This window comes from Anopheles bellator, chromosome 2 (assembly GCF_943735745.2).
Source record: "Anopheles bellator chromosome 2, idAnoBellAS_SP24_06.2, whole genome shotgun sequence".
Classification (NCBI taxonomy): Eukaryota; Metazoa; Arthropoda; class Insecta; order Diptera; family Culicidae; genus Anopheles; species Anopheles bellator.
In genome coordinates this window covers 46452649-46592411 of record NC_071286.1, presented here as the reverse complement: position 1 = coordinate 46592411, position 139763 = coordinate 46452649, and the positions used below count along the sequence as shown (strand labels likewise).

The following is a 139763-nucleotide window of genomic DNA, read 5'->3' as shown; positions in this document are numbered from 1 at the left end:
TTTGATGTGAGCGGCTTCGTCGGAGCCGGCCCGGGGTCTTTGAAAGTGACCGCACCGAAATCCCTTCAGGTCGGCCGGAGTCGGCTCCGCGGCACACCCGGTAATCCGTTACAGATTATTACCATGTCGCGGCTCCTGTCCTGGTCCGCACGCCGGCAGTGCTGCCAGCGCTACCGGACTACTTTCGTGCACTTCATCCAAGAGTGGGCATTGACCAACAGGGCCTCGATTAGCGGCGGATGCCTTTCTGAAAACAAAAGCAATCGTTCCGTCCAAAGCAATCAAGACACACGGAAAAAGCCAGGCTGGCATCACTGCCATCTCCAGAGCACGCGGCCACTGCATTCGGCGCGCCACTGAATGAATAACAATTTCCTCTGTGACGAATCTATTTCATGTTTAATTTCCTTATAATGGAACCGTCGTGCGCCCGGCGTCCCCGAGGAGCAGTGGCGGAGTTTTGGAGAAGCTCCGATTCGGCTTGATCGGTTTAGTGCCGGCCACACATCCGCCACCGGCCACCGGCCTTTGTCGGCGCTTTCGGACCACGGGGAAAAGTTTGTTGCAAAACGTATTAACACCCGGCGGTAACTGTGCAATTCATTCACGTCGTACTCACGTCACCCATTATCCCCATTCATTCGCTCGCTGATGGACCAGGCGATGATGATGATGATGCTGGGGTGATGATGATGACGGTGATGCACACGCGTAGCTCCCCATTCATAGGAGCCAATCGATTGGAGTAAACGAAGCCGAGCGTTAAGAGTGAAACGTGATCAGATTGGTCGACACGATCAACCCAAAATTGTTTTCTGTTCCGCTCCGTGGCGCGAAAGTCATGCTTCTCAAAATCCATAAAATGGTTCGAGAGGAGCAGGACGAGCAGAAAAAACAAGCTACCTACGTCATCGAGTGACCACTTAATCGGTTCTCGCGGGTAACGCGAACCAAACAAAGCGGGCTAATGTGGCTAATGAAAAGGCTTCGGCGTCGCGAAAAATCGGAGTCTGATCGAAGATTTCTCCAGAATTTACTCTTACGCACGGTGATAGCTGCGTACAAGGAGTGGAGATTGCCGCCAGTAACACATCGCAATGACTGACTGAAACGACCCCGAGGCGTTCCATACTGTCAAATGATGCCTTGCCGAGGATTCATTAGATGTTGTAATTTTCAAACTTAACTTGACTCAGACCCAAAGTTGCAATGCAATATATAATGTAATTCTTACACTGCTGTCAAATTGTGCTTTAATGTGTTTCGGGTGATGATTTTTGGTCGAAAAGCCTTATCTTTTAGTGTCTACCTAATGGATATGTTTCTTCCATTGTTTATGGTTATCATTAATTTCTCCTTTGCCTCTGCAGACGTCATCAATTTCTGCACAAACTGTGAGTCGCATGGTCCCAAAATGCAGTTCACGTGTAACTTGTACGCCATGCATTACAAATCTCACGGTTTGGTACGCAAAAAGGCTGACTCATGCGTGATCCATTCATCTTCCGACGTCAGCGGTGTCGCAAGTCGTCTCCTGCTTCCGTTGCTGTAATGTACTCTGCCACGTCTGCGTGTTGACCAATAACACTCACATCTTTTCTAGAACTTCATTTCAAACCAATTTCCAAAAACATAGCAAAGGCCTAATTGCTTCTAAACGTTGGCCGGACATACCGTCCTTAGAGAACGGTGTTTTAAGGAATCTCTCGCTTTAGTCGCTTTGTGAGTCCATTTTTAGAATCAACAATTATTTCTATCCGGCCCATTTTTGCACGAATAGACTAATGAATGATGCATAGCCCAGCGTTTTAATGCCTATTTTGAGATCGTACTCTTCGATAGGGCATAATTAAATTATGCATCGTCCCATCGTCCATAGTCTGCGATTTCTAGCTCCCAGTGCGCCCGTTGGCCACTCCGACCGAGGCGTGTGTTTTTATGTTTAATTAAATAATTGCTTTAATTGCACACTCGATACGTTTCTTTTCTCCGTGCTCATTATGATAGTGTTGCTTGTTTTGTTCCGTCGGCCGCTTCTATCTCTCTCTCTGTGTCTCTCTGTTTCTGCTGTCTGGTTTTTCTGGTTGCCGCGGGTGTATATGTGTTTAGTGTTTCCCCGTTTTATCGGACAACGTCTTCGGTTGCTGACGTGAGGACATTTCCTGGCCCAAGAATGCACATATCCGGTAGATGGCTAGGCGCCACACCGGCACGACAGGTGAGCGAGAAGACCCAGCCTGGTGCTGAGTGCTGAGGAAAAGCGCAAAAAGCGAAACCCTACAACGGTCAGCGAAAGCATCGTACTCCGGCTCAGTGCCTAGATTCTAAGCTCTTGGACCGAGAGAGAGAGCGCCTCTCTCGGCGTTTAGAAATTATGCGGAGGGTGGTAGATGGGCGGAAAGCTGTCGGCCGTTTGGGGAACCCTTTTGCTCTCTCCCACACGTTGCCCGCAGCCGATGCGACACATGTGCGCCGTCTCGCTCGGACCAGTTCGTAGAAACAGGTTTCCCATTAGCCTCTCCGGTCCGTGCCGGGTGTTCGGGTTGTTTGTTTATGGCCTTTTTTTGCTCCGGCCGGACCACCCTTTAGTCTCTCCGAGGCACGTAAAAAAGCGACCAATGGGAAGCGTCCAGTTTGCGACCGCGTTCGGTTTGAAGGCGGAGTGACGTAATTCCGCGACTGCGCCGTGCGACCGGCGGACAAATCTCTAGTGTCCGACGGACTGCAAGTGATATTTTAGCGACTCCACGGCAAGTCAAAGCTCTGCGCCACACTTTCAGCTGCCACTACATTATTTCTCACACGCTCTCAAGTTGGGCAAAAAAGGACTGTGGAGTATAAGCTTTCAGTCCTTACCCATCGATTGTTCAAGTGTCCTTTGCCTTCTTTTCCACTTTCCAATGTTTAGACCATTGCCTAAATGTTAACAACACCCCAAGGTAGAATGTTCTGCAATCCCCAATTGAGACCCTTAAAAATCGTACGTCGCCATGATTTTTATTTTTTATTTCTTGTATTTATTGTGCATATCTTAAACTTTTCGTGTTTAGCGAGTCTCGGTTGTGATATGCCACTCCACTTAGAGAAACACTTAAGTAATGCTAGCGATTAACAGGCAACTTTAATGTCTCCTGCTCAGTGAAACACGAATAAAGCAGCATTAAAGTCGCATAAAAATCGATGATGACTGTCGTATGACTGATGAAGTCGGCCTGTGGTCTGATGTTTTTTCCCGGCCTCCATTTTGTCCGGTCCCGTCGAGCCGTTTTTACTAACGTTCGCTTGCGAATGTCGGAGCATCCAAATTCAAGAAGACACTTTTTTGTTCTATCCTGGGTATGCTTCTTTTCGTCCGTCCGTACCTCAGAGCAATGCATGACCCACACTTATCTCCGGGCATTCCTCCGGGTATTTTTACGTGGAGATTTCAGACAATGTTACGGTAAATTGTACGGTAACGGATAACTATAGTCTGGTAGTTAAAATATTCGCCTCGTGAAACGAACAAATCTCCAATTATGTCTTTTGTACTAAATTTTTCCCCTTTTCGTATGATAAGAAAGGGAAAGTTGGTAGTTAACTTGGTCAGTGTTATGGTTCACTAATGTTTATTTTAAATTCCACACTTTACTGTTCCAAACAACCACAACCAATGCCACGAGCATTCCAGCCATCGCCTGAAGAGAACGACACACCAGAAAACATACGCATACTTTAGCGTAACCGTAACGGGAACCACACCATCCGTGTTGCTGTTTTACACGACCGGGACACGGCCAAGACGTAATCTAAAAAGTGAATCATTTTTGCACACAATTCTGGGCCGTACATGCAGGGCAATCGAAGCGCAAGCGAATTTCGAGACTGACGTCTTGCGCGTCATGTGGTGAAAAAAAAAACGCGAAACCGGGAAACGAAGAAAAACAGATCGCTAACGGCCGTCATTTCCTGGGCAGTCATAAACGAGGGATAGGTCACGGTTGTGACAGCACGGCCAAATGCAAAACCAAGCCCAAGTGGCTGGCAAATTTTGATCTGCGGATGCAAACGGATGGGAAAATGTGGCATTTGTATCATTTGCATAGAAAGGCGTAAGGCGTTCACATGCTGCCAGTTTAAGAGGAACTTCTCACAACGAATGAATGGAGAGCGACTCGTCTTTAGTTTATCGTTCGAATGATTCAAATAAGGTAATTTTACAAAGCGAAAATACCTATTTTTTGCGGACTCTTACGTACGTCACAATAATGTTTTGATGCTGCCTGACACACGCAGTCTGGCGCATTTTCATGTATACGTAACGGCTGGAGTGAAAGAGTTATAAAAAATAATATGCTTCCCATTGCTATTCGGTTCTTGAAATTCCTTTTGGTGCAATCAACTTCATACAGTCCCAGGAAGAATTCGTTCGCAAGTTATGGCTCTGCAATGTGTATCTGCAAGTGCTCTCCAGATGACAATTCGGGCTTCTGCGGTGTAAGGTTGTTGAAAACATTACTCCGGATCGATCGTGAGAATAATGTGCCAGACACTTTTGTTCAGTTGATAATGATATGGAATGAAACTCATTGAAGATTCCATGTTGAATATCTTCTTGTTTGCGAATGAAAGAATTTCTGATCTAAAAGATCTTAACCTTTAAATGGAAGGCAACTTATTAATTGGCTTACTCGTATTGTTATTCCAACATTCTTGTTTGTGAAATAGACGTTTGTTTGCTTGCGAAACTTAAGGCAACCTCTCACTTATGTACTACCTCACGGCAATTCTAACTCAAAAATTAGCAACAAATATACTAGATGGCTGTCGAAGCCTGCTGAGTGCACTATTGCTCTGTCTCATCCGTTCCTGCTCTTGCAAACACTCGCCATCTCCAGTTGAAATGGAATGGAGCATCAGGCGTTCCTTCTCTCTCACATTCGGTAGAGAGAGCTTGGCGGAACCCTACAACAGCTTCCGATGCTTCTGATAACCGCAACATAACGAATATAACCTCTCTCTCGAAGAACCGGTAAAAGAGTTAACATCCTGCTCCAACAGCCGCGCGTGAGAGAGAGAGCCCACCATCGCGTCCTCTCTCGCGTCCCCAACACGCACACACACAGGCACGGGCGAAGCGCTTAGCACACGTGAGGGATCCAAACGGGAGTTGTCAAATCGCACTCGCCAGTCGTTGGGGAGCACGCGGTAAAAAAGCGTATTTTGTGACTCAGCTCCCGTCGATCCCGGATAGTCTGTTTAGAGTGAAAAATTCGTGACAACCGAATGACCGTGTGACCGTGTGAGAAGCCGGTGGAAAATTTTCTATGAAAAAAACAGTGTAGTGAAAACGCCACAGTGATGTGGAAAGAACGAGAAAGTGGCTTGACCATAAGCAGCAAGGATCCATAGGTTGCTCCGTTCCGCGTAGACAACAATGAGGCTTCAAAACACGCGCCATACGAAACAATAGCATTCCGTGTTGCTGTTTTGCTGCAATTAGCAACACCGTCAGACCCGAGGGGACCGGTTCGGACGTGATCTAATGTGGCCGCCGACGAGTGCAGCAGTTTTCCTCCCGTTTTCCGGTTTTCACCAGCTCCAGATGACGTCCCCGTGTCGTATCGTGGGGTTTGTTTGTTGATATGCTCGGTTGACACATTTTGGTTTGCGTGTTGAATCCCCCGGTTGGTGATTGGGTCCGCCGACAATCGACGAAAGTTGCTTCGGTGAACATCGTAGCATAAGTGAGTACGTTACAATAATAGTGCGCCTGGTGTCCTCTGTGTGTAGAGTTTGGATTTTGCATCGATACGGCCCAAGCCTGCTAATAACGGAATTGCATGTTCGAAAGGAATCGTAGATTCGTGTCCGATGTTGGGAACTGGAGCGACACAAAATGACAATCGACCCCAAGCCGCTGTTGCGGTGCCGTTTGTGTGTTAATTGTCGGTGATTTGCGGTCGTAAGATATCTTGAGGTTCCGATCCGATCAACTAAGTGCACCGCGTGTGGCAAAGGAAGTGGTTTGAATCAGAAATCCCAGTCCCAGGTGCGGCAAACACCATACTCTCGAAAAAGGTGATGATTTGGCAGCAAAGTGTGCAATAGAAAGCAGTGGGCAGCAAGTGGAAAATGTTCTTGTGTGACCGATGCTGCCAAGTGCCAGTGCTCGTGAGCTATGTATCCGTGGTATAGAGAAGCCCAACTTAGCGTCGGACAACTGTGCAGTCCACTTGCTGGGCCGACGTCCATCAAAACCGAGGCCAATTACAGTGACTGCATGCTGGCGGTGGATTTCCCGGGCAAGGTAGGCCATTTTCCGACCCCAAAAAACAATAGTTCTGTTGATGCAACAAACAAATAATTAATCGTCCTGATCTAAACACACGATGGAATGCTTAGATTGCCCAAAAATCACATCGGAAAAGTTTATAGCTAAAGCCACGAGAAGCGTAAATAACTCAGCGTGAAATGCTGGTACAGCATTAAAATCGAAAAAAATAGAAAAATTATTCAGAAATCAACTGACCTCTTCGATTTCTATTTTCTCGGGCCAAGAACACGAATGTAAACACGTTTAACATTTCGATGTAAACTTTTTTATATTTTAAGCCTGCCACACGAAGCATAAACGATTTTGGCATTTCACATTGCTTTTACGTTAGGTTTTACCCTTCGTGTGGCCCTAGCTTATGAGATTTGGTGTTGAAATAATCATAATGAAATGATTGCAGTCCGAACCCTTTTTCCAAAGCGACCAGCCGCCTAATGGCTAAAGGCGGGCAGACGACGCTAGCATCTGCTGTTTGTATTCTTTTTGGGCAAAACTGGGCTTATGTGTTGGCAGCTGATTTCTAATCATTTCGGCTCGATTTTATGTGCCCGTGGATCGTATCGTGGATTAACCTGAGGAGGTGCCTTACGTCCATCCGTGGGTCCCAGAATCGATTACCGTTGGGGTAACACCGCGCCAATGAGCGGACCACCTTCATTAGCGAACCGGCGGGAAACCGGTGCCTGTTCAGCCCGAGTAGCGATAATCCTGTGCGTTGAACCGTCCAGGATGCCCGAGTGCCAAAGGATTAATAAAACGGCCCGTAATTGTGGGGGAATTAAAACGTTCTGCGTGCCGAGGCATACAATCGGCCGCCGCCCTGCTCATCTGCCGGATGTTGTGCAGTTGCAAGTGCATTGTTGGAACGACCTTCGATCGGTGAGCAGAGCACCCAACAAAAAGCACAATCGAGCTGATGCGCCGTTGATGGGCGAAAAATTATTACCTTTCGGTGCGATTAGCTTAGGCTCGCTACCGTGTTCGGGGCTGTGCTGCTTCGTGCCCTGCGATTGGATAATGAATGGCTACTATCGGCGGGTAAATCCGAAAGTGGTGATAAAACACTGGATTTTCTGCTGGACCGCGCACGCTAAAGACACGCTTTGGGCACGCATTACGCAAGTCGCTCGGTCCAATTAAAGATCCACGCGGTTCCACGGGGCTTCCGTTCTACTTGCAGTGGAAAACTATCCCATTAAGAACTCCCTCTTTTTATTTTCGCCAATTACGCCCCACATTACCCCCCCCTAGGGGTTATCAAAAGTGGAGGGTTATGATTTTCGAAACATGCCCACGTCTCGGGCGGTCCAGTGCGCCATCATTCCAACTGCCATTCGTTTGCCGCTCTACATAGTCGGTCGGTACTTTGTGGGTTTATCATTGTCATCAGTCGGTGGGCTTCACACCTGTTCGGGCAATAGATAGAACATTCAATTACTCTCACACCATGCAAATGCGGCTAATGAGCTTACGGACCGGAAGTGGACCCGTTTGGACGCGCCATTATTTGATTAACGCTAGTGGAGATTGTGTAAAGAATGGCTTAAATCTAACGATTGTGGACTAAGCTCGTAGGCAGGTGGAAGGTCAAACATTGAATTGTTCGTCACGTGTGTCCATCTAAATGGTCTCAATCATCGCCACCATCGGCACGGAAAATAAATTGTGTTTGACGAGTTTTGTCACTCACTTTTCAAATATTGTCACACATCGGTTAGCATTAGAACCCAGTCCAGCTCATGGGTCTGTTCTGGGTCAATGCTAGAAGGAAAAATGAATGCATCACAAACATGTGCCATTCTATCGATGCTCGACGAAATAGAACCTTGTCCCTAGCGCTATGCTGTTGCCGTGCCGTGTTAGCTATGCGCGAGCACCAGCGAGCATACAACGGCTGCGGGTCATTAATTACGCCAAGTCAATCATTTCCATCACACCCCGAAACGGTTTGATTTCGTAATCGATGATCCTTGCGGACACTCCTTCCTCGCGGACCGCTTGTCGACGTGTCGCTATTAATTTCTCGAGAGCAGCATTGCATGTGAGTCACATAACTTGGCTCACGATCGGTCTCGCCGAGGGAATAAAAAACCCTTCGTTTGATAGACACACGCGCCGCAGAAGGTCTGGCCGCACAGCCGCCAGAGTGTGATAAGCATGTTTGAGCTGGGAATTATATGCACTGATCAAATGGGGCAATAAGCGACTGTGGCGGGTGTTATGATTTGCCGGTGTAAAAGAGGCATTCTCGAGTGTTGCATTATGCATCTATAGGACGAGTGCATATGGATTGAGTTGCATATGGATTGAACGCACAAAAAAGTTTTATACAATGTTCAATCAAGTCCTAATCAAGTATCAAGTCAAGTCAAGACCCATATTATTATACTAATAATTGAAAATATTTATTAAAAAAAGAATAGAAATTGAATGAAAAATAACTCTCGATGCTTAGTTGCTATACCTATACAACATTTACGCTTATGTATCTTAAGTTGTCTTCGACAAGGTGGGAATTGTAGAACATTGAATTTAACAAATATTGATTACAAGGTGCGTGGCAGAGATAAAAAGAAAATTTGAGCAGAAGTAGGCGTAAAAACACGGAGGAAGAGTTCGTAAAAGTTAGTGTACCAGCCGTAATTTATAAAATAAAATCAAAAGAATATTATTAATTTTGAAAAATTAAGTATAAAATAATTAATGAGGCAAATGAGTAATCTCGAGTACTAAAAAAAGTTCGCTACAATAATTGCCATTAAACGTGGAACAATAAAAAGTAATAAACGTTGCGTTTATGAACTCTGTCCCGAATGGGTTCAGCTTGGGCGTGTTTCACGTACCGTGCCCGCTCCTGGCTCCGTTCTGTGGTCGCCGTTTTGGCCAACATCAAACAGGACACTGCGGCCGAAGTACATTGCGATCGTTTCTATTGCTCCGCCGAAGACCGCCGCGTCCCGTTTCGCCCGCTAAATAAGAACAAACGAAGCGCTAACGAGGATTTACCAATCTACCTCGATAAGATCTACATCGTTTCGCCTCGATTTACACGACCGCCACCGGCCGATTGTACAACGGCGGGGCCCGTACTGCACTTGCGCCGGGTCGCTCCGGGGATTTGTTTGCTGATTTTAGCAAACAACAACGACCGGTTCGAACACTAGACTACAAAGGACTTTTCGTTGACTGGGGCGAGCGGAGACGAGGAGAAGGTCGAATGCATCGGGGGCACAGTCGCCAGCGGACCACAAACCTGGCGAACTCCAGCTGAGGTCTCTATACGCCTTTGGGAACAGCCTCGAAACTCGAAGCGACGGTTTCGGACGGCCAGCTGAGGGCCCACGATGGGAACGACAGGAAAAAAGGCCCTTTACACCGGACCACACATCACGGGCCCTGACTTTTATGGAGGGAGTTATCCAAGTGAATATGTTAATTCCTCGCGTACAGCGAAATAGTAACAGCTCCTTCTGCACATTCGCGTCGGTTTTCGGTGCAGGCCGGCCACCAAACCCGGCCACGGGGTGTGGTCGTCATGGTCCTCCACCGCTCACAGTTTTATGCATTCATGAGTTGCAGTTGGCGAAAACGACCGACCGCAGACCGATCACTTTCACAGGCAGCATGGCCTAGCAAGAGGTCCGTTTTCGTGTGACGAGCCCCTCGGTGGGTTGGTTGTAGCGATTTGGAGAACGTCTCGAAAGTGATGAACGGAATCGGAGGTGTGTACTTTATTCCTGATGCATTCAGGGCGGGAATTAACGAGTGCCCCAAGGTATAGCAAGTTAGCAAATTTCGAAAAGCATTAAACGACTGTTCGCAGACCTTCACCGAGCGCATCTGCAGAATGCTCACTATGCCGGTTAGCAATGCAACCCGATTAACCCGATGCAGTTGGGCGCCACTTATCAATTAGTATCCTTCTGAAGCTAATCGACTATGCCGTAGCAAACGTTTCGCCGTGCCAAACTCGTCCACACAAACCCTTCGGCGGTTTATTTTTGACTCTTATGATCAGCTCACACCTTCGTGCGTGAAAATGACATCGGTAATCCTGTCCGGGTGCCGGGATGTTTGTCTTGCGAGATCCGGCGTGCAACGATCCTTCGCCCAAAGCCGGCCCCGGTGAAGGTGTAATAACAGTCATTTGCCGGCAATTGGTCGGCGCGGCATTAGCGACCATCTCGGCGCGACCAGAAGCGCAACGCGTACGTCAGGTGCACGCCGCCGTGTTCCGCCCGGTTCCGACCTCGTACGAGGTATCTAATGAGATAGTTGGCAGGTTGGCCGGGTCGTAATGACAAATGCGCCTCCGGCAACTCCGGGGAGCCACGAGTGTTAACCCTTTGCGTGGCCACCGAACGCAACACTTACTTGCGCCGAGCCATTCCACATCTGTCGTGGTTCGGCATGTTTTTGCCGCGGCTTGCAAATCATGCGCTCGAGCGGCGCATCATACGAATTATGTCATGAACGGCGAAGTTGTTGTGCAGAAACATAATCATTAGTTTCATTTGATTTAGTTTCGTTGGTCGGAAGTGTTTATGCGGGCTGTTAATAGACACATTCTCGTCTATTCATGCTTGCCGACGCGTGCAATCAACTCACAATCGCAGACCCAAGTGGGTTTTCAATATCCAAAATCAATGGAAATGGGGTAATTACAGAGCCCTGATAAAATTAACAGGAAAAACTAGAGTCAAGCCACGTTAGTGCATATCCTTTTTCCTATCTGCGCAACGTTGGAAAAGAACTCATTCTAAAGCTGGCAAGTAGCATTATAAAACAAAAACGGCTTAACATTTGTCGATGTTTGAACATTTATTTGAAAGGTCGATTCACCAAATTTATGTATAAAGTAAAATTTTGGTGCAGAAGATTGTGAAATATGAAAAATTTATTTCCAAAGTGGTAGTTCGTCAAATCATTCGTCAAAAGCACATTTCATTGAAGCCCCCCGTCGGTTATATTAATAACTGTATAACCCAGGGACTGTTTGGTGCGGATTTTGGCTGATTGGTTCTTCGGTGAAATTGAAGCTGAGAACTTGAACGGCATTTGGTTTCAGCAGGACGGCGCTACGTGTCATATAGCGATAGCCACAATCGATATTTTTGTTGGGTGAACAAACCAGCAACTATTGACGATCTCAAGACCGAAATTCAAGTTGCTATAGGCGAGATAGGTCCAGATACAATAAAAAATGTACGCAAAAATAGGTCGATCGAATGGGCTACTTCCAAGCCAATCGTGGTAGACATTTGACCAAAATTGATTTTCATAAAATAACTGAAACTTTCAAATAAATGTTCAATCATCGAAAAATATTAAGCTGTTTTGTTTTATAACCAAATGAAAAAGAGAACTCTTATTTGACCACCCTATATTTGCTTAAAGAAAAGGTTGAATTAACTTGTTCACTTCGTTTCTGTGTTTAATTTGTATTTTTTCTTTGTATCAAACTATTTTTCCTTATTTTTTGGTTTTTTGGTTTTCAATAGAAAATCTATTGGGGGGTTTTCCTGCTTTTACTCATAATATTTGTTGATTTTATCTGTTGTGAAAAGGTAGAAAAAAATGTCGCTCGAAGCAAGATCAGGTAAATTAATTCGTGCTTCTCAGAGTTCTTTGCTTCCTATGTCTTTAATAAATAACTTTTTGTAGTGGAACGAATTAAACTTTCATGCCTTTGCATTTTCTGACTTTACAATGCTCTCGAAGCTTCTCTGCTTATTCCTCAGCCTCTTTAAAATGTGTTATTGAGCAGTTTGGACGAGAACTGTTTTGATAACAGCATTTCATTTTTTCATTTTTTTTTTCAATTGCGTAGCTTCTAAACATGTTCCAAAACGACATGGCAATCGCAATCATATTCGTCCCATCGATATCTTGACGGCTAACTATTGGATTGGATTCGGATCGACATATTGTATGCGAACATCTCATAAAAATGGTTACCGCAAAAACCAACATAAGCAGCTGTACATTGTTTAGTTTAACTACTTATTCACTGACTTATTCATTTGCAGTACCGATTACTACCTGCTAATGCTAAATGCTTTCCTGTTAGCCATTTTAGCTGCGCCTTTCTGCACTATAATTCGCCAATTTCGAGAATTTTTCTGTTTTATTTCTAACAAAAGAACGAATAACAAACAGATTGACGCTGTTTTCGCATCGGCATACGCGATTGGCACGATTCGGGAAGTATCATTAAAAACGTTTTATGTAAATTACACGCCGACACGCCTGTCCCGGTCCATCTTTCGAACGATGCAAAGTACGCAAATGCAAGCGACATCGAGGGCGGCGATAGCGCTGCATACGTGCGTACAAATCGATTTATGATAAAGATGTCAAAATGTGCCAAACCCGAGAACGGAACGAAAGCGGCAAACATTCGAACGTGAACAAAAAAACCGGCCTCAAAACGGTTATCAAATGAAGATGAAAATTTGTAAAACCATTTGTCACCGAAACCGGAAGCGGTGAATCGGCCGGCGCGGTTCGTAGGCAATCTTCGCCTACCCCAAAAAAAGAAACAAACCGAGGAGTGGAGCCCTGCAGCGAAAATGAGGAAAGAATAGCTCGACAGCAACTCTTTTTAGCGCGCAGGACCCGCGGGCGCCGACGAATTCGAGTGAATAGCACAAACCAACTCGCGCGGCCGAAGAATCGCACATAAATCATCGTTTAAGCGTTTTTCTTAGCGTACCATTTTTCCCTTTTCTCACTATCATTATTCTTGCCCGTGCTGGAGGATGGATTTTCTGGTCCCTGCTTTGCACCGCTGCTCAGCGTGGCGCAGCGTTTCCCACCGCCGCGCCAGCAGAGTTGCAATAAATTTCTTCAACCATGTCGCCCGTAAATGTGTTGATGATATGTTAGAAATTAATGAGCGAGCAAGGCGTGTGTCCCCGCGGAAGCATGGATCACACATGCACGGCGCCGTCTTGAGCACTCGACGCTCCGATAGGTAACAGATGCCAGGCAACCTTCCGAATCGGTAGCCAGCAGATCATTACCGCTAAACAAAACGACTGTACATCTCAATTTCCGCTCGCGCCAGGAAGTGAATGTTAATAAACCGATGACGACGCCTACCTCAAGAAGTCGTCGAAGGACATGGGCCTTAGCGACCAGGTTGACTCGTTTCCGACGCGTTGATGGGTTATCGTTAGGTTTACTCTAGTAATTTCTTAGTGATCATACTGGTCATTAGATTGACCCACACACAATTCTTCGCCGTTACTCTCACACTAATCCTGTCATCATTTGGTGCATGATATATTTTTGATCTGAAAACAGATGGAAGTCGCCAACAATTCGAACTTTTTTTGATTTTTGCAATTTTCAGAAGGATCTTGTGACACGATCCCAAAGAAAAAGCATTATTTTCTTCTGCGAACCGTGTTTTTTCACGATTTTGCTCCTTAAGCTGGTCTAAAAGGTTGCAATAATAATTGGAATTTATTGTTTTTTTCCAGTTTTCAAGTAATCTACAGACAAAATTACTTTCGCATCTCAAAAAACTAATGTTAACACATTGTTGTCTGATTTTTCGACATGAGCTCGTTTCGAAGTCGAAGAACCAGTTTATTTAGTACTACTCGTTAGCTTCTTGTTTTGATTCAATATCGTGGTGATAGACCCAAGTCTCGCCCAGAAAGTTGCATTTGAATGCTTTCTTAAACCCAATACTTAAGTCAAAATATTACCTACATTGTCCAATGCGATGCCTAGGGCTTCTACTAAATCTCTTTCGGTCACTTGACGATTTTCCAATACGATATCCTGTATTTTTCCTAAGATTTTAGCTGTTGCTACCGTTTTTGGACGCCGTTGACGTGGATCGTTTTAGAGTCTTGTACAGGGTGGTTAAAAACGTGTGCACTTTTTCGTTTGGTTATAAAACAAAAATGGCTGCATATTTTCCGATGCTTGAACTTTTATTTGAAAGGTTCATACATCACATTATTTCCGTTAAATGTCCACCACGCTTGGCTTCGCAGTAGCCCATGCGGTGGCCACAATTTTTGAGCACATTTCGACTGTCTGTGGTCCTATCTCGTCAATAGCAACTTAAATTTAGGTCTTGAGGTCGTCAATAGTTGCTGGTTTTGTTCAATTAACATTTATCTTTCACTGCTCCCCAAAGACAATAATCCAAAGGCGTCGAATCGCAGCTTCTTGGAGGCCATTTCACATCACCATTTCTGCTGAATGTTCGATTTCCGAAAATGCGACGCAAACAATCGATCGTGGCTGTCGTTGTATGGCACGTAGCGCCATCCTGTTAAAGCTAAATGTCGGGCAAGTTGTCAGCTTCAATTTCGTTTAAGAAACAATTAGCTAGCATTTCTCGGTGGCGTTCGCCATCGACGGTTACGACGGCTCTTTCTTCATTCAGTCATACGGCGGCCGATGATGCCACCGGACCAAAAACCACACCGAACAGTAACTCCTTTTGCATGCATTGAATTCTCTTGCACGACGTGTGAGTTTTACGAACCCCAAAAAGGACAATTCTGCTAATTAACATAGCCACCGAAGTTGGAATAAGCTTTAATAAAAGGTGCTTTTCCAATATCGTACCGTTTGAGATAAGACTTACCACTTTGAAACTAAGTTTTTAATATTTCCCAGCATTTTTCAAGCAAGCGACCCTTTTCGTAAATGTGGAAGTGTTTAACAATTGTCTACATTTTCCAGAATTTAGTTTAACGTTTTAAACGTCAAATAATGGGTACTTCGAAATAATCACGCGTTTTTGACCACCCGTACACGGCGTTTGACCACGGCGTTTTGTACAACAACATTTAAATCCAGCAACCCATTTTTGCACTAATGGGCGAAGATTATACACCACTAATTGAAGGCGAAGATTCCGTATACACTTTCAACATTCGTTGATAAATTTCCTTTGCTTTTAAGCTTTCCAAAATAAAAAAAAACTGCACGATACTTGATTTCTTTACCATTTAAAAGAAATATTGTGAGACGTCGACTAAATGGCTACTGAAATATTAAATGGCTTGAAAACAAAGAATAAATTGACAGATTGAAATGAAACTTCACACACGTTCATATGAGCAGTGTACAAACAAAACAAAATGAAGTGAATCGCAACACTTATTGAACAACCCGGTACGGTTCGCTGTAGAAGGTCTCGACGGGTTCCCACTTGAAATGAAGATACTTTTGAGGACCACCACCATCGGGGATGACCTGTAGCTAGACCGAAGATAGCTCCAGAACTCGTCCCGGACGCCGTTCCTTTGCGTTGAAACACAGTTTCAATTACCGATTACATTCTTTTTCCAATTCCATCTGCCACCGAGCGGCGAGTGGCCGGAGATGGCGTCCGTTTTTCCCTGCACCCTGCAGCAGTCCGCAGTAATTAATCAAAACTGTCTCAATCGATCCTTGCGTGCCATAAACGGGCAACGGGTTGCGATTGATTTTTTTCTTCACCCCGGGCTGGCTAAAAGTTGTGTAATGATCTGGTCGTTGGCGGTGGTCGGGTTTTGGTCCGCAGACCGCAGCGATAGTGATCGACGACACTAGCCGTAAGTCTTGTGGTGTGGTGTCCTAAGAATGCTTCACTCTCGATAGCTAACACCCTCGGCACACACAGATCCGAAGATCGGCACGGAATGAGGGCCGAAGGTGACAGGGGTTGCCTAGCACAACTAGTCGATTGTAATGATCCGATTTGTGCCATTTCTGTGCGTCAAAGTCGCAGTCGGCCTGTATGGCCAAATGCAGACATTAGCACGTCCGCTGCGTGAAGCAGTGCGCGACCAGATCGCCTATCGCCGCGGACAACCCGACTGGCCCGTGTTAGGCGTTGGGATCGCTCAGAGATCGCCAAGGAAGTGAAGAAACCTCGCCAGTGGAATGCATCTCCCCGGCGATCGCTGCCCAGGAAGTCGGGCGATTTCCGACCGATCCAGGCCAGCAAAAAGGCGCTCCTTCAATTAATTGACACGCACGTGTCACGTCCGTCTCGGCATCCACAGCTCGGGGCCAGGGATGCCTCCGGACCTCCGGGCCTCCGCCGGCAATTAATTAAAACCTGCGACCACTCGCCCCAAAAATGGCGCGCCAGCGAACAAACGAATTGGCCGGCTAATCATTGTCAGTGCAGCTCACTTACGGGATGTTTTGACCATACCGAGCCATACTCCGCCAGCGGTGCAGTACAGGGTGATTTGATTTTAATTACCATCGAACCGCACGGGCAGAGTGTCAAGTGGACCGAACGAAACACCCTCCAACACCCAACGGCCACTGCGAAAGGCTAATAAAAACCTAACTCACCACAAATCTCAATTATGGGAAAATAATTAGAGCGGCGCGAAATGGTGCATCGCGGGTGCAGTTGCGCCGATCGGCGCGGTGGGTGAGTTAATTGTGCTCGGCACTTATTTGGTCCGCGTGTGTCCACCCGATCTCCATCTTATGTTCCGGCAGCTCGGCGAGGCTCGCCGGTGTCTGCGGAACCTGCGGGACGGCACCAAATCGGACCGACATTTGGATGGGTCTCACCTCTCGGAACGGAATCCGCTTGGTGCCCGCGGAGCTCCATCTTTGGGAAGTCACGGCCCGGCCCAGTTGATGAGCACACCACCGACACCGATGCTGAATTGCTTCGTTTGCGTGGGGAATTCGGCCGAGACAACTAACGAGATCGGCCATTTTAGGCTCGTGGGTGCATTTTTGCACCTAATTATCGTAGCTCCTAATTGTGACCGGGATCAGCCCAGATTCTCCACCCAGATGATTGGCGCGCGCACCTTGTGTGGTAGAAAGCGCGCACTAAAATGTATCACTCCGACACTCGTCCCTACGTCGTCCGGCATCTTTCTGCCGCTGGAGGTGTGTGTGGACAGCCATTCTTGGGCGTTTCACTCCGAAACCCCATGTATGGTACTGTGCGTCCCAATCGATTAAAATAGAGCAATTATTATCAATTAATTCCCAATACTGGCGAACCAAACTATCTTAAAGTTGGTGTACCGAAAACATCATGCGTCTTTCAAAACAACACTCGAACATCCGACGGAAATACGGGGTCGCCTTGAACTAGTGCAGCTGGGGTTGCATACTTTGAGGCGGATTTGGACCACAAGTCGATGCCAGCCGTGAAGTGATAGCCTTCATTTAGGCGCATTGTGAGGCAATTGGTTATCCTAATTCTCGTATATGCTGGTGGCATTTGCGTTTTTATTAACAACAGCTGCTTAACTCATCATTTATCATTTATTTGGCATTACTTATTCATAAAATATATAGATTACTATTAGAAAATATGTACAGGGTGCGTAATCATGACAGAGAATATTGAAATGTTGGATAACTAGGCCACCTGTTGGTCGATTTTTACGAATCAGCCAGATTTTGAAACGTTAGCTTATGCCGTTGTAGTTTCACAAAAACTGTTGTGAAATTGTAGCGCTCTACAATGAAAATAATCGTTCAACTGTGAACACTGTGTTGATTGTTACTATGTGTATGTCAGCCAACCGAAGATCATTGAAGAACTGATTGAAGCTAAAATCGCAGCGGAAATTGCTGCTATTATGCCCGAAATGTTGTCAAATACAACGAAAAATGCCCCAAAAAAAAGTAAACAATGCCCGCTTTTTGTGTGTTTATTGGAGACGGCCATTGGAACGATATTGTATTCTGAGTAAATTATCTATAAACGGCACTCTGAACCCTCAATAAATCTTGTTCATTTACCTAATTTGACTGAAAAACGGCAGAGCTATCAAACATTTAAATATCTCCTGTCGTGATTACGCACCCCTGTACAACAATTTCAATGCGATGTATCAGCCACAGAGTTCACGAAGCAATTTTGATGATATTGGGAATAGTTCGATTCCAAAATATGTGTCAACAAATTCTATCATATTGCCAAGAATTTTTTTGTAACAAACGCGCTTTATGAGCAGGAAAAATTACGACGAAAATACTATCAACTGCAGCATTCTGGATGGAATACCTGAAGAAGGTTTGATTCTCATGTCAATCGATAGTGCGTTAAATCAGGATGAAGCAGTAAACAATTCAACATAATTTCTCATCTCGCATGATTTACCAGGACGCCCTCCACATGTTTTGAGGTTGGAGCTATGATTATTTATTTGAGAAATATCAATCCGCCAAAACTTTGCAATAGCACACGGCTTACCACAAAAAAGTTTATGAACAACATCATCGAAGCCACCATTTTGGAAATGGAAACTAATGAAAATTATAAAGGAGAATAACAGAGGAGAAAATTATAAAGGAGAATGTTATGTACTACCACCTCAAGTTCCGGTATTACTGACGGATATGCTCTAAGAATTTAAATGAGTTGGAAAATTAAAACATTAATTTTCCGTGCGACTCGTTATTGTGTTACCCAAGAAGCAATTGTTTTAAGTATGTACGTTAAACGTAAAAAATGAGTGCTTCTCTCACGGTCACTTGTATGTGGCCAGTTCATCTGTTGTATCCTGGACCTGGAGGAAACACTAAAAACATTGTATTCCTAATTGTTAATAGGAATTGTAAAATACCCAATTCTTCGATTGAAGAATAAGTTTTCGATGCCCACCAAAGCCCATCTTTGAGAGAAACGAATCTCGCCGGGTCATACTGCATGATTTTGAACCAAGCTGCACTCGATGGCCAAACTTGCCACGACTAAATCGCCCCGTCGCTCGATTGCGCCAACGACGAACTGCGGCGCGCGTTTTGCGCTAAACGCTCCCAAAGGTGCGGACTTTTACTCTGCGCACCTTGGCCGGGCGGCTAATTACAATCATCATTATCATGATCAACGTCATCAGCATCATCACCATCGCCATCATAATTATCGCAGGGGCTGCGGCTGCCAGCACACACACCCTCCACGGCGGCAGCCCTAAAACTATCGATTAGCTGTCGTTCGTGGCGTCGTACGTTTTGCATCCGCCTGCCGCCGGCGTGCGGCATGCTGATTAATTGATTCCCGCCGAAGGTTAAGGATGCTGCTGCTGCTGTAAGCGACGTCTGAGGCAGCACGGTCTGACGATGGTCCGTGACGTCGCCGAGTCCGGGTGGTGTTGCCCAATATATCATTGCCCTTCGCCGCCGGGCCGCCAATTCTCCGCCAAATTCGTCATCCGTCGTGCTGACTGTCATCGATTGACGTCGGGCGAGCCATGGAGAGAGGAAATTTGTCTTCGTACTTGCGCCATCGCTCACCCGCCGCGCGGCACTTTACGTAATGCGGGCCGGGTTCCGTGATGTGCTTAAGCTGGATTGTCAATGTCATCTACTCAATCCCGGGCCCGGAGTCGTTAGGGGCGTTACCGAGGCTTTCCGGTCGATGCGCCGTTCGTTAATCAAATATTAAAGAGAGAGATACGCGCTTCCGAAGAAGCGTCCTGGACCATTACGGTGTGCAACACAATTTTTCAAGCGTTTCGGACGAAGAGTCCTTGCGAAACGCAATGCCACTTGGCAGTGCGTTTGGTCAATAGCTGGAAGTGCCTTCACCGCCGTAATGGTGAGAAAATTGACCAGCCTCGCCGGACCGGACCGAGCGGCCCCCGGGGAGCCCAGACCACGGGTAGAATCTGCAAACAAAGACGTATATCATTAGCATCGAAGACAATTAATCAAAGAAAAGCCAGGAACGGTCGAAGGGAGCAGTGTCGAAGGGAACGGCCGCGCATCGTAGAACAAACATTATCGTGGCACTCATCGCGGCTTTATGTTTCGACGAACGAAGACGAGCACGGGAAGACTGGGGTGGACGCAGCGGGGCAGAATAGATCCTATCGACGATGGCATAATCTGGAAATTCTTTTCGCAAAACGTTGCCAAACGCCGGCCCTACACAATGGAGGACGCGAAATAGGTTTCACGCGCGGACTCCGATCCGTGAAATCCTGCGAGACGCCAAATGTGTGTCCGAGGCGCCCGATCAGGTGCTTGTTAGGCTCGGCGCAAGTAAGACGTCCGGGCCGACCGTCGGACTGCACCGGCTGTCACCGGTGGCCGTCACATGCAACAAATCTTCATGCCAATCGTAATTGCACCACCCGGCGGAGCACATCTGTCTGGGGCCGCCGGTTGGCAACTTCATCGATAACGACCTCAGGACTCGGGTGACCAAAACGACGCGCCATGCCCGAAGCCCGGAGAGCCGGAGAGCGGAGATCTTGTGTATCGCTGACCTCCGGGAGAGAAAAATGTCGATTACTTCCGTCGTGGGCCCTGCTCCCCGAAAACCTTGACCGATCCCTCATTAGGCCCGGTTTCGCAAATTGCATATCGTTAGGAACGGTTTAAAGATGAATTACAATAAATTGGCCATCTCCATCGCACCGATCAGGAAGCCACCCCGGTTCTGTCCGGTGTCCTTGCGAACGGGGCACCAAAACACGGTCAAATCAATTCCGTCGACAATTTCGGCCTCCTTGCTCTGTGTTCTTGCTTCGTGGAGGGTTTCCTGCCTCCGGCAGCATCGGCATCGGGCGATCCTGACGGGAGGCCGAGGCAATTGATTCATCCCGCATGCCACTTGTGCCAGCCCGACCGTCCGATTCCGGTTCGCTGGCTGCTGGCGTGTTGCGATGCACTTGCCGCAGCGCAGCGCCACTGCCATTCATTATTTTGAGCTTTATTTTATTGAATATTGATAACCGCCACTTCCGGCCGCACTCGTAGCGAATGCAAATTTTCGACGTAACAAGGCCCCTGGTAGGTTGGTAGCGTCACGTTGCTCTCCATCCGGGCCCCCTGATTGCACCGACCGTCTCTAGCGCTGCTAAACTATTTCACGAACCGTAAAGGATCACTAATCTCGAGCCAGCACGCCTTGGGACAATTGCTACAAACACACTTTCGTGTTTTTGTAAGTGATGGTTACTTTTGAATTGGCGCACTAGGCGCAAATAAATGGTTTTGTACTGAGACTATCATTACTTAATATGACTGCCAAAACCCCATGACCGAATGAGAAAGCCACCTGAGACTATCAAGTTGGGAAAAGATATCCATTACTTTGTTGTTAGTTGGCTTTAATGATCGATCGAACAATTCCAAGTTTATGCTCATTGTCAAGTTTTCGCACAAAATAAAATATTTTGCTGCTTATTTTTTGTTCCATTCCGTTGTGAGTTATAGTCAACCAGGACAAACGGGCAGGAAGGTCCTACTGCGTATTTGGTGGGACGTGAAAGGAATAATTTATTATGAGCTGCTTCCATTTGGCCAAACACCAAATTCAGATCTCTGCTGGCCATCAACTGAACAGTCTCATGCTAGCGATATACCACAACGGCCAGAAGTGGTCAACAGAACTCCCCAGAAACTCCGGTAGCTTGGTTGGGAAGTTTTAATGCATCCACCATAGAGTTCGGACCTAGCACCAAGTGGTTACCACCTTCTTCTCGCCTTGCAAAACTTCCAAAGTGATGAAAAATTGGAATCTAGAGATTTATTAATTTTAAAACACAGTCAAAGGGGCAACGTTGCCTAATGTATTAAGATTACATTAATAAGTACTGTGAAGGCATGAATGGAAAATCATCACAATTCCAGGTCAGATCGTTGTCTCAAACATCGGGCAGGAGCTGAAAAGTTAAACTGAGCAAGAAGGGTCGGTTAGTCAATACGGGAAGTCAAGATCTTAAATGCTAAAACACGTTGAACTCGATCGTCTACGTTGCTCGAATGATCGTGGCCCAACTAGAAGGTAGCCCTTTTTTCAATCCAACATTGATACTGAGGATGCCACACAACACAAACATACTCAAGGATAATCGATAAGTAGAATTTTTCGCCAGTAAAGACCAAGACCTTTATGAGAAAAACATTATGAAGTTACCTTTAAAATTGAAACAAATTAATACAATCAATGGTGCATGTTTGACACAGCTCGGTATAGTCAAAACATCTTACAGAGTTTTGAATTTCACGCAAAAAAATAGTTTTCTTTTTCGACGATCCATTATACGATAATTCCAGTACAGTAGGTTTAATTTCAAATACCATTTGCTTAGCTTTTGCAACAAAGATTTACTAAAAAATTCACGGTTTGAAAAGCTTGGATATGACATAATGTGAACAAAGTCCGTATCTCATTACTCATTTATTAACATGTTATCTGCATTATTTTATTACATCGAATTGATTTTCACTTTTTGAAAAGAAAATTCTTCAAATAGTTTGACAACGCCATAAGATATAAAGATTTTCTTACGGAACCAAACATAGAACGGTCTGGCAAACGAACTCATCGTGTATTCTTAACGACCGTTGATCTGAGTGGAAAAGTTGAATCATAAGGCGGACACACGTGCCCCACGTTTCGTCTACCGCACATCGATCTCTTGCTAGGTCTTGCAATGTGTGCAAAAAGAAATGAACACAATGAGGAATGAGGACCACCACCACAGCGGTGCTTTGCATCCGGCACCTGATGGGGATGCTGCGTTTAACCGCATTGTTTACAGTCTCATTGCCCATCGCCAACGATCGGGCGATCTGCTTCTCTGCGTTGATCGAAGAAATCGATCAAAATACTGCGTCCGTTATTACGATCGAGCTGATTGATCTTTCTTCTGCCAACCGTCTACTCTCTGCCTGATGCACTCTGGCTCTGCAGTTGCAATCGATTCAAATGCCAAACACGTTCGATCGATGACCTGCTTCCAATCGCGTGCCCGTTGCGGTCGCCTGTGGTCGGGTTCTTGGTCCGGGGACTCGCCCGGATTACGGTACCGTTCGGGCCTATTGGCACCGGAAAACGGAAGTGGCGTACGGCCGTCGGCGGTGCATCGAAACCAGATTGTTGCACCAATTGCTGGTGGCGTTCCTAATTAGCCTTCCTGTCGGCGTGTATGACAGAGACGCAGCGCAGGTTCCATTAGACGCCACCGAACGGGACTTTGGCCACCGTTGGAAGGCGTGGAAAAATGCATGTGTGCTCCCACTGGGTTTCCGTTTTGTTTTACCGCGTGATTGTGATGGCTGGCCAGGTCCAGAGCGCGGCGAAAGCAAACACCCGATAATTGTCACTAAAAGCTTCCGAACAGCATTCCACTGGCCGCGGCCGGATCTGAAGGATGCGCCACGTTACTCGCAAGCGCCGTGTAAGCCGACGCGTACTTTACCGACCGACCAATCCGTCGTAAGAACCGTGAAAAACCGCCTGCCACTAATTATTTATTCCGCTACCGACTGCTGACCACCACCTGGCCGGGTCGATACAAATGGTTGCCCACGCGGTCCTGCAACCGTTCCGATTCCGATTCCTGAGTGCCCGGGAGGGAAAGTCCGACGGTCGCCAAACTTTGGCTTGTTACGCTGCAACTTATCACCACGGCTTGTGGCTTGGAAAATAATGTCTTCCGGCTGGCGTATAAATTAAGCCACCGGATGAGTGTCTTGGGGCAAACTGCAGCCTCAAGCCGTCTCCGACATTAGGAACTGATTTCAAATTCAGAGCTCGGCTTCCGCCGTGGTCTACATGAAACGACGTCGTTGCACTCGTCACATCGGCCGTGTTTCCATGCACCCTCTCTCTCTGCGTCTGCGTGTCATCGTCTTCCCGCCGGTGGTGGGTCGATGTCCACCACGGACCTGTCTGCTTGCCTTACCTTGTTGCCCAGGCATTCGGGTGGAACTGCTGAGCTGCAGTTGACAAATACATCTGGTGCCGCTGGTGCATCGGAACAGGATCGGTTCAGAGTTTACGCCATTTTTCAATTTAATATTACGGAGTGAATGCGTCACGGGCACAAGGAATCCAGAATTGCAGTAATTCTCTTGGACTTGTGCCTTGTTCAAGAAAGCTAAGATGACTACTGAAAAGGCGAAAATATAAGCACGACCAACAAATATACTACCGACCTAGAAATCGAATATCGGCTTTCGGGCAAACCAATTAGTCATCCAATTTTCGACATCCTCGTAGGAATATATTTTGAAGCAGTTTTGGATTGTGTCCAGGCGAATTGTCATGGAGCAAATTTACCTCACTACCGTGTCTTCTGGCCCATTGTGGTCGTTTTTCGTTCAATGCACTGTTCAAATTGATCATTTCTTGTTAGTAGGGATCGGTTTTAACGGTTTTAAAAGCTTGTGATACACCACACCTTTATGTCCCATCAGAAAATCCCTTTTTGTGTCCTAAGACGCTCTTTAAGTCAAAATCGCAATTTTTTTACTTTTTCAAACCATTTAAAGTACTACGATCTCCCAAACACAAGCTTCGACAATCGTTTGATGCGATTTTGTAGAAATTTTCTGCAGTAGGTAGAAGAAAAACCACTTCACAAAGAATTTTCATAATTAGGAAGACCAAATTGACAGCTAGAGTCATCTGTTTTACAGTCGGATTTTCATGTTCTAGACCTGGCACTGCTCCTAATAGTGCACTTTTAAATATGTCGACGAAATCTTCCTTTGAACAATAGTCTAGAGACAAAAGTAAGCTATTTATGTGAGGTACCACAAGAGTTAACACCTAAAGCCCGATATGGAACGAATTGAGATCTACAACGCAACCGTAACAACATCAACACGTTTCGGAAGCCACTGATTCTGACCAGTGTTATGAACGCAATTACTGCTTCTTGTCAGGATTTTTAAGGTTAAAAAGATTTGGCTATGGTTCCGGTTGGATCGGTATGGAATCATCCACTGAGCTGTTATTTTACCACCAAACATTTAATTACGACTTCTGGTTAGTTTTGAACCTATTATACATAAACTGTGTTCCAACAGGACATATCCAGGATTCGCTGACTGGGGACTCTGGACCCTTTGATGTTTTGATAAGTCCACTTTGTATCTGATACCAACATTTTTTCTTGTTTCACAAATAGATCGCTATAATGGGAGTTTGTGGACGGCGTCTGTTCCAATCCATTTTCCCAATAGTGACGGGGACTTCCAATAGTTGAAATGGCATTAATTAACATCGAACAAAACCTCCATTGCCAAGCCTTTCGCAAAGCAACACCCAATCAAATGCGAACTCCAACAATTAACAATTGATGTCGCCACGCGTGTACAAAATGGCGGATCCAATAACGAACAAATGCGTTCCACTTTCGATATTACCAAACACCCTAAACCCACTCCCAGTTTGCTTCGTTAGCATCGTGTGGTCAAAACCCGAACTAAGTGGCCCGAAAGCCGCATACGTGCTAATGATCACATTTTGTGCCGCCGTTCCATTTCGTTAAAATCCACAAAACATGCACCCAGGGCCCATGGTCCTCGGCCATTTCGATGGAGGGAGCTCGTAATTTTATGCAAAACTTTGGACCTTCCCGAGCGAGCGACAGTTCCTCATCGACCACAAATGGCGTGTCGGTTTGCGTGTAATGAGCACAAATCTTGGCACGGAACCGAATCCCCAAAACCAAAGCCCTTGCGTTGGGTTGGTGCTAATCAACCTCCGCGCCAGGTGCGTGCCGCAGATGGGCCAATCGGTTTTTGTCAAAACAACCCCGAAACCGATTTGTTAGCCGTTCATTAGAGCGCGGTGCCCGATTCCCGTGGTGGAAATTGGGCCCTTAAAAATTGAGGCGTGGTGGAACCGTCCGTTGATCCTTCCGAGCTGCATCCCGTCGTCCGACGGAAACGGAACGGTGGAACTGCAACGAAGGGTGAAGGTACCCGAAAGCTTCATAAATTAACACGAACACGTGAGTCGGAAGTGGCTCTCTCGCCGAAAAGCCACGCCCCACGATGTGCGCCCGAACCGGAAGCTCGCCAAGCGCCACACGCAATCACACGCCGGGTGACGCACTTTCGACTCACTAACGTTCAAATCCGCCCCCAAAAAGACACACACATAGACAGCAAAGCTTAGAGCTCGCCGAGCTTTACCCGAAGTCCGTTGGCGAGAGTCCACGCCGAGCGAGCGAGAGAATCAATAGGGAATTCTTGGACCGCTCCAATCTCCGAAGTCACACAGCGGCGAAGCCCCCATGTGGCCATTCCGCACTGAAAATGGCTAAATCTGCAGTGCAACGGGAGCAACGAACCGCGGATGGGAGTCTTACGCAAGTCTCCACTATGTCGCCCCGGCCTGTTCGCATGATTGTTTCGATTAAAATGTAAAACGATGGCAGGCAAAAAGTGTAGCAAAAAGAAACACGATACCAGGGCATGGCAAGGGCCACCCCAACCGTCGCCGGGCGATCCCAATCGATCGCAGATAAGGCAGGCTTTCCCTGCAGCTTCAGGACCAACCGCACCCTACGACTTCAACGGTCTGGGGTCTGTACCTCGGCGCTGTCACACATCACACGGGCGGGAGAAAGAGCCTCCGTTGTGGCGCGTACCGTGTGATGGTGGCGCCTCACGGTCCGGACAGCTGGAGGAGCTGCGGCACACGCACCGGACGGACTGGGGCGATAAAAACCGTGCAGTCCGTGACTCAACGTGAAAGAACAACCGCGGAACACGAAGGGACAAGAAGGGAGACCCTCGCCTAGAGCGGTTGGAACCGTTTATTTATGGTGTGTGTCTATCCCCAAGTGAGAGACTTACCTCTTATATCTCATAGGCGATCGTGCTGTCTGTGTTTTACATCAATTTCTTTTGCCACCGTGCTCCCCCAGAGACCCAGATGGGCTGATGGGCTACGGTGGCACCGGAAGCACAAGATGCGCTGGACTAGGAGACTGGGAGGGTTAACTAATGGACGTGGTTTTGTACGCTTGTTACACCAACCTGAGTCACTTCGTCTTGGGATGAGCGGAGTATCAATAGGGCGAAAGGATCGGTTCATTTTCGCTCACTTTGACGCTTACGCCAACAATGTCAATGTCGACGGTTGTAATTGTTTTGAACGGGGATAGTCAAAACTTGAATTCTGAATAGAGCCCACTGCCAACACATCACTTCTAGTTTTGTTGGAAGCGCGGTATTTAACGATTGGCTTTAATGATTTTAATTATTAAATGTTCGATGTGTGTATTGTTTCTGTTCTTCATAAAAACGCCAAAATACTATGCTGAATACATGTTCCAAGAGATTATAACATACAAAATCCGGTAACTTCCGAACCCACCCACAAAAACTAGATCCGGATCCATGCGACAAAAAACGCCCCGAAAACATGCTAGAAACATTTAGTCCGGTTAGTTTCCGCCAGAGTGGAAAAATCGTCAAAGCGATGGTTTATGTCTTGGCTGTTGGCTGCTCTCGCAGCTATGCCGCTAGATGGCACTAGCACCAGCTCCAGGGAATTCGGTTTCGACAGACGAAAATATTTTTTTTTGCGGAAAACTCTACAGACTTTTCTCAACGTTTTTGTTCTCTTTGTGTCTACTAAATTGTTCTTTCTGGCAGTTAATGGTTTTTAAGATATTCGTAAACCTTTCTATGAAATCCTTATCTACATTATGTACTTGCTATTGTACTACAACAGTACTTGCACGCTCAGGATCTGAAAAAATGCTTTCATCGTACCGACTACCTTAAAATGCATATGCCCTAAAAGAAACACTTGTTCAATTACCCATGTTTTGTATGGCCATATCATAGACTACATAGAGAGCCTGTTTATGAATCAGCAATTACCATTACAGATCTTCGAATGCCGCGTATTGTTTTAATGTTTTTCATTTCAAATTAAGCACTGTCAACACGCTTATGATGATTCGAGGCACTTGCTTTAAGAACTATATGAGACTATTTAAGGACAATCGAATCATTAAAGCACAAAGGTCCACTGATCCCACGATTATGAGTGTCGTACAATAATTCGATTGTAGAACAATTATCGTGTCTGCAGCTGCTACCAGAACTGAATACTGTCGACTTCTCTACCCACCTGGCTGAGGTCTATAAATTTGTTTATAGAGATTTGTATATAGAAATTCTTGTTTCAGCTAGTTGGTGGTACACTTGTCGTTCCAAGAACCACTGCGGTTCACGGGCGCTACCTTACACGAGCAATCCACTATGAGTGGCAAAGCATCAGTTTCGATCGTCTAGCATTAAAAATTCAAATTCAGATTAAACTTTTCCTCCACGCGGACGGACATGCCGAGAAGTTGACGAGACGAGTCGAGTTCCTGTAAATTCCTGTGTCTGTGGTGTATTACAGGAATGTCGCACTTGATTTACCAAGAAGACTAGGACCACGTGTAACATTAAACTGAAAAAAATGTTACAACAATGTCGTCTTAGAATGGAGATATCCTTTCCTCAAGCTTTCCCGGTGCAATAAAGACGATATTCATCACGCTGCTGCTCGGCTCTTTGTTATTTGTTGCATTTTCCTCCGGAGCGATTTCTTCTGCCATTGCTTCGCGCTTCTATTGCTTTTGTCATGCATGCCGCTCTTTTTTTTCCTTCTTCTGATCATTGGCATTATTTCGCTCGAAACCATCGAACATATAAGCGGAACAAACACATTCTGGGCCGGCATGTGCGGCTGTAGTTGTGCCCGAGTCCGTCCGCAAAAAAAACGAGGATATGTTTCGTCCTTATATTCGTCTGCCACCCGCCGACGGCGCCCGTCCGGGGGTTGTTTCAGTTGCCAATTTCTTCCCGTTGCCTTTTCAGCTGCTTTCTTGGTTCGCGTTGCCTTTTCTCGGGTCATTTTTTATCATCTTCGAGCTCTTTATTTATTTTTATTTTTTTCGTATGCCACATGCTTCGTGGCCCCCTCGTAGCCGGCAGTCCGGATCTAGTTTTTGGTCCTCTCTCGCTCGTCGGCACCGGGCATCGACGATCTTTGGCGTTTTCTTTAAGAAGCAATGCACGGACCGCGCATGCAACTTCACACGGAAACGATGCACGGCGCGTATATGAATGCATGCGCTCGGCTTCGGGTTTTTTTTTTTTTTATTGTGCTGCACATAAGGGACCATCCGCCAAGCCAATTTTATATTTTATTTTATTTCCATCTGTGCGCGGATGCTTTTTGCCCCCGTTGGCACGGTGGCCGATTGCTTGTGGAAACATTTGCGTCGATAGCTGGGCGTGTAAACGCCACGGGGAAAATTCGTTCGAGTTCCAGGGTGATTTCATTAAATGCTTCAAAAGCAACAGTTTGGAAATGGGCTCCCTGAGAAGAGCAAGATCCAGAGCACTTAAAGCGAGGTTCCAGAGCGAGGTGTCCTTCAGACTCTGTGATGAATTAGCGGTTCAGGTGCTTTACTTCAAGAAAGTAAGGTCTGGGCAGTTCTAGGCCGTCAGTAATCAAAATAAAATAGGAATAGGGCGCGCGCTGCTGGGAGAATCGGAGTACCAATCTCGAGGGTGTGATCGGATAAAGCGCATGGATTGGAGCTTGTTAGACCAACAGCAGCAGTGGAGGGACCCACTGGAACCGGAATCGATATGGGGCATGGACTCCCGATGACGAGCGCCAACCCAACCAACAAAAGAAACCCAAACAAAACAACAAAACTTTCACTCACACTCGGGCCAGGACCTGCACACACACACACGCAGTGAGAGAGCAAAGCAGTAAAATCAACAGCACACAGAGTGAAGTGAATCAAATCGATGGATAACGACGGGTCCCCGTGAGGCGCCGCGCGGGGCGGACAGCAGGAGCAAACGAAGGAAGAAAATCGTAAAAGGATATGAGAAAATGCGCGCTTCATGGTTGACCGGCGGGAGCTCGCGCGTCGGAGAGAAAAACTATCAGCACCGCGGCCCCCGGACCCCGGTATTGCCGAACCTTCGCCGAAGAAAGCGCCGGGTCGGGGCGAAGAAATAACACAAAAACTGGCGCGGGCTGGCCAAAGTAGAACAAGAAATACACACAGCCCGTAGAGCACCGGCACCAAGCCCAGCAGCCGCCACCGTCACCGCCGCCGAGTGTGGAGAATGGCAAAGAACATGGAAAAAGACGCACACTCTTAGACACATGCACATACAACCTTTGGCGAACCGGGAAGGGGCAGGTCGCCGCCGGGAAGCCAACAACATACCCCCCCACCGTGGAACGAGGGAGCCCAAAAGAAAGCGAACGAGTGTTGGCCGCCAAGGATTTGGCAGGCGGCGTCCGGGGCGTGTGGGTGGCAGGACCTACCACACAGCGCGCGGTGGTAATGCGCGGAGTTAGTGTAGCTGGCTGGTCTGGGGCTGTGGGGGGGAGCTCGGGGATGAAAGCTCAGGGGGCAAAAAAGGGACAGCGTACGGGGATGGCAGAAAAAAAGTGTATACGGGAGCCCGCACCGGGATACCGCACCAGACGCCGTGCTCTTCCCCGCGCGCAAGTCCTGACGGTCAGGAAGTAGCAACAGCCAGGCGGCCGGCAGGCGATGTGGTGTGGAGCGGGGCCAGAAGAAAATATATGTGTGTATATATAAAACTTATATTTTTCTCGCAGCGCATTTTTCTCGGTTTTGTTTGAGCCCCAGAGAAGTAGTGTTATGAGCGTCAAGACGTTTGCCTCGTCGGCGTCGTCGCGGTCGCGGTCGTCCTCGTCGTCGTCGTCGTCGTCGGTGCTGGTTCTGCGGTTGCTGCTGTTGCAAGCTCCACCGATAGCGGCACAGGATCGATCCGGACCGCCGCGATTGAAGGATACGCCGAGACACGTCGCGAATCGGATTCCCACCAGACCAGTGCGCGGACAGTGGAGTGCCCAGAGTGCCTTAGCCAAGTGATGTGCTGAAAACCCAACGTTCCTAACCGAGGCCTCGGCCTTCGGTTCCAAAAGTTCCAACACGCAACGTAAAGTTCCTAACCAACTTAGCCTTAACCTTCGCGCGGCGACCAGAAGCCGCGTTGACCTCAACACTAAGCTTCAGCCACCGGCGAGAGCCGTGAGCGGTGAAAGCAAATCCTCGTGGTCCGCCGGGTCGCGGGGGAAAAGTTTTCCGAAAGTTTCCACCACCAGCCAGGAGTAGCCGGAAAAGTGAAAGTCGCCGCGAGTTTCCTTTCGTTCGGTGCGTTAGCCTACGGCCTACGGCCCCGACCGAGTGTCCTTCGGGGGGGGATGCATCCTTGAGGGGTGGGTGGCGCTATCTAAAACGGGGCCAAAGTTGTGGGCGCCAAAGTGGCAGTGAATTAATTGAATGAGCGCGCATGAGTGAGTCCCAGCAGTGAGCCCCGCGTGAGGTGAGCCGAGTGAGTGAACTCGTGGCGATCGTTTCATAGGATTCCCTTGCGGCCTCCGATGACACCGTCGAAGCTGCGCATCAAGGACGATCTCTTCAGTCGCCTGACACCCTTCCAAGCGGACCACCGATGCGGCTCTTCATTTTTTCACGATCACGGTGATCACGGGGAGCAGCATCGATACGATGGCGGTGGTCCCGTGTCAGATGTCCGACCCGTGCCGAAAGAGTACTCCTCCGACGGGGACGAGACGCACGAGCCGCGTGAAATCGGCCCCGCGAAATCGCCGTTCCTATTTCCGGCCCACTTCTACAAGAACCTGTTTGCCGCGTCGGCGTCACTGCTGAAGAAGCGACAACACACGGCGACGGTTTCACCGGATGGCGATGTCGGTGGGGATGGCAGCGACGGGGGTGCCAGTGAGGTCGAGGAGAAGGCGGAAGATCTGTCCAGCAGCCAGCCAGTGGACGCGGCCGGTCCCGAGGTGGCGCACTTTTCCCGCCACGTACTATTCGCTGCGTCTCCATCACCGACCTACCACCACCAGCAACCTGTCGGCCCTTTGGCGGCCTTTGCCAAGGACCAGAAACCCGCCCTGCCGGCGATGCCCGGCCGAAAACTCGACGTCAAACACAGTGAACAGTTGCTGGAGGTCAGTTTGCCTGTGTGCGGAGTGACACATACACCAGACTGGTCAATAAGTTTTGTGGTTCGATAAGGAGAGCACAATACACTTTATTATTCAGTGCGGTCTCCCGTTAGTGCGCTTTTTCCAACGAGATTCCAATTTATGAGCTCCATCCCTGAAGTCTGGAAGGGCTTCAAAATACGCTTTCGCAGCCGTTATGACGTCATCATTTGATGAATAGGGCTTTCCACGCCAGATTTTTATTTATGTCTGGAAGCAGATGGAAGTTGATATGGGCCAAATCTGATGAATACGGGGGATGCTCCAACAATTCGAACTTAAATTCACGGACTTTTGCTATTATCACGGCTCATTGGCCTTATGAAAAAAGATTTTTTTCTTCTGTAAACCGTGTCAATTTTCACATTTTTTTCCTTCTGTTATTCTGAAAGATTACAATATTATTCAGAATTTATCGTTTTACCAGTTTGCAAGTAATCCACAAACAACATTTCTTTCGCGTCCCAAAAAACTGATGCTAACACCTTCTTGGCCAATTCCTGGACACGGACCCGTTTCGAAACCGAAGAAACAAATTTAAAACACTCTTTAGCCTCTTGTTTTCACTCAGGATCATCACCCAAGTCTCATCGATAGTCGACGTACAAAATTCTACTTAATCCTTTCGAAAACGCTCCAAATATTGCCAAGAAAGTTGCATTCGATTATTTCAGTCAAAAATTTCCTTACACTGCTCAATAAGACTCCTAGGCCTTATATTAAATCTCTTTTAGTCATTTCACGCTTTTCCAATACGATGTCCCGTATTTTTTCTATGTATGTCTGTGGACTTCTTCGACGTGGATCGTCTTGAAGACTTGTACGACCACATTGGAATTTAACAACTCATCTTTCCACTGTATCAATTGAAGGCGAAGAATCCTTGTATATTTTCAGCATTCGTTTATAAATTTCCTATGCTATTAAAACTTTCACAATTAAAAATTCGATCACTGCACAATATTTGATTTTTTCCGTTGTAAAAAAATACTGTGACACGTCGATACTAAATGGCTTGTAAACAAAGAATGGATTTACAGATTGAAAGGAAAGCGCATAAATAATGGAAAAACCCAGTATATGACAATTCCGGCTCTGGTGCCTGCGTTCCATCATGTTGCTCGATCGTGGGCCTTTAGTCACTTCCCCCCGCTTCGTTTGCCCGGTTTACTAATGTCATTTTCCTTTGGCTTTCTCTCGATCACAGAAAACGTCGAACGCCTTCCCGTGGCTGTCGGAGACGACCAACAACAACGACTACACGAAAAGCAATAACAACCACCACCACGGCACCGGGTCGCACCTCCACCATCCGCACCACCCGCACCACCACCACCACCATCACCACCACCCGCACCTGTCGCACCCGCACGCCCAGGGCGGGGGCTCGGGAAGCCAGTCGAGCCTGACGGCGGCCGCCAGCAGCGTGGCCATCGCCGCGGCCGCCGCCGCCAACTGTCGGCACGCGCACCCGGAGGACACCAAGTGTCGCTCGGTGAACTGCGGGGCCGCCCAACCACCGTCCCCGTCCATCGCTCCCGGGCTGGCCGGCCCGGAAGGGGCCACTCCCGACTCCGGCAGCACGACGGTGGCCGCCACCGCGGCCATCCCGAACTTCAACCAGATGCCGGTCCCAGGCACGGTGCAAGGCCAGAACCCGACCCAGGGCCTCGTGCACTGGATGAGCGCGGTGATGGCCGAGCACATGACCTCCAACCCGCACCACGACCCGACGGCGGCCGCCGTTGGAATGCACTACATGTGGAATGGACCGGTCGAGGTGAGTACAGCGGACGGCTACGGTTTCAAGGAACGCTCCGGACTAGACTCTCCTGACGAACGAAAACACTCTTCAATCAATTAATTCAATTCTTCAATACTAGGCACCAAATGTCTACTAAAACTGGTTTTTTAACGAACGGTTTGCTATTGGAAAAATTGGGTCTTAAACTTGATCAGGATCTTAGACCTGTCATTAAAAGTTACCGAGCAAAATCGCCTAGAACGATGAGTTCATGAACGTAGTTGGAACTAGTAACTACTTTTTTGATGAAACTACTGGCTGCTACTGCTAATGGGTGGGTCATTAAAGGTGGACGTATCGGGCAACGGAAATCTTTCAGCTGTACTTTCAAAATAACTTCTCAATCATCACCACTAAATGGAACAAAAGGGAATGTTAAATAAAAAGGGTTAAAAATCCACTTGTTGGATTAATGCTACCGAAAACCCTTAATTAATATAACAGCAACACCTCTTTACGACCAAAACGTTAGTGGTCGGCGTGAAAGTCGCGAGGATATGATCATCGGGCCGCAGTTTTTTGAAGACGATGTCAAAGCTACGACTACCATCAATGATGAGTGATATCGGGCCATGATAACGGATTTTGCCATTTTTATGTGCAAATGGCATGAACTGGTTGTAACACCTTTCAGCTCTCAAAGCAATCAATTTATTGCGACCTTTGTTCCCTGGACCAGAGTTCCGCACCAGACTTTTGCTTTGCACGATTATTCGAAATCCAAGGTATACGCTAACAAGCCAAGGACTTGCTAGTTGCTCTCAAGACCAACAATTGACAAGAAGTGGCCGCCATATCCACCGAAAAATTGGCCAAATAGGTGGAGAACGACGAAAACAGGGCTCATTTTGTTATCAAGGGCGGAAATGGCTATTGCGCAATATAATTTTTTAAAGTTATTATAGCAAATCTGCATGGACCAAAATCAAAGATTTTTCACAACAACAAAAACACAATTTTCTTAATGTTTTTTTAAAGAAACAAAAGCTTTCACTTGAGTTAATTCTTATTCGAAGGTCCTCGTTTAGTATTTTCTCTGTTCAGGGTTAGTAGGGCTTAGTATTTTCTCTTATATGTTCGTTGGACCTAGTGAGTTAGGTCCAGGATATTTTTGTACCGTTGTTCAAAATCAAGCCTGCGTGCAGAACTTATACTGCTCAAACAGCAGTCAAATTCCGCGTTCTGGAAAAATATTTCCTGTACATCAACCGGTGAACGGATGTTCGTAGCGCAGCAAACGCACCATCAATGTCAATATTCAGATCCGAGCTACGAGCTACGAGCCCACCTCAGAGTCAAAAAGAAAGACCAGGCCAGAATAAATCATGGGCCAGCGAAATACACAGAGCGTTTCCTTTTTCTCGTATTGGTCTCCCAGCGCCGTGGGAGAAAGGTCACGGTGAGCGGGCGAAGGCTCCGGCTCCGATTCTGGAAGGAAAAACCACCCCGGACGGGCGCAACAAAGAACATTACAAAGAGAAAAACATATGCACCGCCGTGTTGTCGAGGAGTGGCGTTTCGCTCGCTCTCTCTCTCTCGCCTTGTTTTCCCGTACCGGCCATTTTTACCACAAACAAGCTTTTTCTTTTACATTTCTTTTGCTTTTGGCAGCGAGAGCGAAATTCGAGATGAATCGCTATCCTAACCGACTGCTTCTTGGGGCTGGTCAGGAATGTTATTCATCGCCGAGGCCGCTTCGAGCTCCCGGTTCTGCTTGTGCTGCGGCCGCCTTTAAGGACGTTGGCATGCGGCGATGCGAATACAAAATGTTAGGAAAAGGTTTATTAGCACATGTGGACAGTCCAAATGGGGAATACAAAATTCGCATAAGTTCCGAAGAAAGCTTACAATGGCTCACAAGTTTTTGGTAGTCGGAGAACCAATGTGCGTTCATAAAACACCATGCGTCTCCATTTGTGAGAAAAAATATGAAACGACTGATACCTAAACCTACGATAAGTGCCAAACCTACACCAACAGCAAGTGGCTTCGTCCGCAAACACGTTTGGCTGTGACACACACTGTGCCCGAGCGGACACATTTCGCTCTACATTTTCCGTGAATCCACCAGGCGCCAGTGAAACCGTGCAAACGAACTTTGTCGTTGCTTTTGGTGTTGCGTTTCACTTGCGCTCTCTTCTAGCGCATCGCCGGGCTGGCTGTGTAACCGAATACGTATGCCCGGTTTGTTGAAGGTACGAACGAGTGTTCGATACATCACGCAAGTAATGAAGAAAAATTCTATTCCATCTCTTCCACTTCACACGATCTCTGTTACTCCTTACCGAACATTGGGAAACAATAACACGCTAAAAGTGATGGGGAATAGAGCAGTGAAACGAGTACTGGAAGCGAAACATACCTTCCCGAACGGCCCCGATTCATGCTCTGTCCTGTGTGTCACCAACACTAGCGAACACAAGCACTTCTGTAACGGCACACTCGTGTGTGCGTAATAGTGCAGAATACATTTGCGCCAAAATTGCCACTACTCACACTTGAAACTAGCAGCCAAATGGGTAGCCGATACTCGCAACTTGACTCCGTAGGTATTGCGATGCATCGACATGCGGCTTTCGAGTTAGAATCGAATTTAGAAAATTTGCATCTCGATGCTTTCTTTAAAGTATCTTTATTGATTGAGTGCTGTGCTTATTACGCACTTGGGTTTGTAGTATCGGTTTATTGTTAGATAAAGTAAAAGTTATGTTAACTCTGCTGTTTGGTCCGCATTTTTGACAAAACGTTTATCACTATTCTACACCTCACTATCACTATATCACACTCAAACGTAAAACATATTTACTACAATGATTTAATAATGAAATTGTTTACCAAAGTATGGGTAAAATTGAAATGAGCCTAAACAAGCACTACGAGTGGAATATCCAAACATGAGCATGTCCATTTTTTGTGAAGCCGAAACATAACATTTGTGTTACCGATTGTGCTCTAGATGATTGTTACACGTGTCGTAAAATAATTCAACATTCATGTGTTGACACGTTTGATTGATGAAGCACTACATTTTGCCCACAAAACGTGTCCTCTACATTTCTGTTGACTCAAGCTCTCACCAGGCAAACTTCAAGCGGATATGCTTGTTACGTGCAACGATTTCTGGTTACGAAAATTACAAGTATGTAACGCAATCAACGTTTTATAATAAAATATTGTGAAGCTACTTGTTGTGGCTTGTTTGTATAAATAGGGATAGTAAAATTAGATATAGCTAGAATCAGGTATATCAGTTGTAAAGGATTTAACTTTTTTTTTAATCTAATGGAAAGAATTTTGAATTATAATGTTAAAGTATTAACACATTATTTAACATAATAATGTCAGATAATCGACCTTTATTATACTTCAATCAGACTATAGGTTAATTAGACAAACTCAAATGCAATAGTTTTCATGCTTTGTGAGTGATTTCAATTATTTTGAAAGTGTGGCAATTGCTTTAGACCAGTTTGGTATTTTGGATTAACGCCTCGACGTTAAACAATGAACCTATTAGACGACGGCAGTATTGGTATTGATGGAGCGAAAGTTTCTTTTGAAGGTCCTTTCAGCTAGTTTGATTTTTATGCTGCAACAGCAAAGCAAAAAATATGTCCATTTACTCATGTCCACTACGACGATCGCAGGTGTACGTGTAACACACGCGAACGTGCGTCCTGTGATGGTATGCGAAGGTAATGGTGGCCCTGCAGCAGGAAGCCTTTGCGCTTGGTGTCAATTTTTGGTCGGCCGCGAGCTCTCGGCGGCCGATTTGGCGTTTGATTCCAAAATTTGCGCACCTAATGATTTATGGCTTTTGCCAGGATTCATTACCTTTTTCGGAGCGAGCGAGCCACACCACAGCAGTGGACGGTTGGGTTCGTGAAAATTCGTGAAACCAACGCGACGCGCCGAACCGCCAAAGCAACTCGATCCGCGTGTAACAAAGAAGAAAAATTAGCTTCCATTTTTCATGATTAAATTCAAATATTTGCAATCGGCAGACGCCGAGGGACGCCATTGTTTGCCTACGACTAACGACATAACTTCAAGCTCTGGACACTGATGCTGACCGTTGGCGAGATTGTTTGGCAAATTCGCCTAAGCTAAATGGAGTTATCTTTTTCAAGTATAATGAGGGATTTGGCGTTTCCAAGGCTTGCATCAAATTCACAATATTCAATAGTTTTCAACGTATTTAAGCAAATGGAATTCAAATAAAAACCCCAAGTCTTTCACTCAGTTCAATCTCGCAATATCGTTTGTATCCATTGGTTCGCAGTTTAAAAAATGCAGGTGAGAAATTGTGAACCGACACAGCTGCAGAACCAACTGCGCAGAGCTTTTCGTTTTGGAATCTATTGTCAGAAGTGAACCGATCGTAATAACGTTTCGAAACGTCAAGTCCAACAAGGAAAAGTTCTGTTGAGCAGGCTAATTTTACTTTGGCTTCGTGCGCTGTGGGTATCTGGAGTTGTTGTCAATGAAGTTCCTGTCCATGCTTGGTGCATTATTTATGCGAAGGGACGTAGGTTGAAGCATTCTCGCGTACGCATTCAGATCTCGGTTTCTACTTAATTAACTATAGCCATTCGAACAGAACACCTTCGACGGACGGCTGGTACGTAAAACTGGAAGCGTCTAAGGAAGGTCGGCCTTCGGAGTGATTCAAGCGTGATGTAAAACTATTCGGACGAAACTCAGTTTGTGGGTTCCACTAGGTTAAGGAAACGTCGAACCTGAGGGTTTCCGTCGTTAACGGAAACATCACGACTTATTTACATTTACAATTTGAGTTGAAGACTCATCACTTTGGAAATACATAAGTAATTTTGTAATATTTCCCCATTTTCTGCAAACGTATAGCGTCCCATTTCGTCAAAAATGTTACTAAATGTTTATTAAATTTCCAAAGTGAAGTTTGATGTTTTAAAAGTCAAATAATGGGTAGTTAAAAATCCAAACACTTGAAGGATCACCCTGTAATACTTTTCTTCGAAACTATTGCATTTTGACCTTGAGCCCAGCTGAGCCGTCGAAATTTTCCAAATCTTGCCCTGCCTTGTTTGTTTGCATATTGTCGCTTTGTGTAATTCGCATTAAACTCGACTCAAGTCGATACTTGAAACGTTGCATTGAAGTGCAATCTTGCGAAGTCCATATGCAAACTCCGATGTAATTTAGGGCGCGTTGTTTAATTTTCGATAATTTCGTTAATCGATAATTGTGGAATCCCGCCAACCGTTTCCTTTGTATTTATGAGAAGAAGCTACAAAACGGACACTCGTCCGTTGGCGTTCATATTTCTTCGCCCAAGACCAATCAAGGATAACCACATGCGGTTCATGTCGGTGGCCAATCTCAAGCCCTGATCACCATCTTATCCACTAGTTTTCATTCCCGCTCCCCAGACCAGTTTCGTTTGGCTCGTAGCAAAAAAAATCTAATTAAAACTACGAATTTCGACCGTCAGCCTCGCGCGTTAATTCCTCTTCAAAACACGCGCTGATTGCGTTGCCCCGCGGGAGTCGCCGGTTTCCGGTTCCACGGCCACAGCATAGGCCTCAGCATCAAAAGCATAAAATCCCGGGACCCGGCGCCAGAGAAAAGTAAATCATTTAATGTACATTTGGCCAGCGTGCGCGCATATTCGCCAATGAGGCCGGCGCGCGCGTGTTCCGCCAAATGTATTTTCGGGTGTCGTAGTTGGCCGCTGGCCTCCCAACCTGCCTTCTGGACTCACACACACACAAGAGCTACTGAGGCACGTCCACGCACGTCACATGGGTGCGGGTTTTTCTCATTTTCGACCACCCGGTTGTGTTGCCGATGCCGATGATGATGATGATGATGGCGATCGCCTCGCCCTGTACGGGGTTTTTTTTTTTCCTAGCTTCCATTCCTATTTTCCAATTTAACTGCACGGCGTGTTGCCCTTCCGATGGCAAGCACGGGCCGCATCCCTGTGCAGCTTGCACGGGGACGCACTTTGCCCGAAACCCGAGTTTCTTTTTTTTTCGGTGTGCGAGTCCTTTCCGCAAAAGTTCGGCGCAAAGAGCAACGCCAGCAACGGCGGACGGTGTGGGGAGATGAGGGAGCAGAGTGAGTGAAGAGCGATGTGAGCTGCGAAAAAATAAAATCCTTGCCCGGGACGGGACGGGACGCGGACTCGGGCGCGAGCGGTATCACTCAGCGGCAGATCCTTTCTATCGTTACCATAGATTCATCAACACGTTTCAAACTTTCACGGCCCTACGCCGGAGAAAAATTCAGAGCACCCTGTCCGCCTGTCACCCACCCCCGTGGGGGTGACGGGGGTTGGGGAAAGTCGGTGGCCGCGCGGGGAGAGGATGTCGGGAACGGGGTGTCGGGTTCGGGCGAGCTGGCGCTTCGTTTGCTATCCAATGTCCAGCACGCAGCCTTCGGGGGTTTCCGGCGTCCGGCAACAGTCTGTACGGCCGCGCGTCGATATGATGCTTCTTCAGCCGACACCGAGAGAGAGAGAGAGAGAGAGAGAGAGAGAGAGAAAGAGCCAAGTCCGTGCCCGGGAGAGAAAGAGCGAGAGAGTGAAAGAGGATCCTTTCGGGCACCCGCTGGCATGCCTTGGCCGGTTTAATTTGCACCCCACGACGGCACGAGGGCGCGGTGGCCCGATGTGAGGCCCCCCGACCACCCAAAGCGCGCCCTCTACCGCCCAGTGGGGTTGGAAAAACTGTCAGGGAAAACCCTGCAGCCGCGCGGACCTCGAACGCCGGGCGAACAGAAAAAATTCAATTAAAAAATAACTTTGATATAAAAATTTTCCACCCTTGAGCTAATTTTTTCCAGTATTTTAAATAATTTTTCCGCCCACTTCCACCCACTCCGCGGCCTCCCCACCCACCCACGGTGGCGGTGGATACGTTTTTTCGCCACGGAAATATCTCGTGCGCCGGCACTCCGGGTTTCTTGCTCGTCCGCCGAGACGCTTGAAAAGGATCATTTAACTACCCCTTCGTGGTCGGGTGCGGCGTCATCGTCGTCGCCCTTCGTTTGGTCGTCTTCACTTGAAGCGTGTCAGCTTTCGGGGACGGCGTTTGCAAGGCTCTTCGCGTCGCGGCCAGCAGCCTCTACAAGTGTTCTATTTAATTAGCCGCACGTTCTATGGTCGCTCCCCCAAACGGGTTTCGATTTGGTTCGAAATTTGACTCAAAAAACTCTCTCTTGCCAACGGCGTAAGAGTTGCGTAAGAAGGCTCACCGGACGGTCGTTTAATAAACTTTTCCTCTCTCTTCCCGTCCGCTCTCCGGCGCCCTGGCAGCAATGTGGACAACACACGAAGGACATGGACTCGTACGGGGGGTGGCCGACCCCCAGAAACCACATGTCCATGAAGCAAGGATACGAGGTAGCGTCCGTTGCACGTCCCGCGAGAGACCGTTGCTGTGTTTATCACTTCGCTTCGCTTCATTCAGCCTTACTTTTGTTTCGTTTCGGTTTTGTTTTTTCTTCTTCAACTCGTCTTTTGTGCACATTACAATCGTCCATTGTTTTCGTTCAGTTAGTTTCGTATTATTTTGATTCATTTCATTTTCATGAAGTTCTGCTCCTGCTTGCCTCATAACTATCTGCGGTGACGTTTACTGAGTGAGCGTTTGCTTGTTTCCCGAATAGGCCAAAATGAATCCCGTGGATCATCATCATCACCACCATCACCATCACCACAACAACCTGCAAAAGAGCCACATGATCGACGATGGCCGGCTGCTCGATCATCACACGATGCAGGCGGGTGCGGCTCAGATGAGCCAACTGTACGGTGCCCGGGGGTCGTCGAGCAGCAACTCGCCGGGAGGCCACGGACATGGTCATGGAGCAAGCAACCCCGCCGCTGCCCTGCTGGTCGTCCCGCAGCCGATCAACGCCACCAAGATCGGGGCCACCACCGGGTTGCCCAACGGGACGGGCCGGAAGTATCAGTGCAAAATGTGTCCTCAGGTATGTTCGATCGTCCTTCCTTGCGTCAGCGTGCCGTGATGTACAAGAAGAGCTATGTTAAACCTGATAAACAAACGTATTCAACCCTGAAAGGAAAGAGGGCTTATAGAGGGCCTCAGGTGTGGGCTTCATACATATCCTATTCCTGAAAAGTGTATCCCTAAAACGCTCCGTAATAGGCTTCTAACCAAGAACTCCCACTTCGCATCGACATGTTTTGAAGAGAGAAATTTGTGAAGTGCCTGAGCCAATTCTGGGAGTTTCCTTCATATACTGAAAATTCCCACGGCATCCAGGCGATCTCAGGACCTCTCCTACTCTCTGGCCAAAGAAGGAGTAGCTGCTCTGTAGAGCCGTCATCGTCTGGCCAAATGATCGTCTGGAAAACACAACTGGAATGATAAAATGCCTTATTCAAACAGAACCAACGTGTCCATACAGCTGAGCACTGCAATCGTTAAAGACCACTTTTGCATATTGTGGTTAAGGTTCAGCCTCAGTGCTTAGATCAATTACTTCATCCATTGTTTGGGACGTTAGTGCCGTTTTTGGGTTGATGTTGCTTATAATAAACTACACCAAGCTGATCCCAATACACAACACTAGTCTTAGACCATGTCCGTTGAACACGAAACGTTCGGTTGCGTTGAAAAAGACCTTCTGCCGCATAAGGGTTTATGTCTTTTAGCCTTGGTATAAGTAGTAATCGGTTTCCAGTACACGGTTTGACGTAATAAATTCTTAGCTAATTTAGATGCATTATCTTTACCATTTGTGGTCAAAAGTCATTAGTACATTCAATCGCTTTACGCTTATTCAAAGTATTCACCTGACTTAGCAACGTGCGACTTCTAGCTATTCGAGATACTAGAGAGATCGCTCCGTGGGTACCTTTTATAGTTAACAGTTGAGATAGGAGTCGACACTAAGAATGTGTTGAAGGTTATTCCTAAAAAGCACTTTTCGATCCGTTTGGAAAATTGGAACAACTGTAAACATAGCTTGTCTAGGATAGGGATTATTTTAGTGTTGCTGACACAGATTTAGAAAAAGAAACAACGTTTTTTTTGTGTTTTTAGGGGATTTAGGGAATGTTTTTCTTCAAACTATTATGTAACAAATCATTAAACTGTCTCTCTTATTACATCTCCATGATTACTTGTACTGCTAGTGGGTTTGCTTACTTGTTTCTTGCCTTTGTGCCAATGACGGACCAATAGAACCGCTCCGTGCACAACGGAACGCACAATAGTATCTCCATCCCAATCGCGCCGAAGGGGGCATAGTAGAAGCGCTGTTTCTGCAGTTGACGGTCCCACAGCTTAAGTGTCCGGCTAGCAAGGGACTCCGGGAAAAAAGAAACTCATTATCAACTAATTACAAACACTCAATCAAGCTAATGAAAGGAAACGAAATATGGAGTCCACTCGCCAACATCTTACTTCCAAAGCCGCCCAAAGCGTGTCCCGTCCCTGTCCGGCGCCAGCCGGAGGCCACTCATTTCATCTCGCTCCCTTCACTGCGCGGCCACGCCGTGTGATCCGTCTCCCAATTTGACTACTTTTCTTTTTCAATTTTCCCGCAGTTTTGTGTTGCTCTTCCCATTCTTTTTTTCCTTCGCTGGAGTTGCTTGCACTCCAATTTCTCCGCGGAATTGTTTTAAAGACCTCTTCTCCGAACCGTCCCCTTTCAGGCGCGTGTTTCTTTTTTCCGCAAGGATGTGCCCTCCAAAAAACAGCGGCACCACCGGGACCCTTTCTTTATTTGATCCAAGTTGATGGAAGTGTTTCAGCGGGCCGGCATTATACATTCCCAATAGGGACGCGAAAAATTGGGAACCAGAAGCAGAGGGGAGCCGTTTCTTTTTCAACTTCGCGAGTGCAAGAAAAATCAACTTCGAAAGTCCGCGCACTCAGCGCAACCAACAACCTCTCAACTCTTTTCTCCCTCGCCTTTGCTGCGGCATAACCGACCAGGTCCAGGGAGCTTTCGATAAAAAAATAATTAAACCTCCAAAATTCGGTTTACCTTTTTCGCTCCTGTACTTGGTCCTGGTCCGACCAGGACACGTGTTTCAATCTTCGCGAAGGACAGCAACAAAGTGTGAGCGCAAACGATGGTGCTCTACTGAACGAACGTTGATGATTTTAACAACGTTCTTATATTGATTGGTCGCTTTGTTACTGCAGACGATTCATTTACTTTTCAAAGTTTTACATTGAAAATGTCTTAATCAATCCCCTTCAAACTAAGTCTTCAGTAGGTCAAAGATATCGAAAACAACTGACACGTACGTAATCGATGTCTGTAAATATTTATTCATTTTTATAAGATGCGTCAGCTATCGACTACTTGAACCACTGTCTTGGAATGAGTAATTTTAGTACGTAGCATTACTTCCCAACAAATACGGGGCTAAATATCATCTGAGCACCTCCTTCTTCAGCATGAGGAGATTCACGCTACGTCTACTACTAAATACGTCTTTGATAGTGTCGAGACGAGCACCACAAATACTTCCTGCTGTTGTTCGTAGGGTTGCTGATGGCACTCTAAATTTTGTCTAGTTTTTGTTTGTTTGAGGACCTAGATTGTTCGAGGCTTACTCAATCGTCATGTAAACCAGACCTACATCAAAGAGCCTTCGACCTATAATGTCAATGCCATCAGCATAGGCCAGGATATCGTTGGACTTCAACTAGGTGCTTGCTGAGATCTCCATTCCAGAGTCCCGAGTGGCTCGCTCCAGCGTGATGTTGAAGAGCTATCTTCTTGTTGGTATCAAAGACGTTAGTGGGGCTTGGGCTTTCCATCCACCTTCATCTGGCTTGTGGTCATGGTTATTCCAACAAGTCTGATAATTTTGGCTGGTATTTCGACACTTGTCGTGGTCTGCGGCTTTGAAATCAATGAGGAGGTGGTTAGTGAACTTACGAAAATCAATTGTGGATCTGCCACATGGCGAAAAGCTGATCAGTGTTAGACTTTCCTCTTCGACCTGCTGCCTGATAGTTATCAACTAGATCGCCAACTATGGAACTAGTCGTTTCTTGCAGAACGAAGAAATAGATCTTGTAGGCGGTATACCCCTATAATTCCTACGTAATAGACTAATAGACTAGCAATTTTGCAGTTCAGACACTGATTTTCAAGTGCCAGGCAATGGATTTCTCATTTTAAGCCGTTCGTGGAGTAATTCCATGAAGAAAGTTATCGATGCTTTTACGTAGCCGCCACTATATTTTATATGTTTTAAACAGCATTTTGCATAATTTCATCCAATACACGGCATAGAAACCAAAACGTTCTTTGCCTCTTTTGAGGCTTGAAGGTACACTCAATATGTCGCACAGTTTGTCTAATTAGAAAATTTAATATAACGGGTTTGCATGGGCATGGTTTATATCGCTTCGAATGCCGCTTCATTAAACGGAGAATCGACTCATAACATAAAACTGAACAACTGAACACACTTACGGTTGATATAGGAAAAAGGTGGCTTAGCTGATGTAGTGGCAAAATAGTTCAACACTCCGGACACTCCGTTTGTTCTCCGAACGTCCACTGGAAACTTTTCCGTTGCCACAGTTGCCGCTATTCAAACACAGCGCTAGAACAGTGTCCGACGGCGGCGGCGTAACACAAAGTGTGACAACTTGCCTAACGACGCCGGAAGTTCATCCACTCATCCAGGAGAGTAGAGGAGCGATGCCAAAACGGGGTTCAATTATTTTGCAATGACGGGGCCAAACTTTCCCATTCATTAAGCGTCGGTAGTTTTCACTCTCAGCATTTGCGTCAAACGCTCTAGCGAAAAAAGAAAAACGGGAACCAACGGGTTGTCCACCGGAGAACCAGCTGGTAACGCTGGTAACGCTGGTAACGCTAGTAATCTAAATGGGCAACGTTCTCACAATGCTAGCGGGGGACTCCGTACAGATTTGATGTAATTCTTTGTGGATCCGCTTCCCGGTTTCACTCGCCCATTGTTTCGCCTCCATGACGTTGCGCTGTTGCAATGTATTGGCAGCCATTGCCGTTGGCCGTCGTCAAAAAGTCATTCCCATTGCCGGCGGTTTTCGCCATTTGGGCTATCGGAATTCTTTCGCCGTCGTTCCCATGGTGTGTATGTGGCTTCATACTGCTTACTGCTTCACCACACCTACCTACGCCCTTGTGCTGCGGCCCTTTCTTTGTTTCACCGAAATTCGGCAGCACTCTGACGCTTCGCCGAAAATTGATCGAACTTGCAACAGACGCACCACGGACAAACACCGGGGGCCACCAAAGCCCGTGTTCCTAAGCCTTTTTTTCTTGTTTTGGGCCTTATTTTCCGTGCGCGTCATACGAGTCGGCATTCTCGGGTTGCGCCATCGGAACGCCGAAACTACGCCGATGGTTCTATCATTTAATCAACTTCCCCGGTTCGGCTTCCCGCCCGGGCTTCCCGGATCGGCTGGCCCTTCCAATACCCCTAGCAGCACACACACTTCTGCTGCTGGTCAGGGTCGGGGGATGCGTAGAAGGATTCGTTTGTCGCTGTGGATGCGTTTCGGGTCCGATGCTTCATCGCTCCAGCTGCCGCTATTCGCATGTCGATGATGCTACTCTCATGATAATCATGCCCACACGATGATGATGATGATGATGGCCAACCGCGGGCCAACCTCGCCGACGCCGACGACGTTGTTTTTTGTTCGCCATTCGTCCGAAAGACATGAAGAATTCGATTCGTCTCCCAAATTCCGTTCCACATAACCGAGCCCCGGCTTGTTCCTGTCCTGTGCCAGGTATTTGGTCCCAATCAAGTTGATGGTCCGAGCGGTCACGGATTTGATTCAAAACGCCCCAGTCCTGTGCCCGAGTTATGCTTTTTAATAAATGGAATCAGTGTCCACAGACCCCGTCAGTTCGTCCGCCAGTTAGGTCCGGCGTCTGAACTGAGTTGTTTTGTTCGGAACACCTGTCATTTGAGCGTCGCCTGTAAACAGAGGTGGTTGACAAACCGATGGCCCCGACTTCTGAGATGCTTGCACCGTCCAAATCCAAGCTGTCAAAACACGCGATTGGACGCGTTAATCATAGGCCAGGCTCAATTGATGCTCCCTCTGGGGGTTGCGTTCTCCAGACTCCATAGGGCTCCCCTTAGTCCGCCTCAGAGATCGGACAAACGGACGAAGACGAAGCACACGAAATGAACACATTCAACCTCGCCGGAAGTGGCAGTGGCCCCTCCGCCTCGGACTGCGGTCCCCGGTACTGCAGGATGCAGTAAATGACGGAATGAGATCCCCACCAGCCAGCCGGCCACGCGCCAAGGTCTGGGAAAAGATGGAACGAAACACGCACACACACGCCGCGCAGGAAACGCATCCATCGGAGCACCGCATCAAAACCCCCCCTTTCCCCCACCCCACACCCCCGGAGGACGTGTCGGTGTTGGTGCAGGTTCAGTCCACCCACCCGCGGGATCCCCGGGTCGGGTTCCGAAGGAGTGTGTTTTTCTTTTTATCTTGCACCAATTTTTTCGCCCTCGTGTCCTTGCTCGGCGGCGACCGCGCGCCGTCGTGGTGGTGTGCGTGACCGAACCGGTTTTGTTTTCCTTTTCATTGCTTCCTTCGGTCCTGCTCTCCCACCCCGCGCACACTACGCACTCGCGTCCAGGACCCCCCACCCTACCCCCCACCCCATCTAATGCCGTTTTAAAAATCGCACACGCACACTAGTGGCCGAAAAAAAATCGGCCCTCCCCTCCGGGGGCTGACCGGAAGCGCGTCCTGCTGCGCGGCGCTATGTACGCTAATGTTCCTTCAATTCGCTCCATTCCATTGTTGGCCCGCCGGGGTCCGGAGTCCGGTCCTAGTCCTCGTCCTAGTATCGTTCGGCCAGTCCCCCCCCCCCCCTTGCTTCACCACCCTTCCCGCAGTAAAAAAATGGGATGCTGCCATCGGTCTCCCCCCAAGGTCCCCTCTCGAAAGGGGATCCTCAAAAAGAAAACCCAAAACAATCCTTGCCGACCTAGAAAGAGAGAGAGAGAGAATGCTGCACGTGTGCGCGAAAGAGAACACACACAGAGCCAGCGGTGGGAGCGAGAGAGAGAGCGAGAGGAGCCATTTTTAAATTTGACTCTGCGTAACGCTCGCGGTGGAAAAAATCTACGCGCAAAGCTGGGGAAAAAATGTGCCTTCCGTCTCGCTCACTCGCATTTTTTCCGATTCAGTTCCGCGCTTTCCCCCCCCCCCTCCCTCCCACTCTATGAGGCCTGTGTTTGTGTGTTTGTGGCTGTGTAAGAGCACGCGGACCGGACCGGCCACCGTCGCCAGGACTCACGGAACCCGATAAGGACGACTAGGACGACGACGGCACCGACGACGGTCCTACAGCTGGCTGGCTGGCTGGCGTGGTAGTGTGTGCAAGGACGCCGTACCGCGCACACACCCAGCAGGCAGACACCAGACACATAGAGCCACTTGAAGAGACCGCCTCGGCCTCGGCCTCGGCCTGGGTCGGCTCGGCCCTGGCCAAATGCAACACATGCAAAATCAGGATTTTTTCCACTCCGTCCACCCCTTTTTCCGGTTGGGTGGGGGGTGGGTCGGGAGGGCGCATTTTTTCTTGTTCGATTTTCCCGTTTTCCCCCGCCGACGGCCGACGGATGCGGAGCGCGCGCGGCGCGAGATCCGTGCCCTCCGCGTGCAATTTTTTCTCCTCGTCCCCTTGCTTCGCCTACTCCGACCTCGTACCCCCTCCCCCTTGCCCACGCATTCGTTTCGTCGTGTTCTTCGTCTTGCTTTTTTTAATCTGCGCCCATTACGTTCGGCCGCGGCGTCGCTGGCGGAAAAGTATTGCGTCTGACTGGTCTGACAGGAGTCTGTTTGACAGGATACAGTATGGAAATGATACACTTTCGTTCAAAAACTCAAAGGGTTTTTTAAGTAAGAGGATGAAAAAATCAGGTAACTTTCAGGTACTAGTGTGGTCCACATTGGATGGATAAATTTGAATGTTAAATTGAGTTGTTAAATTTTCACATACTTCAAGGTTCATACCAATATTAATAATTAACAATAATTAATACCATTGGTAATTGGTCACACGCCCTTTATGATCTTGAGAACGATGTGGATAGCCTAAAACCTGCTAATTATGGCTTGTGGATTGCTGCACTATCCTGTTATATCCTGCCCTGTACAATCGTAACCAATAAGATTTTTTCATTAATGACTGACTTTTTAATGTTCATTTTAGACCTCGTATAGCCAAAAATTCCAACTTCTCGTATTGACCGTTGAGTCGTAGCATCAATTATTTGTATTGTATTTATCGAATATTTTTGGGGGATTAAAAACGGATTGTTATGGTCAATGTACGTTCATCAATTCTGGTTGGTGTTGATTTCTTACGCCCATCAGCTTAAATATGACGAACACGACCTTCGTCTTCATAACCCATGATTATTTGACCGATGTCTGTCCCTCTTTTTTCGAATGGTTTTGTATCATTGGTTGTTGAATTTGTAATAGAAAAAGGTTCGTTGTAAAGAAGAGATCCGGGTGATGGATTCTATGCAGTGGTGGTCGACGATCGATGGGCGAACTTATGGAGTAAAAGACCCCTCTTCTTGCTACGCCCCACTGACAGTTTCGGGTCTCTCTGATTGACCGGGCAGCCTTTGAAAGAACACATAGAGTGTTTTTCCTACACGGTATGATCGTTGGGAGAGCATCGGGCCTTACCAGGGTAGGGGGACACAGAGAGTCCGAGACAAAACAAAACAGAGTTCGAGAGCTAAGTCCCTTCGACTGTCCTTTTATTGGGGATCCTTTATTTATACTGTTCTCTTGGGGTACTCATTATCTTGCACACATTACCACAATGGTACTCAGGGTTTTGGCGATTAATGCAACACAATGCTACAATGCTACATTAAATTGATTGAATTTTATTTATTTTTTATTATTACATGGTAACGAGCCATGTATTGGATTGGTTTGTGAAGTGAGATCTGCTGGAGCCTGCCGTTACAGATCGAAGCAGGAGCTCAGAACCGGACTCAAAGCACTTTCGAGTGAAAGCGAAGATCGCCTTAATGTCTTGCTTGTTGGAGTCGATCAATCTATTAATCTCCGAAAGTAACGGCTAAGGGAAGACAGTTCCGACGCGTTCACTCCACTCACAGCGCCAGACACTAGGTGGATTCGTTCGCTGGTGTTCCGGATTTCGGTATCGCTTTCTTCGTTCGTACTTTTTCCTGCTCCTCCCAGTGCTGGCCCGAAACAACCCTTACGCGGAGGCTTCCCACCCGGACCACCCCCTCCTCCCCCTCAGTCCCACACACCCAGCGCACTCGGGCAAATGCGTTTTATCCACACCAGTACACTGGCAGAGATCGTGTCATCGTCTCGTCGGGTCGGGGTGGTCAGCAGCTCCGGGAGGGTTAAAAATTTGCACACCACGTTTTTTCCGTTTTTTTTTTGTACTTCCCTCTCTTCGGCCCCTCCTTGGCCTCCTTGGCCGCCGCCTCCGCCGTCCCGCCACCGGGCGAACTCTCGCGCGCGCCTTTTCGTCCTGCTCTGGCCACAAACGCCCAATCGTATCATCATCATCATCACAGGTCCACCTTCCGTTGCCACCTGTCTGTTGCCCGGTCCACTTGCTCCCCCGCCCTCGGCCCCTCCTCCCCACGCGCTTCTTTCTTCTCGTGCCGTGCCGGCCTTCGGGTTCCGCTTTCCGGTGGCGGAAAAGCCACAACACCACCCGGGGCCCGGAGAGCCCGGAGGTGTCGTCCGGGTTCGGCCGGTTTCGGCCGCTCCTCGGCAGCCGGACTGCGGTTGGTGGGCCCCGGATGGGGGGTTCCGTCCAGATTCTCAAACACGCGCTGGCCGCCCCGCGTGCTTCGGACGCAAAAAATTCAGTCGAGTTTTTACATTCTAATGAGTAACAGCACATAAAAATCTCGCGTGCGTTTTTCGTGCACCACTCGCATCTCGCGCGGCGTCCACCGTCCACGTCGGGTTTCCGGGAGACCGCGCGACAAAAATCCGGGCCCCAAGAACGGGCCGCGCGCGTGTTGCGATTGTTTCGCGCCCCGCCGGCCGCGCCAGACGAGAAGCGGAGAGAGCGTGTAACAAACGTTTTATTATTTGTGCGGCCGTTTCCTTTTTTTTTTTTCTTTGTTGTGCGAACGACATTTTCCGCGGCCACCTGCCACCACCCGCCAGGCGGGTGGGGACACGGCGCGGGGAAACCGTTCAATCAGCACCAGCAGCAGTAGCGTCGAAGTTCCGATTGACACCGACTCCGACTCCGATTGCGAACGGCGAAAGGACGAAACAGGACGCGCGAAGTGGCGCGCGGTGACAAAAACAAACGCCACAAAAAGTGGTTCGCGTCTCGCTGGTGCGCTCAAAACCAATATAGCTAAAGATGCAACAAAAAGCCAATCGGTGAGGTGAACCGCGCGCAAGACATTCCGCGTGTTGCATTCCGGCACGCCGCAGCCACCGCCGCCGCCAGCAGGATCTCGATCCGCCGGCGGATACATGCACACAAACACAACGTGGCACCGACACCGACTCCCGGAGAGCCGGAGACGGAGAACTAAAATAAAAAAAGGCAGAACCAGAGATCGACGATGAAAAACCCAAACAAACATCGTCGACCGAAATGTCATCGAACGCGAAAGTAGAAGCCGCCGTTGTCTCTTATGCCTAGCGATCGCAACCCCGCCGGGCCAGGATTCAACCAGGGTTTCAGTCAACCTTTCCCTCCTGGCAGCGGCGGAGGGAACGGTTGGTCTCCGGAGCTCATGGACTCTCGGGAGTCCGGCGCTGAGCAGGTTCCGGTGTCTTCCGGTTCCGGTTTTGTTTTTGTTTTATTCCCGTTTGTGTGTGACCCGCGTGAAGTGATAACAGTAACCCGATCAAAAACCTGTGTGGATAACATGTGGTGACGTCTAGAATTCCGGGGATGTTGAATTCCAGTTAATCAGTTGTACCGCCAGCGTCTTATGGCCCACGTGGTCATCGTCGACAAAAGGAGTGTACTCATGAGGAAGCGAGCTTCCGATCAAGCCCTTGACCAGTGAAGTGAGATGAATCTGTTTTCGGGTCAAGTGTTATTAGGTCTGCAAATTAATTCGTGCGATTTTACAATGGATGGCATTACTCACTAAATGTCACAATTTTATTTTAAAGAAATATGTATCTGACAGCTACTGTCATTACGCATCTAACGCAGTATAGATTGTTTGGTCAAAGTGTACACAACACCTTTGTTACGCATCTGAAAATGTCGAGTTTTGTTCCTGATAAAGTGTTTTTGTGAGGATTACTTATTCATTTAAGCTTGCACGGCAGAAACACGGCAGATCTTGTACCGAATCGTTACTGGTTATGAAAACAGGAGTTATTGCAAGAATCGTGAACGCCAAAAGCCTTGGATGCAACCTGGAGAATCAGTTTCAACACAACCAAAGCGCGAAATATTCACTTTGCAACGGTTATGCTGTACATATGGTGGGACATGAACGGTGTGGTGAACTGTGAGCTTTTAAAACCTTATGATATTATTGATGGACAATCCCATCGGCAAGAAATGATGCGTTTGAAGCCAGCTTTGTCCAAAAAACGGACCGGAATGGGGCAGCAGACATGATAAGCTGATTTTTCAACATGACGACGCGCGACTCCAGATCGCAAAACCGGTCAAAACCTATCTCGAAAATGTCGGATGGAAACTGTTAACCCCCGGGGTATTCACCAGATGTTGCTCTTGTGGGCTAATGTTTGTTCCGTTACTTTCATTAAGGTAGTCATACGTTTTGTTGTTGTAGTTAGGCCACAAATGTCGAATAAAAACCGCACCAATTAGTTTGCAGAACTAATACTTTGCGGTTTCCACAGGTCAGCAAATGTGTTCATGTTTGCGTCTGATCTGTTCCGACTTCCTGTTTCTATTATCCTAGTAGTTGAGTGAGTTCCGTCGGTATTCTGACCATTTCACAGTTCTCCTGGTGGCCCTAGGGTTTTAGGTAGAAACGATAAAATGGCGCGAGTTTAGGGGGAAAGGTTCCGATTTGTTGAAAATCCACTCCATGGAGGCGCATGGTGGCCCTCAACTCAACCTCCTGAGTATCTTTACAGTTTACCCTTTTCACTAGTGTTCCTCCCCGCGGTGAGTCAGTTGTTAGTGAGTGAAACAGTTTCAGAAACCTTGGGTTGTGTTTCAGTAACACCAAGAAACGGATCGTTCGCCAAGCGTTAGCGTTAGCGTTTCAAGCTGGAGGGACGCATTGTGGAGTACTCCCGACCGGGAGGCGGCCTAGACTATCACAACTCGCCCCTGATCGGGGAAATAGCGGCCTCGGGCGATTGCAATCAGTTCCACCGGTCGATCGACCAGCTGCGATCGCTCAACGAACGTGGCGTGCTGTCGGCGGCTCCAAACACCCAGCTCACCGTTACGTTTACGCCGATTCACTCCAATGGCACCAATCCGGCCATGCTGGACTACAGTCAGCAACAGCAACAGCAGCAGCAACAGCAGCAACAAGTGCAGCAAGTGCAGCATCAACAGCACCCACAGCTGGCACAGCACCATCACCAGCCGCAGCAGCAGCAGCAGAATCAAAAGCCCTTCCTAACCAACGGGCTGGTGTCGCACCACGAACGGCTGGACTTTCCACTCAAGCCGGGCCACCCTCTGGGAAGTGTTGGGGCCGCTCCTGGCAACAACATTTCGCTCGCCGTCAATGGGTTGCTGGTGGGCAGCAATGGAGTGCCACTGATTGGTGATCGACTCAACAACAACCACCTGACGGCCAACGGTGGCAACCATCACGCGCCCAACGTTAACCCATCGATGACCAGCACTGGCCCGGGGCCTCAGCGTGGAAATGGAAGTACCCCGAGTATCCCGCGGCCTACCGGTGCCAGTGGAAGTAACGTTTCCAATCCCCCGGCCGGCATAAACGGTGTCACCGGTTCGGGTGGCCAACCGGCGGCGACGGTGGCCTCGGTCGCCGGCGGAGATCACATCGATTTAGAGCTTAAACATTTCATCGTCCAAAAGAAGGAACTCGACACTTCGTGTCCACCATCGCCCAACCTGCTTATGAACCCCCAGCAGCATCAGCAACAACAGCCACTAATCGAAGATTCGGACGACTTACTCGATACGAAAGACCCGAAGGTAAGCCGTAACGTTGGCGATTCTCTTCGTGGGATCTGCGTTCACAGTGTTTCCGTGACCACATTTTGCCAACATAAAAATGTCCGGGTTTCAAATTACACGCGTCCCGTGCGATTTGGAGTTGATGACAGCGACACAAAATTGCGCTTCCGTTGCGCTGTGGGTCCTGGCTGGGCATGTCCTACGCTGAACATGTTGTGCAAAATTTACCACCAAACGCACTCATCGCGCCTACAAGCCTGGCGGGGGCCACTCACATGTTCAAGGCCCCGTAAAATCACACATTTTTAAGGACCTTTATCAGGACTCATTGCTTCTTGCGCCGTGTACGGGGATGGGAGTAATGTGTGAGGGTTTTCAAGCGACCAGTTCTAGGGCCATTTCGTTTACTTATCCGGACGCTTTAATTGCGTAGATTAGCTGCACAACGCTCAAGGATATTTCCGCAGGGATTAGAAAGGAATCCGAGTGTGGTTCGAATCAACGATCATTTGGCCGTTTGCGTTAATTAATCTAAGTGTTAATGATTCCGTATTTAAATTATAATTTTGAATAACTGTTTTACATCCTCGTACGATAAAAATGAACAAAATTCACCACTTCACCCCAGGTTTGGGCCGAAAGAACATTACTGTATTACAATGGTCTCTTCACTGTACTAGTTTGTTTCCATCATATATTTGCGATCTTTGAATGACCGTACTTTACAAAACTATTTCTCCATCATTATTTGAAGTACTTAACACGACACCTGCAACCGGATACTATTTTAAAGTTCAAAATTGGCTTCAACAGTACATCAAAAATTCAATCAAGTTGTAGCCGCTGCTGAATAAGTATTTCTGTTAAGCAATTTTGGTATTATTTTGATGTTAATGTTTAATTTTTATTTTATTTAATTTAATATTAATAAGCAAAACTTGGTCTTCAATATTATCAATCGAAACCCGCACACATCTACTTCCTTCCTACTTCCGTTACTTTCAGTATATTGTTGCACTATTTTATATTTATTTTTTATTCTGTGAGTGGGTTGTATTATTCAATATAATTTATTCATATTTTGTGTTTCCACTTAATGCGTTAAAAGTTGAGTGTTGGTAATACTTTAAACTTTTGATATGAAAACATCTAACTAACGAACGTACTGATCCTGTCCGATGTTTGAGACGACGACCCAACCTGGAACTCAGAATTGACGCACGGTCGTCTCTCCCCGGACATAATGACCCTTTACTAGCTCTTTATCCCTTGATCAATGTCGTGATGCTTTTGCTTTCATGTCTTCTTGGTAAATGTTTCGCCCATGTTATTGTCTTCCTTGTTTTCCGGAAAATATCCGTTACCAGCTTCGCTTTTACGTTTCGTCAGTTGTGATTAGTTTTAGTTATAAGTGCTAAGTTGCCCGTTGACTGTTTTCTTTTGCAAATAAATAAATAAATTTCGAAAACACTGCGCCGATCAAAGGCAAATTTAGTAAATGTATAAATGATTCTTACATTCGTGGGAATGCATTTGCATTATAATTCAATGCATTAGGTTTATTTTTTATCTCGCTACCAGGTGAATACTATTGCTAGTGTTTGGAAGAAATGCGGTTCTCCACGACTATTTCTAAAGGTTCTATTTATTCGACTTGATCGACAAACGGCCGCTCCGTCTCAGTTGAACTCCTATACATTAAACCAAAATTCCTTACATTCTGTGAAAACTTTCCACCATTGCAGGGGGTGTTCAATGGGGTTACTAAATGTTTGCCTGTAGTCAGTGTTAATTCCAAAAGGTCGTGAAATTTTACATTCTACTGCGCACTCATTACTACATGGTTCTTGTACGCACGGCACCTGATAGACAATCTGTATAGTTCCGTGTAGCTCGTTCTAATCGGCATCCGCTTTTTTCCCGCTTTAGATATTCACGTCGAAAGCTGACTTGCAGCTCCACACCCAAATTCATATGCGAGAAGCCAAACCCTACAAATGTTCGCAGTGCAATAAGGCGTTCGCCAACTCGAGCTATCTGTCGCAGCACACGCGCATCCATCTCGGTATTAAGCCGTACCGGTGCGAGATTTGCCAGCGCAAGTTCACGCAGCTGTCGCACCTGCAGCAGCACATCCGGACGCACACCGGCGACAAGCCGTACAAGTGCCGCCACTCGGGCTGTCTCAAGGCGTTCTCGCAGCTCTCCAACCTCCAGTCGCACTCGCGGTGCCATCAGACCGACAAACCGTTCAAGTGCAACTCGTGCTACAAGTGCTTCTCGGACGAACCGTCGCTGCTGGAGCACATCCCGAAGCACAAGGAGTCGAAGCACCTGAAGACACACATCTGCCAGTACTGCGGCAAGTCGTACACGCAGGAAACCTACCTGTCCAAGCACATGCAGAAGCACGCGGAGCGGACGGACAAGCGGCCACCGATCGGGACGCGCAGCAGCAGCAGTAACGCCAACAACGGGGGCACCGTCAACGTCAGTGCTGCGACTCCCGGCAGCTCCTCGGGCGCCAGTAGCAGCAGCAGCAACAGCAGTCACGCCTCCAACGCCCAACCGTCGGCCGTGGCAGCGGTGGCGGCAGCGGCAATGGGTGCGGAGAGCGCATACTGGCCAAAGGTCAGTCCGGACTCGGCGGCCGCCACCATCAACGAGGTGATAAGCCAGCAGCAGAACAATCATCACGACTTCAGTCTCACGCCGAACGGAAGCCAAACCAGTGGCAGCACCGCGAGTGCCGTTGCCGGCAATCAGACCACCGACCACCAGCCAGGATCTCACCATGCGCGGGACGATGCCGTAGAGGATCTGGTCGGGGCCAGTGCGGTGCGTGGTCCGAACGATGCTGGCGCCCCGAACGCATCCAACGGCAACTCTAACACCGGCAACCAGCAGCAGCAGCAACCGCAGTCCGGTCAGCAGCACAACGGAGGTCCGCTGAACGGGGGCAACCTGGCGATGCCACCGTCCTCGACCCCGATGTCGGTCAGCTACGACACGAGCAGCATAGCGAAGGCCGCGCCCAACTCGGCCTTCACGCCGATCAACGCGATTCCGCCGCATCTCGGGGGTCTGCAGCACCACCACCACCAGCTGGCCGCGTCCCAGCGGCCGTCATACCTGTACGACGCCATCAACTTCCAGAACCAGAAGGCGGTGGCCATGAACCAGAGCCCGTCGAATGCGTTCCCGAACCAGCTGATCTCGCTGCATCAGATCCGCAACTACGCGCATCAACCGGCGGGCGGCCTGATGGCCGGGGAACACCTGCTCGGCGTCACCGTTGGCCCGGGTGGCAAGGATAAGGGCTAGTACGGCGACCTGCCACCCGCCAGTCTTGGCTGTTGTCCACCGGGTTCGGACTGGCTTGTGTGAGAGGATCGAGGGTGATGCACCTGCTCGGAAGTTACAGCCAAAGTTCTGATCTGAGAAACTAGTGTATTATTTTCGGCCACCATTTCGTTTTCCCAACGAAACCACGTTCTCCTGAAGCATATCGACGGAAGGACACAGCTCCATCGACCCTCCACTCGATCCTCCGATTCGTTAGCACAGCATGGCCGCTGCGAAGGACATTCCACCTTGTCTCCTTTCGATTCTTCCTCGAATTTGTTTTTCCATCGCAACGGTCCAACCGTTGCAGTTGCCGGTGGCGGTGCGTAGAGTTAGTCCCCTCAGAGAACTGTACTGTAAGCCGCTAAGCTAAGCCGGCAAAGACAAAACGAAAGTAACTAATACATGACCGTCCACACCAGATAGTACCACACTGCTTCGTTTCGCGAATGGCCCTTTCTTTCCAAAGCCGCCTTCGATCAACCTGGCGTTCATTTGAAGCTGCGCCAAGAGCACGGTTGCGTTAGCGTTATATCGTTCTGAGTGTGTTCTGAACGCTTCGTCGAAGCCCGCCGGATAAAACTTTATTTCCTACATACAACTGTGATAAGCAAGTCCCGACAAGTAGCAAAGTGAATGGCTTTTCCCGTGTTTGAAGATTTTCTAGCGTCCTCTTTCAGCATTGGTTAGAGTAACAATTACTTCTTTTACGGTTTTCCCTATCAAACAAACTGTGAGTTCCAACCACCAACTACCAGTGAGAGAATGTAAATTGCTCGTCTCGAGAACCATGTCGCCCATTCGTGATCTCTGATCACGCGTGGCAAGCTTATTCCTACCGATCAGATACAGTCAGCGTGGAAAGAGTATTACTTAAACTAGGGGGTACATGTACATGGGATCGATGGTGTAAAAAGAGTGGTCTTTGTGACGAATAAAGATACAATCACTAAGAATTATTAAAATGTTACTACATCCCACTTCGAATCCTACTTATCGCAAAACAAAATTAATGTACCAGCTGGACATAGGCGTTGGCGAGTTCCAGTGCGCAAACAATAGAAAACGAGTAAATGGAATGGAATTGCTTGAAACGAAAGCAGTAACTGTACCGCTGAGCGGAAACTGACAAAACTGACTTGAGGATACTTCTAATTTTAAGAGAAGAAAAATATAGATTTAACTAGTATAAACGTTTCGTTGGAATCGAAATCGAATAAAGCTGGTGAATTGTCGCCGTTGAGGGTTGTCTACGCTAAATATGTACGCGGTACCGTAAGCTAAGTAACTAAATTCGAAGTAATACGATGGAGTGAATGGGTTGAGACATTGGTTGATAAAAGTGACGAACGTTAACGTAATACAGGCGCTCTCTTTATCAATGTTTAATGTTCTCGCGTTCTTTTATGGCGATCGTCGGAGCATGAAACAGTAACAATTGAGAGACCTACCCGCAAAGGCATTCAGCAGAACACGTAAATATCCTTTTCATTTCCATCGTTGTAACTGTAAATCTATACAAAAACCACACAAACAAACAAAACTATGGAACTACTTCAAGAATCAAGAATAAAAAATAAAAGTCTCATAAATGTATGTAAATTACGCCACACACAGAGGTATTCAGTACGAGTTCTTTCGCATGAAGTAAGCTCCGAAATCAACTTCTCGGCATTACCATCACCAACAGCCATTGTGGCCATTGTGGCTACGATCTCGAACCGTGAAACAATTGTGAGGTGCGACTCGCAGTGACTACGCCGGAAAGCATGTGTAATATATCGTAACGCCGTCCAACTAAAGCAATCCTGCAATTCTTTTCACGATTTTTAGCCTTTCTCAGGGTGAAACAGCAACTTTCTACATCATCACCATTTCATAACGATTCATATCATAATGTTTTCATCGTCATCATCATCAGCAAACGGGATGCTGATAGCTCATTGCTTATGTGGTGAAACCCGTGCCGTATTGTAGATTGATTTGTTCTATCTGGGGAGCTCCATGAGGCGTAACGTAATGTTTTTGACATTACAGATTAATGCCAAACTGCTGCGCTTCTGTCAAAACGTTTACGGGTCGGCCGAGGCGTAAATACTTTTTGCATACGCTTTGCTTACAAACAGAGGATAATTTAAGTTCTTATTTGCTGATATAGCAACAAAATCGAAAAAACCAGAAAAATATATTCAGAAATATATTTATTTCTCAATTTATTTTCTCGGACCAAAAACACGAACGTAAACACGTTTGACATTTCGTTTTTATATTTTTGCTGCCACACGAAGCGTAAACGATTTGACATTACAAATTAATTTTACGCTAGTTCTTACGCCTCATGTAGCCCCAGTATATCAGACAATTGACGCAAGGCAAAAGTGGGTCCCATATAGATCAGGCCAAAAATGGCCATCGGTGAGCTTTTTCTCGCTTTTTGCATTCTCTACTGTTACTTACAGCCCTAGAGCAAAGAGAAAAAGTAAAATGCAGAACAAGCTGAAAAAGGGAAGAGCAAAATTAACAAAAATTGTCTAGTAAAGCTGCTAATTCAACAACAAAACACGCTGTTTGGCAATATTTTGTGAGCGCAATGGAAGTTAAGTTTGCTCTTATATTAGGTGTATGCGTTGAAATTTATCGTTTACATATAGGGGGCGCTACTGTTGGATAGAAGGCACAAATGTCATCAAATAACTGTCAAATGTCAAGCTTAGGCATCTGTCAACAAATCTGCATCATCACATTTGTCAATTTTTCCATTGTGAGATTGTTATTAACACGAAACCATGTGCGAATTCGAGCCAACAAAGCGTCATTGGCGGGAAGTGTTGTTGTATCACTTCCATCTGAAGAAAACTGCAGCCGAAGCATGCCGGTTGCTTCAGGAGGCTTATGGCGATGCTGTTATATGCGAAGCCACTTGTCGTAATTGGTTTCGGCGCTTCAAAAGTGGTGATTTTTGCACTGAGGACAAGGAGCACCCGGGACCAGCGAAGACGTTCGCAGATGAAGAGTTGGAAGCATTGCTGGAAGATGACCCGTGCCAAACACAACAACAGCTTGCAGATGCATGTGGAGTGGACCAAACAACAATTTCCAGACGTTTGAAAGCGTTGGGAATGGTCCAAAAGCTGGGAAACTGGCTGCCTTACGAGTTGAAGCCAAGGGATGTGGAACGCCGTTTGTGCATGAGTGAACAACTGCTCCAACGACACACCCGCAAAGGTTTTTTGCATCGAGTAGTTACTGGCGATGAAAAGTGGGTTCATTATGATAATCCCAAGCGCAAAAAATCGTATGGATACCCGGGTCATGCGACAACATCGACGGACAAGCGGAACTTCCATGGATCCAAGCTTCTGCTCTGCATTTGGTGGGACCAGCGTGGCGTAATTTATTATGAGCTGCTGAAGCCAAATGAAACAATTACCGGAGACCGCTACCGACTCCAACTAATGCGTTTGAACCGAGCATTGAAGGAGAAATGGCCAGAATATGGCCAAAGGCATAACACGATCATTCTGCAGCACGACAATGCTCGGCCGCATGTCGCGCAACCAGTAAAGACATACCTTGAAACGCTGAAATGGGAGGTCCTACCCCACCCGCCGTATTCCCCGGATCTGGCTCCTTCGGATTACCATCTTTTCAGGTCAATGGCACATGCATTAGCTGAGGAACGCTTCACTTCGTATGAAGATTGTAAAAATTGGATTGATCAGTGGATCGCCTTAAAAGATAAGGCATTCTTCCGCGATGGAATCCGACAATTGCCAGAAAGATGGCAAAAAGTAGTGGCTAGCGACGGACACTACTTCGATTGACTAGTTTGTTAAGAGTTTTGAACAATAAACGATTCAATTTGGTAAAAAAACGATAAATTTCTACGCATACTCCTAATATAAAAATCTCTTTTATGTTTATCGATGATCTCTTCAAAAACAATAACTACTACACTGCTGGCCAATACAATAGGTACAAGTATTTAAGCTGCATTATTTGATCATTTTTTAGATCCTATTGCATTCACAGATTTTACAACGATAACACAAGATAGTAGCACTAAAAATAAGACAAATAGTCTAAAAGAAGTGTAAAATTCTAGGAATTCGCTTACTACAATAGAAAGCACTTCAATGTACCTGGTCAATAAAATAGGTAAATCTGCGTATAGGGGAAATTTGAAAAAAAATATTTCAAATTTATCAGCTTCACACAATTACCTATTTTATTGGCCAGCAGTGTATTTACACGACCCTAAAACGCATCTGTAGCAATTTACCATTACCAGCGATACCACAATTGATTTACAACGGGGTCATGCGGGTTTGAGCTTGGACAGAAACAGTTCAAAATACGGTCTTGCTTTAGGTAAGTACAATTTTTGGCAACACGAATGGCGATGGAAAATTCAGGCAAATTCGATCGAATCTGCTGTGAAATCAATTTCTTGCACGGGTCTTTGCGTGCGGAATACCTCTTTACAGTTGTACCTTTCAACAACTGTCAAAACAACAACTGTCAAAACAACAACAATGAGCTCGTGTCAGAATCGTCTCTGCCGGTTTTCGTTGCTCCATGTTCATCGTTTTCAATCTCAAGTAATCATTTGCGTTAAAAGTAGCTATACTTTAGATTAATAGATTAATCATAACAATGAACGAGTTCCCAGTTGATACCACAGCATGGGAAGACTTATCAAACCTCCCTGCGGACCCTCCAAAAATGCGTGCCAAGTGCAGTAAATGCGGGTTAGTAGCAACATTGGAAAAGATTAAGTTCATTACTGCGTTCACCTATGGTAACAGAAAACAGTAGTTGATTTGTAACTTTTTCTATGTATTTTGTAGTCGCCCCGAACCGGTTTGTTGGTGTTTTGCTCTGCCTCCGAAGCCGCTGAATCCTCGGGCCCGGATTGTTTTGCTACAGCATCCTGCCGAAGAAAAACGTTCTCTGCGAACAGCACCAATGTTGTCAGAAGGTCTTGCCCCGGGCAAATGTCTTATTTACAAGGGTAAAAAATTTCCCCGCCACAACGAAGAACTTGCCATCTTGTCGGATGAGAATTCCCTTCTTTTGTATCCCAGCGCAATGTCGGTTCCGATTGAGCAAATCGATCCGAACGCTGGACCATACAATCTCATTCTGATCGACGGAACGTGGCCGCAGGCAAAAGGAATCTACAGTAGTTCCACGATATTGCACAGTATGCGCCAGGTGAAGCTAACGTCGTCCGGCATTAGTAGTTACATCATCCGTACACAGCCTACTGAAGGTTGTCTGAGCACACTCGAGACAGCCGTTGAAGCCTTAAGCCTGCTTGAACGAGACAGTCGATACCGTGACCAGCTATTGAAACCCCTGCACGCTATGTGCCAATCCCAGCTAGACAATGGAGCCGTAACGCACCAATCGAAAGAGTTTCTTATTCGCCACAACCAATACCTGAAACCCATCGGGCGACGATTGAACCGGCTTCTGAGGACAGCAGACAATCTGAAGGGCAGTTACGACCCGGAAACAGATGCCGATCGGACTGAGAAAGAAGCTGGACCGAATCCAACTCAGTACTCGCGGTACTGACCAAAACGGTAACTTCTATGTTTTAAGATTTTATTATACCACTTTATATTGTACTGATTTCATAACATAAAATAGAGTATAGCTTTGTTATGTATATACACACACACTGCAGAACTATCGGTGAAATCGACTCTATTAGCGATTTTGCAGCTTCCTCGTAGCGTGCAGTTGATAGCCATGCGATTGATTTAATCAATGCGGTACTCGGGAGATCTGTTGCAAAATAACGCGTGAATACTTCGCAGAACTCATACGAAGCGACTGAGGATGCTAAAGAGCCGAGCTTTTCCAACAATTTTCTTATGGAAACTTCGCATTGGTTATCTTAGTTGCGTCGATATATCGACCGAACCTACCGCAAATTGGGAACAAACGTAAGAAACCAATCAACAATAAATCTTGGGTACAACTTCACTTCTCTTCTTCTCTGGTGTCACTTATCAACTCTACTCCGATAATTAACTTTCGATGGTTATACATTCCTTTAAATATCTTATATCTACGCAGTACACATTTTATGTTTTTGAGAGATTATGCATTACCTTGTTTTGTCTAGCTGAGATTTTATTCTTGCTTCACGATCCTCCTGGGTCGACAAACGAAACCAATCATCCTGTTTGATTTTCTCATGAACCGAAAGCTTCGATCCTATCAGACGACTCCTTTAACTGAAAACTATCACCAAACGATAAATACAAATGCTCTATCTTAGTCACAGCACGCTACTACGGTATTTGATTTGCGCCTATCCAAAGTTTGTACGCGTGAGTAAATAGAAAACAATATGAAGCATAGGTAAATTAAAGTTCCTTTGCTACGATAGTTAATTACTGACAGAATTATGTACATTAACGCCAAAGAATTAATAGCGTAATGAAGTTAAATGCTGCAACTGACCAGTACTAAACAGGTGTACTAAAGTAAACAAAACTAGTTAACCAAAACAATGAACAGGAATTTAAGAATATTTCTAATATACAACTCACAAACACTTGCTTTACCTTTTTTAAGTCGCTACCATTCCAACAGGTTAGACCGTTAGGTTTCGCTTCTTCTTCATGTGCGGAACCCGTGTTTAATGCTACCGACCACCGTCTTCCTTTATCCCTCCGTTGCGTTTTTTTCGTTTTAGAAACAACATTTCATTCGGCATTTGTATATACTGGCTACAAATACTGTCTTTGTTTTGTTTAGGTCAGGTATTAGGTGGCTACGTTCCAAATTATCCCTACAGAAAATTTAGGTAAAGTTAGTGCAAGGGCCTCATCACGGAGCAGCAGTACATTTGGGATAGGGCATTTTGCGAAGAATGTTTTCCGTTTCATTTGTAAATTTATATTTGATTATATTTACTCTTTTCTATGTTCTGTTTAGTCAAGAGAATATCATACGTCTTGCACAAAATAGGCAAATGTTTATGATTTCTACCGAAGCACAGCTCACAGGATAGCACTCATCCTAGTTGTTCCAGATAATAGGTTCCTTTGCAAAGGCATGGTTGAGTATATGGTGTCCAAACTTTCTAACGTACTACACAAGACGGGATAAAAGTTGGGGAGAAAAGTGCCTGCAATCCGAAAGCTCTTTGAAACGACTCACATGATCCAACTAACTCTGCAGCGCCCAAAATTATGTTCATTTTCCGGTCAATTCCAGAAAGTTACCTTCGCAGCTCCAAATCAAAACCCTAGTAGAAAAGGAGTGACAGTGTTCCGTTATCCCTACTAAGTGCGCCTTTATCAGTTGGATGTGTGGGTTCTTTTGGTTTCTATTATTTTACTTTTTTGCGACGAGCATCAATCTGCGTACTGCCTCTATTGCCAGTACAGTTCGGCGGTTCTCATTGCAGCGATGTTGGGTTAGCATGTCTGCCTACGATAGCCATCGAAAGCTCGTTTCACTACAATTCAGTTTAGCAGCATGAAGTGGTAGAGATTTTCGGTTCGATTTCCCTATTGTGCTTTGCTGTGATTTTAATGTGACGTTTTTGTTTCCTGCAATGTATTTCTTTGGGTGCTTAATTGCTTTTGGATGTTTAAGTTCCACAACGTGCGTAGTTATATCTTCACTCTCGCAATCGAAATGCCCTTTGAGTTGCACTCTACTGCAATGGATGCGTCAATGAAATGGTTCTATATGGGTTTTTTTAATATGCTCTCTCGTGTTTTATAGCTCTAAGTTTTTGCATAAAATATTCTTGGCCACCAGATGTGCCCCCATAACAACATATTTTGCAGCAAAATGTAGTAATTTCTTGTATACGAAAGGATACTGACACGAGCTAAACCAGCAGTTTCCGGGGAGAACTATATAGTTTAATATAGCCACATATCATAACAACTCCCCGGAATTCCGATACGAACCGATCGGAGGTTTACTCGCGAAGCTTATGCCAGTCCGCAATCTGACGGCGGGGAGAGTTACAAACTTCCTTCCAGTGATTCAAAGCCGACCCGTTGCTCCGCGGCCCACCCAGTTCTAAGCGGCCAATAACCTCGTTTTTCGTGACACGGTCCCAGTCCAGCAGCATCAGTTCGAGCGAAACTCCCTCCAGTGAGGTGCCCGCACCTTCGGTCGTCGGAATGTCGAATGCAAAGCTCTCGTTGAAAACCGGACTGAGCGTTCGTTTCTTGACGTGTGTCTTCTTCTTGGCAATCCGTTGTCCATTGTACAGCAGATAGATCTTAACGTACGGATCTGCCAGTCCGGTAACATCCATCCGGGGGAGATTGCGTGCCTTTAGCAGGACCACGGTCAGCCGGGCGGCGGCCGGTTGCCAGCAAAGCGAAATCAGCAGCTCGCCGCGTCCTTGAGCGCGTATTTTCAAGCTGCGAGGCTGTATTTCACGGCTCAGCGCAACCTGCTGATTCTCGATCTGCTGCAAGTCGATTCCGGTCAGAGGGCAAACCACCTCGCCGATAACATCGTCGCGGCTGTACCGATCGAAGCTCAGAACCACGAAGTGAAGAGACATTCCGGACAGCTCACTCAGCGTCAGACCGTAGAAGGTAAAGTCTTCGTCGTACACCGGATTGCGTGTATTGCGCAGGACCCTGCAAGGAGACAAACCGAGAAAATTAGCACCGTTCAGTCGATCAGCTTCATATTTCTTTATAAGCCGCAAGCTTATGAATCTCGGACTAAACTGCTCAATTACTGTCAAATATAAGCAATACGACAGCTTTTACTATTTTATCGCATTACTCTTTTTTTTCGTAAATATTTTCTGAGCTTTTACAAACTTACATCAAATGTTGACCTCCTGAACACCTGATTCTGGACTTACCTTGTTTTCACCTTATGCTGCTTCTCAGGCAGCAATTGTAACTTAACGTACGGATCGGTGGCCGTTTGCTTGCCATTTGCGGAGCCATTACATAGGGAGCCGGTCGACAAAGCACTCAAATCAGTGGTCATCGAATTGTGATTCTTTCCGGGTAATCCGCGGCAGCGAACAACCGACACGACCAAGGCGCTCCGATCGGCCAGATAGCGCAGCTTGAAAACAATCGTTCCAAGCTTGCCGTTCTCAATCTCACCGTGCTCCCCAGTCGACTCTCCTAGCTCCGATACATCCGGTGATTTCGGTTCCAACTGCGCATTCTTCGGAATTAGCTCGTTCTCCTCGGTATACTTGGTCGGCGGAACCACGGTCGTCGTAGTAGTCAGGACGGTCGGCTGATCAGTCGGCGAATGGGCCGGCAAGTGGCCCGGTAGCGGCTTGATGCTAGTCGGTGACGGCGACTTCTTCAGATACTGTGGTGGTTGACCACTGGGCGAACGGACCGCTTTCGGCGGACGCGGTGGTTGGAACGGCAAGGACGAAGCTTCGTTACTGGTTTTCTTGTGCTGTCGCCGGAAGCGTCGTGCACAGAAGCATGCGGTAACAGCCAATATGGCGGCCGCCGTCAATCCCAGAACGGCCGGTACCACTGAAATGAGCACAACATAATCTGAGTGAACGCGAACGATTGACGAATGGGCTGTGTACAGGGACTGGGTGGCTGGAACAACGTGCAAACATTTCGAGGATTCCAAATTCACACACACTCGAGGTCGTAAATTGCGCTTAAACGGCACAAAAGTACCATGAAACCGACTTCGATTTATGCCGCATTTGGGAGCAATCCATCGTGTACACATAGTGTATTTGTAAGTTCATTGTTAATCAATCCCTCGCTTGAGGCGTAGTTAATTCAATAGATAACAAATGATGAATCAACGTATCTTATCAATTAATAACAAATTACACTTTCGTACATATGCAAATGTGAGGAGGTACGAAACTCGCGGGAAAACAATTTTGTTATACAAGCCATTTATGCTACATCAGGGAAAACAATCGCCAACAGTTCGCTCTAAATATGTCTTCAATTCAAGACTAGTTGGACTGGAAAAGACTACAACATGTTTAGATGCTAATTTTAACCCGAATGGAATGTAATATGTAAACATGTGACGTGCATAGACAAGTATTGCCTGAAAATACGCAAGTAACCATGCTTCATATAATATTAAAATGTTTATCCCGACCTCCACATGGGACGAATACTAAGCAAAGTCTTAAAAGAAAGTTGCGTGTTTTGAGTGATTCTCTCTGGAATAGGGTCGTGTTTCGAATAATGTAGGTGAATGGCGCCGGAAAACAAGCGTCGACCCAAGAATCAGTCAACCTCAGATCGAGATGCTTTTCGAATGTCGAGAGTTTATTCCTTGTAGATTTACACAACATTTAGCTTCCACTATTGCATTCCGCATCAGCTGGTAAAAACACACGCAATATTAAAGTACATCGTCGAAGGAAGAGAAAGAAAAGGCACACCTACGGTTTTTCTTTGATTTTATGCCAAGGTAGCGTGTCATATTAGGCTTACCAGACAAACGGCTGACTGTCACAGCTTCAGAAGTACTAAGTACATGTAGTGACAGGTATAAAGTAGCGTATACAAAGTACTTATAAGTACAATTCGAATGACTAGATTCCAATTGACTGTTGAACCATGGCAACATGGCAACTGATCGACGGAATCAGGGATACGGAAATACTGAACGAGGCGTTCCGAAAAATATCCGGAACGCATTAGTGTGAAGATTCGTTTTTTTTTACATCTATATGTTCCTAATCATGCATACTTTATCCTTCACAGTGGATTTTCAGCATTACATTTATAATTGTACGATAAATATACCTTCTTATAATCTTTATAATTTCGCTTTTCCATAATGCTCTGTGTAATAGCATTATTAATCTTAACAAAATGTTAAGTTGTTTGCTACGGATGTGGTTCCGCCAATTTTCTTTTCAGGACAACATTCAAACCATTTCCATCACCATTGAAAGTTTATATGATCGCAGAAACAAATTTGTCACAATCTGAGCTGTACAAAGAACAAGAAAAATATTACTATTACTTGGTTGGCCATTCCGTCAGTGTACAATGCAGCGTATCGAAGCTAACAGCTGCGTGTGAAAGTAGCAAACAAATGCTTTATGCACAAAGCCTCTGTCACTTTCCTCCAGCATCCACTAAATCGGGTGATTCCTGGAGAAGACACGAACTGTAGCTGCTCGTGCCAAAGCAGGATACGCGCAAAAGCGGATTGCTGTGTTTTACACTGCGAAGCAATACATAATTCCATCGTTTGCTTGAACGAGCGCTCAAGGCACGACGCAAGATGTTAAAGCCGTGCCGTGTCCGCATCTTGGTGCATGACTTCACGGGAAACGTTGTTCGCGAGCAGCAGTAGGTAACTGTAATGGCAGCTAGGCTGGAGGAGAAACTGGGAGAAAAACAGCGGGATATTGCCCATGGTCGAGGTTGCCAGGATAATGGCTACACTAAACAGTAGTGCGCTGGGTGCGATAGTCACTAAGCCATCGAAGTGCAATCGATAGGATTCAGTGGAATGGCGTTGCAAAGGAAAAGTACCTGTCGAGAGCAAGAGATTTGAACTTGATTCTTTCACTACAGTTCGATGTCCGAATCGTGACTAGAGAATACAATTTATTCAGCCACATATGCATGAAATTTCCATCAATCAATACGTCGTGTTTAGGGAGTGTTTTACTTAAGACTTAAATTCGAAATGATTATGAAATAAATACTCCAAAATCTACGTAGGCATAGCCATATCTAAATATTTTTACTCTATTTTCGTAAATCCTTATATAAAAGTGCTAGTTATTAATAGTGGCAAAAAATTAAACACTAAACACATTTTGGAGAATCCTCCTCATAAAAGATAAATGATAAATGTTATGCCGAATGATTGATAATGGTAGTTGAGGACATTAAGGAGAGAATCAAGCACATAAAAGTCAGTAAGCGGAAAACGACTGTTTAGAAAACATGTCCATTGTTGTCCGGAAAGCACTTAGGCTAAGAATAAGCAGAACCACAGATTCTACTTCCAGATTGTATTGTTCATTAATGAATCATTTTTTACTGTCATATCTCACGGTGACGTAGACCGTTTATAATTTATTTTTCATTTCATTGCATCTTTATATTCTTCTATATATTCTTATATATTCTATATTCTTTTTTCAGCGTTTTTCTCAACTAAAACCAACTGCCAAAAAATGCTATTTCTGGCACTGGCCATATCAATGAAAAAGACTTTGGTGCAGCACATTTTTAGCGAAAAATCGAACGCTGTCGTAGAATAACATTGATACTCCGACCAAGTATTCTTAGTTTTCTGAGAACAGTCACTTCTCGCTATCACACTGGAAGATTTATCGAAAGCATTGATGGTTAAACATGATGAAAAAAAATATAAATTTCAAAATAATTTTCCAGCTCATAACTTATTTTTTGAAACTGATTAGATTCGATTCTCAGTGGTTGCAAGCAAATTTTAAAAAGCGGCATAACCCTTATATTTTCTTTTTTTCTAAATCATATGTTAAAAGCGTTGGTAAAATCATCAATTGAAAATATGTAAACTGACATGACATTGTTTCGTTAGATTAAACTACTCGCTATGTTCTTGATGAACTGAAACGCGTACCCAGGATTCCAAGACGCCCATGAGTCATGAGGTAGATCAATCCTCCCCTAGGTCGGTTGCCAGCCAGTGTGGCTCCAGAAAATTGCTTCATTCGTTACAACCATCACGCAATGGCAGGCGTCAGTCTGTCGAATGTTACGTCTTAGTAGATAACCTACGAACCGTGTTGACCTCCTAGTAGTGTTGAACGTTACAATTTGTAGCATTCCTCAAAATCGGTAGGCATTTCTCTTTCTTTTTTGGCCATCTTTAGTTTTTTCCACAGTTTGCAACAATACGGCAATAGGAAAATTTTAGGCGTGAAAATATGATGGAGCCATGTTTGTTATTTACAGAAGAGAAATTCTGCTTGTATGTATCGTCGATGACGGGCCATGGAGATTTGTTTTCAATTATATTAATTCCTTTCTAGCTCGCAAAGAGCAAGTTGTTCGAGCCACCAGAAATTACATAAGTAACGGTGACAAATTGAAGTAGCACCATATTACCAGTTTCCAGCGTGTTCATATCAGGGCCGTGGTCGCCCATCTTGTTGCTGGTTCCAAGCGCCTCCGTTTTGCCCGAGTTATGTAGTTTTGCACACTAGTAAATGACGACTGTTCCAAACAAACTCGATCACTTGATTACACTATCTCCAGTTTAAGAAAGCCACAATGACGAGTTCGATTTATACAGGATGCTGGTAGCTTATGGTGGAAAACTTCACACAATTCCCTGTCACTCTCGTCGTCGTTCTCAAACAACTTATCCACTTGATATACTTCTGACACTTTTGTTTCCTGGAGTTCACATCAGAAATATTCAGTACACAAACTGCACCTGCATTTGAAACGGTTTGAACACTCTAAACAATCACAATCGTCGGACGAAGGAAAGATTTTGGGCAAATTAGAGATCAGAGGGCTGAGGACAAAACCGCATACTTGCATCTGCACAGTACATTTGAGCCGAAACTGGTGGCGTATGCCTGGCCAATCGATAAAACGAGCTCCGATACAGCGCATGAGCCGTGCTACTCTCGATTGACGAGCGAATTGCTTAGAGAAAACTCTATTAGTTGTTTTCGTTACAGATACGGGCTCCCGAGAAGCTTCCTACGCTTTGGTGTAGAGGCGAGTTCGGGCGCCGTGAGAGACATACCAAACGCGCGTGAGTAAACGTCACCCACGTCCTGCCGGTCGGAGAGCAGCCTGCGAAGGCGTAGAAAATTCCGACAACGAAAACAGAGAATTTCCCGAGGAAAACGAAGAAAGCTTCTAAGGGCGAAGGGCGGGCTGGTAGCAGCAAATGTCAAACTTTAGTTGGGCCACACCGCCAAAAGTTTACCGCTCAAAGCATGTTCTCTAGCTTGCTAGTACACTAGTATTAACACTTAACATGGTTTTTGGGGATGCAGGAATCACTGTTGGTAAAAACGTCTGTACTCGCGGAAAGTTGATTTTTGTATGCTATTGTTTAGATTATTAATCTATGAACGACGTCACAGGTCGATGTCTACTATGTCGCCACAGTTTTCTCGGCTAGTAAGCGTTATCACGCTATCGGCGATATGATCTGTTCATTCAGGCATGGTTTTATTTCAAAATATGTTATATACCCATAAGTATCGACCGCCCCGAAAGGTCAATTCGTACCTGCTTCAAATAGAACAAAACGAAGTTCTCTGGTAGTTGAAACAGGGTCGGGATAATATTTCCCGTTACTGGTAGTAATTTCAATCGTTAGTTAATTGTCACCCGTACCAAGCTAAGTTTTCTGACTAAATCCAATAGTGTTAGCTCCCATCATGAAATGTGAAAAATTCAGTTACCTGATACGTGAAGCAACATTGAACTTACGTTGTTGGGAAATTATCCGTAATTCGTACCACTTCACATCGAGAACACTGACAGACGTTTCTAAATATTTACTTAAAATTATGTTCCGTCCTCATAGTTTTATTCAAAAGATATAAATAATACATTTATCAAGAGAAAGTAAACATGGAAGATTCACATGCTCGGACTCGGTGTGATGTTATTTCCAGACCTAATTATATTTGCCTCTCGCTTCTCCTACCGAACATCAATGTATGAGACTTTCAGGCATCGTAGTGGGCTGTGGCTCAAGCTGATATTGGGGAGCACACCAAACCGCTACGATCCATCGAGATGCGTAACTTCAAAAACGTTTTCGTAACACCGGCGACAAACAACAACAACAACGACTCGAAACATTGGCTCTTGGATGATGGCTTTTGATGGCTTGGATGGAACATTGGCTTCTGAAAGCATTGGCTGTTTCACCAAAAGTTGTTATAGGTTTGCATGCTTTCCACACACCAATAGAGGTCGGAGGACATTTAATGTCGCTACTAGATATTCCATTTGTTGTTCCCTAATCTAGTATCAAGTCGGTTTCTTCGTTCGCAATGGCGTTCTCGGAGCGCAGTTCTCGCGTGGTGACATTTGTGCACACCCGTGTATGGTTGGTTTAATGAACAGAACGTTTGCTGTGATGCGTTGTTATGGACAGCTACAAGGTCCCACTGGCTGTGACCATGATGGACTGCTTAGTAGCCGGCCAATTCGGCGAAGGTGGAATCCATTTCGTCTGCCAGAGACTTGTATCGGTCCTTGTTGGTACCAAGTTCGTCTGCGAATGAAACGCAAAGCATAAATCAGTATCCGACGGTTGAAGGTGGTGATCGTAAACAAAACGCAAAATAAAATTCACAGTCAAAACTGAAATCCACCAATCCACAGTGCCTGCCTATGGGGCCTTCGAATTAGTGGCATGACCATATCAGACCGTCCGGCGAACTTGGAACCCAAACGCTCTGACGTGATCATGATTGGGACTGCACATATTACAGTACGTGGGAAAAACTGAAAATGTTATGTTGTTTAGATACAAATAATGAGTATGATTAACAGTACAGGCGAAACACATCGAATGCGTTAGAAGGTCGGCATGAAAGCATTATTATAAACGGCAGGAGATAGCAAACTTCGGGAACCCGTACTGGTGGGACTCACGGGGCACGCGAGTCCACTACTCCCTTCTGTCACCTTCATTTTCACTGATGACTTTCGTGACAGTGTGGCCGTAGAGTAACGGAAATTTGTACACAGAGATAAAGATGAAAGATGCACACATTAACAACGAGACACAGTGGAATGCTTTGCTGAATGCTGAACAGATACACCACAAGTGAACAATCGTGTAGCACGTGTTTGCTCCAAAATGACCGACCCAGACGGCCACCCAAAAAGGCACAGAGTTGTCAAAATGGTCTCCGGTTGGATGCGGTTTTGCGCGCCTCCACTCTCAGAAAGAAAAGGAATGGAAAACATTTACACATGAACGAGCCAACGAACGGACGGACGGTACATATGAGAGAGGTGAACAAAACGGTGTGGTGTCGACAGGCTTAACGCAGGACTTACAGTCAAATTTTAAGGTTTGAGATGGAATAGAGAGTATGAATGGAGCAAAAGTAAGAAAAAAACTTCAAAATTCAAACCCGAACTCTAAACAAGGCACAACCACGTGTGTGTGTGTGTGTTTTTTTTTAAACGGATGTTACGATAAATACCTAAAGTCGATCGAGAGCATCACAGTTTCACTGTTCGCTCGTTCCAGCGCGTCACCATTCGGCCACTGTCTCACAACGGCAGGATGCAGGGTTTGATCTTAGAGCAAGCATGTGTCCGAAATGGCTCCGCCGTTGGAACGATACGGCAAGACGAAGCAGAAGAAGAGGAGGAAGAAGAAGTATTGCAACGAGCGCCACGAGCGCAGAAACCGATATAATACCAGAGTCTAGGATTTGCATTTGGCGGGGGATAGACCGCGTGTGTGCTGCTGGGGAGCGTATAGTGGTGGTACGGGAATTGGTACTGAGGTTGGTTTTGGATAAGCTGTTGTGCAGGCAGGAGATGCCTATCGTTAAGACGGAAGTTAGCGTGCAGTTTAGTATCCGGTAAGTTCGGCGAAGGTCGAATCCAGATCGTCGCAGATCGCTTTGTACTTCTCCTTTTCGTTCATCAGTTTGTCTGCAAGAGATTACAGAAAGGCAGTTGTTAGGATTGGTTGTTCCGTGGTATTTCCGGGGCCAGCTGGGATCTGCCAATAGCACTGTCACGATCGTACACAGGATCAGCGGGCGTTGGATCCGCTTGAACGTGGGTGTGTGACAGTTTCTCGAGTGACCTGAAATGACTACTAGACAGCCTTCGGGGCTACGATCGAGTTTGGCAATCAGCAAAAGCACTCGTACGGCTATTTACAGCTCAGTTAATGCAAGTCAGCATACAGCATAGATAGAAAGTGTTCGTGCGTAAGTGTGCGTGTCTGTGTGTGTGTTCTTCGAAGATCAATAGTAACATTACTGTTACCATCGGCATGTGTGCGTGTTAGTGAACCACCGAACCGAAAGATGTTCCGTGGTGTGGTCTTCGTTTCGATGTGGGATAATTGGTACTACACTCGCTAGTGAACCAATTGCAACAGACAATAATTAGCTACATTTGGGGAACGCCAAGAGTGGGACGTACCTTCTAGTCTGTCGACCTCCTTCTGCAGTTTCTTGACGTTCTTCTCGGCGTTCTCGGCACGAGTTTCCGCTTCCTTCAGTTTGATGGTCAGAGTCTTGAGCTGGCGTTTGAATTCTTCTACTCTCTGGTTGGCCTTGTCTTCTGACACTTCCAGAGATTTCAGAGAGTTACCGACAACCTACAAAAAAAGAGCGGCAGCATTTAGAGCAACCGAATGGACCACAGCTTGCGCCCAAACTGACCTTCAACTCTTCCTCAAGCTCCATGATCTTGGCCTCACCCGACTTCACACGGTCTTCAGCGACTTCCAGCTCGTCTTCAACGAAGGCCAGCTTACGAGACACTTCATCGGACTTGGTGTCAGCGTCTTCAGCGAGCATACGCGCTTCCTTCAGCTGGTTGGACAGCTGATCCATACGCTCCTCATCCTGCTGGGAACGGTTCTCCAACACTTTGCACATACTGCAAAAACAACACGAATGAGCGTATGATCGTCAACTCGTAACCTGAGGACGCGCAGCGTTTACCGGTTGTTCTCGTCAGCCGATTGGGTGGCCTCTAGCAGCTTGGACAGGGCGGCGGACGAGCGTTCCTCAGACTTTTCCAGATCCTCCTCAACCTGTTGCACCTTGCGGGTGAGGGCGGCAACATTGGCTTCGGTGGAGGTGAGCAGTTTGTCCTTCTCCTCGCAGTCCTTGGTGGCCTGCTCCAGAGTGGCCTTGAACTTCTCGTGATCCTGAGTGACCTGCTCCAGGCGCTTGGTCAGCTCAGCGACCTCCTCCATGATCTTGTCGGCACGGAGGTTGGCCTCTTTGGCCTGATTTTCACAGGTGTCGGCCTTGTCCTGTGCATTGTCCTTCTCGATCTTCATCGCCTGCATTTTCTTCTTGATCGCGTCCATTTTGGCTGTTTGTTTTTGCTAACCTCGTACCAGAAGAAAAAATACAGGAAGGAGTTGTCCCTTGTGGGTGCTAGCTGTGAGATGGATAAAAAAAACGTTTCGGTATCATAATTTTGCTGAGTCGGTGACCTAAGAATTATTTGGTGTTGATGTTAACCCTTTCGCGAAAACGTCAAAATACGTTTGATCTTTCAGTTCGGAACGAAAAGCAGCGACTTTCGTGGATCCTAACGATCCTACGGAGCATAGAACGAAAAAACAACTTGTTGTAAGCAACCAATACGCAGCCGTTTGCAGAACAATCTGCTCTGCTTTGCTCCGTCGGAGGTCCTAATTTTAGAATTTTGCCGTTAGACTCGCTCCAGTAAGGCTTGCGCCATGTACATGTATTTCGTTGGCATCGCGACCTTCCCCGTGCTGCCAGAGAAACTCGACCGCTGTTTATTTTCGTAAAATCATAAACCATTCCGCAGTGTGTGCGGGGAGCAATTGTATTTCATTATAAATGTGCGCAACGAAAAATGGAAGAAATGGCTGGTAGAGAAGACACTGCGGACTTGGGGGCTATGATCTGCGCAACTCTCCCACGAATCGCAACCGTACATACGCAACACGCATTGCGAATGCGCACCAGTTGTGCGCATCCCATAGTAAAAATAGCTCGCCGGGGCCACATACTACGGACTGTGGACGGACACACACGCCTATAAGAGGAAATATTCTTCACCGATCATGGGCTAATAATAAGCCGTCACTAACATACTTCACTATAACTAGACTGATTCAGGCATGTATTCACATTTTTTTCCGCGAGGAAAAGGTAATTCCTACGCCCAGTGACTGCAGTTGAAGACAAAAGATCGATGAATCATCGATCAGCTTGTGTGAACTTAGTCTGGTAAGCAGATGGACACGGACTCGGGCAAATCGAAATGAAAAAAACTCAACGGACGGTTACTCAATTCGAACTCAATGTGTGTACTATTTATAGATAGGCGCAGCCTTTTTCTATCTCTTACTAACACACTCGCTCGGCCGGTACATTACGTGGGCCGCCATCGAGCGATTCAGGCTTCAGGCGGGTAATTTTCACGGTTTCGTGAAATTTGCCTCCCGAAATGCAGGCTATTTTTGGACATATTTTGTTCGGTTGACCGGGGCTTCCACAGACACCTGTGTGTCCCCGCAGGGCACTTTCGAAGTGATCGCGAATATAGTTGAGTAGCCACTACGACTTCGCATTCCTTTGCCCGACATATTATTGCAAACCAACTCGGTACTTCGCACACGGACTTTACGTTGTTTCCGCGCTGCCGTTGCACATTAATGAGCACAGGACACGGTTCATAGAGTTCCTGTTCCTGCTGAAGCCTCTAGCGCACCAAACTTATACTGTTGCTAACATTTGCAGAACGCCTGACTGTGAGTTAGGTATTTAAGTAAATTCTGCTTTGGTGAAAAATTCGACTAAAAACAACAAAACCAACCTGAGCGCTTTCACTCAAATCCTCGCAAGACTAAAAACACGATAGCACTGAGTAGCGCAATACGAGGAAAACTCCGATTGACCCTTAAAACCGACGCACACAACCACAGACCAGATGCACGATCGCTTCGATAGACGAACATTTTCGTGCGTGCAGAAACGGGGAAAATCGTGCGTTCGGTATGCCACTGCCGAGAACGGTGACGTCACCCGTCGACTCAGGGACCCAGAACACCGCGGCACTGGCTAGTTTCCCCAGGTGGCTTCGGTTTTCCCCTATCGACAGCGAAGCCGACTTCGGCCCACTTCAATACACGCGAGGGAAACTTCAAGCCGATCGCTCACGAAAGCGTGGGTCGTAGTCCCCTCGATCATCCGGCGATCGGCAAGGCAGAAGAAAAATATCGCATGCGCATTTTTCCGCACTAAACCATGTGGAGGTGGCATATAAGTCGCGTGTAGGATTGCGCCCGTGGAACCCCTGTGGTGTCCTTACAAAACAAGTGCGAACCGAACGCTTCCGAGCCATGAACGGAAAGTTGTTTTTCGCGTTTTGTTTAGATTTTCGGCTCACGTCGGTTCTAATTTTGGAAAGATTTTGATCCCTTTTTTATTGTTTTCACTCGGTTTTCACCCAATTTTTCCATTGCCCACGGTTACGGATACCGACACCGCGAGAACGCGAATTGCGAGGCCGTGCGCCTCGTGCTCCCAAAATATCTGAAAAAAATATGAAATTTTCATCATCACCCACCAGCATCTATTCTTCGTTTTGGGGCTCGGTTTGGCCGGTTGACGGTGGTCCAATGTAATGTAGGACGACCAACAACGTCGACCCAAAACTTCTGGCCATGCATGAAAGGTGAATGAATGCGGCCGCGTAATGAAGATAGATTTTTTGTGCAATAGAGATCGCATTCGTAAATGTGCGTCATATAAAAAGTATCCAAAATGTGTTTTCAATTTTTGAAGAAAAAAAAAACAATGTCTTTAATAATAATCCTTATGAAGTTTCTATTTACTTTTCCTATTAAAATTTTATGTAATTTTTTAATAATATTTTATGGTTAATCTAATCAACCCATCGGAAAACACGTCTCTCGTTTCTTGGACACGATTGCTTACACGTCATTACCGAAAGTGGACGAATTGTTTTCATAAAAATGCTTCTTCCGAAATAGAATTGGAAACAAGTGGTAGTCAGACAGAGCAGGTCCGGACAACGCAGCGCATGTTCTATATTTTATATCGCACACTTGAAATTTTTGGATTCAAGATTTGTTGCGCTATTTGGCTTTTTTGTGGGAAAAAGTTTGCACATTTGTAAACATATGCAGTATTTGACATGTATTTTAGAATTTAGTTATAGGAAATTATAGTTCACATTGTCATCTTTCTAAACAGCAACTAATGAAATTTAAATATAGACAAAGTAGACAAGTAGACAAAGAGCAATTACATTTTCTTTTAGTTTTATTGTAATTTTTAATGTCCACTCAAAATTGGCACTTGCATTGAAGTATCTATTTGTACTACAGAAAAATGTTCTATAAACCGATACAACATTTTAAAGAAGTCATAAAATGTTTATTGAGTATTCTCATTTTCATAACATTCTAAATAATATTGGTACGCATTTGATCGAGAACCACATTGTACAAAGCGCTGTCTTCTACTTTGGGGAACGATCATTCGGGCAAAGTAGACGGTTGGCTCCTTGCATCTTGATCGGCGACACTCTTTGCTCGAGTTAACTTTTCTGCTTCTGCCCGACGACGACCTGACTTGGAACTGCGAATTGCTGGGCAGTCGTCTGGGCAGGGCAGTCATTCGCACCATCTCGCTGCATTTGATTGATTCGCGTACATAATTGATTGTACATATATGGATTAGAGTAATTGTGTCAAATAAAACAAAGAGTGAACAATTCATTCCTGCTGCGCTTACCTAATAACTTATCAACTGATTTTTAAATGTGTATCACAGCTCGACGAAGCGTCAGCATGATCATCGTTTTTTTTTTGCTTCCGTTGGCTTCACAAAAAGTAAAAATGATTTCAAAACAAAGCACTAGCGTAGCAGACACAACGAGTCAAATAGATGACCTCCGATTCGGATTTCGCTCAATTATCAGTAGCGGCATTTGAGAGCGATTAGCTAGGCTTTTGGTGGGAGTGATATTCTCCACCGTGAAACCCAAACACGGCCCGGAACCGGCCTGGGCTCGCGGCTCCCTCCGAGGGCTCATGGCATTAACGCATCGGATCCAGATTATTTGTTTCGCTGATCGGCGTAGAGACAATGTGCGCTCCACGGCCTCGCGCTCATCATCGCGCTTCGAAAACAGGTTCTCACGAACACGCGCACAGTGGTGGAGGCTGCGATAATCGTGCATTCTTCCCGTTTCGCGATCATCCGTATCGCCAACAGTTCGTGCTGGAGCCTGACAAAGTCAGAAGCTATTTCACGCGTTGGCTCTCGAAAGCAGTGCCCAACTAGTTCCGGTGAAATGATAACTATTTGAAAACGATCTGTAAATGTGCAGCAAACAAGTTATTCTGCTAATCGCATGGTTATACTTCGCGATCTTGCTGCAAGAATCCGCGGGTAAGTACAGTCACTGCAAACGGTTCGACACCTCAGCGTGTTGCTTGTTTGAGGGATTTCCCCGGCACTCTGTGACGATGCCTCAATCGCGCTTTGCAGGATTGTACCGAGATCGACGGAAAGTGTGCAACTACTACGAATGGAAGTGTCACAGTGGCCAATGCATCGAGTCCCATCAACAATGTGACGGTGTAATCGACTGCAAGGACGGTTCGGATGAAACCTCCAAGAGCTGCGCCTTTATCCGCTGCCCAAGCTATGCTTTTCGCTGCCAGTACGGTGCTTGCGTGGATGGGAATGCAATGTGCAACGGAGTTCGCGAGTGCGCCGACCATTCCGACGAGCATGCTCACTGCCCCGGAAGCTCCGGGCCGCTGCTGGCCGCACACGGAAATTGTTCGTAAGTGTTGCTGGGTGTAAGCAGTGGTGGTGATGACGCTAATGAAGCCCGGTATTTGACTTCTTTTTTCAGGAACACTGAATTCAATTGTCACTCTTCTGAGTGCATTGCGGCCGATCAAGTTTGCGACGGTCAAGAAGACTGCGTCGATGGGTCAGACGAAAGCCAGCAGCTGTGCAGCGTTGTGTTTTGTCCATCGTTTTCGTTCCGCTGTAGCTACGGAGCGTGCATCGGGGGATACTCCAAATGCGACGGTGTAATTGATTGCCGGGATGGTTCGGATGAGGATTCGATGTTGTGCGGAAGACCATCTCCTTCGACCACAGCAACACCGATTCGATCGACGACTACCACTTCGACAACCACACAAGCTCCAGTGAGGGTAACTGGACCACCCGGCTCGTGCTTTGTCCCGCAGCCGCCAAGAAACGGTCGTATTGTGCTAGACGAGAGCGTTCAAACCGTCCCGATCCTACCGGGAGAGTTTATCGAAAACTACAACTCGGTTCACATAGTCTGTAACGAGAAGTACACGATCAAGGGAGCGGCCACAATAGTCTGTCTCGATGGCGAATGGATGGATCAGTTTCCGCTTTGCGAAAGTAACCTTCGGGAACATGTTGTCGACGTTTTTCCCCATCATTAACAATTCCTTTTTTATCCGCAGAGTACTGTTCCGAAATACCGATCAACGGTATTACGATCGAACCCTTCTGCGAGCACCAGCGGCGACAGATAACGTGCAAACGACCGCTGCCCCCGACGACAACTGTTCGAATTGGATGTCGGGTCGGCTACCAAAAACCGCTCGATCCGGTCAACGAAACGCTCACCTGCATCGACGGCTCGTGGGACAGTTCCGTTTTTCACTGCGACCCAGTTTGCGGTACCCCAACGCCCGACGCGGAAGCTTATATCATCGGAGGCCGAAACGTTTCAATCACCGAAGTACCATGGCATGTCGCAATTTACAAAAATTTAAACAACCAAACCCTGGCCGATGTGCGGTCAGCGGACTGGCAGTATGTTTGCGGCGGCACCATCCTCACCGAGCGCCTGGTAGTGACAGCAGCGCACTGCTTTTGGGCTTCGGAAGGATTCTTCGATAAGCGCTTTTTTCGCATAGTCGCCGGGAAGTACCGTCGAGATCTGGCCACCATCGAGGCACTGCCGGTGCAGATCTTCCAGCTGCAGGAAATATTGCACCAGCCGCAGTATCAGGACTTCTCGGGGTACTACAATCTGGACATCGCCATCGTGGTGCTAAGCGATTTCATCTCGTTTCGAACGTACATCCGACCGATATGCTTGGAGCGAAACCTACGGACTGAGAGTGAGAAACGTATCAAACCGAACAGTCTCGGGCGTGTGGCTGGCTGGGGTTTCACAACCAGCACCGGTGTGCTGAGTTCCGTGCTGAAGGTGATCGATATTCCCACGGTAGACTACGTAACGTGCAGGGAATTTTCACCAATAGCGTACCGACCGTTCCTGACGGGTGACAAGTTCTGCGCCGGCGATCCCCGTACCGGAACCGGTGTCTGTCAGGGTGACAGTGGCGGAGGGTTTGCGCTGGCCAAGGAAACCAACGGCGAGACCGTTTACTACCTCTATGGCGTGGTAAGCTCAGCCCCACGAGCCGCCACCGGTGGATGTGACAACAATAAGTACGTGGCTTTCACCGAAGTACAGAACTACATTCCGATGATTCTCGACGCAGAAAGTCGTTATCCTGTTATTTAGTGGCTACAATTAAGAAAAACAATTACTCCTACCTCTAACCAACGATCGATCTTCGTGAAAAATTACGCGTATAAATAAAACAATTCACATACACTTTCATTGAATCGTTTTTTTTATATTTCTCTCGATTAGCACGTTTACACTCAAGGTTTTCTCTTCGAATGCGGAAAAGAATACAATTCTTATATCTCACACCATGGTGGTATCACCTCATAGCTTCCGCTGTACTCGCCACACGAAGTGCAAAAATCACAAAAGCGGTTCACAAGATAAATTTCCTTAGTCCTTTTCTAAGATTAGTTTCGTTACTCAGCGCACAATAACTCAAATCCTTCCACCAAGCGAATTTCTAAAAAGCCTCTTACTTTATCTTTTTTATCAATACACCTCGAACATCTCGGTAAGTTGATCATAATGGAAGAATAGCAACACCATTTCTCAGCAAGCCGAAGACAAAGCATCTCGTGGACCGTGGGCTAGTGATTTGTCTTACTTGTTTGTTAAAAATGTTAAGTACTTTCCTTATCAAACTTTTTTCTATGTACAACAATCCGTTGCAACAGTAAGTGGAAACCAAACAGTTATTTTAGTAACAGAAAGTACGAAATAATATTTTTACTTCCCGATAAGTTTAGGGAATGTCATGAGGAAAGTGGTTTCAAACAAAAATTTAACTCATATTTCATTTGGAATGTATTATTTGTGATTGTAAAGCATCCGATAGTCCCCGTTGTAACTCATTTCTTAGTCAAGCATATTGGCTCTTAGTGACAAACACAAACTGCATTACTAAAGAGAAACTTTCTATAAGAGTTATTATTCCCCAGTTTGTGTTCTCTTTTGTATTGCATTTTCCGTGATGGCATATACTGGGCAGCGCATTTGTTAGTATCCGGACAGGTCAGCAAATGTTAAGTCCAACTCGGCAGCAACCGCTTTGTACTTTGATTTCTCCTTGTTGAGATCATCTGCAATAAACATAAAAAAGAAAGTGACTAGAAGTAGAAAGCGTTTGCAATAATTGTCCTCGAACTATCTTGATTTATGGACTTTAGAAAAGCAGCATTGAATGACTCGTATCACTTTTCAACTTGTTAAACCATTCTATAGCTGATTAAATTTTCTGGTAGTACATTGTGATATAATTGTTTGGAAACGTGATTGTTTACTTCGCCAAATTATTCCAAATTCAATTAATTTAAACAAAAACACTCTAAATGCACATTGAGTGATGGACGCCTTATCTCAAGCTCAAGTGGAGAGATAATCGATGTAAAACCCTGACAATTGTACGAAATTGGAACAGAAGATAAACGTATCAAATAGCCATGCAATAGATTTGCATTTAAAAATCTCGAATAAAAACAAAACCACAAATTTATTTATTAATATGCTAATTAAATTGAGGAAAACAAAAATCGATGACGACTAACATCATCAATAGGTAAACGTGCGTGAATCCTCTAACGCACCACATCTAACCGTTCGTACAAAGTAATAAAAAATCGCCAAAAAGCATTACAGACTATTTTTGCATGAGTAGACAAAAAGTATTTGTAATCTACAACAAGAAAAACCGGTAACAATAACATCTAATGAGTAACGATAGTGGCTAAAATAATAATACTTACAATCATTCGAATAAAAGGCGTGGTGTAATCAACAAATAACGTCAACAAACAAATTTCTACATAACTTCATATATTTAATACCAACGGAAAAAAAACAAATTTTAATCAATTATAAAATTTGCAGAAAGGAAAATCATATTTCTTTACAGAGCACAACAAAGAAAAACTCATAACACACGTGCTTCCTCCAATCGAGTTGTATCTTTGTTCTTGAATATCCTTTTTTCATATAATTTCACTTAGCTCTTTATTGTTGGATTTTCTCTCAGCGGTTTTACTTTTATAATAAACATATCATAATACATCGAAATAAAGAAGATACTCAGCGTTCATGGATGTTGTTGCTTCAATGATAAAACTTGCTCTTCTCGCTTGTATGAAGCAAAACCGATCCACTCTCATCGCCCCACACTACCAACAGCATCAGCCCCCTCTTAGTTTGGATCTTGAGTTCTTGACATATAGTAGGCAATAGCGTCGTCGGGTTTTACGCTTAGAAGATTCCGCTAAGTGGAAATACGGCGGACAAGATCGTCCTACTATGCGTGTATTGGAAAAATAACAGCAGCGAGGCATCGCTTAATGTCATCCACAACCATTAGAAAAACTGATCCGCGGATGTCAGCTATGTCCTTTTGTAACCGAGTGCGACCAGGGAGTTGCTATTGAACAGGACAGATACGCATTGCGTCACCCAGCGGCTGCTACTGCTGCTGGCGGCGAAGGCTTCGAAAACGGAACGGAAGCTTCCTTTTGTTTGGGTGTTCTTTCGGCTGTGACTGATCTTGATCGTGACGGACGCGTCATTTCCGTGCAGCGCCGCGGTGGTGGCTGCCTTCGATGTTGATACCAATGATATAGTTTGCGTCTGAACGGAAAAACGCCCTGCCCAGTTGTCCAGCACCGACGGGGACTTATTCCTTGAGAATAAGCTCGACGAAGGCAGTGTCGAGATCGTCTCCAATTTCCCTGTACTTCTCCTTCTCCATGACGAGTTCGTCTGCATCCCGGGAAATGATGGCGCGTCGTGAGAAAGAGAGTTGATGTGATAAATGGTGCGCGGGAACACACGTATACGTTTGGATAAAAGTTAAAAGAAACGAAAAGGAATTCATACATTTAGGATAAATAAGACAACGTAACCGATGGACTCGCAGGGATAAAAATGGTTGGTGATCTTCATTCGGCATGAAAGCACGCGCAAGCGCACAGCTTGTGAGTTGAGGCGATTATAGGAAAAAGCTGCCAAAAGCTGCCACAGACCTCTGCCGGGCCGGGGCTGCGTAGCCTTTTTGTTCCTGGCTCATTTCTTTTAGTTCCATCAATCGAATTTTAGTACATTTCATTTATTGTGCATATAAAAATGGCGGCTGTTTCGCAACGCGACAGCAAAGTTAACTGCAGAGCATGGTTACGATTCGAAAAGCAGAATAAAACGACGGCCAACAAAGGAGCGAGGTCGGGGTGCAGGTATAGGTTTTCGGGACGAAGAAGCTGGCATACGGAAGCGAGCGAATACAGTTTACGAGGCAGGTGCTTCGGCTGCGGGTGCCTCGGCCGGAGCTGCCTCTGCCGGAGCAGCTTCCGCCGGAGCAGCTTCCGCCGGAGCAGCTTCGGCCGGAGCAGCTTCCGCGGCCGGGGCGGCTTCGGCAGGCGCAGCCTCCGCCGCCGGTGCGTCCGCGGGAGCCGCTTCCGCAGCAGCAGGTGCTGCTTCGGGCGCTGCTGGTTCTGCTGGCGCCGGAGCCGTTTCTTTGGCTGGTGACGTCTTCGGAGTGGAACCAGTGTGCGATCGCACATACGGTACTTCAGCAGCCTCTGGTGGGAAGTGCTTGCGCAACTCGAACGGACTCGGCGTACGTGCTTTCGCTGGTCCGGCTGGACCTCCTTCGGCTGGTGCTGCTTCACCCTCGCCGCCAGCGGCGGCTGCAGCTTCGGCGCCTTCTTCCTTCGCCGCTGGAGGTGCTGGCGGTGGCGTCGGCAGCTTGGGCGGTGGCGGTGGCGTTTTCGGCTTGGGACGACGCTCCGTCCAGATCGGATCGATTCCGGGAATAAGATCGACGAACGCGAAATCTAGATCGTCTCCAATCTCGGCGTACCGTAGTTTCTCCACAATCAATTCGTCTGTTGAACGGCGGCGAACGCCACGGTTGGGTGCGGCGCAGCATTAGGGGTGCGTAGTTCGGAGGGTGCATTGTACGAAGCGATAAAAAGCGGCACTCCCATCGCGGCGCGAAAGGAGATAATGTTCGGCAAATTAAAATAAAAGCAAATAACGTAAGCGTAAGCAGTAAAAGAGTACACACAGCGTGCATACAAGTAAGACAACGCATAGAACACACCGGACTCTCTCGGTTTACGATAAAATAATATATTATAAACACTCAAATACATTAAAGGAGGCATTTCGTTTTGCGTTATGCTGCGTTCCACGTGGGGTCATGTGTAACGGTGTGTAACGTGTATTGACGTGTAAATGTGTTGAATGTTCATGGTTCCGTTTCTAAGCATTCGTTCGATTGTCTTTTCCGAAAGCTTACTCCTTACTCTTAGCTAGCAAATGTATAAGAAAGGCATGAGGGCACGCGTCCTTCCTCTATCGGTTCACGGATGCATTAAACGCGACAATTTTAAAAATTTAAAATGTTTTGCTACGCATCTTTCGCCCTAACGGCTCCGCACTTCTACCGTTACAGGGGGAAACAGTGTTCCTGAATATATTTCTTTCTCGATCGTAAAACCTGGCTATGCTATATTTTATCGACGGAACAACCTGCGGGTTCGTCGTAACAGCGTGCAACACTTGTGCACAACATTTAAATACGGGGTTCGCCTATACGAAGGTCTACGTTCTGTGGATCCTTGTTGCTCCAGCCCGAAAGACATTGGCTCGGCCGAAATAGATAGGAAAGAGTTCGCAAAAGCTAAAATAAACGCTACACAATGTGGGGACAGAATAAACATGAGCGATTGGTTTTTCCTTGCTTTTCACAAACATCCATCGTACTACTACTGCAATAACTTCTGGTAAATACTTCTTATAATTTCCACATTAACACACAACTCTTGGAATGCAAATGACAAGAAACACACGCAAAAGTATTTATGTAAAAAAAAGTTGTTTTTGTCTATAGTTGGGAAATTGGGGCGAACTGAGCCGGCCGACCGCGTAGCAACTTGAGTTGAATGGAAAATAAACGGTACTGCGTCCGTTACAACAACATACCGCATAAATGCAGGCACAACCTCGTTGGTTTAAAATGCGTAAAAAATATATTGATTTTATTTTCAGCATGGCAATGGAATGTTCCTCGAATCGGTATGAAATGCAATGAACACGGTTCGCGGCCACATTTTAAACATCATAGGCCTTATGTGGTTGGAATGGAAACTGACGTCTTCTGCAAAAACAATATTGTCTTTTTTTGGTGCCTTCGACGGATATTTTAACCGGTTTTGCCGTTCACTTCTTAAACTCTGTGACGATAGTACTAAAATGGTAATCTGTAGCAGTATGTGTTTCCTTTTTTCTAATAACACCACGCGCATCTCACCGAACTCTGGACAGTTTAAATCTTGAACCAAACGACTAGGCGAGACAAACGACACTCTATTCGCGGCGTCACGGTTTTTTTTCTCGAGCGATTCTCCATTTGGGACCGACCGTTTGCATGCGCTCTCTGCTTCTAACGGGGAAAGCTAAATAAATTTATACAATGGAGAAACAATTCACAATAAAGTGATCCAATTAAAATGCTTCATATTTCGGGCAGCATTAGTTTTGCTGCTCTACATTCATCGCCCGTGTGCGCATCATTTTGATTTAGTTTAAAAAATCTCTACGTAGCCTGCCTCTGCCTTCTACACTTTTGTTCAAAGAAGATTTTCATTCTCTACAAATGAAACAAGGGCTCCTCTTTCCGCTAGTACCCTTAAAGTAATGCAAATCGAACCACTTGCATCTGCGCGCTCTTCTACTCAACGCTCTTCCTCCGAATGTGCACAATCGCATGATGTCTGTGAATTTCAACAACGTAACGAGTATGTGGATGTGTGAAAGTTCGTGCGTGCGGTTTTTTGTGATGGATTCGGCATGGTACATCATCGAAGAAATGCCAAACGATGTCTGTTTACAACTCTTTTCCTGCGCTTCCACGTTATGCCTAGTGAACGCTCAGCGCGTAATGACGACATATCTTCTGGCATTGCGCTGCTTCCTCGATAGGTTACATATTCTGGATATCATGCAGGGTAGCTTCCATTTCCTCTTGAAGCATTTTGTTCTTGGCACGTTCGACTGTCAGTTCATCTGTGCGCATGTGGTTTTGGTGTACGAAACGACGATGGCAGTTTATTTCGAGCGGTGTTTGGTATAGGTTAAGTTTTACACAGAAACAACAATAACACACGGCATCCGAGTTCAGCAACAACAATCAGATAGAGCATTAACGATTAGCAGCATTGAAGGAGCACACATCGCAATCAAACAGGTTAATAAAATGAAAAAAGAAAATAAAAAATAAACAAAATGTTAAAAATAATACTAGCAAACTGAAAACAAATTGTTCGTGTTTTCTAATCGGCATCGAAAACATGTAAATGTTACTAGGTTCATATTGCGTTACTTATTCTCAAAGTCCATGAATGCACATGGTTGTTTAACATTCTACGCCTAGCAAAAGAGGTATGAGTCTACTGGCTCGCAGACTGTTAATCGCAAAATAGTCACACACGCTTCACACTTGCTCCGTGGTCAATGAGAACTGATAATGTTCGTATGGTCATTCACGGAGCAACTTCGTTAGCGAACTGTTTGTGATAGTTGATGAGGATTAGCAATCGAATTTGGAAACACAGTTCACGTACCTTCGAGTCTGTCGACTTCCTTCTGCAACTTCTGAACGGAACGTTCAGCGAATTCAGCACGGGCTTCAGCCTACTCGAGCATCGTGGCGCAGCAGACAACGAAATAAAAGTGTTGTAGAGATGAACAGACAAATAAGAAAGAATTAGAATCTTATAAGTACAAATTAAAAGGCATTTCATAGTTGAAACCAAAAGTTAAGTGTGACTCAAAGGAACAGATTAACGATGCCTTTGATCGATCGGGAAAATATATTCCGAATAAAATGTAACGATTTTTAGCGATTAAAAATGTATGTTTCAGTGAATCACACTTGACCTAACGTTTGGCGGGGAAAGTGCTTATCAAACGGGCATGCAATAGTTTTAAAGTTAGTATACTCTCTATTCTGTCTGATTAAAAATTAGTATTTAGTACTCGTCAGCGCAATATTGAACCAAAGTTATGCGACTGTATAGCGTTGTGTTAATACATTTAGCTATGTAGCAAGGTAACAATAGGAAGAAGAACGCTACAACACAAAAAATAACACTAACAAGCCACCCCCTTACCTCACCGGTGCGCATTAATTTGTCGTTACGTAGAAACTAAGGGGTAGAACCTAATCGAAGCCCTGTGAATCCTCGTATAACATATTCTAATGTCGACCTTTAACACCAGTCTTAAGCTTCAAGTCTACACGTGGAATTAACAAATTATCATTTTAACCCTCGTTTGCTTCCTGCAACTATTGATGTAGTTAATCGGTGTAAATAATGTAAACGCATTTTAACGACACCATCGTAGCGTGAAATAAATGAAAGATAGTTCGAGAACGATTTTTCGTTTGTAGCACATCTTCCAAAGAGGTATTTCTTAAAGTTAATCGTCCCATACTGTAAAGATTACACTAGCCTCAGCATTGGATGGGAGAGTTACGATCGATTTTAATAGCGAGAACCGTAACCGGTTAACGAGTAACCAAAAACCGTTGGCACCCTTTACTACTACAGCCATTTCCGTAGTGGTAGAGAGGGACCACCGACACCGGGTGGCGGCCAAAGAAGCAAACCTAGCACCTTGCGTACGACAAAGAACAGAAACTTACGTTGGTCAATTTATCATTGAGCTGATGGATCTTATCCTCAACGGAATCGCGAGATGCCATAGCCTTTTTATGGTTTTATAGAAAAAAGCAAATTTATGAATCGGATGATAAAATTGAAATTTCGCTGAATATCGATGCAAAACAGAAACCACCAATCGTCAGTCGATTTTGCTTACACATTCGCTTGACAAAGCGTCCCACATCAAAGGAAAAAATCAATTCCGGAAATATTAAAATGATTAACGACGGAGTGAGATAAGTACTGGTCGCTACGAAGTTGTTGATCGGAGTCAGAATCCCTGCCTAACTTAAGCTGTTAATACTCAACAGTACCGTAGAAAATGCAAGATGGTGTTTCTGTGCTCCATCGCCAACCGCGAGGTAACACATTACACGGGTGATTTTTTGGTTCGGGGGAAACGGAATAAAGAACGAAGGACGCGGACAATACGGACACACATGTGAGTCAAGCAGCGCTGAGAGTAAAATTGCTTCTTGCTTGAGATGGAGTTAGCTTGTACTTTCTATTGACACTTTAACCAATCGAAATCGTTACGCTCCTCCTCCATGGAATGCAGCAAAAGCATAAAAACGGCCCTTCTAGCGATAGCATCAAAACGTATCACTATTCCTAAACGTAACTTTCATCCGGATGGGGCGGTATTCGTGCGAAAAAACGCTCCGTGTGTAAAGCGAAACAGTCTTTCGAGTAGAGTCCCAACCAAAAGGTAACGTTTTTTTCGTAAAATCTTGGCCACAAACAAAAACTATCACACCCTATCATCACCAGACAGGCTCCACTGCAGCGCTTTTAAACTTTCTCTCAGTCAAACCAAGTACTGACACGTAAAGACATAGAACCTCCGAAGAGGCCTGTGTGCACATGTGTGTTCGTTTGCTGCCCTTTGGCGTTCCTTTCGACAAATCTCTACCGCCCGAGAAAAGTTAGAGTTATATTTTGATTGAAACTCTATTTGGAAGACTTTTTGCAACATACTTCTTTAGCGAAGGTTACGAGAGGCGAACACCAGAACTCATCCGAACTAGTCAGCACCAAACAATGGAGAAAGCCGTTAAATTGTACAAAGGACATGGCGAAACAAAATGATACACAGACAGCAAAGAGAGACAGAGACACTTTGGAAACGGAAAAAGTACAAGTACACCCGCTGTGAAAATTCTGTGGGGTCTGTGAAAGTAGTGCAGTGTTGTTGTTTTTCTTGTCGCTAAACTACCACATACGCCCACATTAACTGAAAACTACTTTTCAAATAAAAAAAATTCTTGCATTTGTATCCTACGTACGAACTAGAAATAGGCTAGCGAAAAATTGATCGGACAAAATATGTTTGCCGAAACATCTCGTCTCTACAACAAGTAGTGTGAGCTGATCGTTTAGTGTACCTCCTTGAGACGTTGATCCAATACTCTAACTTGGCCACCGTACGATTCCTCTCGTTGCGTTGCCTACGCAGGGGGGAAGACGCCGTGGAGCGATGCGTTGAACCCGTTGGACGACAAACATTACGCACCGATCGATGTGGACGACGAGCAGTCGGAGATCCCAAAATTCCAAAAAATTACAGCAGCACACAGTCAGTACGCAAAATCACACCAAAACAACACGGCACAACACGGCACAGCGGCATCCAGAGATCGGGAACGTCGCGCCGGAGAGTTCCAATGATCCGCCCAGTCGTCGGATACCGCGTTCATCGATTGTGTTCGATTTTTGTACGTTATGAAACCGTATTTGCGACAAGTGTTAGTTGTTGATGGCGCATGATGTTGTTGCGAAGTCCAGATCGGATTATTCCGGATTGAGAATTGGTTTATGACACATCAAAGGCAGTTGGGCACAGGTTGGACACAATAATGCAGGAGATAAAAAAATATTAAAGTTTCCATTAATAAATGACTTCATTATTGCTGTTGTTGTTGCTAACGGCTTAAAAAGGTATCACCTAAATGAGGAAAACAAATCTTTAGGAAAACATTTGGTAATCTGGACATTAGTTAATAGGTGGCGCGTCAACAACCGTACCACAGAGACAGAGAATGGTGGTGTCTCTGGTGGGGACACATTTGTGCTACGTTGGCACCATGAAGTAAAACTGGCTGGAAAGACGACGATGTTAATCAAGGCTTTGTATAACAAACTGCAGGAAAGCACAAGCATCAAAACTAACGAAACAACAACCACACGAAGCCACAGTCTGCGACTGGGGCCACTGTCTAGATTTCTAGAAACAAACGGCTGTACCTCCTTTAGACGGGTGGTGAGGGTCTTGATCTGGTTCTTGTACTCTTCCTCGCGTTGGTTAGCCTACGCAAGCGATTCACAAGAGTGCGGATAAAACATTACATCGTTTCATTCGGCAGCACAAAACGCCGGTTTTCCGGTCGTAGGGAAAACGCAATTCAAGTACCGTACGCATTTGTTTGTAATGAGAAAATAAGAGTTTGATGTAAGTTTAATTCGTAAACAGGACTCAGTGGGACGTCGGAAAAAAACGGCCGAAAAGGGATTGTACCTCGTCGCGAATGGGTATAGCAAACTCAAGTCTCATCGGGTGCTCTTGGTGTTTGATGATAAGTGATGTAGTCCAGCGCAACAATTAATTAACAACAGCACAACGGAATAATTTATGAGCGATTTTACCTTCAATGGGGTTTCATCGTAATAGTTGGTAAAATTGGCAAATAAATTCGTTCGTTCTGGAGTAAAATTGTTGCACGACACAGGCACTTATCATCAAACCATTGCTTCACAATGTTGACTGTGAACAACTGTTTCTGTCCTGGAGTGGTGGCCGCTCAGGGAAAGGACCCCTGGGCACTATACCTACTGCACGCGGCGTGTTTGTTGGAATGCTCATACCTTTTCTTCGGAGACTTCCAGCGACTTCAGGTTGTTACCGACAACGCGCAGTTCTTCCTCAAGCTCGACGATCTTGCTGCATGTTTTGGGAGGAAATTTATGGGTAAAAAAGAGGAAAAAAACATCAAATCAGTATTCGGAAAAGTCCACACACACATTGCGTGACAGAAGGAACATAAACATTACAGAAGAGATTAGGAAAACACAGGCACACAAAATGTGAGATTTCGCACTCGGTGTGGTAAAGGCTGCTAGTCGGGTGGGTCCCAGCTGTTTGTGAGGCTTGCGCCACCCGGCCATTCCACTACAAACCTTTCGTTCATTTCAACCTTCTCCTCCGAACGCTCCAGGTCCTGTTCCATGAGCACCAGCTTTCTGGCCACCTGTTCGAGTTCGGCCACCAGCGAATCCGTATCCGGCGGGGTGGTCGGTGAACCGGAGACGGTCGCAGCGAGGGTTATCGTAGGCATTATAGCAGGCACACAGCACACGTAGCACGCGAAACAACCGAGCACGATCAATCAACAAATGGATGGTGGTAACGGAATTAGGCGAGATCGATCGAACATCACCATCGTCGTCGGTTGTGGGGCGCATTCGGTATTTTGCGTGACAAAGTTTTGGCAATGTCAAATAGGAGAGATGTTAGGGTTAATTCGCACACGACATCCAACAAGCATCCATTTGTCGATCGACAGCAACCATGGCGGTGAGGATCACAACACAGGCGAGTCAGGCGCGCAAGGCAGTGTGTTGTGTCACAGCGGCAGCGAGTAGTGTAAATGTAAAACGAGAAAAAGGCGAAGGTTAGTACAGTATCGTATAGGCGGCAGTTCAACCGTCCGAAACCGCACACGTCGCGGTTAGCGGCTCGGCTGTGCAGATACGCGAATGCGCTGCGCGGAAGGCCAACGTGGCGGGAAGAAGAGACAAATGTCGGACACGGCCGTTCGAAATAGTGCCATTAGGACGCGCGAGCGCACATCTTCAAGTAGCGCAAAGAAGAAGAACACAGTTTCTTACGTCGGACTGCCGTTTGTCTCTCGCCCCGCTTCCGTTTGGCCAACATCTCCACAACCCATTACAGGGTAGAGTGCAGCACACTTGCGTATGGATTATTGGTCGAACTGCACTTCATTTATTACAAATCAAATTCATACAATAATTAGTGGGGAGAAAAATTGTTAAACTGAGAAGGAATTAGGGATTGGTACGAGGGGTGTCGAGGATTCACCGTAAATGCTCTCAAACAAAACTGTTCGTGGCACTTACACTGCTTTCGTTCGTTAGTTTAGATTTTATTTACTCAGAACACACTCATCACGTAGCAGGTTGCCGTTTTTCTTTGAGGAATCAAGTTACAGCGCGCAAATGGTTAAGCAGAACACAACACACGGAATTTAGTAAACGAAGCGGTACGATCAAACCGGAGGTGTCTCATCGAGCTTCTAGATGAGTCACGCAGGTTCCTAAGGCCTTCGGAGACACCGTGCGGCCGAGCCTCCAATTCGGTGTTTGAACGGCACACGGGGCAGGGTGAAAGTTGCATTTCCAATTCCAAAACGGTTCATTTCAAACTGTTCAATTAATAGCCCGCTCCATTTTTCACGCGTAAGCAATCTGTGAATGATCTGCAGTGGCCCATAATAGGGGCACCCGCACAACGCGAATTGCACATGCTTTCGGCCACGTCCGGTTGGGGCGGACAATCGAAAGAGCTACTCAGCAACCGAGTCTCGTGGCGGTGATGGAAGCAGGGGTTGAAAATTAAGGGCAGCGGCGAAAGTCCAGCATCGGAAACCGGCAACAAAACTGCTGATCATAGCCAAAAACCATAACCCACCTCTGGCTCGCTGGCTGCTGGTCTGCAGGGAGGTGGGAATCATACTCTAAACAACCACACACAACAACAACACACAGTACAAACACACACAAAAACGCACGCGGAAGGATACAACAGTAAAGAGATATAAAACCAAGTCGACACTCTAGAGAGAACGGGGACAGTACGTACGCTTCACCGGCTTCGGCACGCTCCTCAGCACGCTCAAGATCAGCTTCGACCATGGCCAATTTACGAGCGACCTAGACACAGGCGACGGGGGACGCGCGGTTGAGACGGGTTTCGAGAAGCAATGGGGCAATTCGAGATCCGAGATACGTGGCCACGGGCGATGGGAGAGAAAGAAATTCTTAGTATCGAGTGTACTACACACCTTGCTTGCGAAGATTATTCCTGCACACACACAGACACACAGTCGAAACAACGAAATTCGCATGCCATCGCCGAGTCATCAAAAGGGCGATTCACGGGAGACGCATCGGCTCCGAAGGGAGCCTCAGCCAAAGGGCCCAAGGAGGGATGTTAGCAAAGAAGCGAAATGCGTTAGAATTGGCAGCACCAACGCACACTCGCGCGCAGGTGGCCTGCCAGAAACTAGGAAGCGGCATCCTAGCCGAGTCATGCATTGTCGGTGGACGAAATTATTTGGATGACGCGAAACCCTTACGGGAGACACCCGGTGTGCGATGGAATGTATGCTAGAAATAGTTTACGCATCGAAATAGATGTGTTTATTTACAAACTTAAATATAACACGCTTAACGCAGCGTCCCATTGCTCCTAGTATTCCATTGTCCTTATAATTTATTGTTGCATTTTGATGATAGGCTTGGTAAGGGATTTCCTGATGCAGAAAGGATCTCAAGTTAAGAGACAATGGCAGTTTCTTCAGCAACTTTACTTCAGTCAAAATATTCAAAATCAAAATTCGCTGACATGTTCCAATAGCACAAGAACACTTAAAAATTAGCAAATGTTTACTATTATCGGTCATATAAAATATCTGTACTTTTTTAGACATTGATCGCTAAGAACAATTTATGTCAATCAAATTAAATTCACCCATTGAAAAGACTAGTAAAATCTAATCTGTAAAATCTATCTAATTTTTTTTTTCATTTGAAATATGTTTTACTAAAACGAAAAAAACTAGACACAACGGTATGAGTCTGATAAAATAGCTAAAAGTTCAATAACCATCGATTTAACCATTCGCAAAAAGCTGCCTAAATGGTTGGCTGTTTGATAAACAAAATTAAAATCAACAAAAACCTTGTAAAACTTAACGAAATCAAAACATTTCGAGTGTTTAACTTTGCAAAAATCTCAATTATTACGTCTCCTTATTATTACGTTTACTCATGGAAGGGCATAGTTCGTTAAGTGATTAAGAAAAACACTCAGAATACACGAACCAAATCAATGTGATTTTGAACCATCTACGCGAGTAAAAAAATCAATACACATGGGCTGAAGAATCGTGACCGATTTGACTAAGCTTCGACTAAGACCGTCCTGTTCATAAAAATAACAACCAGCTTCCTAAAACTAAGCAAACAACATCGAAAAGTAACTTGAAGAAGCTTTTTGCCTAGGAACCACCGAAAGGGGCTCTACTCCAATTATCATATTATCAATAATATGGTCGAAAATGTTGAAACAAATTCAAAAATATAAAAAAAAGAATCGTAAAACAATGGACACATTTTACATGACCCTACATTACATTTCGGACAATGGAAACAGCGTAGGTTGAAACATGGGACAAATCCAGACAAATATAATCTAATGCTTCACAACAAATTAGTAGATTTAATTTCATCAAATTCAATAAATTATATAATTGATACGCAACTAAAATACAACAATCAAACTCATTCGTAGAAATGCATGTTGATTTGTAAAACGATATATATATTTCTTGTATGTATAGCGCATTACTCCAGGTATTCTCCATAGATAATTTCTTTATTAAGCAACCGTTTGACTTTGATTTTTTGTTGCGATTCACTTTTATGATAACTTTTATATGATTCCCTTATGGTCGGTGCTCATCACGCATTCCTTGGTTACACATCCCGCACGTCAAGGTAATAAGTCTCACTTTGTGTTGAACAATATTCCCATGTTTATGCATTCGGAGTACAAACGCTTAACAGCTGCTAGATGTAGTTTCATTAATTACCGCCCCCAAACGCAACAGCATTTTCTCGTACGGCTTCCTAACTATTATTAACATGTGACGTTCTAGGACCTTGGAGCATGTTTCTCTGTTTAATACGTTTATGTTCCAAAGAGTGGGACGGAAGTCAGCTTGCAAAAAGGGGTGCGTGGTGTATTCGAATCGGATTAGATCTGAGTTTTTTAATTTGTATCCGAAAATTAAGGGCTAAAAGATGTTTAAAGAAAAAAGCGATGATTTTTTCTAAACGAAACCGCTCGAGAAGCGCAACGGTTATTGTGTTATAAGGCGTAGTATAATTTAAAAAAATCGGTAATATCCTTAAATTACGGGCATCCTATCTGATTGTTTAACTGAACCAGATTTGTGCCGCCGTCAGTTTACCGTCGTTTATTTTTTTCCTTCACAAAACAAAGCACCATTTACTTTACTCGTCTAGATCAAGGCACGAAGTATGCACCGCCGTTTCTAACAATTACACGCAATGTCTAACAAATTTACTTTGTTACGCTCCATTCGACGGTAAATATTTCTAGCATTTTTCCGCAATCCACGTGCGAGCGAAATTCATTTTCCTTTACATCGAACCAACATACAACAATGGCTAAGACGTTGTTAGTATCAAAATGTGTGTGCTGTAAGAATCATCACTTGCTTCTACAAAATTAAAACATCACTGCAAACTGCAACTGCAGCGGGAACGGAATCGGAATAAATTTTGCCGCGTAGCACATAATCCAAAACAATTTAGATGCATCATTTTCTACGGCGAATGTTTTGCAAATAGCAATGGTCCATTATCGACCGGTTCGTTGCCGCTAACCGTTTGTTGATTGAAAAGTAGTCTCGCTGAGTAATGTCAAGGTAAGCCACATTAAAATTGCAATTTAATAGCCAAAATTCAAACAAACGTGTTCAAATCGTTAGGAGACGTAATTTTATCGCCATATATATTTTACACAATACATTTCTTCCGGGCAAATGGGCAAGAAATTGGCCTATTTTAAACTACACGACAAGTTGGTACAAACCAACGTTTCCACGGACCTGATAAGAGCTATGCCGGATAGAATATAGAATTTTCTGAATTATCCAAATAAGTGTAGCTTGCTGAACGGGCGCATTAAAACCGATCGTGTCCACCATACATGTGAGCAGAACATATCTAGACACCACACGAAACTGCGTGTGCCACACAATTTTTCTGCACACTCCCGAGGAAAAAGTGATGATTCGCATTTCATTAGTTATTTCATAAAGCAGAACACAAAAAGTTGACAAATGTTTAGAGCGACGCTAAAAACACAGTTTTACTGTTGTGTAGAATTGAGTTAGTAGCGGAACCGTTGAGCTGAGAGCTTGTGACACTCGAACACTTGGCGCTCTCTACATTCTTTCTGCCATTCATACAGTAAACACTAGACCTCAATCATTCTTTACGACAGAAAGGCCATGACGAAGGACGAAGGCCCATCCCTCTGTTGTGTCCCCTTGTCGCCCCTTGCCATCCTTCAGTAGCACACCCACACAGTGTCACTCACACAAGCTTCGCTCGCTCAAAGCTTCGTTTTTCTTGGTCAAACACAACGTTCACACCAAAAGCTTGGTTATTTGTCAAGTAATGTCTAGCGTTTGCACCTCATCGTATTTCTTGTCAGCCTCCTCAGCCATGAATCTGGCTTCCTTCAGCTGGTTCTCAAGGGCGTCCATGCGCTCCTCATCTGCCAGGGCGCGGTTCTCAAGAACCTTGCGAGCGCTGTGTTATTGTTGTGTACGTCGATCCACCGTAAGGTCGTTATTTGTTACATGGGCCATGGCCATTTTTCACGTTGTTTTTCATGTCGTGACATAGGAGTTAAAGTTCAGTTGGATCGGCGTACAGTCCATTGTTTGTTTGTTTTTTTTTGCATTATGTTTAAAGATTCATTATCACCATCATTTCATATCACAATAGTAGTTATTGCATAATAATGTTTTGTACCGTTTACAGAGTAAAATATTTGATAACGTTATTTTCGGATGCGATTTACAGTTTATATTGTATTTTATTTAAATTATTTTCACCCGTTGGGGCAATGTTGTAGGCACGGACACAACGTAGAGGAAAAAGCGCACCATACGAAGTGGTGCCGGTACGGCGGGAAGATAAAGAAAGAAAGAAAAAAGAACCAATATAAGTGACGCTCGTGACACGGAAGTACTGCTGCGCTGCTGTTCGCCGGAGCCCCAACCTTCACTTCCAAAGCAAGTCAAACTCACGGGACCAGTGGAACAATATACGACAGATGTTGCGAAACTAAAGTAGGAGAAGGACAACGTCGAGCTATTTTGATCAAGTGGACGCAAAAGATGGACAAATCGGCTACGTGCAAACGATGATGAATCGAGAGACTAGCGACAGCGATGGGAGAGGAGAAGCAGCATCGCAACCACTTTCGTGGTTTGTTGAACATCGGTGGGAATTCCTTCGAACGTGCTCAAACCAACCTACTATCTTCATGGAGGTTCACAGATCTTTGTACTGAGTTGCCCTAAGCTCATCACCAAGATGTTTTTCATTAAAAACTCGGCCAGCAATTGTAAGTCGACCCAATTATATAGTCGCTCGGTCCTTCAAGAGAGACCACCAAACACACAAACTCTGTTCTACTGCCAAAATTGATAAGAAAGTGTTGCGCTGAAGATCGTATGAGATCAGATCCAAAAAAACGAACGAAAGTGTAGCAGCCTAATGGGATTTGAAGGATTTTTAGTAATAAGAAAAGGGACAATTGTCGGTGTCCGTGCTGCATTTAGAGCGATGAGTGAGCTTTAGTGTACCTCTTCATATTTTTTATCAGCTTCCTCTGCTATTAGCTTGGCTTGGGCTAGTTGCGCCTCCAGTATCGCTACCCTATCGTCCTCCATGTTTGTACGATTTTCAAGCGCTTTTCGAATCCTGCAGGGAACAGCGAACGTAAACGTAGAGGGAATGGTAATGATGTATTATGTTATGTTGGTAGGAAATCGAAAGGTTCGATCGAGCGGGAGATGGATTGATGTGCATTGAGCGCTTATTAACCACTACCAACTATGAACCCCAGCACTAATCTTTACTCTATGTAGCATGCCTCGATTGGGATCGATAAAAAGTCAATCAACAAAACTGTTCTATTGTTGTAAAAATTATGACTAAAAAGGCTAAAAATGCTATAAAATCTTTAACATTTAACGATCGAAAATAAACGATCGAAGACGGGTTTCAGGGCAAATTATACGATTTAAAAGTTTCAATTAGTTTTACAATTTTAGGTATAAGAAAACAATTTAAAGTTCAGCTCAATACAAAAGAAGTGACCATTGATAAAATATTACATGGAAATCACACCGTGTGGCTTGATTTGAAGAAGCAAATACTGCCATAATCCATCACGAAGGTCGACAGTTGTTGAAAGATAAGAGTGATGGTAGTAGAGAACTGTTTGTCAGTAACATCGTTCCGTCATATTATTGGGGTCATTATTGGTAGTAATCAAGGACAACTTTCAGCGGCTCAAGCAGTTGGGGATAACTTTTAACGAATTTCGAGGAATGTAAGGATGTTGTACTGAGAGGGTTGTTTTGAATTGCCGAAGAAAACGTGACGTTATCCTCGGATTCCTAGCACTTTCTACGGGTGGTGGGTGCAGGTTTCGTTATCCTTCTCCATTGCGTTTCGTCTCATTCTTTGCTTCTTTTCACTCTGGCCGGTTCCGGAGCTCCGCAGCTGTGCAGAGAACCCGCACAGAACACAACCACTTACCGTTCGCTCTCGTCAGCGGCGGCCGAAGCCTCTGACAGTTTAGCCGTGGCGGAAGCCAAACGTTCTTCCGAACGTTCGAGATCCTCCTCCAGAAGCTGAATACGACGGTTCAGAGCGGCAACTTCTGATTCAGCCTGCAAACGAAAGGGAAAAAATGAGGAATGTTTTTAATTCATTTTATTCACAATTTTGGCACAAATCGAGCATAACAAATAACTAGAAAACAGGATCCGCAATACAGTAACTTGGAGTAACAAGAAACGGTAGCTCAATTTGTCACAGACTTTGCATCATCAGTTTCATTGTTTTCGAACCCGAAATAGGTATAGCAACTAGGTTATTAAAGGAATTGGGAAAGTAGGTTATTGCCCGTACAAATCGTTTAAATGTGTACCAGAAAACGCCACAACCACGTCCATGCAACATCCGCAAAAACTGCGTTCAGTGAAAGTGGAAAAAGACCAGGCACAGCAACAGGGCTGCCGACTCAGCAGCAGCACAAGCCTCGGGCGCTTCGTTTCAGATACCTCTTCCGTCCGCGTTTTGCTACCAAATATGGCATTCGCGTCGAGCGAGCTGGGTGCGCGGTGCGGAATGGCATGATGATGTCATCACCGCCGACGTTACAATGTACACGCAGCAATGAAGAAGCAAAACAAGCGGCGGGACGAAGCGCAATGGAAGTGTAAATTGAAGTGAACCTGTACATGATTGCATTGGTGCTAGTGATACCACATCCCGAGGTCGACCAAACGGAGCCATCCAAAGACACTCTGCGAGTACAAAAAACGGTGGCGCCGAATGGTCAGTTTGAATGGTCCGAATGGTCAGGGGTTTGGGTGTAAAACTACTAGGTCGAACTTTGGTGTAAAATAATTTAAAAAGACCTTCAATGGCTGAGAATCATTGTAGATCCCTAGATGAAGCGACATTCATCAACATAACAATCCATCATCATGCATCGAATCGGCTGGGACTGACAAAGCCAGACGAAACAATGACATGTTTAATCAATTGTTTCGAGTGCAGAGGTTTGGCTAAACATATCCATATTAATCGTTTACTGTTCGTCTGGCTACACGCGATCATGACCGGGTGGTGTCCAAACATTATCACTTGAAGTGTGCAGCGGCAGACCGAGTTTTACAGTCTTCTCACAGGTTAATGAGGAGACGACAGCTGGATGGCTAAATGGTGACATCATTTGTTATTGTTGTCATTTGTTATATTGGTACGAGGTTTGGGAAACATGGAAAGCACCCTCTCTCCAGCATCCTGTTTGTCGCGTTCAAATGCATTAGGCGGCATAATTATGCTCAAGGTCGGTGCGAAAAGTTACCCCGTTTTAATCAGTTCCCTCCAAAAGTGGTCCAATGTAGCATTGTGACTGGCTTGGGGGTAGGTAAACTGAACTTCGACTCTCGTTGATATTATGTCCACTTTACAACACTTTCGACTTTGACAAGTTTTACTCCCAAGACCAGTTCATTTTAGTTTCAATGCGAAAAATAGAGTGCAAAGTTTATCGTTCGTTTCTCAAATCTGGCCCAACAAAAGACCGTAAAAAGCCCCCGAGAGATTAGACCTTTGAAAACTACTCAACGAAAATTCACAATCTTAGGCACACAGTAGAAGAGGCACGTTTATGATTTGTTGGACGATGGGATCCGCGGCCACGATGTTGCCTTCTGCATTTGAATGTGGTCGTGATGTTCAGCTACATATTGGAAGTATGTGTAAGCGTGCACACCGGTCAATGGATTGTACCGGCGTCCGGACGTAACTCTGCTCGCATTAATCCTGCTTTTCCCAAACGTATGCAAAGCGCAATTCTTCGTTGTTTTGTTAGTGCTTGTTTTAAACCGGCAATAATGAACACCGAGAGCACATCGACCACCACACAGCAGTACCATACATATCCGTTATGCATTGTCATGAATCAGGGCGTGGTAGCTGATTGCGGCTCCCAACACTCGATAACAGCCATTTATAGCAAGCGTTTGACAGACACAAATAGTACAAAAACTGCTACAACACTCTCGGTGCTGATGTTCCATTTTATATGTGGTCTTCAACAGGGTAATATACAACCTAGTCACGTGCAGCTCCAAAATACGAGCGTTCCGAAAAATAGAATCCATTCCATCGTTGCCGTACAACTCATTCGTTTTGGCGGCTTGAACTTCACCAGTCACACTCACACCAACACAATCGTCCAACGGCAAAACGTTGCCACACAACATCGTTTCGTAGGCTTCGACCTGCCTCAGCCACGCGTGCACCACCATCGTTGCTATCCGACGGCGCTGCCTTCTTGGACTTACAGGTGAGAGCGGCTCCCCAGAAAAGACCGGCTCCAGAGAGTGCGTGGTGGTGTGTTAAAGAAACTACTCTCGCCACACTGCATTGCGCTGTGTGTCTCTGATTCCGCCGGGATAGTGGATGCCGGTGTGAGAAAACAAACCCACAATGATGCGTCACTCCCGCGGAATTCTTACTTCTTTTACCCACACCCCAGTCGCGGGCCACTAACCGTGTAGTGATCTTCTGTCTACAATCTCGGACGCACTGGTCATTGTGAATCACTAATGCCACGCCAGCCAATCGATTTGACACAATTCGACAGTTCGACACTCTGGACGAACAATAGAAACCGATAACGAAAATGCGAAATAGCCCGAGCAATAGATATTGTTTTACTATTCAGTTCTGTGTACAGATCTCGATCTCGAGATGTGAAAGATCTCGTGTTTCGTCCAAATCGACAAACAATTTTTATCTACGAGGCCTCATCATGTTCGGTTTTACAACTTTAATGGAAAGGTACCAAAAAAGAACCATTCATTAATGCAATAAGTCTCTTTTTGGAATATTGTGTGGAGATCTTTACAGCAGCAAATTGTCAATTTCAACCAAACGTAATTAAACGAAACAAATTTCACATAAATAGCTTTACTATACAATTGCATCGTTTGAACTTTATCAATATTGTGCTGTTGGTGGCTCCTATTGTATCCAATAACGGTGTGAAAGAAAACAAAACCCTCGAGAGAATCGGAAGCAAAGAAAGTACGCAACCAAGCACAGAGACTCATATCAACGCATACATGAGCAGCACCTAAGTTCTCTCGTTCTCCACTACTCTCTCTGGATTGGATGACGTGCCTTTCTGCACACACACTATTGCATGTTTTCAAGAATGGAATTCGCCCTGTTCATACGTGCTTACACAGCGTTCGTGATTCTCTATCGGGCGAAAGAGGCGAAGAATGTTGCCATCATTTTATTGCTTTGACACTTCCACACATGCGTGTTCACAATCTCAAACGAATAGAGTTCAACAAGATGCTAAATAAAATCAGCCAATACCAGCCAATGAAAAGTGTATTTTTGTTTTCGATTTCTTCACTCATTCCCACTGGAACTTCTCTCTATTCCCCCGAGCACAAGGTGGTTGTTTCCTTCTCTCGAAATAGAACACACCTTACGCTACGCTGCCGAATCAGTTTGTATCCGTTCGGTCACAATAAAATGTAAAAACCTTATGCAGCTATCCTTGACTTACTTCCTCACGCCTCATCACTTCGTTCTGCAGCTTTTTGTGGTACTCTTCACATTCATCTTTATATTTTTCCATCTCCTCCTTCGTTTGGCGCATCTTCTTCTTCAGCACATCCAGCAGGTTACCACTTTGTTGGATATTGGCGGCCATGGTATCTATTTTTCTTTGCTTTCAATGCAACAATCGAGCCGCGCGCTCCTTGGTATCGCCGCGGAAGGATGCGTGTGATTCGCCTTATCTCTCGAGATAAGTATTACTTCAGAAACCGGGGTACCCGCCACGATACTTTACCGAGGCGATTTTGCAACTTCACCGGATTACTATTGGCTTGATAATCAGATACGACCGCGGCTGTGCTGCGCTTTAGTGGTGGTGTAGAGCTTATTTCTTTTTCACTTTTCTTTATCACCCACTCACTCTTTTCTCTGCACGCACTCACACAATCACAAACTAAACTTTTGACTCTTGGAGCGAATTTCTAATAAATAAAGATTGCTAGGAACCTTTCCCACACCGCTAGAGGAACAAATTACACAAAGTTAAAACAAATATGGATGAGACAAGGCTCGCCGACTATTTTCAAAAACAAATCCGAGGTACAGATCTTTGGTAGGCCAAAGTAGGCCTCACAAACGATTCGTTTTGCTACTTTTCTTGGCGACGAAATATGTCGCGAATGAAATAATGATTTATTTCCTTCGCACTCACACTTGCTCTTTCTCTATCTTCGCCATCTCGCTTTCCCGTCTCTTCTTCTCGCTCGCGCTTTCGCTCGATATTCCCGTGCAGACACAAAACGTAGCGCGTTGCAGGAGCAGCACAAGAGCACACACTCTCTCACACGCACCAAACTTATATTCTTTCCAAAGCAATATTCCATGAACTACAAACTGATCGAACAATTAATCAAATTGGACGAGTACTCCATGGAAATGCCGACCAAGCACACAACGCCACGGGCAGACCACCGACAGCTGCGTTTTGGGGAACTCTCTTCTACCGTTCCGAAAATGGCAATCCATTCGCCAATTGTTTTATTTTTTAGGCACAACGATGGTCCCGTAAATCACTCCAGCAAGGAACGCATGCCAGTTTCGAGCGAGAACTAAAGGACGATTTTTGCCAGAAATAAACCATATTCTCACAGTTACCCACTTCGATCAAAACCACTACTGAACTGACAATGCCTGAAAGCCTCTGCAAAGACTCAGCCCAGTAACTCGCCCCGGCCCGATCCCACCACTACACACAAGCTCACCCAAGCTCATTCCGCTCATACTCGCGCGCGGCATCAGGCAACGCGCTGGAGTGAGATAGCTATCGATAGCCAGAGATTCGTGCACCAGTCGCCGGAACCACTGGCTTACTCACCCAGCATAGTCGCGCCTTACTAAGAGCACTCGAGATGGAGCAAGGCAAGCGGACAACGCTTTTATGGGCACCATGCAATTCGCCCCGCCAGACACGGGCTCCTTAAAAGGACAATATGCCGATGCACATGAGCATCTTAAGCCGTGGTGTAGTACCTTGACCCACACAGATCGTACCTTGTAAATGAAAGCTACAGATTCGGGTCATTTCATAGACCATTCGTATACTCTCCGGCTCCAGGCGGCGCGCGAGTGACATACTCTCAACCCGTGCGATCCGCTCGAAAAGACACGCACACACACCCGCCGTACACTCCCTTGGCATCCCGAGGGGAGTAGGGCGTACAGCAGACCAACAACCATTGTGCTGCCGCCGGAACGATGGCTCTGTGAGAGGATTTTGTGTGGTCAGCATCACGAGCCCATCCTGTAATTACTGTCCAATTCCGACCACCGTACGCAAACGAAGAACTTGAAACAGTAATTGAAAAGTAAAAATATGTACAGAAAGTGCAGGGAAACTACTCAAAGATACGAGTAGACAGAAGATCGTAAAGCAACTAGCAATCGCAACGGGCCCATCGAAAACATGCTTAAGTTCCTTCGATTCGACAGGTCGACGATTGGCAGCGTGTGTAACACAAATGCGCGATCGACCGCCGCACATGCTATTATTCGTTGCGCGCATGGAAATTTAGCCTGTTCGACCCAACCCAAACCTAGTTGGGGGTTCCCCTCGACTCCAAGCCAACAGAACAATTAGAATAGAACGGAAGCGCCACCCTTTTGCCAGGTGCTTCCAAGCATTGCACGGCAGATTGAGGCACGCTTCTGAAACGAGCCGAAAAGGCAGGTGTGCGCTGCTGCTGAGCCCAAAAATCGTGGCGTGGCCTGACAAATGTTAGAGGTCGACCGAACCGAACTGCACTGTTGCGTTGCATTGTGCAACTGTTGCTGCGGAATGTCCATCGGTTCGCTGCGCCTGCATTCCCGAACGCTTTTTGTAAGTGATTGGTTTTGGTCCCAAGAGTCACCAAAATGTTTATCTAACAAAGCTCCGAAAACATTAGGCACTGAAGACACCAACTATGTTTTCATTTTTGTGTTTTATTCATTCAATAATATTTCCATGTTATTTGCTTCATCTACCAACGCTTTTCGCTTTCATCGGCGATCATCGGCTTCGTTCGGTTGTCTCGTAACGGTTGAAGTCACGTTTATTGTCATTTACACATGTGAATGTGTGTGGAGCACAATGAAAAAAAATAAAATCGATCCGGAGAAACGGCATTGATTGGTGATCGGTCGGATGTATCAAGTGATTGAATTACCAATTTTCCACGCGTTTCAATGATGCTCATGCCCACCATCCACTGTTCGCAGCAGTGTTTGATTCGTGACGCAAGTGATATGTGACCGCAATTTGAAAATATACCTCCGTTAAAACCGGTGCAGGACCCCCACATGGCTTGTTGTGGCTCTGACAACAGGAAGCTTCGGACCGGAGCACCAAAGGTGATACTTCCACCGCACACGGATGCGCGAACGAGGTATATGACGGTTGACTGCATACCCCTTTAATCTAATACCGAAAGCCAAGGCCGAGCGGTGACAATCATGGCTGACTGCTGACTGCGAGCACTGCCAATAATTGTGGCTCCACGAAATTTTAATCATTTCAAAAACATATTTCCTATACAGCTGCTTCCACTCCTGATTACTTCATTTGAACGGTTATTCGGTGTTCAAAATATGATATGAAAAGGTGTAGACATTTACATAGTCCCACTTCATTATACTATTACTTAGAAAGCATACCGTTGTAGAAACTTTGACAGAAACCCACTTCGATTTACTTTTAACTTTTAACTTTTTTTTATTGTACACAGGACTTGAGGATGGCAACGCTCGATGTTTAGATGGCCTTAATTACACGTAGAAAACAACGTGCGACCAGAGCCCAACGAGATTGCCAGGAGATACACTACCTTGAACACATGGTCGCCCATCAATGGACATTGGCCACCAAAACCAAAGCCCTAGTAATGCCATAAATTCGAATTCTTGTTCACATTGCACTTGGCACAGGCACACGGTTTCTGTGCACACATACAAAATTCACAAACAACGTCGCCTAGGTGAAAAAGTAAAGATCAGTTCCTTAAATGGACAAAATCGCTCAGACTGGCATAATAGGCTCCGCGCTGGTGCGAGCCATACGGGCAGACCGTGGACTAGGCTTGCCTTTTGCATGGCGCCTGCCATCGTTCATACGACACATGGTGTATCATAAAATTCAATGCCATCGTTCGCCCGACTTTCAGAAAAGGTGCAAAAAAGAAGGCGCCATCTGAACACTTAATCAACTCGGAACTCGGTTTGTGTGTCATTTTGAACGTTCCTATCAGTTCCTTAAGTTAACCCATTTTATACAATTTCGCACCCAACGGCCAAACAATTGTCCAACTAATTTATCAACATTTCCAATTTTAAAACATCATTCATAAAACAAATGTACATCTCTCAACAGTACAGCACAAAATTACGTACTTTACTCATTTCGTAACTTTTCGAATGGTAATTCTGGGCACGGATCGTACCATATTGTGTTCAACAAAACGCTTCTGGAACCGACCGCGCGATGGCGCCACATACGCTGTTTTGCTTCGTTCTGTGATCATGGCATAATTATTCCAACCAGCACAGAAGGTATTTTGTTTGTGGGGCGTATTTGGTTGAAAGTTGGGTTTTTGCTTGATTCTATGATACCTTTAATTTCAAGTTTTACCGATCTACCGCCAAACAGTCATACCGTCAAAGTCTACCATTCAAGTACTTTTGGCGATTTGTTTCGCATCACTGCCAATCGTGGTCTGTGCATGCCTTTTTCTTCGGCCAGCACTTACACTGTTGGAGCGCCGAACACCGTGTATGAAGCCGGAACTGCCAACCCTAATGAAATGTATAAATATTTACACGGTCTCGTTACTTCGGTGGTGCAATAAACTGGCGCAAAACTCTTGTATAATAGATTGGTCCCTGGCTTTGTGCTGTGATTCCACACAGTAGAGGAAATATAGGATCGACAACCCGTCTCGGAGTGAAAAGATAAAAGTACAACTATCCTAAGATCCCACGAAAAATAACTTTTGTTTATGAAGCAACAGTATGAAAGGCGCATTGCACACGAAACGTATACTTTCGGCCGCTCCAATCTGGGCGAGCGATGTCAATTATGGAGAAAGCCAAACAACAAATAACTACGGTGGAAGTATTTATCCTTCATTATTGATTGATTTGCTTTGATTACCTTGTGTTGGAATGGTAAAAGAGAAGAAAAAATAATAAAGTCCCAACATTGTTCATTCGTTGATATCAGTATCTTATCAATTTTAGAGCGTTTGAAAGGAGGACATTGTATTACTCTTGGAACATGTTAAACCACAACAAGCTTTATGCTTAAACACAAATGTCGGCAATCGTTGTACAGAATACCACAAACGGACAAAGCATCCGAAAAAGGGGGGTTCTCTTTTCACTCGCTTAACATCGAAAGCGATAGGAGAACAAAAGGCTATCTGGTTTCTAGCGTCTTTCGTACAGCGTGCCACTTCAACCCAAGCGGCAATTCCAAGAGCACAATCTCGTCTAGTACCGTTGCAGGTGTTTCGGGAGACTCGGAAAGGTTGAACAAAGAAAACATGAAAAATGCTCGCAGGTTAGAAATGCTGAAATGAAAAATGCTCGCAGGCGTACGCACCAGACTACACCCACAAACCACCCTCACGTAGCTAGAGAGAGCGGCTTTGGCGTAATCGGAATCAAAAATTGGATGCGCACGGATTGCCGCCGTTTGCTTAGTTTGCTGCGACTTGTTTTACTTTTCTTCATTGGACAAATCGCACGCTCCGAGTTATGTGTTACGAAAGAAATGTATTCTCTGCACGGTGACGGTTTTCAGCAGAATAGCAGGCATATGGCACCAGAACAATTGTAGCACCTGTGATCGTGCACCGCCGATGAGCTCATCGTGCGAGGCAGCACGGCACCAACATTCTCTGTGCGCACTGACGACCCGCGCACAGCATCATAAATACGTGCCGTGCAATGATTTACTATTGTGAAAAACACGTTAAGCGCACTACGCAACCGAATGGAAAGCCTAGCGCAAGCGCGTTGCTCAGCAGACTACATGGAAATTCGGTTTGAATTTTTCGGTCTAAAAATAGAAACGCGCCAACTAGCGCCAACGAATCCGCACTTGGGAACCGAAGCGAACCGGTCGCGCCACCGGTCGTAAATTGGCAGAAGGACGATCCTACCCAGGCCGCGCTGTGCAGCAAAGTATGGAAAATGGCAAATATTTACCCGTTTCAGCTGCGTTTTCATGATGTTGTGCAGCTCGTTCCGAATAATGTTGAACTTCATCATCGTGTCCGAGCTGAAGATCGAACGCCCGAAAGCCAGACCAGGGTAGTCGGCACACCGTTTTTGCCGTCGATGCTCCCGTTCCGCTATGACCTCGGTTCGCTCACTGGTACACCGCAGCTTTGCCCATTCCGCTGCGTCCGGATCGTTCTCCTCGTGCCCTTGTTCCTTATAGTCGCCAGCCGCCGCACCACCGCCGTCCGCCGCGCCGATCAATCCTCCGATGCTCGGTGCGCCATCGCCAGAAGCCCGATGTTCCAGTGCCGCTGCCGCCGCCGCCGCCGCCGCCGATGTCTTGGACTTTTTCCGCTTTCCATCCGTCCCCGTTGATCCACTGCCGACTTTTGATGATGACTTTTTGCTCGACGACGATGACTTCTTCTTGGTCGTAGGAATGTCATCCGATTGGGGACTTTTTTTGCTTCGCTTCAACTTCTTGCTGATCTGCTGCACCAATTCTTCCCCGCTCGTGATCTTGTCCAGCTTCAGTTCTATTCTTTCGCTACCGCCTTCCTCGTCGTCCATCGGTTCCGATGCATGCACTGGCCGGGTGTTGCCAGGGTCTTCCGTACTTAGTACTATCACATTTTTTGGACTAACGCTGCTACGGGTACTGCCGTTTCGATTGTTGTTGAGTAAATCGTCTTCCGGTTCCGGGGTGGGCTCATTTCTTGGTTCGCCCTTCCGAGGCCCACCGGTCGCAGTGATGGTGTGTAGGTTCTCGATATTATTATTTACAATATTGACTGCATCCTCCTCCTCCTGCTCCTCATCGTAATTTGGTTCCACCTCGGTGCCAACCCGCTGCCGGACAATCGCTTCTGCGCCATCCTGTGTGTTGTTGTTATCATAGTTATTATTGCTTGAAATGTCACCGCTGACCGAGGGGCTGGCTCCCGAAATCACTATCAGTGACGATGCAGAAGATGAAGATGACGACGGTGAGTTGCTGCCACCATCGAAGCCTCCGCGCAGTGCGCGGATCACGTCCTCGGCCGCCACGGTCGATTGCCGTGTGCCTCCGAAACGGGGATGATTCTGGTGGCCACGCTTCCGGCCCCCCGTGCCGTGGCCCGGGCCGGAGTTATTTTCGCACATAATACTCGCACCAGCACCACCTTCACCATTGGCCACTACTTGCGTTGATACGAAATCGTTTTCTTCGCCGTCGGCCCGCAGCTCGACGTCTTGTTTTTTATTCGCTGCTCGCGCTGACACTTCGTTCGTTCCGCTGACTGCCGCACGGTGGCGCCCTCGGCTTTTCGCTCGGTTCAACTCGCCCGTCAACGGTCCAACCTCTACTACGGCCGTTGCGTTACCACAGTTGATCGTTGCCAGCACGAGCTGCTGAGTTTTCTCGTGTTGGGTGTTTCGGTTTCGGTTACATTGCCGGTTGCACGAACGCTGTTGCTTCTTCGAACGTTTTCTGCCGCCTGCATTAATACTACCGGTAGCACCACCGTGGCCGGTCCCCTGCCGGCATCGTTTGGGGCGACTAAAGCAATCCGATTTCCGTTTCCGATTTCCGTACGATATTATTCCAATCATTGCGCAGCAATGTTGGCATACCGTACACTGTTGGCTGTCCCAACTCTATTCTCCGGCTCTGCGGCAATGGCGAGGAATGAAAATGCGTTACTCTGCGGTGCTCGGATTGCGCTGTTGAAACGTCGCGTGTATAGTGCGCGATACACTTATCTTATGAATGAATCCCGTGCTTTCTTTCGTTTGCGCCCGGGCTATTGGTAGTCATCGGGTGACCAATTCTTTTACTTCTTCAGTCTTTCTTGTTCAGTCCGACCCGTTCGGGCACGCCCCAGTCGTGCACCTTTAGTCATACCTCGCTCCTTGAACCAACCATCCATTGAAACATTTGCACCGCATCAGACGGATTGAGCTAACTTGGAATGCTTGTGCTGTGGCTTTTTTCTAGAGATCGCCTCTTTCGCCTCTCATGTCTTAGCAGCGATTGATAAAATTAGAGAATGATCGGCATCCGCAGTTCAACAGTTACAACTGCCGATGGTGGTCCATACCAGCAGACGTCATCGATCGCAGCTCGTGTCGCGTACACAGCGAGCAATGCGCGGAAACCTTCGGCGCACGTATCTTCTGCGCACGTGCACCAAAATACTTTGATCAAGTCGCGTTGGCAGAAAAACACCATCGGAGCTTCGAAGTCGGCTCTTACCGATGATACGCATTCCTTTTCATTCCACATATGACCATTGCCAGAGCGTAACGTACGACATCCAATTTTACCATTCCTCTCGAAACACGTCGTGGTTGGTAAAAATAGATTTCCTGCTCGTATGTGATTCTTCGCAGACAAACGCTGGGCGCCGACTGGTCAGACAAAATGATGAGATCATGCTTTTCGACATGCGTTTACTTTGCTCCTATTGCTTCTTTAAATCGGTCAGCACACACCGTCTTGTAACCGTCTCACATCCGCCTGACATATCCTTTTGGTTATCCAAACAATGTGTCCTTGTGCAGTGATATTACGCGGCCGTTGTGACCTGTTGTGTCATGTAAACTCGTGCCGATCAAACTGCACGCGGAATTTCAATCTCTGATGTGCACATTGATTTTACCTATTTACTTTTGCCTTAAAATTAATTAAATTGTTAATAACAAGAATCTCTATCTCTATTTGAAACTCTGTATAATGTAACTGTAAAATTAAACATTTAAACGTTTTTTTTCTATTTCCAATCCCATCCCGGGCACAATTGAGAAACGTACGGCTTTATGGCAAAACATAGACACTAGGAACGAAACCGTTCTAAAAATAACCCAACTTCAAACGCGTTTTGCTCGTAGTGTCGCTCGTTACCACGCAGCTAAATGAGGTTCGTTTAATATTTTCTATCAATTATTATTTCACACAATTAGAACCTTCAATGTCGCAGTTTTGACCGCAGTTTACTTCCCAAAATTTACGTTATATCATGTCCCATATTGCGGATTGTTGAAGTTATTTGAGAGGGTAAAATTCAATACTGTACTTACGTTCTGCAGGGCCTTCTCCTTCTCCTCGAGCTTGGCGTTGACTTGCATGAGCGATTCCTGGGTCTGATCCAGATCGTTCTCAATCGCCTGGATCTTCTTCTGGAGCTGGCGAGCCTCTTCCTCGGCCTTCTCGGCGCGCAGATTGGCATCACGAGCCTGTTGCTCGCAGAGAAGGGCCCGATCCAAGGCATTATCCTTCTCCAGCTTCATCGCCTGCATCTTCTTCTTAATGGCATCCATATTGGCAAGATTTGTGGGACGTTCACTTCACAACACTACGAATGCGATACAGACCAGAACACTACACAAACCGAACCGCACACGCGAGTACTGTGGAATAGAGCAAAGACTTTCATTAGCAATAGTTCTACAATATAATGACAATACAAAACAGCCACAGAAACTGACTAACACCAAACCCAATTCTTCCAATCATAAATTGGCAACTGCATTAACCATTGGATATTTTTCTAGTATTCACATCCCATTGGTAATATTATTTCTCTTTCTTGTCTTAGCGAATAATGTAATCCTTGTAAATGAGTTCACGGAAGGCTATGGCGATTTACAGTGAACATAATCATAGGCCAACCTACTGAAACCCGACTTGCTGCAGCACAGGCGTTGTGCTACATAGCTCAGACCTACTGATGTGTCGACGGTGGTCGGTGGTACACCTTCGTGTTGGTGGTATGCGCGACCTTCCGTCTACCTTATACGGAAGAAAATCAGAGAAACGTGAATTTCGATTCAATCGCGGTATTATTACAGTGTAACCCTACCGGCCAGTGTGGTTGAATCAGGGTCTAGGTCCACGCGACTGTGCCAGTTTCACATCGCACCCCATTACTCAGCTGATCAATGAATTAACAAACGTGAAGGCATCGTAAGAGCAGCAATATTACAGTTGTGTTGACAAATGTTCAAGGATTTGCACACGGCGCGAGAAAGGGACCGCTTTCTTAATCAAACTATCTCCTGATAACTTAGGTCCCAGCCACTAGAAACGCAAAGAAACATTATCAGTTTGTTCTTTTAAGTGTTTCATCTATAGAAACACTGCTTTCTTCCTCTTCTAAATTTTAGAGGCCGAGGTCATGTTTCAGCATAAACCCCAAAAACCACTTATCCGTTTATGGATGTTTCCCGGCCAGCAGGCTAAACAAGATGCTGCTCTACTACTCTAGACCTTGTACTTTATGGGGCCTTCGGGGCGGGTATGTATCCACTCTAACCTCGGGCAGCAGGATACCGTTTCTTCACAGACCAGTTGTACGTATATGGTGCTGGACAACATTTTTCGAACACGCGATTTTTTATACCTAAGCGCTTGTCGCATATTTTCGTGTTTATTGTCACAGATGTTTGACAAGGACGTCTGAAAACATGACCTGGACTTTAACTCGATATTTTCGATTAATTTTAACTCGAATATAGAAATAGAAAGAAAAATCAAACATAGACTAGGACAAGTTCCCAGTTACCAAGTTATCACAGCAGAAGTTGGCGCACATTTGAGTTTTAAATTACACTCCGCCTGAATCATCTATCGACAACATTTGATATTGCTGCAGAACAGAACAAATAAACCGCAGATTTGCAATGATATTCGGTTTGTGTTTCACCATCAGTCTGTTTGCCATAGGCTACAACTAAAGGCCACGACACCGTCCGTTCTTTAGCATGTAAACGCTTATGTAATGATATAAGCAGGTCTACATTTTCCTTTGCAACTATCGATCTACCAGTTCTGGACCGTTTTGAATTTGGAAAACACCACGAAGCAGTTCTATGTTTTGGCGGATGCAGCGGCGTAATCAGTTACCGGATACATTGACCTATCCCTGACCTTATAATGTAGTATTTAAGAGTGAAAGTGCTTGGACATGGCCGAAAACTGTCTGCAGCATTCCATTCCATGGTCCGAAAGGTTTCGCATTGGCTCTTGAAGACAATGATTTTCAACATAACGTCCCAACAAACCTGTTCACACTCTCTCCGTAGCGGACGAGACAACCGAAGGAACTAGTATGAAATTTCGGACAAGTATCGTGATTGTGGACTCTGTAGGCCATCGATCAAGGTCAACCGGTCATGTAACATGGATAGTTAATTGTTCAATACGTCTGCACATCAATGCGTGTAGAGCGTGCAGGCCTTGCCTCGGTGTCAGGCTGCCAGCGGCGTGTTACCTAGCCAATAAAGTAGCATTTCTTAGTGCATCCTCGTGCATCCGGTTCCGGGGAGATGATTTCTGAATGCCACTGTAGTTGGCTTTTAATGTCACGTACTTTCCAGCAATACAGTAACGCAGATCGCCAAAGCCACGAGAGCCACGGAGCGAAAAAGGAAGATAACGTGCTGTTTATTTGTTCTGGAATTTGCAAATGAGAATGGAATGCCAGTTCCACAGTACAGTACAGTGTACAAAACCAGTGTAGAGTGTGGATGATAACCATGCTCAACTGAACGGGTCCATAGTCTCTGGCCAACAACCTTCGGCCGGTGCTCCAGCGCAATTATCGACGACTCCGCACGGAGCAAAAGTAGGTCAGACAGGAATAAGTACTTAAAATCAATCCGTGTGACATTCTCATAGTTGCTCGTTTCGTACGAATTACACGCCGATCATTCCCTTGCCCGACTATCAACCAGTTCCGTCAACCTTCATCCGTACACGGTCCGGAGTGGTGAAGAATAGTCATGGAATGTCTGCTTATGTCCACTGCCCAGCAGCTGCCCCGCGCAGCTTTCCACAGTCGGTCGATTCGCTTTTCACGAGGTCCAATACTCTTCATCCCCGCCGGGGGCGCGCTGAGAAGCTCGCTCGTTGTTCCGAGCGTGTGCATTCAGAACCGGAGTGGAAAGTTAAAAATAAAAATTCGTTCCGTTCGGAAGGCAAGTTTTACGAAACCGCACAACTTCTGCGCGCACATGCGTGGTGATGATCCTGCGTTGCGTACGCACCGTCCGAATCGCCTTAAACGAACATCAACACGCGCAGCATCGATTGAGAGGAATCCAAAAATACATTTCTTCACGCTCGTACTTCAGAACGTGTGCACCGCGGATCGGTACGGGTTTCGCTAGGATCGCAGCATTGGGGAAACACTAACCGGCGCCGGTCACTGGTCAGTCGGCAGGTTGGCGAGCAGAGCGAATCGAGCACAACCGGGAAGATGCCGGTACACACCGCGGGCGAAAGAGCTATAAATATCGGAACACCCCAGACTTTCGGGTTCGTGGGTGGTGTTTGAAAACGGGGGGCATGGCAAGGCGACATGGCAGGGATGTGGATTATTTGTAGGTCGGTTGGTGTTGTTGGCGGTTTTTGGCGATCGCTTCATAATCCACCTCGTAGCGAGAGAAATAGGCGAAAATTTAAAAATATCTCATTGCTCAACAAACGGATCGACTTATCACGGCCATTGCACAATCACGTTAGAAGCCGCCCATCAACAAACAACTGGCACGCGTAGCTTAAGGCTGGGTCACAGTTATACTTTATGGGCACAGTTTGTTGATTTTCTTGGAACAGTACTCCGAATAGCCTATACAAACTGTTTCGAATATGAGTTTATAGTTGCTGGAGCAGCACTCATGTTTATCGGGCAACGTGCTCACATCCGTATTCAACACCACACACTCCTACAATCACACGTACACACACACACACACACACTCATACACGCACGAAGCACGAGAATCCTTGAGTCACAGATCACTTTCCCGATATGAGGCACCGAAATTGCGAATGCCACTGGGATTAATCGAACAGGTATCGTCCACTCCGTTCGATCGTTCTGCCTTCCAGGGTGTTTTTGTGTTGGCAAAATCACCTTGCCGGCCCTCCGAAATGATCAACCTAAACGCAGCTAAGCACGCGTAGCGTAGTTATTTACTGGCAAATATTCTAGATCAGCTCGCAGGAAGATAGAAACCTTTTCGCCAAACCAGAACCCCTAAGTCGAACAGGCGGCTAACGGATCGCAGGCAAAACGGAGACTTTACTTACACTTGAATCCGCGAGTTTAACAGTTTAAAGGCGAACTGAAAAACGTCGAAAAACTGTCCACGGTAGTGGCGCACGGTGCGCGGACACTTCCGAGCAAAAATCGTGCGCACGCACTCTCGCACCTATACTCGCGCAGCGCTCTCGGCTCGTCATCGCGAGCACGAACTTCGTGAGCACGAACGAGTCCTCCCCGTGCGCACAGGTGGTGCAAGAAGACGAAACCCCAGCACTTTCGCTTGTTCGGCTTTCTACCCCACACGCAAATTGTGCACACATTCGCGCACAAGCCATGCGCAAGTCCAACCTTCCCTCACTACCGGCAGAGCACATCCCCACTACGAGCCCGACGTTCGGCGTACGGCCTGCTCCCGTAGGTCCCCACCACCGGGCGCCATGAGGAACTGTTTCCACCACTCTGTGTTCTACCTCCTGGAGGGGAAATTCTGATGTAGCCGTTCCGATGACGTGTCGTCAGGATTCGAGCGTCCGGCTAAATTTAGTGTGGCCATCCGGAACGCCGTGGACTCCTCTCTGACGTCACCGATCGTGGGTCCGGCTTCCGCTGTGATGCGTTGCGCTTGTACCGAGACCGCGAGGACAAAATCATCTGAATTCTATGAATCATCCCCGGACCTGTTGAGCCGTGATTTTGGCCCGTCTTTTACTAGGCAAAATTTGAGAAACAACACATCAATTGCGGCTTCCTGTGGTCCCATCGATTCGTACTGGTTGCACCTTTATTGCCGAGCTGCTATTTATTTTAATTACATTCGTTTTGTGAATCTTTCGTTCCGTCCATCGAAGGTCGACGAAAAAAGCCCCAATACAGGTCCTTGAAGTACTAGAGACATCCTTTTCAATTTCCTTGTAAATAAATAACTACCAGAGAAACAACTAAGAAGACTGCCTGCCTGATACTTTGTCGCGTCGATTATGTAAAAACACAATGTAAACAAATCAGTAATTCAACTGCACTACTGCGTAATTCGATACCCCAACATTTACACATGTCGTACCTCCGGCAGGGACCAGGGACCTTATGTCACTCGAGCTGTCAAGACGATTGAATGGGCCAACAACTGCACAGCGTGAGTCAGAGCACGGTACAGGAGACTCCGCGGCCACGGCGAAACTACTACGTGCTCATAAATGACCGCCATTCCGGGTCATCGAGTCACAGAAAGCGAGTACAGCAAACCGGACGCAGCGAGTAAACTATGACCATATTAGGGAAAAAAGTAAATCCATTCTGGTATTTTTTTCTCTTCGCTGCATCATGTTTTTCAGACATTTTTCTTCGCCCGTTCACATCGTTCCATCCACGGCAGTTTATTAATTACAGCATTACAGCACGGCCGCTACCGATGGGACCGAAAGCGGCGAGAACCAATCCACCATGGGCTGAGGTTTGAAATCTCCCTGTTTTCCGCGTCGAAAGGTCGACGCGAAAAGTCGGTGCTGTAGGACACCCTGTGCTCGATAAAACATCCCAGCCAAGCTACGAATCAACGAGACGGCCCAGTTTCAAAGCTCCATATGGTTTTACGAAACATCGTTGGTGAATTATGAAACTAAGGAATCGAGCCAAGGCACAATCATTAGATCCGGCACTAAGCGAAAACAGTCAACGCGCCAAACCGCCGATTGCTCAGCCGATTTCTGGTTCGTTATAATTCACACATTATACGATGCTTTGGTACCGTATGAAGCTAATAAATACAGATGTCGATAGAATAATGCACAATAGAACTGCGATCATCATTCATTATACTTTATCTCTCGACAAATATTATTCCAATCGGCGATATTCTCCGTTGAAGCAGAACCTATTGTTCACAACGTGTTTATGTCTGGTTTTTTTTTTGGGTATGTAGTACATCTATCAGCTTTTGTTCATTTAGCCAAATTTTGCTTCTCCTCTAATATAAAATTGGCAAGGTCTTATTTTGTTCCTTAGACTAAAATAGAATTTCACAAACGCCAGGACCATCGCTTTGTTCTTGCGTGAATTCTTCGCAAAGCTTGGCGCCAGTGCATAGGATGACGCGCAGTAAAGACTCATCCGACCTCATAAGTATGATCCATTCAGATTCAGGTATGGGATTATTTGGTTCGTAAATCTCAAACTGTACGTGCATTTCGAAGAGCCATACTAAATCGTATGCGCCACTCGACCGAACAAAAAGCAGATTTACAGATCCTTGAGCCAAATAATCACAACCATTGACGGGCATTCCTTCCCAATGCAATAGAGCAAGTCTAATGTTCAAACGAACAAACAACACTCCTGTAACCTTTCCTATCTTTGGTTTAGTCGCATTTTCCAAAACCGTAAAAAAGTCATAGTGTTTTAGATACTTACACGTAACGAACATTTAACGCGGGTAAAGTGTCTTCCAATTTTGAAGTTTCAATATGTTTTTGGAGAAGCAGGAACCACAGTGTGAATAAACGTCTGGACTCTTGGAAGATTGATATGTGAATTAATGCGTTTTATGCAACTATTAGCAACATCTAAAGTCGATGACTACTCGATATCGCCACATGTTCGTTGTGTCTTCAGAAAGATGCGACTATTTTACCCAGCAACTGTTTAAGAAAACGAAACAACAAGAAACCCTTTTGTATAAGTTCTCAAGACTCCATTTTGTTATTTACACCAAGCGAGTGTCTAGAAAAATGATGTAATTGATACAAAAAATCTGCAAAACGTTGCTTGTGCAAAGAAAATCACTGATTTGATTAAGTACTCAATTGAAGATCACAGCGGAGCTCGCCTGCCAAACATGGAAAAAGCAGCTTCGAAAGGCGCAGTAGGGTTCAAAATGGTCTCGAATCATATATTTATAGGCCATTGCTTCAAAGAGCACAGGGTTCACCCAGTTGCACCGCCTTAACTCCATCGATCCGGTAGCACAAAGCGAGCAGATATGATATATCTTCTCCAAACTGGAGCCACCTCACGGTCGCTATATTGTCACCAATGATAGAGGCTGGCGGGAAAACACTCTGACAAGGTCGACCTGTGCGCTCCACCATTGCCCATAAAGAACGTGTTTTTCGATGATCAAACTGGTCGTTATTAATTTTCGCTTCTTGCATCTGTCCGCCACGAAACCAGTTAATGCTGGGTGAGCTGTCGTGCACTTCACGACCGTAGGAACAATCGAATATCGCTCGATAGGATAGGGTTAATATTTTACGTTAATGGAGGATTATTTTTGTAAGACTAATACTACGCGTTACATAACGCAATTGCGGGTCAGATTTTAGAACGGAAATGTGATATTTTTAAAATCCTGGAACCCTGATTACAAATCTATGTGTACAGAAATATACATTAACAATTGCAGGCTTTCACTTTCGCCATGAACTCATTCTATTTCTCCACTTTATTGGTTTAGCTTAATTTTTTGTGAAAATTACCTTCATCAAAAAAATCAACCAATGTGATATAAACAACCACCTCCTTTGTATCGCAACACGTGGTTGTTTGAGTTTCACTTGCGATACCCAAAATACCTTAGCCTGCGCAAGCCGACTACATCCAAATAGACCGGCAACACCGTCTGATCGACCATCACCAAGGCGTCATGAGATTACTTTTTCCTCCTACACCTTCCTTTTAGACATAAAGCGACCACTGGTTGGCCTCAGGAATTCGTTCCATAAATAAAACCCCGATAAGCCAAGACAAACATAGAACAAAGAAAACAAAGATAAGCTCTGAGTAATCTGAATTTCCAGTTTATTTTTATTAAGCTTATTTTATTTAGCACATTTGTTGAATTTGTTTGTTCAACTAAGCAGTTTGAATTTTTTCACATATTTTTGAACGACTTCCTTCCTGTACGGTTTTACGGCGATGCAAGTTGGAATATTTTCAGGTTGTTCGATCCACACCTTATGCTTAATATCGCCCTGTTGCAATGCCTCGCCCAGGCCAAGAAGTTTGGTCGCGTCCGGTGCCTAATTTGTGAAAATACCAAAAGTCGTCATTCAGAACTACGTGGGATTATAGTTTGTGTGTAATAAACAAGCTTCATCTACCGATTTGAAGCAACGCATCCCTTGTGCAGTGGTTGGTGGCCGGTCGCCCCATCGAGTTTCCCAAAATAACCGTGGGACAAAACGAGCCGTTTTCTCTCGAAATTCAACATGAAAAGTGCCAGGTTCCTTACTCTTGCGCACTACGAACATCAACCGAGCGTAGGTGTTAGAAATGCTCTTAAAAGATCCAAAAATAACTCAAGACCTATGGTACACCGCGCAAGGCTACCACAATTGCAAATATTTACCATCCTGCGAACTATCCTTAATGAAAAGTTAGCCATTCGAAATAGCAGGTATCCACATTGATGCGTATTTCCATTCAACGTGTTAAAAACAATCGTCCAAAAATCATGCATTCGGACTGCATAATGCAAAAACCCTAAAAATACAATGTTACATCATTTGAGTTTGATCTATCTTTGCTCATATGGTTACTTACTTTTCACGTTTCATTTAGAATAACATAACAAAGCTCATTTTCATGTTTTTAATTAAGATCACAAAGGTTTTAAGAAAACGAGTCTCGCTAACTGGCAAGATGGCAATGAAACACTTTGTTTAAACACTGTTCGCTGACCAACCATTTCATTTTCATAATACAAATTGCTCTTAGTTACCCAAGCTTACCTCAAGGACCACTTTGTGCATATTATCCAAATCATTAAAATATTCCGAATATTCCGAATCGGAACCGTACAAATGAAAAGTACAAGCCACTGCGTGGCAACACTGTGCAATAAGGGCTCCCTTAGGCCAAGTTTTGGCAATTTCTCCGTTTACAATAATATACATATACAGTTTAGCAGCCATTTAGAAAATAAATAGCTAGTTAGTTTAGTTCCAATAACTCTGAAAACTAGCCGGTGCTTCGAAGCCTACAACGTTTTTGACACATCAGATGTAAACAATTCGGATGTTTACATTCTGATGTGACAATTCCACAGTTGATTTTCGCCCTATTCTCGGTTCGAAATTTTATCACTTTTTAAATCCCAAGCAACAAAAAAGCTATTGAAATTCTTTTATATTTTATTTAGAGCATATTATTGAAACTTGTTTGTTGAGTGTAACCACATTCCACATTGCGCATATAACACAAAATAAGTGCCCAATATCCAAACAAGAGTGGTTTGTCGCTGCAATGCGTCACGAATGCGGCTGCTCTACTGAGCCTTACGGTGGTACTCGGGACTGGTATTAACATAATGCTGCATGTTGAATAAATTTCTGTTCTTCACCAAATACTTAAGGAAATCCTGCACGTGTGCGATTAATGACTGGATCGACTTTTCATCGAGCGAGGTGAAGGCAAGCATCGAACCAAGTTTTACAAAAAGCCTGAGCAAGTGGAACGAACCATAAATTTTGGCCATCGGTTCTCCGGGATGTTGTTGAATGATATCTGCGTACTGTGGGCGCTCGAATTTGTAGAGCAACTGGGAGCCCAGCATAACGTTGAAATATTCAACAATACCATTTCCGATATCAGTAACGGCCGTTTCCTTTGTGGCCGTGGTCATCTTGCTCTGCTTTTTGTACTGAACATAATTATCAACAATTTCCTGCACAGTCACCTTCGCCGGTAGCTCAACAAGCTTGTTTTGCCGCGATATCGCATCCCAATCGTCCACCAACCATGGCTTAAGCTCATCGGGGATTTTAATTTTCACCTCTACTTTCGACATAAATTGGTCCTCCGATTCAACATTCGAGGAGTTGGTGTCGCTGCGGCCACGTTTCTTCAATCTAGCGCTGTTCAACTCACTACCCGATTCGTCTTTTGCTTTCGCTTCGTTGGATTCCTTGCACTCGCTTGATTTAACTTCTTTAACAGTCGAAGATGCCACCATCGCAGCAGAGGCGGATGACGTCGAAGACGTTGATGAGCAGGACGAAGATGCGCTCGGAGCTGCACCTACTTTCAGAGAAGATCTATTGCGTCCGGTAACCGGTGTGGAGCTACCGCTCGGAGTAGTTACAGTCGATGATAGCGTTGGCGCTGAACTACAAGCCACAGACACAGGAGTAGATTCTTTTTCCTTGGTCACCTCCTTGGAAGGGGTTGAAGCGCGCGAATCGTTATCCTTGCTCTGAGTGCTAGTTCCGATTAGAATGTCCGATTTTTTCGCCTTTGCACTATTTTTCTTATTTTTTACTAGCGGGGAGTGAAGTTTCGAAACTTCGCGTTGCCGCTGACAGTTTGCCTCGTTATACTTTAGAACACGGTTTTCAGGAACCCATTCGTCCCAACTGGAAGAAAAATTACATTATCATCTGAAGTTTGGCAAGTGCGCGTTGCGATCATGTACGTACTTTTTATTCCAGCCTGCGTAATGTATAAAATATTTCACCTGTTTGTCCTTCATGATTGCGCTTTTCAACATCTTCGCCTCGTAGATAATTGGTCCATGAAAACAAAGCACTTTTTCGCCTAAATCGGGTACAAATGTTTTAAAAGCGTCGTTCATCGTTTCCTGTCGTTGCCCTACACGTACCTTCGGTGAATTTCAATTTGGGAGGCATTTTTTCTTCGTCGGAGTTAGTTAATTTATCCAGTTGTGAAATTTTTATGCGATTATTTTAACTCGGCAAAGCAAAGTTTGGCAGCAAACTTGATTGGTCTTGGCGTGACGTTTTAAAATAAACACAATCGCTTCTTCGCTTTGTTTATGACGCGCAAAACTTTGCCCAGCATTGCGATCGCGTGGATGACAACTTTAACCAGGGTCTATGGAAGCATATAAAATATTGCTTTAAAACAGCTTGTTCCAACATTTCGTGATTTCAAAATCACTCTATAAATTAAATTGCATTAACGTTAATTAACATTAATCGGCATTAACGTTCATCTGAAATTAATCGTCAAATCAGAGCTTTCTATACCAATCTCGATTCGACGACAGATTCGAGCGATATCTACACACCTTGTGCACAGCCTCGACAATCACACTACCGAAAAAGCCAAGGAGAAGCAACCCCTCGGAAAATGTAAAACTATCATTAACCGGTTAGTTCGTTTTTTTGAACGTCCCCAAGAACCAAAGCTGTAAAGCGTTTATTTTCTTGTGGCTCAAACACGAAGAAGGTTCGGGCAAAAGTGCAAAAGTGTTTAATATTTTTCTTTGAAATTTACATGAAAATGCCAAAGAGCCTGAACGCTCTTTACAATGAAAATGCCTGAACGCAATGACCAACTCGAAAATCGATTTAGAAGAATAGAAATTAATTTAAAAAGCATCCAGGAAAACACCCAATGGTTTGAACGTCCTGATCAATGGTCTCTTGCAAAACGCAACTGTATCGAAATATTTAAGTTAGCAAACGAATATGGTCTTTGGTTGCTAAAGTCTGCTGTTTTGGAAGTTCTAAACGGCGAGAACGAGCGTCGGTCGAGGCGAGCGGCGGGGTCAAAATGAAGAAGCTTTTATTCCTGCGCATTCGAAGAGCTTTTTTCGGAAAGTGTGACGATGGAACACACGGAATGATGAGATGTGGAAGCGCTCGCACACGATACGTGGCCATTTTGGATTTCTACATAGGACTTTTGTGCGAGTTCTCGAAGCCAAGCACAAATTCGCGTTGCTACAGTGCGTTGGGTCAGTGAAAAGCGGTTTAAAAGTAAGCCAAAAGCGTGCAAAGTGTGCATTGATCGCAGTGCACTTTGTGATAGTACCAGTAGTTGACGAATCCATGTTTTGTTTTGTTCCTGCTTCGCTGCTGCCAAATGCGCATTCTGCGTTATGCAGTGGATCTGCTCGAAGAGGCCGACGCCAAACACACGCCGTTGAAACCCTCGTTTAAACCTGTTTTGCCAACCGATTCTCCAAATTCTCTATTGCAGTGTGTTCCTCTAGTAAATGACTAGTTCTGGATCATTGAGGAACTTCCTTCGCATTATTGCAAAAGGGTTTGCTTTCTTTTCTGCTCTCAATTAACGTTGCTTTGGTCGCTGGCACGGTCGGCTTTGACAGAAGGAACGCGGGACCACAGCGCGAAACAAGCGAATGCAAACAAAACATACTCAACGCTCTCACAAAAACTGTGACTAACAAAAATCATCCCGCCACTATTTTACGTTTCGTCGTTCATTTTAGACCTGTCTGATGTAATTGAGAACTGCAAACAGAGCACCAATGAGCAAAATGACGCGGTACAGTGAGGCAAAGTCTGTGAAGGTGGACAACTGGGGAGTTTTCTTTCTGCAGAAGTTGCAGAACTTTTTCAACAAAACGGACCACTGCGACCTGACGCTTCAGTTCAACGACAACTCGCAGCTGAAAGTGCATCGGCTGGTGCTATCCGCTTGCACTGACTATTTCAACCACCTCGAGAATGTTTGTGAAATTTACGACGACGTACTCATAATGCCCATGGATTTGCAGGCTGACGTGATCGTGCCAATCGTTAACTTTATGTACACCGGCACGCTCGAATTTCAGTACACTATGTATGAGCGGCTTCTTAAAACGGCCACGGATATGAACATGACCGTTTTGCTAAAGTTGCTCGAAGCACATCGCCAAACGTCTCGCATAGCCAAGCAACCGGTACTACTGAACAAGCAGGCGCCTCGTCCAGGCGGGACTCGGACCGTTGCCCCGAATGCCTATCAAACTGCCGCGCAGCGCAATGCACCGATTGCAAGGGGCAATGCCGGAGTAAAGCCACGGCAGCCGCTGATGCGTCATCAGATTGGCCCTGTTTCTGGGACATACGGTGCAGGCAAGGGACTGCAGGACACTTCGACGATCGTGTCAAAGTATAGTCACACCAAGGATGCGAAGCCAGGACCCTCGCGATTCGACGATACGGACCTTTCGGAAGGTTTCGAAGGATCGTTCGATGCGATTTCTTATGAGAGCAAACCGCTGCTAACCGCGGATCAGGTGAAGAAGGAGGAAGAAACATCGCCATTCGAAAAGTTGCGCAAGGGTTACACGAACACGAATGTAGTCAAGCGCTCCTCCGGTGGTTCAGTAACATCTCCGCCGGCCAAAAAACCCAACCTGGATGAGGTCAAGGAATTCACCGAGGCTGCCCGCATGCGCAGCCAATTAAACACGGATGACGATGATTCGGCTGATTACGTCGATGATGATACACACTTTAACGACGACGATGATGAAGATTATCAGCCACCGTCTTCGGTGAAGGCGGCACTGGCCAAGTCGCAGGCGGCTGCCAAACAAATCGTAATCAAGCAGGAGACGAAATCGCCAGCCGGTGGCGGCGTGGTTAAGCAGATTACAGTGAAGGATGACTCTGGCAACGTTGACCATGCGAAAATCATCTCGGAGGTTCTTAAGAAATATCCACATCTGGTGAAGAAGAATAAAAACATTAAACTCAAAATCATGCAAAAAACAACGCCAACCGCTGCCGCAGCTGGTCACTCGGCGGCCGCATCGGGCGGCCCGTCAACTAGCAAGATGGAAATTCGCACTGCCACTCCCCTGAAGCAGGATATGTCGATGGTTCGTAAAGCTACGGCCACCCTCCGTAGTGAACAGCTACAGCAGAAACCCACAACATCGGCAAGCGGTACCGGTGTTACAAAACCACCTCCGAAAACAATCGACGCGAAAACCATGCATGCGCTGATAGCCAAGGGAGCGGAAAACATGACCGGCCCTTGGCTTTGTCTGCGATGCGGTGTAAACGGGCGCCCGATAAGCATTCCCAGCTACAAGGCGTTCCGAAACCATCTGATCTCGAAGCACAAAGAGCGCATCGATTCCCGCATCTGCGAGCACTGCGGATGGAGAGCAGAGCAGCGCCACCCGAACCTGGTTTATCACTGGTTCACCGAGCATAATATTAAACCCTCGATAAAGTTCCCCGTGTGCGAGGAGTGTGGTCACGTGGCTATGAATCCCAGCACATTGCAGCAGCACGTCGAGGAAACGCATCAGCAGCAAGATCGACAACACTGCATCTACTGCAACAAGGTGTTCGAGAAGGAGTTAGAGTTGTACAATCACATGAAGGAACAGCATCGAGAACGTGCTCGTAACGATGGTGTGCTTGATTTTAGCGATGACGATGAGTTCCAAGAAGCAGAAGAAATACCACAGGCGAAACCATCGGATTCGAAGATAAAAATCCTCTCCAATATCACTCTACCGACGATCAATCTACCGCAATCGTCGCTGAATGCTGGAAAGACGCCGACGACGGTGCAACAAATTGCACTCGAGCCATCGTCAGAAGCAGAAGCCCTGAGTAACGTCGCATCAGGTATTGCCACCAGCCTGCGCCTCGTTGGCGATAGCGGTGTGGTGATCGATGATCCAAACTATCAGAATGAATTCATCGAAGCCGAGCTTGCAAGCGTGCACGGTGAGCATGCTGCCAATATTGGCGATGGCAGTGGCACCGGAAGTGGAAACATCATTACGAAGCTTCTATCAGAAGATGGAACCGAGCTGCAGTTGACACAATCTCAAAGAGAGGAAATCATTTCGCAGCTTCAAATGAACTCTGCCAGTGGTAAGCAAAACAGGGCTTTGTGCTTATTGGACATGATGCAATTTTTTATATTTTTGTCTTTTCCACGCAGTGGTAATGATGAACGCCGATGGTTCGACGCTGCAGTTAAACGACGGTATGCAAATCGTCAATAGCACCGCAGTAGAAAACCAGAACATTATGCTAGTGTACAGTAGTAGCGAAGCCGGTGTCACGGAAACAGCTGAAAATCACAAGACCGACGTGGTCGCTTCGGAAGATGATGCCTCTCAAACCTCCGCAGCACTATCAGACAAAGCGGCATCGACGGGCAAGCCGCCTGGAGAGGCTGACGAAGGTGATGAGAGCCAAGAATCGCTTAAAACCGACGTGACTGAAAAGGAGGGAGAAGGCGAACTAGGAGACGACGAGCATGGTTTGGCGACCGATGTAGAAATGTCCGCTGATACGGTGTCGGAAATGAATGAAGCACTACAACACACAACAACGGATGAAGCCATGGAAACCGACGGTGATTCGAAAACAGCCGACTCGGAGGTGAATAAATTGGAAGATACTGAGGAGCGTCATAGATCAGATAAGTTGAAGCTGATTTCCGAACTGGAGGGCGATTGGTCGGAGGACACCGAAGAACCAACGCCGGTATCAGCAGGTTCAGCATCAGCCACGGCTTCGAAGACGACTGCGGTAGTTGAGTCAACAGGGAAGTCAGTCAAAAAAGATGTTGGCAGCGAGAAGAAAGTCACACCCTCCGTAAAGGAAACAAAAAAGCCATCCAACCAAGCCGACAAAAAGAAGGAAGAAGTAAGCAAAGAAAGCTCGGTCAAAGTTTCTGACGATAAATTGTCAGGTAAAGAAATTGACAAGCTGCTGGATGAGTGGAACAATGAATCATCGAAAATGGAAGACTCCGATATCGAAGCCGATCTAGAAAAGAAAATTGAAAAAGCAACGGGGTTGTCCCCGGATGACGATGCGGAGCCGGCGAGCAAAGCGACTGTTAAGGCAGAAAATGTGGACGACGCTGACATGGATTCGAAGGATGTAAAAAAGGAGGTAGAGCAAGCGGACGAAAGTGAAGCGGATCCGAAAGTGGATAATGCTTCGACAAAGGCCGACGCACGCACGACGACGACGGCCGACGATGCATCGAAGACAAAGAAAAATGGAACTTCTATCAAGTCGTCACCGGAAGGGGGATCAAAAAAAGAAGAAACTTGTGAGCAGGATGTGGGCGAGGAGGAAGATCCCGAAGCGGTCGATGACGACGACAAAGAAAAGTCAGCCTCCAAGTCAAAGGACGTCAGCTCTTTACTTGGCGAATGGGATGAAGATGATGACCTGTAAAGAAAGGAAGGAATCATTACTGTAGATTAAAGGTAACATTAGGGGTTGGCATACTTTTATTTTGTACTTTCTGCTCAACGATAGGTGCGAATGGGCAATATCGTTGGGCCACCTCATAGGTTTTTTTTGGTAGGAGCTTTTTTAGTTTTTATGTATTCCGTGCAATGCTCCATTTACTTGGATTTTAAAGCATTCTCGGTTTTTGAGCGGAGCTTTCATATTGACTTGTCCGTATGACACTTGGTCATTTCCAAGTCGAAAGCTTCGCTCTGTTCAATCCTACAACTTTTTTGATTTTTTTTTCATGTTTTGTGTTTTGGAAGCATAACGATGATCTTTTATAGTATAACGGTTTATTAGTTACAAGATTCAAATAGAGCTAGGTTGCAATATTCATTTGAATGCTATTAACATATTAACATACAATTAAAAAGTAAATCAACTTATAAAGAATGAAAGTCGGAACTATAGTATTTGTAAGATCGGATAAGAGATGTAATAAAAAGTAAAACAAACAACATTACGAAACATCATTAATCACTGATGTAGTATCAAAAATAGTTGAATGTAGGATTCGTGGGAAAGGTTTTATTTTTTCTTGCTTCGTTAATCTCAAATGACAAGGATAATAAAGATGTCATTTGACGATTGTTTAACCGAAACCCATATACCAACCAACCAATTATTACAGTTTGCAATAAAATCCCACCTATTGTAGTACAAATGATAAACATCATGAAAACTTCTATGCTGTCCTTTTATTTCAGCAATAGTTTTGTTGCTAAGCGGCAGGCAACGCACAAATCGGTCAACGTGTAGCAATTTATGAAAGGTCGATCTCAGATGATATTTGTGTTTCACTTTGCATTCAATACACAACTCAATGCATTACACGTTTTGTAATACATGACAGTTTTTGTAATAAGAAAGTCTCATCCATTGTATCATACTACTTGATTTATTTAGCCAATCTTGATCTTTTTCTGAAACCTAGCTCATCAAAACGCCAACAAACCCCCAATACACACGTCGGAACATTCCGAGCAGCTCAAAAAACGTTAAATGTTGAAAACATTAGTTCTTGATATCCTATCCGGCACGAACCCTGAATTTGGAGCAGTCGGAAGTTTGTCCCGTGTCTCTAAAAAACTCCCTCGGAAAGTTGTCCGTGGCTAGAACTGGACACTTCGAACAGTCCGGACTGCTTTTTCCTATGATTGCCGATCTAAGAGTGTAGTGTATGGATAGAAAGGTAGACAGGGCGGAGTAGTGATGCTCGAGCCGTCCCTACGTTTTAAACAAGTTTTTAGGTTTTTGTTCTTAATTTCTACTTCTTTTTTATTACTCCCTAACTATGATGATCCTGTGCTATACTATGGTGGTTTTTATAGACATTATAGTTTATAGACATTATCGGGCAGAGCGGTCGAGCGAGCTGGCAATAGATGGAGAAGGAAAGCATCATTTCATATTATTTGTGAACGTAGTTTGGTGTAAGCTGTTGGTTAAGTCGGTTGAATTGCAAGTTTGTGAATTTGAGCAATTAGTGGAAATTGTCCTCGGGAAAGGTAAGTGCGAAATGCGGAAAATAGTTTTAAGAACAATTTGATGAAAAAGTCGTTATTCATGTTATCCGCAGAAAAGAATGGCGAACCATAACGGAATTTATGGATCTGACGAGTGCTGTGGACACAGGAACTGATGTTTAAAGTCATTGATGCTATGAAGATGGACCCACTGCTACGGAAACCCAAGCACGTAGCACGTGGACTTTTAAGATCGTTCCAAGAAGAAGGCAGCGTTGAATCGAGCGCTAGAAAACCAGCCGGCAAGTACGATTAAATGCGAATCCCTTCGACAGGCTATCGTTTTTGGCTCCTGCTGGAGAGGTTTTCGGAGCCTCGGATGTAACGGACGTCCCAACAAACAGGTAACTTGTTTGTAGCAATTGTTTTGTGTACTATAGGTAATTAACCAAAATAACGTGAATTTATATGATCTCTCCAACAGGTGAAGAAAAATAATCTTTAAATTTATTTCTTATTTCGTTTACACTACGTGGCGCTTGTCGTGGCACACTTTGAAGTTCGAACATTTCAGTGGAATTTGCATCTTTTCGCCAGGAGCCAGGACAAATTGTGTTGCCTTGAATTCTGTCCATACTTCCAGCGGGACAGTAATGACTCCTCGATTCATCGTCTCTGCGCAAAAAATTATTCAGGACAATACAGGCATTTATAATCTGTTTCGCTTTTGCCGGCTGTAATGCTATTGGGCTAGCGAAAACCTTAAACTTTGCTGCCAAAATTCCAAAAACATTTTCAATAACGATTCGCGCTCTGCACAGCCGATTATTATATGATAATTTTGATTTGTCTGTTGGATGTCCGGGATACGGCTTCATCAAATGCTTCGATAAAGCAAACGCTTTATCAGTCACCAGGACGTACGGTGTTGGACTGGATTGTCCTGGTAAAGGCTCGTCCTCAGGGAGACCGGCGGTATTTCTTTCGATGTTATGATGAATCGTCGTTTTTCTAAAAACACTGCCATCAGAAAATCGACCCTGGGCTCCCACGTTGGCATATATGATGTTGAAATTAGCGTCTGCTATAACCATCATAACTATGCTGAAACATTTCTTGTAGTTGTAGTATTCGCTGCGACTATGAACAGGTGCCAAAATTTTTACATGCTTTCCATCCAATGCTCCCAAACAATGCGGGAACTGGAATTTTCGCTCGAAGTCCGCAGCAACAGCTTTCCATTCGTGTTGAGATTTCGGTGTCTAGTTATTAAGAGAAAAAAAATGGTTGTTAGTTGATATAAATATATAATATTGTTTCAGAACATGCAAGCAACACACATAGGATCACAAACATTGATGGCATCAAAAAGAGGCACCGCCATGCCACCCACGGCACATGAAACACCTCGGCCAAATAATGGTTCGGACAGGGCAGTTTTGGAAAGCCTATTGAAGGTGATCGAAGAGGTTAAAGAGGGATAACAACGTCATATGGTCCGATATCCGATATCCTACGTCTCCATGGTGGCGAACGGCCAGACACTGAAATGCGGCAGTTGCAACTGAAGCTCATCCGTTTGATGGAGAAGTTTCTCGAAGGCGAGCTGTGTGATACGGAGCCCTCAGCCATCAGCAGTCCTCCATTATAAGAGTGAATAAAACCCTCTACACACTATACTAAAACCCTTAACACTAACATACAATGACTATGACACACATGAAGTAAAGAAAATTGGTACAACCTTTACAAACTGGCAGCATTCCATGTGTATGGCCGTGCAAACCTCAGGTACAATCCGGGAAATTATTTGCTTGGAAATTTTGAAAGTGTGCTGCAAGCTGGTGTAAGAGTTTCCCGTCGCCAGAAAATGTAGTACAACAATCAGCCGCATGTTCGCAGGAATAGTTTGGCGGAATGTTGTTTCTTTTGCGGCAATTTTGGCTCCAACCATTCCAAGAAGAACTTCAAAGTCCGTTGGGGTCATCCGAGTAAAATTGCGGAACCCCATTCCATCGTTCAGATACAGCTGGTCGATTAACCTTAATCCGTGTTGTGAAGCCTCTGCGAAGAGCTCTCGTGTCCAACAACGTCTTTTTACACGCTTAGCAGGCGAACACAGAGAGTATGCAGCAACCACAGCCGCACCAACTAAACACATTGTTCCCGATGTTGAGTAAGTATTATAATTAAAAAGAGCCATTGCATTGGCTATTCGCTGCAAATCTGCAAAAGGCAACAGAATGAAATGGTGAACTCCCAAACCGAAACACAAACAAACCAACTGTCTTTTCACTCACTGGAGCTCTCGGATATTTCGCACAGAAGCTGCTAGTATGGACGCCAGCACAGAAAAAACGGGCCTAGTTTTCTGATAATGTGTACGAGGCGTTAGGATCCTCGTATTACACGATAACGCTTTATCGTTGTTTGAACTCACACAAACTTGAATTAATGTATGAAATGGTGAGAATAGTGATAGAGAGATGTAACTTTATTCAAAAAAGCGCGTCTCTTAATTGCGCCTCGGTCAACTGTCACCTCCGGTCGCCCGGTGACATTACTGCTCTTTTACCTAGCGCGACCCGGCGAGAATTTTACCGCTATTCCCACACACATTCATCGTTACATGTAAATAAGCGAATGAAATGGAACTAATTTTGAGGCTACTGCTATGTATTGCCAGAATGAAAATGTCTTCGAAATTCTCTTTGGAACTTTGGAATTCTAAACTTCTGAAAGTATTCTTTCATCACACTAATTACCTTAAAATATGCCCTAAAAGAAACACATATGTAGTAACTACGAAGATTTGATTTTTTCACATCACAGAAGGATCAACCTTGAGACTCAAAGTCTCTATAATAATACAAAAAGAAGGATCAATTTCTTATCAATTTCAATTACATTACCTTTGCAGAACAATTCGAACGATCGTGTACAAGTATCCGAAGAAAGTTGGTTTTAAAGAATAATTTTTATCACTCTTTCGACTTCGACAGAACAATTGTTGAAACTTCCAATCGCTCATAACTTACTAGCTATTTAAGAAAAATATAACATAAATCCTCACTTTTTAGTTTTAGTACATCTTTTAAAACTTGACAATGTGAACTTTTCGGAAGATTTCGTATGAACCTCAATCCTCATAGTTTTTTCAACGGGGTGGCTTCGAAACGGGCGCTGTCAAAAAGTTCGTTGCCAATGATCGACAATTGAAAAGAGGAAGCTACAAACGGAAAGCAAGCGAAAATCGTTTTAATGCCTTAAGCGCGAAAAACCAATTCGGAATTATCGATTGGCACTATCGAACTGCTCAATTCGTGACAACGATAAAAGAAAGTACCCAGTAACTGCTTTGTTAGAGGTTAAGCTACCAAAATCCTCACTTTTTAGCTTGCTTCCAAGTGCCGTGATATTAGTGATTTTAGAGAATATGTCGAGTAATAAAGAGAATAGGAAATTCTTTTCTGGTTCCACCGTTGTAACTGCGCCAATGCCAAGCTCTGAGAATTCTGCCGGCACAGTTAACAGAAAAGAAACAACGAGCGCAAACATAAAAACAAGCACGGCCAAAGCTGTGGACACTCAAAACGGAGTCTTCAAAACGCCGCAACTACCTGTTTCGACCATACCGGCATTTGGGAGCAAATCTAATGCGGAGAAGAAGAATACAATTAAGACTGAAGAAAAACATCTCACCGCGAAGACACAAGCTGCTGGTAATGGTGCAGGAACGTCTTCGAAGCCCGAGCCAAAATCCAGCGTGGACAATAGTGTAAAACCGCAACAAAAAGCTGCCAAAAAAGTTTGGACGCTAAGCAACTTCGATATTGGCCGCCCGCTGGGAAAAGGAAAGTTTGGCAACGTGTATCTGGCGCGTGAGAAAGAAACAAAATTTGTAATTGCGCTCAAAGTACTTTTCAAGAAACAGGTGAGAAACTATTGCAAGAGGAAAAGATGGCCTCTAAACCCGCAATTCTTTTTGTCACGAAAATGTTGCAGGTTCACGCACAGGGCATCGAGCATCAGGTGCGAAGAGAGATTGAGATTCAGTCACACTTGCGCCATCCCAACATTCTTCGGATGTATGGCTACTTTCACGATGAAACACGCATCTACCTCATCCTAGAGTACGCTCCCGGTGGCACACTATTCAAGGAGCAACAAATGCAACCCGGCAAAAAGTTTCCGGAGAAACGGTGTGCCTACTACATCAATTCAATGGTGTCTGCTTTGATTTACTTGCACGAGCGAAACGTCATCCACCGAGACATCAAGCCAGAGAATTTGCTGTTAGGGCATGGCGGAGAGCTCAAGATAGCCGACTTTGGCTGGTCCGTTCATGAGCCGACTTCGTCGCGGACCACGCTATGTGGCACACTTGATTACCTGTCGCCGGAAATGGTGCAGGGACAGCCACACACCAAAACCGTAGATCTGTGGAGCTTGGGTGTACTGGCTTACGAACTAGTCTGCGGAAAGGCACCGTTCCTTGCTAACAGTTATGAGGAAACGTATCGTAAAATCATGAAAGTGCAGTACACCGTAACACCGGACGTATCCAAACCCGCCGCTCATTTGATTTCGCGTTTGCTTGTTCGCGAGCCGGATAACCGTATGCCGTTGGAGAACATTGCTATTCATCCATGGATTATGTTGCACGTCGATAAGAAGAAGTAATTTTTGGTATGATTTATACTTGGCCTTTTTAAAAATTGCATAATTTTTTTGTTACGTGTATTAGGATTATGATTGTATCGAACGAATAAGTTTTTTATCTTAAACAAACGAATAAAATTCTAAGAATATTCATCGCAACACTCATTTCCACTTTTGAATGACAAGAATTCCATCGGCTGGCAGTTCAGAATGGAATTCAATGAGGAATTTGATTTCTTTCATTCCCCCTGATTATTACAATTTTAAAGTGTTCAGGGTTACATGGCGTCTTTACTTCAAAACATGCGCTTACAAAAGAACTTGATGAAGTTCAAAGTTTTATTAAAGTAGTTAATTAGCTTCCAAACTACGAGAACGAACTAGCGGAAATGTAATAGAGAGACAGAGACCTTCTACCTCGGGCAAATCCTCATTTTTGTGGTTCCTTCCTTGGCGGGAACCTCTTTCGGTGGACGTCCTTCGGTGTTAGATGTTAATGTTCTTCAGCATGTTGTATCGTGCAGGTAAAGGAAGGTCATGAAAAACGAATAGGAAAGAGACTGTTTTCATTTATTTTGTGTAGCGAACAATTGCGATATAGAGTTCCGAAACATTTCATTGCTCTCTTCCAGACTTTGACGACACATCTGAAGGAACTTTTCGTCTGATTCTCGCTGCATTCGATTATATAGTTCGAATTGATAGGTGATCAATTTCTTCTCATTTGAATAAACCTCATTGTCTGTCGGCTTTGTTGCCTGTGTTGCAGACGACGTAGTCGGCGTAATCTCCTTATTGAATCTACGCGATTTCCCCTTCGTAGTGCGCAGAGATCGTCTTTGAGAGTGTCCTCCTTGCAAATGTTCGCTTTCTACATCTGTTTTAGGATTTTTCTCCATCTGTTCTTCTTGTGTTGCGTCAACTAAATTAGCTAAAATAATAAACCATCATTACCACATTGGTTGGCGCAACCAAGCATATTGTAGGTAACACTTACTTTTTGAACTATCCGCTTGCGGATTGCCTTCCGGTGAACTTTTACCTTTCAACAGTAAATCGATTTCGTCATAATACTGAAACGTGCTTGTGTCTATGTTGTTCACATTCTTCTGCATTTCCACAAAACCTCGCTTAAGATTCCTCCATCGGTATTCGATTTGCCTGGAATCCCGGTTGGTATAGCCTCGCCGGACCATTTCTACATTCACCAACCAAAAGGCTTTATCCTTACGAAATGGTCTACCATTCATGGCTTTCGGAGTTTCTTGTTCCTGCATGATGTTAAGCATTTCCAGCGTTTCCTCGTAGGACCATATGTTTCGCTTGCTCATCGTCACAGTCTATTTTTTCCGGCCTGAAACAAAGATTTTCAATGCAACACTTTGTTACAATGTTATTTTGTTTGCATTGGCTCTGCTGTCATTAGCGTGTTTATAGCTAGGGCCACACGAAGCGTAAAAGCAAATTGTAGTGTCAAATCGCTTACGCTTCGTGTTGCCCTAGCTTAAGCTTAAGTTTTTATTCAGGAAAATAGTTTTAAGTAATTTTAAGTAGTTTTAATTTGTTATTCATACAAGCATTGTCAAGAAAAGCTGTCAGTTTTGTGTTTTTGTTTTGTCCAGTGATACGACTGCCGTTTCATATTTTTATGGTGAAAATAATGATTTCAGCATGTACAATATAAGTGAATACATAATTTCCAACGCAATACTAAACCATTCAACGTTAGACAAACAGAAGACAATGGAAAAATTCGATAAAAAGTTCAAAATTACAATACCTTTTCAGTATTTCACCTCACTATCGTAACAACCAGCTCTTTCCGTACACAAACACCTTCACAAGTTCCGCATGACAACTGAATCTCCAAATTGACGTTTCGGCTGAGGTGTTCACACGTTTTCTCGTTCGTCTTCCGCACCGTTATCACCATTAACAAATTTCTTCGACCCAAAGGGCATTTAACGTGTTTGCATATAAACCGCTAAACGTATCGCACTCGCCATGTCGTGGTTGTTCGGGTATAAAAGACAATCTCCACCGCAAGGGTCCGCGGACGGTGGTCCCGAACCACCGGGACCGCCACCGTCAGCCGGTGCCGGCCAGTCGGCGGGTGATGTGAATTTAACAAAAGCCGAACGGAAAGCCATGGAAGCGTATCGTTTCGACTCGTCCGCCCTGGAGCGTGCGGCCGAAGCAGCCCGCACCCTGGAACGTTCAAGTAAGTTGCTGCAATTCTTGCGTATTGTTGCGTAATCAACGTGTTTGAAATACGAGAGATGACTGGTTCTCATTGTTTTTTGCTTTACACAGAACACGCCCGCGAGGCCCTTGAATTATCGAAGATGCAAGAGAGCACTCGCCAACAGGAATACATGGCAAAGGTGAAAGAATACGAGGCGCATATAGAGACCTCGAAGGTGGAACAGAAGCGTGTGGATCATGAGGAGCGTAGGAAAACGTTGGCCGAGGAAACGAAGCAGCAACAGCAGCGAGCCCAGTACCAAGATCAATTGGCGAGGAAACGTTACGAAGAGCAGCTGGCGCAGCAGCAGCGCGTCCAAGAGGATAATCTCCGCAAACAGGAAGAGAGCGTCGCTAAGCAGGAAGCAATGCGCCGCAAGACGATCGAACACGAGATGGAGCTACGAGAGAAGAACAAAATGAAATTGCTTGAAGCCGAACTGCGGGCCAAGGCCAAGGTGGATCGTGAAAACCGAGATCTAACTTTGGAGCAAATTCGTTTAAAGGCAGAAGAGAACCGTATCACCGTCATGGAAGGTATAAAAACGGCAGGATCCGTGCTCGGACAGGGGGCGACGGCCTTGCTGACCGATTGGAACAAGGTCGTTACCACAGTAGGGGGTTTATCGTTGCTGGCACTAGGTGTTTATACGGCGAAGGGAACTACCGGCGTTACGGCTCGCTACATTGAGGCACGGATAGGGAAACCGTCGCTGGTGAATGAAACGTCTCGCTTTTCGTTACTGGAAGCTTTTAAACATCCCATTGACACCTTTAAACGGCTTAAAAACAGACCAACAGATGCGCTGCAAGGTGTGGTACTTCAGCCGAAACTAGAGGAACGTTTGCGGGACATTGCGATCGCGACGAAGAACACGAAAAATAACCGGGGTCTCTATCGAAACATTCTGATGCACGGTCCTCCCGGCACCGGCAAGACAATGTTCGCGAAGCGACTCGCAACACACTCCGGGATGGATTACGCCATAATGACCGGAGGTGATGTGGGCCCGATGGGCCGAGATGCGGTTACTGCGATCCACAAAGTGTTCGATTGGGCAAACACGAGCCGCCGCGGCTTGTTACTGTTTATTGACGAAGCCGATGCTTTCCTGCGCAAGCGTTCGTCGGAACAAATTTCTGAAGACATGCGCTCGGCGCTAAACGCGTTTCTCTACCGGACGGGCGAGCAAAATCCGCGCTTCATGATGGTGTTAGCGTCAAACACCCCAGAACAGTTCGATTACGCCATCAACGATCGATTGGACGAAATGGTGGAGTTTACGCTGCCCGGCTCCGAAGAACGGGAACGTCTGATACGACTATATTTTGACAAGTTCGTCCTGCAGCCAGCTGCGGAGGGTAAAAAGTAAGTGCTGCTTACCAATGCTAAGACCTGCATCATCGTAACTTCAAATAATTTCCTTTTCAGGCGCTTCAAGGTGGAACAGTGGGACTATAGCGCGGTCTGTAGTAAAATGGCCAAGATGTGCGAAGGTATGTCCGGTCGAGAGATTTCGAAGCTGGGTGTTTCATGGCAGGCTGCTTGCTATGCTTCGGAAGAAGGTGTTCTAACAGAACAGATGGTGCTAGACCGATGCGAAGCAGCAGCTCGGCAACACAGGCAAAAAATGGCCTGGCTATCGGAGCATGAGAAACTGGACCACAAATCCATCACTGGTGGCAAAGGATTCCTCACCGAATAGTTATTACAATGTAGCAGTGTAACGCCTTTTTTTCTGTCCCAATTTTACGGTCAAAGTTGTTAGTCATGTTCCTTTCTACTTCTGCCTTTTTTGTTTGTTAATATCCCTTTCTCAGACCTTGTTAAGTGTTAACGTGATCATCGATAACGAGCGTCATCGGAAAGGGTGAACAAATGAATAGAAAAAATCTTAGCCAAGCGAAACGACCGTGCCGGACACGCTCTACCTTCTCCACCATCAGTGGAGGGTCGTACCACTTTAGAAAATTTACATTAAACTTTCTAGGTGCGACTTCAATATGGAAATGGATCGAATAAGAAAAGCATTTACAATCAACAAGCGCCGTTTTGTGCATTCGTTTTTAATCATAATACGGCAAACGATGAAGAAAGCTCAAAACTTCGAGACTCGATGGCCCAACGGGCTTTTCGTCAACGTAACTCGAACATTGAGGTGGTTATGTTCTTCTTATAATCATTTGTTTAAAAAATGTAATGCACTAATATTGTTAACGTGTACGCCGACACTGCAAGAGCAAACCATCAGCTCAAACCAAATCGAAAGATCCACTGGCTTTGTTGTACAAAATATGTTTATTTTAGTTCATGACACTGCATCGTAAAGCATTAATTTGTTGATAAAATGAAAGAACACAAATTCATTGCATGATGTTCTTTCTTTACGGCGAACACGCTACTTAGTCTTACCAATGAGACGAAAAGAATCGACTCTTGCCGCACGGACGCGCTTCCCGAAAACAATTTGCCACGAGCCGTTTGTTAACAAAAGTTCTTTGTAACAGTACGTAATGATTGCTGATTGTTTTCGTTCATGTACCATTGAGTTACTCCCGATTGTTGAGAAAGAGAGTTGAATGCATGGCCTCAGCGTAACGTTTTTCTTCGAGTGGGTTTCTTGTGACGAGCAAGGATGGTTTAAAATAACGGCCTATTGCGTAACAACTGTAACACTGCTAATTTCGGGATATATCTAAAAGCGATACAAGTATTGTCCCCAGTTTACCCCCCTAAAATGTTTACCATCCCGAAACAATTGGGATGCCGTCACAGTAGCATCTCGTGTCGTTCGCAAAACGATCCACAGCTTGCAAGTCATTGAGATGTGTTGAGAAAATAAATTAAGTAACCAAACCGAAGGCGCCGTCCTTCTTCCTTCATGCCCATCAGTTACTGCTGCACCAGAGACAATTGTGCCTGAGATTCGCTCGGACGAATTACCAAACTTCGCACTTATGTTCCGGGTTCATGGGCGACCCAACAGGGCAATTGAAGTCCTTTGCAAACTCGTGCATGTTGCTCATCGGGCCAAGAACACGAAACTGTCCTGGCGAGTGCACGCCCGTTGTTATGCGCATTTTCATCGTCTCCGGACGGTATACTGAACACCAGGTTTGTGCAGCGGACAGCCAG

The 139763-nt window shown here is 45.7% G+C and overlaps 14 protein-coding genes across 29 annotated transcripts in view; 6 read left to right on the top strand and 8 right to left on the bottom strand.

Moving 5' to 3' along the window:
• Positions 1-31469: 31469 nt before the first annotated feature.
• On the top strand, positions 31470-57501 carry LOC131207619 (zinc finger protein rotund). Its single transcript, XM_058200240.1, has 5 exons — positions 31470-32063; positions 33307-33879; positions 41204-41290; positions 41557-41880; positions 55984-57501. The coding sequence occupies exons 1-5, from the start codon at positions 31470-31472 to the stop codon at positions 57376-57378; spliced, it is 2973 nt and encodes a 990-aa protein (XP_058056223.1). The 3' UTR covers positions 57379-57501.
• A 4554-nt stretch (positions 57502-62055) lies between these two features.
• On the top strand, positions 62056-63513 carry LOC131212349 (tRNA-uridine aminocarboxypropyltransferase 2). Its single transcript, XM_058206186.1, has 2 exons — positions 62056-62150; positions 62250-63513. Exons 1-2 carry the CDS (start codon positions 62056-62058, stop codon positions 62980-62982), a joined length of 828 nt encoding a protein of 275 aa, XP_058062169.1. The 3' UTR covers positions 62983-63513.
• LOC131212348 (synaptotagmin-4) lies at positions 63005-70909 on the bottom strand. 2 transcript variants are annotated; one of them, XM_058206183.1, is made up of 3 exons: positions 70485-70909; positions 66269-66935; positions 63005-66035 (listed from the first exon to the last, which is right to left on the bottom strand). In XM_058206183.1, the coding sequence occupies exons 1-3, from the start codon at positions 70522-70524 to the stop codon at positions 65357-65359; spliced, it is 1386 nt and encodes a 461-aa protein (XP_058062166.1). In that variant the 5' UTR covers positions 70525-70909; the 3' UTR covers positions 63005-65356. The 2 variants fall into 2 exon arrangements, with proteins under 2 accessions (XP_058062166.1, XP_058062167.1); XM_058206184.1 differs by having other exon boundaries at positions 66269-66914.
• A 1354-nt stretch (positions 70910-72263) lies between these two features.
• LOC131209146 (tropomyosin-1) lies at positions 72264-76970 on the bottom strand. Of its 2 annotated transcripts, none has more exons than XM_058202143.1 (5): positions 76923-76970; positions 75062-75509; positions 74777-74996; positions 74535-74712; positions 72264-72630 (listed from the first exon to the last, which is right to left on the bottom strand). In XM_058202143.1, the coding sequence occupies exons 2-5, from the start codon at positions 75433-75435 to the stop codon at positions 72548-72550; spliced, it is 855 nt and encodes a 284-aa protein (XP_058058126.1). In that variant the 5' UTR covers positions 75436-75509; positions 76923-76970; the 3' UTR covers positions 72264-72547. The 2 variants fall into 2 exon arrangements, with proteins under 2 accessions (XP_058058126.1, XP_058058125.1); XM_058202142.1 differs by lacking the exon at positions 72264-72630 and adding an exon at positions 73805-74033.
• A 2425-nt stretch (positions 76971-79395) lies between these two features.
• On the top strand, positions 79396-81731 carry LOC131209319 (modular serine protease-like). Its single transcript, XM_058202363.1, has 4 exons — positions 79396-79528; positions 79628-79928; positions 80001-80530; positions 80596-81731. The coding sequence occupies exons 1-4, from the start codon at positions 79459-79461 to the stop codon at positions 81669-81671; spliced, it is 1977 nt and encodes a 658-aa protein (XP_058058346.1). The 5' UTR covers positions 79396-79458; the 3' UTR covers positions 81672-81731.
• A 64-nt stretch (positions 81732-81795) lies between these two features.
• LOC131208314 (tropomyosin-2) lies at positions 81796-116353 on the bottom strand. 13 transcript variants are annotated; one of them, XM_058201011.1, is made up of 9 exons: positions 116254-116353; positions 112313-112642; positions 99938-100071; positions 98977-99094; positions 92444-92514; positions 92132-92207; positions 90655-90717; positions 88166-88235; positions 81796-82639 (listed from the first exon to the last, which is right to left on the bottom strand). In XM_058201011.1, exons 2-9 carry the CDS (start codon positions 112550-112552, stop codon positions 82557-82559), a joined length of 855 nt encoding a protein of 284 aa, XP_058056994.1. In that variant the 5' UTR covers positions 112553-112642; positions 116254-116353; the 3' UTR covers positions 81796-82556. The 13 variants fall into 13 exon arrangements, with proteins under 13 accessions (XP_058056994.1, XP_058056996.1, XP_058056993.1 ...); XM_058201013.1 differs by lacking the exons at positions 90655-90717; positions 112313-112642; positions 116254-116353 and adding exons at positions 91514-91576; positions 103503-104015; positions 104208-104335; XM_058201010.1 differs by lacking the exons at positions 92444-92514; positions 98977-99094 and adding exons at positions 94146-94216; positions 97795-97912 and having other exon boundaries at positions 81803-82639.
• Positions 116354-120094: 3741 nt separating this feature from the next.
• LOC131210859 (putative peptidyl-tRNA hydrolase PTRHD1) lies at positions 120095-121221 on the bottom strand. The gene is made up of 2 exons (XM_058204165.1): positions 121008-121221; positions 120095-120296 (listed from the first exon to the last, which is right to left on the bottom strand). Exons 1-2 carry the CDS (start codon positions 121188-121190, stop codon positions 120126-120128), a joined length of 354 nt encoding a protein of 117 aa, XP_058060148.1. The 5' UTR covers positions 121191-121221; the 3' UTR covers positions 120095-120125.
• Positions 121222-121422: 201 nt separating this feature from the next.
• LOC131209744 (mortality factor 4-like protein 1) lies at positions 121423-122986 on the bottom strand. Its single transcript, XM_058202876.1, has 3 exons — positions 122876-122986; positions 122694-122811; positions 121423-122630 (listed from the first exon to the last, which is right to left on the bottom strand). The coding sequence occupies exons 1-3, from the start codon at positions 122901-122903 to the stop codon at positions 121544-121546; spliced, it is 1233 nt and encodes a 410-aa protein (XP_058058859.1). The 5' UTR covers positions 122904-122986; the 3' UTR covers positions 121423-121543.
• Positions 122987-123965: 979 nt separating this feature from the next.
• On the top strand, positions 123966-128896 carry LOC131206924 (centrosome-associated zinc finger protein CP190). Its single transcript, XM_058199524.1, has 3 exons — positions 123966-123998; positions 124475-126869; positions 126940-128896. The coding sequence occupies exons 2-3, from the start codon at positions 124514-124516 to the stop codon at positions 128193-128195; spliced, it is 3612 nt and encodes a 1203-aa protein (XP_058055507.1). The 5' UTR covers positions 123966-123998; positions 124475-124513; the 3' UTR covers positions 128196-128896.
• Positions 128897-129336: 440 nt separating this feature from the next.
• Positions 129337-131909, bottom strand: LOC131207618 (uncharacterized). The gene is made up of 3 exons (XM_058200239.1): positions 131466-131909; positions 130249-130983; positions 129337-129420 (listed from the first exon to the last, which is right to left on the bottom strand). The coding sequence occupies exons 1-3, from the start codon at positions 131880-131882 to the stop codon at positions 129337-129339; spliced, it is 1236 nt and encodes a 411-aa protein (XP_058056222.1). The 5' UTR covers positions 131883-131909.
• A 1043-nt stretch (positions 131910-132952) lies between these two features.
• LOC131210040 (aurora kinase C) lies at positions 132953-134481 on the top strand. The gene is made up of 2 exons (XM_058203228.1): positions 132953-133655; positions 133727-134481. Exons 1-2 carry the CDS (start codon positions 133158-133160, stop codon positions 134402-134404), a joined length of 1176 nt encoding a protein of 391 aa, XP_058059211.1. The 5' UTR covers positions 132953-133157; the 3' UTR covers positions 134405-134481.
• A 327-nt stretch (positions 134482-134808) lies between these two features.
• Positions 134809-136282, bottom strand: LOC131210884 (uncharacterized). The gene is made up of 3 exons (XM_058204194.1): positions 136164-136282; positions 135381-135737; positions 134809-135314 (listed from the first exon to the last, which is right to left on the bottom strand). The coding sequence occupies exons 2-3, from the start codon at positions 135712-135714 to the stop codon at positions 134950-134952; spliced, it is 699 nt and encodes a 232-aa protein (XP_058060177.1). The 5' UTR covers positions 135715-135737; positions 136164-136282; the 3' UTR covers positions 134809-134949.
• Positions 136283-136319: 37 nt separating this feature from the next.
• Positions 136320-139457, top strand: LOC131212102 (ATPase family AAA domain-containing protein 3A homolog). The gene is made up of 3 exons (XM_058205842.1): positions 136320-136604; positions 136697-137996; positions 138060-139457. Exons 1-3 carry the CDS (start codon positions 136388-136390, stop codon positions 138331-138333), a joined length of 1791 nt encoding a protein of 596 aa, XP_058061825.1. The 5' UTR covers positions 136320-136387; the 3' UTR covers positions 138334-139457.
• LOC131212101 (neprilysin-2) overlaps positions 138914-139763 on the bottom strand; it is a 14556-nt gene continuing 13706 nt past the window's right edge. For both annotated transcript variants that reach the window (XM_058205841.1, XM_058205839.1), the window contains exon 7: positions 138914-139763. This exon is cut by the window's right edge and continues 394 nt beyond it. In XM_058205841.1, coding sequence (XP_058061824.1) covers positions 139568-139763 — 196 coding nt within the window. In that variant the 3' untranslated portion in view covers positions 138914-139567.

What these genes read in the sequence shown, in the direction of transcription:
- LOC131207619 (XM_058200240.1), top strand. Translation starts at nt 31,470, where the DNA reads ATGACACCGTCGAAGCTGCGCATCAAGGACGATCTCTTCAGTCGCCTG. An exon ending in ACAGTGAACAGTTGCTGGAG is followed by an intron (nt 32,064 to 33,306) that starts GTCAGTTTGCCT and finishes TCTCGATCACAG; the next exon opens with AAAACGTCGAACGCCTTCCC. An exon ending in AGTGCAAAATGTGTCCTCAG is followed by an intron (nt 41,881 to 55,983) that starts GTATGTTCGATC and finishes TTCCCGCTTTAG; the next exon opens with ATATTCACGTCGAAAGCTGA.
- LOC131212349 (XM_058206186.1), top strand. Translation starts at nt 62,056, where the DNA reads ATGAACGAGTTCCCAGTTGATACCACAGCATGGGAAGACTTATCAAAC. An exon ending in GCCAAGTGCAGTAAATGCGG is followed by an intron (nt 62,151 to 62,249) that starts GTTAGTAGCAAC and finishes TGTATTTTGTAG; the next exon opens with TCGCCCCGAACCGGTTTGTT.
- LOC131212348 (XM_058206183.1), bottom strand. Translation starts at nt 70,524, where the DNA reads ATGGGCGACCACGGCCCTGATATGAACACGCTGGAAACTG. An exon ending in TATGAACACGCTGGAAACTG is followed by an intron (nt 66,936 to 70,484) that starts GTAATATGGTGC and finishes GCGTTCACTCAG; the next exon opens with ATTATGTTGTGCTCATTTCA. An exon ending in CAGCATAAGGTGAAAACAAG is followed by an intron (nt 66,036 to 66,268) that starts GTAAGTCCAGAA and finishes GTCTCCTTGCAG; the next exon opens with GGTCCTGCGCAATACACGCA.
- LOC131209146 (XM_058202143.1), bottom strand. Translation starts at nt 75,435, where the DNA reads ATGGACGCGATCAAGAAGAAAATGCAGGCGATGAAGATCGAGAAGGAC. An exon ending in TCGGCTGACGAGAACAACCG is followed by an intron (nt 74,997 to 75,061) that starts GTAAACGCTGCG and finishes TTGTTTTTGCAG; the next exon opens with TATGTGCAAAGTGTTGGAGA. An exon ending in GGAGGTCGACAGACTAGAAG is followed by an intron (nt 72,631 to 74,534) that starts GTACGTCCCACT and finishes TTTCATTCGCAG; the next exon opens with ACGAACTTGGTACCAACAAG.
- LOC131209319 (XM_058202363.1), top strand. Translation starts at nt 79,459, where the DNA reads ATGTGCAGCAAACAAGTTATTCTGCTAATCGCATGGTTATACTTCGCG. An exon ending in CTTGCTGCAAGAATCCGCGG is followed by an intron (nt 79,529 to 79,627) that starts GTAAGTACAGTC and finishes CGCGCTTTGCAG; the next exon opens with GATTGTACCGAGATCGACGG. An exon ending in TCAGTTTCCGCTTTGCGAAA is followed by an intron (nt 80,531 to 80,595) that starts GTAACCTTCGGG and finishes TTTTATCCGCAG; the next exon opens with AGTACTGTTCCGAAATACCG.
- LOC131208314 (XM_058201003.1), bottom strand. Translation starts at nt 112,552, where the DNA reads ATGGATGCCATTAAGAAGAAGATGCAGGCGATGAAGCTGGAGAAGGAT. An exon ending in AGGAGAAGGCCCTGCAGAAC is followed by an intron (nt 100,072 to 112,312) that starts GTAAGTACAGTA and finishes TTTCGTTTGCAG; the next exon opens with GCTGAATCAGAAGTTGCCGC. An exon ending in TGGAAGTCTCCGAAGAAAAG is followed by an intron (nt 90,718 to 92,131) that starts GTATGAGCATTC and finishes CCCCCTGCGTAG; the next exon opens with GCAACGCAACGAGAGGAATC.
- LOC131210859 (XM_058204165.1), bottom strand. Translation starts at nt 121,190, where the DNA reads ATGGCTGCTAAACTGTATATGTATATTATTGTAAACGGAGAAATTGCC. An exon ending in TGCACAAAGTGGTCCTTGAG is followed by an intron (nt 120,297 to 121,007) that starts GTAAGCTTGGGT and finishes TTCACAAATTAG; the next exon opens with GCACCGGACGCGACCAAACT.
- LOC131209744 (XM_058202876.1), bottom strand. Translation starts at nt 122,903, where the DNA reads ATGCCTCCCAAATTGAAATTCACCGAAG. An exon ending in CAAATTGAAATTCACCGAAG is followed by an intron (nt 122,812 to 122,875) that starts GTACGTGTAGGG and finishes TACCCGATTTAG; the next exon opens with GCGAAAAAGTGCTTTGTTTT. An exon ending in TACGCAGGCTGGAATAAAAA is followed by an intron (nt 122,631 to 122,693) that starts GTACGTACATGA and finishes TTTTTCTTCCAG; the next exon opens with TTGGGACGAATGGGTTCCTG.
- LOC131206924 (XM_058199524.1), top strand. Translation starts at nt 124,514, where the DNA reads ATGAGCAAAATGACGCGGTACAGTGAGGCAAAGTCTGTGAAGGTGGAC. An exon ending in TCAAATGAACTCTGCCAGTG is followed by an intron (nt 126,870 to 126,939) that starts GTAAGCAAAACA and finishes TTTTCCACGCAG; the next exon opens with TGGTAATGATGAACGCCGAT.
- LOC131207618 (XM_058200239.1), bottom strand. Translation starts at nt 131,882, where the DNA reads ATGTGTTTAGTTGGTGCGGCTGTGGTTGCTGCATACTCTCTGTGTTCG. An exon ending in AATGCTGCCAGTTTGTAAAG is followed by an intron (nt 130,984 to 131,465) that starts GTTGTACCAATT and finishes CTTAATAACTAG; the next exon opens with ACACCGAAATCTCAACACGA. An exon ending in CACGACAAGCGCCACGTAGT is followed by an intron (nt 129,421 to 130,248) that starts GTAAACGAAATA and finishes CTACACTCTTAG; the next exon opens with ATCGGCAATCATAGGAAAAA.
- LOC131210040 (XM_058203228.1), top strand. Translation starts at nt 133,158, where the DNA reads ATGTCGAGTAATAAAGAGAATAGGAAATTCTTTTCTGGTTCCACCGTT. An exon ending in AAGTACTTTTCAAGAAACAG is followed by an intron (nt 133,656 to 133,726) that starts GTGAGAAACTAT and finishes AAAATGTTGCAG; the next exon opens with GTTCACGCACAGGGCATCGA.
- LOC131210884 (XM_058204194.1), bottom strand. Translation starts at nt 135,714, where the DNA reads ATGAGCAAGCGAAACATATGGTCCTACGAGGAAACGCTGGAAATGCTT. An exon ending in GCAAGCGGATAGTTCAAAAA is followed by an intron (nt 135,315 to 135,380) that starts GTAAGTGTTACC and finishes TTATTATTTTAG; the next exon opens with CTAATTTAGTTGACGCAACA.
- LOC131212102 (XM_058205842.1), top strand. Translation starts at nt 136,388, where the DNA reads ATGTCGTGGTTGTTCGGGTATAAAAGACAATCTCCACCGCAAGGGTCC. An exon ending in CCGCACCCTGGAACGTTCAA is followed by an intron (nt 136,605 to 136,696) that starts GTAAGTTGCTGC and finishes TGCTTTACACAG; the next exon opens with AACACGCCCGCGAGGCCCTT. An exon ending in CCAGCTGCGGAGGGTAAAAA is followed by an intron (nt 137,997 to 138,059) that starts GTAAGTGCTGCT and finishes TTTCCTTTTCAG; the next exon opens with GCGCTTCAAGGTGGAACAGT.